This window comes from Pyrus communis, chromosome 6, assembly GCF_041283825.1.
Source record: "Pyrus communis isolate YQ-2024b chromosome 6, ASM4128382v1, whole genome shotgun sequence".
Classification (NCBI taxonomy): domain Eukaryota; kingdom Viridiplantae; phylum Streptophyta; class Magnoliopsida; order Rosales; family Rosaceae; genus Pyrus; species Pyrus communis.
The window spans coordinates 7,208,259-7,344,481 of record NC_142570.1 but is presented as its reverse complement, the minus strand read 5'-3'; the positions used below and the strand labels follow the sequence as shown (position 1 = coordinate 7,344,481).

Sequence of the window (136,223 nt, the reverse complement as noted above, 5' to 3'; positions counted from 1 at the left end):
TATGCGAAGGAGTCTGTTGGCTTTCGCAAGTTATGCGACATTCGATTTTCGTAAATTATGTTGTCAATTCACGTTCGTAAATTATGCAAAGATGTCAATTGACGTTCGTAAGGTATGTGAAGGAGTCTGTTGGCTTTCGCAAGTTATGCGACATTCGACTTTCGTATATTATGGCTTAGGTGTCAATATATTGTGCGTCAGTACACATTCGTAAATTTTACGAAGATGTCTTTTGACGCTCGTAAATTATACGAATATACGATAGGGTGAAGAAAGCTAGTAAAGCATTCGTAAGTTAGGTGAACTAAACGAGGGCTTTGGTAAATTTAGCCTTAAAAAAAAGTAACTTCCACAAATCTGGCCTTAGCAAGAAGTGCTTGAAGTTTTAGATTGGCTTAAAGAGTATAGTTTCAAGGTGTCATGCGATCGAAAAATTCAATTTTCTCCTATTTTACATATGTAAAAAAGGGGAAAATGGGGCATTGTGGGAGGATAAAATCCGGTTTCGACTCATGGGCCTATACCAATCACCCAAAGGGATGGTGTTGTGCAAGATAAACTATGAGGAAAGCCTACAAGGAATATACAGACGCACGTGTCTAGATAATTGCCTCCACTACGGAGGACCATTGAGGAAGTGGGAGAGGAAGACATGTTGTGGTACTTGTTCCCCAAGCATTCAATCCTATAAATATGGAAAGGAGCCAAAGAACAAGGTACGTAATCAGAACCCAAGAGAAACCAAAGAATAGAAAATAAATCGACCAACTTGAGCGTCAAAGTATCTCTTGCAGGTACCACGCCTAGGCAAGCTACGGAGAAAGACTGTTCGGGGACACCTCTAGTGAAGGATTCGGCGAACGTGAGGATTGCACTCAACAAATCTGTGGAGGTATTTCTTCCCGTAGGAAATTTCGCTCCAACAAGCACGTGTGACAGTGGGCTTCACACGTGGACAACCTAGCCTATCTAGACCCTGAAACTATATGGTCGATGAAAAATGTAATCCAAACTCTTGATAACTCTATACAAGGTTCCTCAACTTATATTTGGGTGAGATTTCCAATTCCTAGTGAATTGAGTCCAAGTGAGTGAGGAATGAACAATAAAATGCAGATATTAGGGGATTAGCAATTTCATCTTTGAAAACTACAAAGTCATGTAAAAGAGATTTGTAAATTGCTACTTAAAAGATGTCATTTGCAAATCCCCCTCAGTTTTTTGTAATGCTCATAGAGAGCATTGCTAATCCTCTCTATTTGCGATTTACGGTCCATTCCTTAAATATAGCCTTAATTCCTTAATATGAAACTTTTTGACTTGTAGCTCGCATTCTCACGCGGATAACATAAGAACTACATTGAATATAAGTAAATAAGATTTAAAATTGGGGCGCATATATATATATATATATCAACAAAATATTGCCATATCCGTTGAAACTTTAAACATATGACTAATTATTGAAAGAAAAAAGACTATTAGTTTGTGTCCGATTATTGTTTAATTAATTAATTACGTACGTACTGTTTGGTACATATAACTTATGCCACAAAGTATTCTATTGAGTTTTCCCAGTTCATCTTCTAGCTTGACCAAACTACTTAATTCGACACAATGGGTAAATCTCTGCAAGAATGCACATAAAGCTACACTTACCAATTCTCCTACATAACGCTCTTTCTATTACATGATCCTCTAGTAAGAATAATACAATATCTAATCTTATGAATTGAAACTTATCCTCACATTAGCTAGCATCTTACTCTAACACAATGGTGTATATTCCTAACTTAATTTAGTCTTGTTTTCTTTTCGTTTGACGAGCATAGGTAGAGATAAAAGCATCATCTGTGAGGATTTGGAGTTTTGTCCCACATTAGAAAGTTAAGAGATTTTGTATAAGCATATCAGAAGTTTGACTACTTCCTATATTACTAATTGATTTTATAAGGAAACCTTATGTTTATTCATGGTATTCGAGAAAGTTTGGGGCATGTGTAAACGATCAATGACCACACATACTCCACGTTACCTGATATGTGTTGTCCAAGTGTTTGAATTAAGTATTGCCACATGTGAGGGGGCATGTGAGGATATGCAATTTTATTTCATATCAACAAATTAAGCACTTTGCATGTACTTTTAAGGAGTTAGGTGGTTCTTCGTATAAATTTTTTGGCCATTTTGAGAGAGAGAGAGAGAGAGAGAGAGAGAAGAGCAGTATATGGGATATTTTCACTTGATCCTCATGCTCTAATCTTATCTTTATTGGTAAAGGGGTCGCGTTTTCCACACCATAATTGGTACGTATACGTTATGTGAAGTTGTGAACCAAGCCAAGAATGTTACTGTTTATGGACACTAGAATAACAAATTGATACCAATGTCATAAACTCATGACCAAGCCAAAGATATTTTTATATAGTGCTTAGCAGGTTTCATACACACTCATCTACAATATTGACATCATGATGATCAATTGCCATGATACCAAATATACGATCAAAAGTCAGCAACATGTTATCATTGAAGCATAACCTAAGGACATAATTACAGGTTAGAAATTAAGAGCATGCATGTGACAGCCCTCAAAAAATTCGATAACAATTAACTCACTTTAATGGAAAGACATGTTTATTTAAGTAAAGATAATGGTATGACAATGCCACACTATCTCAGTTATCACCTATTTATTATTTATTATTTATTATTCATTACAAGTATTCTCATTTAAACATAAACGTACGAACTTCCTATATATATTTCTTATAGGTTAAGCTATTATATATCGTATATAGTATGTATGTCGTTTCAAGTGCTTCCCTTACACCGACAAGTGGCAAAGCGGGTCCGATGATGACGGTGATGACGACGATTTGGTGAAGTTCCACAGATCATTCTCGTTGTTGTATACTTCGGATTGATGATCGGATGATCTACTTGTACGTAGGTATGGATATGATAGTTGTACGTCATTGTCTTGATCATTAGGATGAGGAGAAGAACAAAAGGCCATGTTTGGATCGCCAAAGCAAGACAAGTGTTTTGGTGTCTCTGGATCTTGGCCATTGAGTTGACCTAGTTGGGATGCCACAAGCCTATCAAGGGTAGCCCAGTCATTTAGCCTTGTTTTGGGGTAGTCATGATCATCGACTAGGTCATTATTGTCACAACCATTGCTTGGTTGGTTTGTTGAAGAAGGCTCAGTTTCTATGAACATGTCATCAATGGCCGAATAGCAAGCTTTGAAGCTACGTTCCTGATCGAAAGCGGGAAGGTTTGGAAGAGTTGGGCTCTCAAGCCTTGGCAGATGCATAAATCTTTCTGAGATGTTATTCATGGTTAAGGATTGATCATGATTTTCCAGCTTGCAAGTAGTCCTTCCCATGTACATCAGTATTTGATCAAGAACACCATCGTTTCTTGAACCATTCATTTGGTTGTTTGATGAGTCCATGGAAAAGGAGGCTTTAGGGCTCTCTAAAGCTTTCTGATAGTTCTTCTTCTTGAATACCCGGCAGACCACCCACCCGTCTTCGGTCATCGACTCCCCCATTGAGCTAGAAACCTGTGTGAATACACATAGTACGTAATGAATGTATGAGAATATCAATAATTGTGTACACACAGAAGTATATATGTGAAGAAGAATATTATACGGGGATAGTGACCTTCCCACTACGATCTAGTGAGAATTAAACCGAGGTAGTTCTGATTTGTTAAAGAGAAGCGTATACGTATAATACATAAACAGTACTTTGTGCAATCGACACAAGAATGCAAATTGGTGTTTGATTATTCTTGGAATAAATGAAGTGTTTGAAATTTTCGATTGTGCGAAAGTTGAAGAAATGGGGGGACTAAAAACTTACGGTGGTTTCATGAGTGTTGCTTTCATCAAGCCTATATTCATGCATGATCCAATCTGACTTTTGTCCATGAGGAGCTCGACCCTTATAAAACACAAGTGTCTTCCTCAATCCAATTCTTTTGAAGCCGCTATAGATGATCTTGTCCCGACCAGTGGCCTTCCAAAACCCAGCAGTGGTTGCCCGATTGGTTCGAGTTCCGGTTGGGTATTTCTTGTCCTTGTGACTGAAGAAGTACCAATCATTTTGTGGAGTGGAACCTATTTTGCACTTCTCTGCATTATGTCACAAAAATGAATGAACCAATCCGATTTCCATGAACCGTGACTCTTATGTATGAAAATTTTACGATGAGTTTATATATATACGTACCTTGAATGTCCCATGGCTCAAGCTTATTAAGATCAACTTCTCGAATTACATCAAGATCAATCCTCTCAAAGGCAACTTTCTTCCTAAGATAGTAGTGAAGAAGCTCCTCTTCGGTTGGATGGAACCGGAAACCTGGAGGAACTTGAGATTGACCATTTATTGATAGACTCATTTGATCATCAGACATTATATCAAAGGAAAAAACAGAGAGACAAAATATTGGTAGTGATGAGAGAATTGGAGATGACGAGAAGCGAATCGAATTGAAGGAGAAAACACAAAGGAGGGGTTTGATTTCGTAAAGGGTACACCGCAGTCATGATTATTTATAATGGGAGTAGTGCATGGAAGGGTCCAAAAATGCATGAAAAGCTTGGGTATCATGGTTATTAGTGTACTTAGAGTGGGGTCCATCCCTTGAAGAAGAGCCAACCACCTAAACTGTAGAGACTGAAGAGTGAGAGAAAGGTTAGGAGAAATTGTGTATCCTATCGACATCATTCGTTACGCGATTTATCATTTTAAATTCCGAATATTATTTAAAACTCGACATTGAGCAGACTGAAGTTCTATTTATTCTAAAATGGTGGTTTTTGAAAAGTGTGTAGAGAGAACGATTGATGAAGTGGATTGAGATACGTGGACTTCAATACTTTTATTTTCAAATTTTCGCCAACTTCTCCTCAACATGGGATTTCAATACTTTTATTTCAAATTTTAAATTTAATTAGTTTTCGCTTTTTTTATTTGGTTTTTTCTAACAAAATTATCCCTGCTATTTTGTTTTTATTATTTTCAATCAGTTGTATTCTTTTTTTTTGTTTTAGAGATTTTTATGTCCAAATTTTTTGATGAAGCCTTAAGACACTAAAGTAGTTTTCTCGCATTCTAAGACCAAAAAAATGAAGGTTATAATTTGGGTGTAATAGATATATTATATTAGTGGTGTTTGGATACGCTAAAAATCTCTTCTCTCTTAGACATCGAGAGATTTTTCAGTATGTCAGAAATACAGCTCGGTATATTGAGTGTAATACAATAAATTAGAAACTTGAAAACAAAATTTTTAACCAATTATATTATGACCCTTTACCGGACCGTGTTATCGATACTTTAAAAAAATTTCTCGAGGTCTAGAAGCTGGTGTGCTAGTCTAAAATAGGTTGTAAAATGGGGTCCACATGAAAAAATGCGTTAGAGGCATCAATATTATTGTGAAGTCAGTGTGTGTGGGGGGGCACACACACATCTCAACTGTGACCCTCGACCTTAATATCTATATGAAAAGCACCTCTAAAACCACCACTAGCTAGGCACTATTGTCCTCTTTGATCAATCCCTCCATTGTCTTCCTCAAAAGAATCTCTCTCTCTCTCTCTCTCTCTCTCTCTCTCTCTCTCTAAGAAGACTTGTGCAACCACCTCAACGACAAGAAGGGCAAGAGAGAGACAGAGATGATGGGGTCGGAGCCACTGAGCTTTCATATGGTCCCTCATCAGAAAAAAAGACATGATGACCTTTCGTGCCTGAGAGATTTAAATTAGTTGCGGATCGAATGTGGTATGTGTGCAATGTGGATCTCCTATATATTTTAATACAGTTACACTAAACATATATTTCATTTCACCATGTGAGGGGCTAGGCTCCACAAAAACTTAATGATTCAACAACACTGTAAATAAAATTACTAAATTATAAATGATCATCATAAAGTGGTATTATATTCGTGTTCAAGGTATAAACAAACTGCACAAATGAACGAGTGCAGTACATGCTATATCAGGAAATCTGGGTGGACCATACAGGAACATGTGGAATATGTCCGGTGCCCTATTTCATCTTGAACTACGTGCATGGGCTACGTTTTATCATCCATATTTGTATGAATGGGACTGATGAACCCCTTTTGCAATATCCTCCGGATCTTGTCTACATGAATAACATATGTAACTGTTGATTCTTTCAACCACGCTTGTGGTATTTTACATGTTTTTAGTAAAGTAATTTCTAAATTTACGAAAGGGAGGATTGAAATTCAAGTTTAGAGGCGAACATGTTACCTTAGTCAACTAACATATCCACATCTACAATAGTTCCAGTAATACTGAACAGGAAAAATATAACCATGTATGAATTACTATATAGATTTGGTCAAGTTCCATTTTATTCATTTTTTTTCTCCTTCATATTTTGCAACAATGGGATAAAACACATACAAGTGGATTATGCTAGTTTGGTTACAAATTAAACAGCTGATCTCTCTCAAAAATAGCAGGATTCTCTACCCTCCTATTCTCATCCCTTTCTCTTCCCTCATCTCATATTTTACTTTTTGTCTTATTATCTTTATAAAAAATTTAATATATGATGTTGATGTGACTTCACCGTAACTATTCAAGTAGGAAATAAAAAATAAAAAATAAAAATGAGAGAGAGATTCAAAGGGGATAGAATCCTCCTTCCTCTCAAAAAGGGAAGCCTACCGGCGGCTCATGCTAAGGGCCTGCAGCTGGTTAGGAAAGTAAATTCTAGGCCTACCGGCGGCTAATGTTAAGGGCCTACAGCTAGCTAGGAAAGTAAATTCTTGGTATTCATACAGGAACGTCGATTATGACTACGTGTGTATGGCCGTGAACGTAAATTTGGCTGTTAGTGCAAGACTTGGAAACAGCTTATTTTATATTTTATATAATATATATATATATATATATATATATATATATATATATATATTATATTCAAAGGTTGATAGAAGACCTGAAATCAAAACTTACACATTTTTTCTTCATACAATCGAGTGAGTGATCTCCAGTTGGCGCGCATTGTTCTAAAAATCAGCCTAGGCCGCCGCCTGTCTAGACGCTGTCCAGCGCCTAGGCGTTGGGCGGTGAAGCCCCATCCTGATTTTGGGCAAGGCGTTTGGAAAAATTGGCTGGAAGCTAGGCGGAGAGCTAGGCAGCACCTAGGCGGTTTATTTATTAATTGTGTGTTTTTTTCTTTTTTTGGTTTCATGGTGGTATACTTATGGAAATGGTGTACCTAATATACAAATGATGGATTTACTACAAGTTCATCCTATACTTATGGAAATGGTGTACTTAATTTGCATTTTATCATTATTTTATTATCCAAACAAGTATAGTTTTTTTTTAGGTGTAAATAGTCACTTATTTACAAGATATATAATAAATTTACATAAATCTACCTAGGCCGCCTAGGCGCTATGCCCTTGCCCGCCGCCCGACTAGCGTCTAACGATTTGTACCCATATATTTAATTTCTTTATGTGCCTATATTTTTAAACTTTTATTTGTACTCATAATTTTTTTTTTTTTTTTTAGTAAAATGTACGCAATTTTTTAATGTGAAATTTATTCACCTTTTTAAACTAAAATATGTATTAAAATCCCTACCGGTATAAACTTTGCATGGTTATTGGGAGGAATTATTAATTTTTTTTAATTAATATTAGAATTTAACATTTTATTTTCAATCAAAGTATTCAGATTAATAAAGTTTCAGTTTAAGATTATGGTAAGTTAAGTTCCGGTAAGCAAAATTTCCCTTAAAAAAAAAAAAATATATATATATATATATTTTTTTTTTTTTGAACAAACGATATTATCTACACTAAAGAAGGAGTGAACTAAGCATCACAATAGACTAGCAATAATGTGGTTCAAATGCGCATTTGAACCCCAACCGATCTCCATTGACCAAAATATACTCCAATCCAAAGAATAAATGGTTTTCGGTACTCCTTGATTTGAGAGACTGGAAAGTAGTTGTATTTTACACTTTCTTAAATCTGAAATTATTACATCCAAAAAAAAAAAAAATCTGATACTCATTTTATCATATTTAAACTTTTGTAAAAAAAAAAAAAAATCGTCTCTCTTTCTTTCTTCTTCAAGTCCTTTTCTTCTTCTTCATATGCCTCTCCTCCTTCTTTGCCCTGTCCCTTCACCAAAATAAATTAGGTTTATTTTTAGCTACGCTCCTTGTAACTTGATTCAATCCTACTTTACCTCTTAAAACTCAAAACTCGCCACTTTACTCCTTGGAACTCAATTTTGATCTCACTTTGCCCCCTGAAACTCAGAAGCCACCGCTTTACTCCCTGGAACCCAATTTTGAAACCACTTTACTCCCTGAAACTCAAAACTCGCCACTTTACTCCTTGGAAGTCAAAATTCGTTTTACATTGCCTTATTTATGTTTTTTAGAATAAGTTCATCCATTCAAAATTTATAATTGGTAATATGTCAATTTCTCTCATGAAAATATGGATAATAAAAAGAACCATCTTCTCTCTTCAGCAACCAACACCATTAATTAAGAACGTAAGAAATAACAAAATCAATAGAACTAATGATACAATGGCTGGAGATGGAAGAAGAAGGGATGAATGTATGGACAACGATTAGATAGCAACAGAAGGGAGAAGAGATAAATGTATGGATAACCATATTCTCTCTTCACAAGCCACCTCCATTAAGAACCATCTTTCTTACTTTTCTTTTTTTTTTAATGTTATCCAATGTTCGAATTTTTTTTCCATTTGATTGGATATGTGAGCTTTAACACTTGTGCCATGTCAGCCATAAGTGGGTCGTAATTATACCACATAAGTAAACTTAATGGTTTTTTGACATAATAGATACAAACAAGCCAAAGTAGAGTGATGAATATTGAGTTTCAATAAAAAAGAGTGATAACTTTTGAGTTTGAAGGGGTAAAGTGGAATCAAAATCAAGTTTCATAGAGCAAAGTGACGACTTATGAGTTTCAGTTGGCACAGCGGGATTGAAATCGAGTTCCCGAAAGCGTTGCTACAAATAAGCCTTAAAATAAGGGAATTGTTATTAGCACTCCAAAAATCTCATTTTACACTCCTCGTAAGTGTATTTTTCTTTCTAATTATGGAAAGTTTGGAGTGGCAAATGAGATTTTTGCAGTGCTAATAACAATTCTCTAAAATAAAAATAAATATAAATGATGTCATCCGCCCCATAATTTGCGTAATCAAAGTATAAGGCATGCATTTTTTTCCCAAAAAAGGTTCCATGTTTATTTTAAGTAACCCACGTTTAACTACCTAAGTCACTAGAAATCGCATTTGTAATCTTTGTTCAAGATTTTTTTTTCAAATATATACTTATAACAAAACACCCTTGTGGCCACTAGTTGAAGATTTTAGTGCTGCTTTCTCAGTCTTTCTGACCCTCAAACACAACACTGCACCCACAAAAATAACGGTAGAGCGCACTAGCTACCATTACCAATATATATATATATTACATACAAGGTTTTCTGTTATCAGATTTTTTTTTTTGTGTCTTTGCCATAATCATGAGATTTATTCCTCCAAATTATATTCTATGCCCTAATCATGGTTTATGAGAGACTAATTGACTCGGCAACCACCTCTCTTACTAACCTGCACTGGACAGTGGACATCTCACCTCTCCCTTTCATCTTATTACTTCCTGACTTCAACTTCTTGTTTGTTGTTGGTTGTGTAAAATATTTCTGATTGATTACTTAATGACACAATATGATCTCTAAATTCGATATATAAAAATAAAATTAATCGCTAGTTATTTAATTAATTCTTGGTCACCAAGTGACGTGTATTATGACAAATCGTGAACAAATCCCAAGTATAGAGAGGGACAGAGTACGGAGGTGAGGGCTGATACATTAAAAAACTACCAAATCAATACAAGCGATGCTGATTGTTGAAGTGTGCTGTCCATGACGTAACATGTGTGCTGGGTGGCAAAACGTATAATTCTCTGGTTTTGTCGACTCCAGTTTTTTAATATATATGTTGAAAGTTATGATGTGAAGGTAAAAGACTCTTAGGCCATCTTCAATTGAGGGCTGGTCAGATAGTTTGTTTTAGTCATATGGTCTTCCAAGAAATTAATATTTTAATGAACAATACATGGTCATATTTGCCTTCGTCTCCAACCGAGGGCCAAAGGGTCATAGGACTTGTTTTAGCCATGTCACAAAAAACCGTATTCAACCAAGGGTCATAGGGCCAAACATAATTTATTATTTAAAAACTACAACTTAAATTCAAATCCAACGGCTAAGTGACGTCAGCTAACCGTTGGTAGCTGACATCATCCTAACGTCAGCTAGCCGTTAGATTTGGATTTTTCTTTTGCTATAAATTGGGTGGATATTGGGCTATAATTCACACAACTTTAAATTCAATCTATTTCAATTCAAGTTTGCAATGAATTCCAACTTTGGATCCTCTTCGGATTCCAACTGGGGGTCCTCATCCAATTCCAAATTGGAAGTAAACTGGGCGCAAATGAGACGGGAATATAAGGAGTCTGATGAAGAAGTTCAAGTAAGGCGCAACAAACAAAACAGAGCAGTCATGGCTGCGGCCATGGTGTGTCAACCAACTGAGGAACAACCTTAATGGGGGTGGCCCTATTGCTGGTTGCTCTTAAATGTTTTTAAAAATATTGTTTAAGTTTCATGTTGTTTATGTTGTATAATTTGTATGTTGGTTAATGTTATTTAATGTTGTTTCATGTTACTTAATTTAATTTAATGTTGTATAATGGGTTAGAAAGTTATAGGAAAAAAATATATATGAAACAAATTTTGTGAAATAGAAGTTATAGGAAAAAAAAAATAGAATTTAAAATAAAATGAAACAATTTTTGTGAAATAGAAGTTATAGGAAAAATTTTGTAAATAAAAAATAATAATAAAACTGTAAAAAAAAAAAAAAAAAAAAAAATCAAATGCAACGGCTAGCTGTCAGCTAGCCGTTGCATTTGAATTTTAGCTTGAGGATTCCTATCGGTTATAACCGACATAAATAATGTTTTTTCTGGCCTGCCCTCCAACCCTTTCAGATTCTGTGGGGCCCTCTTAGATTTCACGAGTCCTCTGGCCTAACCCTAGGTTGGAGACGGTTTTCGGACTATTTTCTGCCATCTAGCCCTCTGGACCATTCGGTTGGAGATGGCCTTATATTAATGAAGAAATAGACTTTGTAAGAGCTTATAAGAGGTTGAGGTACTTCCCATATAGCTAATTGGTTTTATGATAGAACCCTAACTTCTTTATGATATCAAAGCAAGTTAACTCATGTGTGAAGTTCAGCAGCCATACATGCTCCACGTCACTTAATTTGTGTTGTTCACGTGCTTGACTTAAAAATCTGTCACACGTATAAGGTTTGTAAGAATGTGAGAATTCATGACATATATTAAGTTTATGACACACGCAAATAGGTACAGAAGCTTTGAACTCGTATATTGACTCACGTTGGCAGTATTGATCCTCTTCAGTAGTATTTGTTTCATATGAAAATGAATAATTGAATTGTAATTAACTTAATAATACATATAAAAATAAACCTATTTTAGTTCTTTTTCTTCTTATTTTTATCTCTTGATTAGTCTTTGATTTCTTCCATGGTAAGACTAGTAATAAGAGAAAGTGTATAAAAAGAAAATAAAAGTACGGAAAAAGCTTTATATACACCAATGATTTGAAATGTTGGATCATTAGGGATGCCAATTAATTAAGTAGAAGAGAAAAATGTAGGATCCCTGATATGCATAGGCATTGAAATTTGAGGTGAGTTAATCAACGCATACACATGCATGGTAAGTGTTCCTCTACTGTAGTGGTGGGGAGGAGCGTTGCCCTTGTAGTATGGCGTATGTTCAAATCTGGTCGACTTCATAATCTAATATCTAATCTAACAAATCTATAATATGATCCAAAAAACAAAAAAAAACAAAGATCAACCCCTGCACATGCATACATGAAGGAAACAAATCCAGCAGATTTTTATTTATTAAGATGAACGTGTTTGTTTCAAGCTTAAAGGTCAATCCTACAAAAATTTTATTCATTTTATTGTTTGGGAAATACTCGTCTTTGAAGAAAGATAGAAATTGGACACGAAAGAAAGATGAAACTTAATAAGCTTACATAAAAGTCTGAATATTATGGAGCCAAAAATAATCACAAAGCGCACGTGGATTTTTGGATAGAAGAGGACAAAAATACCCTTGAGACATCGGGATTCCTACACGCGAGCAGCGGGCAATCATCCCTCAACCAAGTCAAAAGTGCCCAAAATAGGTAACAAATTCAAAACTATTTCATCCACCCTCATCCTATATTCTCCACAAGGTAATTATTTCACAACCCCCAAAACATTTCTTTTAAATTATGTTAATTAGTTAATTAATGGATTTAATACCTAATTAATCTATTAATGACTAATTAACTACAAATTACACCCTAAAAATACCACAAATGGCCGCTCCCTATTCTCCTAATAGGGTCGGCCATATCCCTATAAATAGCTTTCCATTCTCTCCAAAAACTACTTCCAAGCCTCTTGCAAAACTCTACAAAATTCTCCAAACAATCTTCCTTCAAAATTCTGACTTTGGCATCGGAGGTTCTTCGACCAAAGCCACCCCCCTCCCCCCCCCCCCCCCAACAAAATTCATCATGGGCGCATGAGACTTTTTGGCCTTGACCAAAGGTGTGATTTGTTTTGTAGGTGCAATTTTGTCCAAGAATGAAAAGGCGGAAATTTGCATCCACAAATATAACGCTGAAGGTACCCAACCAAACTTGTGAAAGGGCGCTAGGTACACATCTCACACAAATACTTGGAGTTTTATCTCATATGGAGGCGACACCGCTCGGACTGTAAAGATAGATTCTTTCAAATTTGAGTATACATCATTGAAATTAAGAAGGGTAATGCTATAGAAACAACCTATTTAAACTATATTTTGTAAACCATATAACGTGGTTTGTTATGACACAGATTTATTATCCAACTCGCACAATGAATGTCTTCAAACGAGTTATGTCTTTACCATTGGAGACACCACAATAATTTGGAGGTCAACCAAACATACCTTAATTGCGATTTCAAAAACAAAGGATACATAAAAGGAGACAACACCAAGCATATTGCGCTAAAGTTTTTCTTTTCACATTAGTAACAAGAGCATTAAAAGATTGAAGTCAAGCATGTCCGATCCCTAAACAACCTTGCCAAGAAGTCATTGCCAAAGTATACTTTTTCAGAAGTTTGTTCAAGAAATTGGTATGCGTAAATTGTCTAATTTTCAATGCTTGTAGCTGTCATTTAGGAGTTTAATCAAACTCTGGGAAAGTATTTTGAAGTACACTCATTTGACCTTAATGTACTATTTTTCACTACAATTAGAATCCATAGGCCCATTGAGTTTTTGTTGCCTAATGAGGTTTTGATGAGGCACCTACTTTGGGTTGGTCAAATACTTTTGTACGTTTTACTTACGTCCTGAAGATGGTTAATTTTTTATTTGTTGCATTTACTCATTTTTCTGCTTAGATGATAGGTTTTGTCTTACCTTGGGTTTTACCATAGCTAGATTTTGTGAGGTTTATCCTAATATGTATTTTCTTTATTTGACGCTCACATTCGCTACTTCTGTCGACAGACGAGATAACTTCACCAACTACTTCCATATCATCCATTAAGATCTGATGCGTCATTTACTTGAGTATTTACACACTCAAGGGGGAGTATTACAGTTAAAATTATAACATATGTGTGATTGTTTAAATCCTATTAGATTGACTTTAGTATTCTTTTGTAATCTAGAAGATTATAGGCATTCTTACTTGCAGGGCAAGTAAGCCCGTTATTTTTACTACAAATAAAGACAGAAGGTATGGGAAAATTCACAAATAGATTTTCCCTATACTTCTCATTTCTGTCTTTGCCGCCGACCCCTCTCTCTCCTTCAGTTAAATTTAGGCCTCCAACAATTAATATAATGTATAAATAGTAGTTTAATTTGTTAACACTCAAAATTTGCAGGTTAACAATTAAAATACTAAACCCTTGGTGGACTTGGGATGTGGACTGAAATGAAATAGACTCAAAGAGTTAAGTGGTTCACCCTTTAAAACTAGGCTACACCGCTGTATTGCTCTGATTGTATTGATTTCAAGACTAAAATAATGCTCAGCTAATATATGAACTCTATCTCCTTTCAATTGTCTAACCTCAAGGGGTTCTTACCTATTTATATAGGCCCTTAATGAACCCCAGCCTTGGGTTTTCCAAACCTGGCCTTTAATGTGCCACCTACATAGACTAGTATACCAACACCTTTTCTCTTATCAGCCAAACATTCGGCGGTGAAGTGACATGTGTTTAGTTGAGATGGTGCGTCTTTTCAGAGTCATGAGGGTTAAGCGGGGGTTATCTAACCCTGTCTCTCTAAGCAGTGTTCCAACTACCTTCATGTCCTATCCAGGTCTCTGCTACTGACCTTAAACTGCCACGTGGCCTAATTGATGTCTTGGTAGACCTATTTTTGGATACTTGTGTCATAAAGCTGTCAATCTGCCTACGTGCCCTTAGTGGTCGGAAAGCTCTTTATAAATCCTGGTCAGGCTCAGCTCATAAACAATCAGCTTTAACACTTAAGAATATCGTCTTTTAAGCCCCTTGGGCATTTTATGGCCCTAGGACTTTTCGTGGCTTCTTTTCCGGCATGCACCATTATATGGGCCTAAAGGTGCCCAACATTAGTATAATTTATTGATATAATAAAAACTAATTGGATGTATGAGTGTTATACTATAGTTTTCCCAATACATACAAAAGTAATAAAATACGAATAAAGCTAAAATTTAGCTCTACATGGTTGGAAATGAAAAGGGTGAACTAATAAAAAGTTCCTCTCAAAAACATTTACAAAGTTCCTCATAAAACATTTTTTTAGTCGAAAAACATGTAGATAGCATTTCTTATTATTAATTAAATGTTTTAGCCTTATTTAACTGAGCTATTCTAAGGGAATAGAGAGGGGGAGGCCGGCGGCAATAAGAGAGAAAAGAGAGAGATTTAATTGTGAGGTGTGTGTTGTATCACCTCATTATGCCTTTGTTTATAGTAGTAGGATAGGTTAAATCCGAAGCCATTTAGGATTACAACTCTAATAGGATATTAACTACTAAAGGAATATAAAAGATATCCCTAGATACACTAGGATTTACACAATCACATTTCTATTTTAAATATGACTGCAACACTCCCCCTTGAGTGTCTAAATACTCAAACAAAACATCGCGTCAGATGTTCAGCAGATAAGGTAGAACAGTTGATAAAGTTAGTGGCACAATGGGTGAATGCGAGTCTCAAATTTAAAGAAAGTATCCATTGGTAGTAAAACTCACAAAACCTCGCTATGGTAAAACCCATAGACTAAGGAGAAAAGTGAGAAATATGCATAATGTTTAAAACATACGTCAAACAGGACGAAAGTAGTGAACTCAACGGAGTATGATCATCCCAGGATGGGTGCCTCATCAAAACCTTGTTAAGTAGAAAAAACCCAATGGGAAAAATGCTCATAATCATAGGAAAAAGAGTACATTAAGATCAAGTGAGTATGCTTCAGGATACTCCCCCTAAGTTAGACATAACTTCCAAATAAGATAACTACAAGCAATTCAACTCAGATAATTTACGCATACCGATTCTTTGGACGAGCTTTTGAAAAATGGACTTGGGCAACGACTTGGTAAAAAATTGGCCAGGTTGTCCTATGAACATATTTGCTTGACTTCAATGTTCTGATGTTGTTGTTGCTTATGAGAATAAAAGAACTTTAGCGCTATGTGCTTGGTGTTGTTTCCCTTGATGTATCTCTTCTTTAACTGCTCGATACATGCTGCATTGTCTTCAAAGATCATCGTAGGAAGGTCAACGACAGTAGTAAAACCACTAGTGCTTCGACTATGTTCCATGACTGCTCTTAACCAAAAGTACTCACGTGATGCTTCATGCAGGGCGAGAATCTTAGCATGATTCGAAGAAGTCGCAATTAGCATTTGCTTGGTATACCTCCAAGATATAATGGTGTCTCCAACGGTAAAAACATAGCTTGTTTGAGATCGTGCCCTATGTGGATCAAACAGATATCTAGCATATACATAACCAAAAAGCGGGAATCAATTCGAGAACCAAGGAGGGCGACAACTCTCAAAGATTCACAGGTATAAAACAAACCCAAAACTGTCGTACCCTTGAGGTAGCAGAAAATATCTTTAACATCATTTCAGTGTCTACGTGTGGGCGCATTGTTGTATCTAGCCAAAAGATTAATAGCGAAGGAAATGTCAGGTTTAGTGCATTAAGCCAAGTACAATAAAGCCCCAATTTCACTTAGGTATGGAACTTCAGGTTCCAAAATCTCTTCCTCATCCTCCTTTGGATGGAAGGGATCTCGTTTAGCATCTAGAGTCCGAACGACCATAGATGTACTCGACAGTTTATCTTTATCTTCATTAAAATGTCGCAACACCTTTTGGGTGTAGTTTGATTGATGTACTAGGATTCCATCCGAACAAAGCTTGATCTCCAGGCCGAGAGAGTATCGAGTTTTCCCAAGATCTTTTATCTCAAATTTCGATTTCAAGTGAACGGTAATTTCCTCAAGCTCTGCGGGAGATCCAATGAGATTTATGTCGTCGACATAAACTGCAATGATCGCAAATCCAAAATGTGACTTCTTTATGAACACGCATGGGCATAATTCGTTGTTCATGTAACTTGGACTTGTCAAATATTCACTCAGACGGTTATACTACATCCGCCCAGATTGTTTCAATCCATAAAGTGATCTCCTCAATCTGATAGAGAGAGTGTTCCGTGGTCTAAAACTATTTAACCGGTCAACGGAAGTCCTTCTGGAACTTTCATGTCGATTTCCGTATCTAGATCCCCATAGAGATACGCGGTTACCACGTCCATAAGCTATATATTCAATTTTTCAGAAACTACAAAATTGATTAGGTAGCAAAACGTTATGATGTCCATTACGGGGGAATACGTCTCCTCGTAATCAATCCCAGGGCGCTGAGAGAAACCTTGTGCTATGAGGCGTGCTTTGTATCGCACTATTTCATTCTTCTTATTAAGCTTCCTCACGAAAACCCACTTGTAGCCTACGGGCTTCACATGTGGTGGAGTATGAGCTATAGGTCCAAACACCTTACATTTTGCAAGGAAATCGAGTTCAACCTCGATTGCTTGTTTTCAGTTTGACCAATCTATTCTACGTCGGCATCTATCAACTGAACGTGGTTCAATATCATCGCTAAGCATGATGTCAGTAGCTACTGTGTATGCAAATACATCATCGACGATCATCTCATTCTGATTCCAAACCTCATCCAATACTGCTCATGATTCTCAAGAGGTCGTGTTGTCTCGTCTAAGACATCACCGTAATCTAGAATAACCGCATGCGTTGGAACAGATGAGTAAGAGATGGTCAGATTCAAACTAGGGTCACTAGTTGGTGCCGATTTCCTCTTCCGAGGTTATGAATCCTTTGAACCAAGTGGTTTGCCATGCTTCAGGGTCGGAGCAAATGATTGGCTAGCTGTTAATATACCATACCTTGTAGAAGTTGCGGCCTCCCTTCATTCGGGGACGGTCTGGCCTTCCCAGGCGGGATTATGACAAACACGGGGTACATTTATCCTTGTAGGTGTGTTTGCAGCAGGTATATGTGATCTTATTACCTTAGCTAGATTAGTAAAAACATCTAGCATGCTTTAAGCAATGCTCTGAAGATCTATAATTCATCGCATCTCAGTTTTAGGCTGGGCAGTGCAGGGATCTAAATGAGACATAGTGGGAGCATATCACAATAATTCGCGATGTTCTCTCAGAACATTGGCATGCTTATTTGCCCCTAACGACATGAAGATTGTTTCATCAAAGTGACAATCCGTAAAACGTGCAGTAAAGAGATCTCCTGTCAAAGGTTCTAAATAGCGAACAATTGATGGCGAATCGTAATCAACATAGATTCCCATTTTTCTTTGATGACCCATTTTGGTACGTAGTGGCGACGCTATTGGCACATAAACTACGCACTCAAACATACGTAAATGTGAGACGTTAGGCTCGTATCTAGTAACCAATGGTAACAGTGAATTAGGTTGGGTAGCGGTGGGCCTCAGACGAACCAGCATAGATGCGTGCAATATTGCATTGCCCCAGGCAGATATCGACAGTTTGGTTCACATAACCAAAGTCCAAGCTATCAATTGAATGCGCTTTATGAAAGCTTCGGCCAGACTATTTTGGGTGTGAACATAAGGTATAGGATGTTCCACTTCAATCCCTACTGACATGCAATAATCATCAAAAGTCTGTGACGTAAACTCTCCAGCATTATCGAGTCAAATTAACTTGATCAGATAATCAGGGTAGTGAGCCTTTAGCTTAATAATTTGTGCTAGGAGTTTTACAAATGCAGCGTTGTGTGTGGACAATAGGCAAACATGTGATCATCATGTCGATGCATCAACCAACACCATAAAGTATCTAAATGGTCTGCATGTTGGTTGGATAGGTCCATAAATATCCCCTTGAAACCTCTGAAGAAACTTATGAGGGCTGTGAATGATCTTTGTAATCGAGGGTTGAGTATTCAACTTCCCCAAAAAACACGATTTGCATGGCGAGAATCCAACGTGGGGAGGTAAATGATGCTCATATGATGATTTGAAGATATGACACAAAACTCAGGCACAGGCTGGACACATGGTGGGCTTCTATGCCGCGAATGTATATGATGTACAACCGACTTGGGAAACGTTCCAACTTCTCGTGAATACGCTTCTGGCTATATTTGTACGAAGTGATACAAAGAAATTCAAAACCATTATCTTAAGCGGTTTCAATATGATATTGATTATCTCGAATATCTCTAAAACTCAGCAACATTTTTCCGAAACATGGAGAATAGAGAGCTTCTTTAATGGTTAAGATAGTACCATTGGACAACATGATACGGGCCTTTCCATATCCTTCAATCAGGTTGGATGAGCCTGAGAAAGTTTTCAAAGGTGCTTTCTTAGGTACAAAGTTAGTAAAATAGTGTCGCTCATACAATGTGGTGTGCGTGGCAGCACTATCAGCTAGACAACTAACTTCCCCACGAGACATATACCTAGAAATAAATTGATTGAATTGGTCACATGCATAAACATAAATCCATTCATTCAATTAATCAGTTCGAGAAATAATATCCATAAAATAATTATCCATTATTCAAAACAAACCAAACCAAACAAATTATTCCAAATACTTAGAAAAATTGTCCCAAATTAAACTATAAACCTAGAAATTAGGGGGGGGTGTCCAGCCACTCCTAGTGGGTTCGGCCACTAGGGGTAAAACACCCTAAAAACATGTCTAAATTTTATTTTTCCATAGAAGCTGATGCCTCCTAAAAATCTGATATCTTCATAAATGTAATAGTATCTTCCGGATGTTCCACATGTGCAAAGTTAGACTCACGACGGGAATGATACTTGACAATGGCCTCAGAGGTAGCTCGACATACACGTGACCAATGATCCTTTGATCCATAGCGGTAGCACATGTCCATTTCAATGGAAGCCGATTGGACGGTAAATTTTCCCTTGTTATTGAAGTTTAGGGCCTTAGGGGTAAGGGGTTGGCGCTTCTGGGTCAAATCTCCTCCTTTAGGTGGGACTGAACTATGTTGACCTTAGGTCCGTGGTTGGGCTTGCCACCCATTGCCACAACCACAACAATTTTTGCATCGTTTGTGGCTACAAGAATTGGTTGCATACGCTTCAGGCGCGACGTTCGAGCTTGATGATTTTTCATCAAAAGCTGGTTTTGCTTTTCAGTGAGAAGTAAAACAAAGATCAAATCCAAAAATTTGGTAAACTTTTGTACCCTATATTGTTGCTGCAGGACAATATTGGTGGCATGGAAGGTCGAATAGGTCTTCTCCAGGAGAAAACGATTAGTTCATAAAGGAGAGGTTCATGCATGAACACAGAATGCAATATCCTGATTTAAGTGTAGTGGATTTGGGTTACATTGGGAACTCAAGTGTGAGAGCTTGGGGACTACGAAAGGATGTCAACGATTCAAAGTATAAAAATAAATTATTGAATCGTTAATGTCCAAAAGTGATATTCAAGTCAATAATTTTGGATTAATTATCAGATTAATGAACTGCAGGTCACTTTTAATTAATTCAATAGATCAGGACCAAACGGGGTCGATCGTGGAAGCAAAATTATGATAAACGGGTCATATTAGCTTCGGTTGGTGATAAACTAAGTGATAATTAAATTAGAATAATTAGTATAAACCAAAGTACCCCAAATAAATATTTGGGTATGATTTATAACATGGGGATGTCAAAAATTAGCATCGAATCGAAAAAAGACACGGGAGTGGGCCCTGCAGGTACGGTTACAAGCTTATTGGGCCTCAATGAAGGCTACAGGCCTCGGGCTGAGTGGTCTAGGAAGCCTAGCAGCCAAGACTGCTAGCTTTGGGCCAAAAATTGGACACGAGTGCAAGCCCAGCTGAAGTTGGGTTTGGGTTGGGGCAAGCTAAGCTCAGCAGCAAAAGATATAGGCAATCGAGCCGATGCGAGGTCAAAGCCCATCATGGGCTTACTGCAGGCGGGCCTAAGGCGCATGATAAAGCCCATCAGTACAAGGTTGCTGGCAGGTTGGGTCAAGAACACATGGACATGTCCAAGAAAGGCTGCAAGCTTTCTGAGGAGATGGGCTGGGCTTTGGGCCCGGGTAAGCTGGCCAGGCCGAATGCCTGGTGTGTCCGTGTGGGCGCAGTAAAGCCCAAAGGGCTGCTGCTATGGTCCTGACATCGGAACGACGTCGCCCTAGTGGCGTACTCAACACGGCTGGGCTGCAGGGCAGCACAGAGGACAACGACGGTGCCACGGTGGTTGTGCGGCGGCCGTGCCGCACAATTTCCAATAATTTTTTTTTTCGACATAACTAGGGTTTGAAAATCGTAAATTGCTTCTAATTTATTTATATGCTTTGACTCATAAATTCCACATAGCAATATAATTGCGTAATGCATGAGACATATATATATATATATATTTGAGAGATATATGAAACATATACAATATATATATATATATATATATATATATATTGAAAGGAAAATATAAATATAGAGGGTTTATGCATTGTGAGGAATGTTTCATGCTTTGTGGACGTTTCAAATATCTTCCTTTATTTTAAGCGTACCTGATTGGCAGAAAACAAATAAAAACCTTTGAATTTTGTAGAAGAGAGTCTCCTCTTATGATCCTTCAGTTCCTTAGTTTCTGGCAAGATCGTGCTAATAACGTGTTGTAGGCCTATTTAACTAAGCTATTCTAAGGGAATAGAGAGGGGGAGGCTGGCGGCAATAAGAAAGAAAAGAGAGAGATTTAATTGTGAGGTATGTATTGTATCATTCCATTGTGCCTTTATTTATAGTAGTATGATAGGTTAAATCCTTACCCTTTTAGGATTACAACTCTAATAAGATATTAACTACTAAAGAGAATATAAAAGATATCCTTAGATACACTAGGATTTACACAATCACATTCCTATTCTAAATTTGACTGCAACATTAAGAACATTTTTTCATTATAAGGAAAAGAAACAAAAAGAAGTCACTTGATGAGGATTCTAAATAAAAAAAAATGTTTTGATAGAAACATTTGATTAATTTTTTTAAAAATAATCAAGGCTTATACTATTTCTTAAAGATAGTAATTTTTGGAAAGCGAAAACATGGTCACAAATTACGTTTAACCCTTCATAATTGAAGATGACCTAAGAGGTTGAAACGCATGGTTAGCTAACAGGGAAAAGAGTCAAAAGGCTAGTCTTGATCTAGTCATGACAATTTTGTTTATTTTTTATTTATTTTGTGCAGAAAGATAAATAAGATAACACCTTTTTTTTTTCCTGTTATATTTCCGCTATGAATTGTATATGTCCATAGTCACACTTTACTACTTTAGGCAGCAGAGGCAAATGATTTTCTAATTAAGGCCCCACTGTACCAACTTAAAGTGTGAATTAAAATTATTTAGCAACAAGAAGGTCCAACTTAATTTCTTGAACCCTTTTGAACTTGATGATACAGTGATGTATTATCTCAGCAGAATCTTGTTAGAGCAGCTTTTCCTGCAAAATTAAAGTGCTTAGCTTAGCCGTCATGCATAATTATTAGTGAATGATTTTACGTACACAAGAACAATTATATATTTATCAAGAAAAAAAAAGAGCAATTATATATAGAGCAATACTAAGGAAATTAAATTTGTAAACTAAATAATATGGAAGTTGATAATTGAATTGTTATTTAACCGTTAATAAACGTGTTCCTTCATATTGGTGACACATTATTTATTATGCAAATTTTATCTACAGATTTAATCTTTCTAGTATTACTCTTATATATGTGCCTCAGGGTTAGGCGGCCCTCACCAATATAGATGGAGACTAATTAAAATGCCCTTACAAAGACGGGTCCTTCCCTACCATTTGTGTTTCCACAGATTCAGAATATCACGATTCACGTGGCTGGGATTGCTTCAAATCTCATGAACCATAGCATTGAAATATGTCAACGTTGTAACTTTCATTCCTTTTCTTTAATTTGATTCTTTCTCCTTGACTAAATTCTTTTTCTTTAATTAATTGTAAAAGTGTGATCAATAATTAATTCATTGCAATCTGTGCAACTAAATGATAGGGTTTGGTCTTCATAAAGTTCATCAGGAGGTACGAAGCTTAAATTTAAGCAAAACCATTATCGATACCTTCTTTTCTCATTACTGATTAATTATGGATGCCAACTAGCTGGCCAGATCACCAAAACAAGAACAACTCGTATATTATTATCCAATACAGAGCTATGTGTCGATACATACACTAATTTGCAAAGTAAACACCCACACACACATTTTATACATAAACTATATATGTATGAACCTTTTTAGACATATCAATTATCAAGATCATATTGCAAATCTCAATCAAGCATCTAAAGAAGAACCTTACATCTCCATTCACACACACATACATTATGTAAAAGCTATATATAGGATTGATTATATGTTACTGAATATGTAGTCTGACAACATAAGATGTTTAAGAGTTTGGTCGCTCCCTCCCCTGCACAACCATACCTTGTACTCATTATTAAATAGGATTTTTTTTTTTTTAATGTCATATGAACATACACACTTTTTTTTTTTTAAGTTATCATATTAACTATCAAAATCATTAATTTGTTGTCTCACCCTTACTCTGTTACATTTTCCATCTAAAATAAGTTATGGGTCTTGCACATGAACTTGTGTTCAAGGTTATTTTGGCATTTCAACACCTCCCTCCCGTCCTAATAAGTTCCATATATTCGACAAAAAAATTTCTAGGGTTTCTTCATAAACACAAAAAGGAGGCTGATTTGGGATACAATGATATGAGGGTTTTCCATTTAAAAAAAAAAAGGGAACAACCTTCATTCTCTTCTTTGTGTGTTGAATTAAAGATGATCGGCCACGTTAAATTCTCAAAGTTCAACTTAAGGTTTCAAGCAAACACAACACGTTGTCTAACTAGCGAAAATTTAAGAGTCTGTACTAAAGAGAAGTAAAAAACTTGTAAAAAGGATGTCAAAAGTCCAAAATAACCATGAACACAAGTCATGTGTTTCGCACATGACTTATTTTAGATGGAAAACTTGTCGGAGTTAGGATGAAATAACAAATTAATGATTTCAAAATGTTGATATGACAAATTGCTTAAAATTTTATTTTATGTGACAAATTGAAAAAGGTGTATAAGTTCATACCACATTTCACCAAAAAAAAAAAAAAAAAAAATCCTTACTAGAAGTCACTTACACTACGTTTGGATGAGAGAAATAGACTTGGAATTTGAATAAAAATCAGAATGTATAAATTAACATGCACCAATTCCCTTATTTGGATTCATAAATATAAAAAAAATCAAAATTTCTACGTGGAAGAAAAAAATCTGAATTTGGAACCTCTAATTTCCAAGTTTAAATTTCATGTAAAATAGGTGTCATTTCTATAAGTGAGAGTTTAAAATTTTCTTATTCAAATTTCATTGTTTTTCTAGGTTATCCAAACAAGAAAATTCACAAATTCTAGAAAATAAAGTTCCGTCAATTTGAAATTCCTAAATAATCTAAAATTTCCTCGTCCAAACACAATGTTGATTTTCAGTTTGATGTCAAATTACACAAACAAGTCTCTAAATATACAATATCTCGTCAAACAAAAAAAAAATCTATACAATATGAAAGAGATGTCAAGTTCCGCACGTTTTAATTTGAGCATAATTCAGAAAAAAACAAAAAAAAAACAAAAAAAAACAAAAAAACAAAAAAACAAAAAAAAAGATTAAACGTTTCTGGAAGGCTAATGTTGCACTGACACATTTCTTGACAACGCCATTTCATCTTATTAGGACATGCATTTTACAAGGGGACATTGTGAATGCATGTCGCATGCTTGGTACCATTGTTTTTCACAGCCAACTAAAAATCAGCTTAAAGTATTGCTTTCTAGCACCTATGAGGCTATGACCAAGGTTTTAAATATTGATTTTTACGAAAATATTGATAATTTAAGAAGATATCGATGAATATTTTAAGAACATATTTTGTATAAAAATTACGTAGCATGTATATGAAATTAACACGATCAATAAGAAGCTAGTGTTCTGTTAAGGGAGGAAACAAAGAATTGACAATATATAATTAGGGTGAAGAATAAGTATATCATAGCTACAATAAATGAAAGAAAATACCATATTGATATTCTATTAGGCTTAAATGTTAAAATGGTCCATGTGTTTAGTCATTGGGCTAATTTAGTCCCTATGTTTTCAATTTCGCCAACTTGGTTCTTGTGTTTATCTCCGTTAGCCAATTAAAGACATTTTCATCTAATTTCTGTAAAAAAATTTATAAATTATTATAAACTTATTTATGAAATTATTTATTTGATTTAAAATATTTAAAAATCAAATTAAAAGCAAAATTATTCTCCTCCAAACTCCCCAACCTCCTCCCTAACATTACCCCCTCTCTTTTCAATGTCACAATCTTAATCATTTTTCAGATTAGAAGTTTTATCTCTTATAGGTGTTATTTTTCATTGATTTTCATTTTCCTGAAAGAGATAAAGTAATTATATCTCATATAATTTTTCTTATGAATTTTGTAAAAAAGATTGAATGAAATGTCCTTAATTAGCTAACGTAGACAAACACGAGGACTAAATTAACCAAATCGAAAACACAGACCTTTCTATTAAAAAAGATAATGGGCATAGGTATTCACTAGTGAATAGTTTATTTACTCACTTTTTGATATGACACAATAAAAAATAGCACGTGTTCATTAATCAAAATTAAAATATGAGTATTCACTAATGAGTACCTAAGTATTATCTTAAAACAGTTGAAAAAGATTATATTGATTTCTTGTTTACGTACATGCATCTTATACGTTACACCTTTTTAGTTCTAACAACTGCAAAGAATTCTATACTCACTATTCAACTAATCAAAACACGTGTTTTGGTTATAGATTAAAAAAAGTTGGTTTTATTAACACCCCACATCCTTTGTTTTTTTACCCAATTAAACTTCCTCTTTTACCCTTATTTGTTCAATGAAAAAAAAAGAAAGAAAATTGCACCAACCAATGCCCTTACCGGCAGCCAACCACCGTAGCACCACCCTTAAAATGATCACGATGGTTTTATTTGGTATATATGTTAAGTTAACCAATGGCTTGCTTAAAAAAAAAATATATATATAAATAACCAATGGCATCTATATGTTGTGTTGAACTCTGTTTGTTGACTTGGGTTTTGGTGTGTAAACAAGTTTATTGATTTGAAAGAATGTTGTGGAGTGGAGGCGTTTGATTGGTGATATTGTTTGAAGTTTGACAAAAACTTGAAGTTGGTTGCTTGGGTTTTTGCTTAAAATTTTGGCTTTTGTATGAAATCTAGGAACTCGTTTTGCTCAATATTCACTCTAAATGGTAATTGTCTTTGTGTAAGTCCATTCGTTTGAAATGAAAAAAGACAAGGGTAAAGACAATAACTTACACCACGTGGTTGCAAAAGGCCGGGCTTCACATGGGCCCCCCTTGCCTCCACTTTTTCAGCCCGTGGAGCACGGTTGTGGGTCCAAAGGCAATTGAATCCAATTGCAAGGGCAGTTCAAGGCTCGCTAGAGGTGCTGTAAAACTGCAATTTGTATGAATTTTATTAATGTGTGGGGGGTGGTTTCATAAATTGGTGGGGTGTGAATTAAACCATCCCTAGAAATAAATAATAAAAAAAATAAAATTGTGCGGCTCCTTATTCGCAAAGCCTGAACCAGAAGCGCCGCTGAATCATAGTTCATTGTTTGTCGAGGTAAAATTTTCGGTAATTAAATCATTTTCGTCGATAATACTGCTGATTTAATATTCCTGATATTTTACTGATAATCGCGATATGGGGTGAAGATATAAGCTTTAAAACCCTGCCTTATAACTGATTGATGACATTTTTCACCTTTTTTTTTTTTCCCCTCTTTTAGAGGAGACCAGGCCATAATGTATCAAAACGTTCGAAGTTGATGAATGGTGTAGACGAAAGGTGAATGGACATGCGCAGGTTGAAGATAGAAAATAAATAATTAGCTTTTTGAAACATAATCAATCAACAAAAGGAAATAGTATAATTGCATTTGATACATACATGATCGGACCTCTTGATGATTAGAACAAGAATGGTTTTTTGGGGGCCAACCACATTTCTTTTTCAATTTCAACTCATCCCTTTTCTTTTTGGTGTCATTTCATAAAATAATTCTACTTCGAATTATGTTCGGAAGGTGCACGCATGCACTGCATTGGACATAAGATTATATTGCATGATGCCATGATCGATCTAATTAATTACCCGCTTGCATGCAGGAACGCATTTTATTCTCACTTAAATCCACTCTAATTATATATGTCGATATATGAAACCCAAATTATTACAACTCCATCCAACCTGCATGCTACACGTGCAGCTGAACGTTGAGGACACGGACGGGGCCACATTAAGGGCTACCCTGGGCTGTTGCACATGTAGCTTTCAGTAGGAAACAAAATTTTACATGTAATTTTTATTTTCGAATGTAATTCACCACATATTTAGTCACTGATTCAAATTCTTTCGGTTTAATTATATAATATAGTTTACAAACCATCTCTTTTTCTCACATCTTTTTTCTCATCGTTTTTTGTACATGTACAAGTTTGAATTTGTTTGAATAACAAGAGTTCTTGGCTCATCTTGTGAAAATTTTCTTAATAGTATCAATTTTCTTTGTTTATAAAGATCTAAATATTTAAGTTAGTCTATTCGGTGAAAAATTTTTAACACTGTCATCGGTTGAGGACTAAATATCTTTGATGGTTCGTGGTTGATAACTTGATTTTTTTTTTTTTTTTTTATCCAGATAGATGAAGGATAGTTCGTCTGTTAGTGGATAATTTGTCGTTATCAAAGTTAGGTAGGGACTAGGGTTACTAATTTATTTGGACACGTCGTGGTTGATAACTTTATATTTCCAACCTTGAACCATCGGCATGTTAAAGTTGTGCTAATGTCGTTACATATTAGGTGATGCACGCTTTTGTCGATTCCATTGCCCCACCATATGCTTTTGACAAAGTCTTTTGGCATTTTCTATTGTAAAAAATGTTAAACAAACTTTCTCAAAGGTAAGATGTTGTATGGATTCTTTGTCACTTCATATTTTTAACGTAGTATTTTATAAAGTTAGGATGGTAATTAACGTTAACTGTGAGGTGACAAATAGTCTATAGATAGAGAATTTCACTTTGAGAGTCTTCTTGACCCTTCCTATTACTTATAAGGAGTGGAATTCGGATCCTCTTTATGAGGATCCTAGAGATTCGTGAATTATATATGTTTATCGTATATCGTGCGGTTAGAAATCATTTTAAATTTTTTTTATTTAAAATTAAATACAAACAGTACCTGATAAAAACTGATTGCACGATGTATGATGAACGGGTACAATTTATTGATCCACAGGATCCCCACCAAAAGGATCTGGTGAGGATCCTGTTGGTAAGGAGTGTGCTAGCAACCTTTGCAATAATTTTGGTATTTAGATCTTTTTACTTCTTCAAATGACACATGTCATTTTATTACACTAAAGATAAGATTTTTTTTCTTGCAATTAATGATGAAAAATACAAAATATAATTTCAAGGGCAATTATGGTCTTAGCTTTGTGTAAAAAAATGACACATGCTATTTGAAGAAGTGAAAAGATCTAAATGCCTTAGTGCAAAAATTACTAGAACTTCTCTTACTTACACACTACAAAGAAAAATTTAATCTCAAAGGTATTAAGTCACGTATATTAAGTTAGGGATTTATTGACATTCTCAAAATTTTATTTTGCATTCTTCATAAATGTATGCTTTATTCTAAATATAAAAAATTTAAAATGTAAAATAAAAATTTTAAAATACTAATAACAATTCTCTTAAGTTAATATCATCAGCGATAGATATTAAATCAAGATATATATAGAAAGTTGGATTTTAAAAGTTACAACAAAAAATTGTTGGGTGAAGAGAGAGAATGGTTGGGTCCATATATGAGAAATACATGTAGTTCGAAAGCCATATTTCCTGAGGAAGAGCAGCTCGATTTGAGAATTTTTTTGGAAAAGGCAAACTCATTACAGAAAAAGAAAAAAAAATACAAACAAACAAATGTACACAAATGGAAGCCCAATTACAATTAAATCATAAAATTAAAATATGGATCCCCAAAGCAAAAAGGCCCTATTCAAAGTTTTGAGTCCAATACATACAAACAGAAAACCAAAAAACCCTAGGAACTCAGTCCTCGTTTTAGGATCCACCAGACCTAATTCAAGACATCTTGACTAAAGAAAGATCCAGTAAGTTGATTTACCTTGATTGTTATACATTGAAACTTTTAAGTGTCCATTGAGGATGGTTAACTTTTAAGTGTCCTCCAGGTTAAAATACGGGCAAAGTTTTTACCGAGGCTCATTTGTGCATTCTACCCTTAACTATGTACGTTTTCGAATTTACTATGTTTCTCAAAAAAAAAAAAAAAAAAAAAAAAAAAAAGAGTAGTGAGGCGATCGATGCATGGTTGTAGGTTTTTATTTCCTAAACCTCTCATTGTCTTGAAAATTTAGAAATGGTTTTTTTTTAATTTTTTTCTTTTTTGACAAACAATAATATAATCTACATTAAATTCATCTAAACTATCGAGAGTGAGTAGTTTGAACCCAAGAGGAAGGACCTATCCATTAGGGCAATCCATCTCTTGTTGAAACTGCGGCGCCTTATACCAATGAAACTTAGACATGTGTAAGTTTTTTGTCCACATATCCTTGTTTTATTGTCATAGGGTGCCACATGATAGTGTACTAGTGTCATGTAAGTTTTTTGTCTACCTGTCTTTGTTTCATTGTCATGGCACTCCATGGGACTCCACGTTACAGCATACTAGTGCCATGTAAGGTGTTCTCGTTGAAATGATATGTATATATAAGTATTTTAGACAAGTCCTTATAATAGGTGTTGACTACAATACTTATATGGATTTAGTACAATCATCATCTTATTAATGTGAACATATGTATTTAATATAATTATCATCGTACCGTTGAGATGATGATTGTATTAAATACATGTAAGTATTATAGACAAGTCCCTTGTTATATTCAAGTTTCTTAATTAAGGATTGTAGACAAATCCTTTATAATATTCAAATTTCTCTCTTTTTTAAAGTAGAATTTCTCTTACTTAAATGATTATGAACTCATGCAAGTGGTCCTTTACCACAGTAGTAGAGAGGAATGTTGTCCTTATACCATGGCATGGGTTCGAATCCCGTCAGCTACCTAATCTAACATCTAATTTAACAAATCTATAGTTTGACCAAAAAAATTGATTGTGAACCCTTATAAGGGGGAATCATTACTTGACAATTTGAGTTATGACTTTGGTAGAATTCTGAGTGTATTTTCTCCACTCAAACACAAGGCAAGTTCAATTCTGCTAAAAAAATATATATATAGAGGTTAAACTTTTATTTGTTACAAATAATGGATAATTTACATAAAATTAACTCACGAGAAGAAGAGTTCAAATTTTGATGCAAATACAGTAGTTAACTTGACTAACTGCATCTGTAATAACTCATTAAACTTCGCTATTGTTTTATCGGTGACATAGAAGAAAAACAAAGAAAACCTAATTACCATCCTAGTCCATCCCCATAATCAAATCAAGTTGGAACTTCTAAATTGAAATGTAAGATGGACCAAAAAGAAGTCCTAAATGCCTTGTCACAAAGCTTAGGAAAAGGAAATTAAGCCCAGACGCAGGCGGGGTATCCCAATGTCCTCTTTCATACAACATTTCCTGTATCTGTTACAAGACTCTAAGCATCTTCATTAGCAATTTAATTAACATCATCATGCATAAAAGAGAGAACTAATCCACTATCTATAATATATGACTGACATAATCTAATTGATTTCAACAGTACCAAAACCAAAATCACCAATAAAAGGGTCATTGGTATGCTAATTCAAAATCTAAAGATCTTCATTAACAATTTAACATCATGATACAAGAGAAAAACATAAGACTGTATAACACAAACTGGAATTATATATAAGAACAATACTATTGCTATGATTCCAACTAAATGTCTAGCAATATTCCATCTTTCTTAGATGAAGCATTTCTACTACTACTCGAGAGGCTCCACTGATCGGAAAATCCCAAACCCGAAACCGAACCACCACTCCCACATTTAGCCACAGTCCTCACACTCTCAATCAACTCCTGAGTCCGACCCTCTTGAGCCAAAATCTCCAACAGCTGCTCTGGACTGATCACCAGCTTCACCTTCCAAAAACTGACGTTGTTGTACTTCGAAAACGCCTCAGTGTAAGACCTCTTCATCATTCCTTGGTAATCAAGCGACATTCTGTAGGGCGCAGCAAGTGAACAAGTTGGTATGCTGCTTGACCTAACATGTCCTTCCCTCACAATCTGGGCGCTGCCCAAGTGACGACCACTTTGGCTGTTGAGAGGGAGAAGATAGTAACTTTGTCCTGCCAGAAGATCATCATGGTTGGAGAGCGGTTTCCAAAATAGGTCATGGCTTCTGAATATTCCATGGCCTGGAAATTCCTTGGTGATGGAGCCTACTGTGATTGGCACATAAAACTCCATTATCCCACCATTTGATGTTGTCACTTGGACTACCCCATCTGCATCTCCCAAACCTCCAAACAAGCAATTGCCCATTTATTAAAAATCCCTACTAAAACCTTTGTTGCTCTTGCTGTAGTTATAACTTTAACTTAGAGACAGCTTATGCCTAGTGGGTTGCTTGGAGGGATAAAAGAGAGGGAAAGTTATGGAGAGAGAGAGAGGGATTATTGATTTATTCGTCGGTGGATACTTCTTCGGAGCTTTCCTCAACTAAACAGAGAATAAAAAAAACAAGTAAACAAAAGGATATACAAAAAGAAAAAGTAGTGTGACAAAAGAAGGCCACAAGTGTAGTGTGGTCAGAAAGCGTATATAATGTGTGTTTTATATGGTCCGGTGATGCAGGAAATGGTTGTAAAATGGAAATAGTTGGTAGTTTAGGATCTATATACTGGTCCATTCTTTGAATAAGAAGTGTTATGCACTCTTGTTTTTCTTTTGTACATTTTTGTTTATTTTTAACTAGATTGTAAAACTCAAGTAAGAAAAACTAGATGGAGTCCATTTATTAAGTGTATAAATATAAAAATTTATATATAAAAAAAAAGTTTAATATGAAAGAGAAAAAAGTTGGAGAGAAACGTAAGAGACAGATAAAAAATGTGGGTTACTTTTATTAATTTTTGTGCAAAATTACTTTAATGGCTATACTTTTCTTTCTGATATTTTCTTCTAATTATGCATGAAAGGTTGTTAATAGTATCCTTCTTAACTTTTGGTTAAAGTTGAGTGTTTTATTAATATGTAGTATAAATAAGCAGTGTATAAAAAGATAAAAATGTGAGCATAAATGAAAATACCTTATTGTTTTTGGGTCAATAATTCCATTAACCATCTTTTTCACTTTCTCTTTATCAAAAATGGTAAAGAAAAACTAAGGAACCCCGATGAAATTTACGCGCCAGTACAGAAAAAATTGGTAAAGAACAAAACCCTTAGCTAGGAATCTCATCATTCACTCGTTGTTTAAAGTGAAAGTGGCAATTTGACTAGTCCTCCCGTATGTGAATATGCCTTTAAAAATAAGGAGCTTTAACGAAAAGCCTACTATACTGTTCATTTTAACGAAAAATCATATTTTTACATTAAAAAGTTAATTTTGGTACTATTCAATTTACTCTTTATTTTGTCCTTATCATTAAAACTCAAAGTTTTCAAGCCTTTTTCATTAGTTTTCCTTTAAAAATAAGGGTAGCTACCATTCTTTTTGTCTCTTACTGCCTCAAGAAGGCGGAAAGTGATCATATCCAGATCCCTTCCATCAAATCCATTAAATCCATTCATCCGGACTTTTGAAATTTGATTCAATGACTAAAAAAAAAAGAGAATTTGGTGAATTTGATGAAAATGATCCGAAGAGCCCTTTAACAAGAAGGCGGAAAGAAATAGAGTGGGAAACTACGGAAATTCAGGGCAGACAAATTGGTCGCATTTGGATTTTGCTTTTCTATGGGAACAATTAGGCATGGCATGCTATATATTATGCAATCTTTAGCTCAGATGTATAAATCAATTTCCAATTTTCCACCACAAAGTTGATGTTTCGTGGAATCTTATGCGCTCATAATGCATCAAAGCCCGCTGTCAGTTATATTTAATTATGTCTTTATTTTATTTATTTATTTATTTTGAGGGAGTTTGATATAAGCACGTGGTCAATTATATTTATTCATGTCTTTGTTTTTATTTTCCATCATGGAATGTTTCTTTGAACTGACTGGCATGGTTTGGGTTATTGTTGAACAATACTTGCTACTCAAGTATGAGTAGGAACTCCTATTAAAAAAAATTCAAAATTGTTCGTTGGCAATTTATATAATTTTGTGTTTATAATGATAATCGTTCATATTATAAATTGTCCTATTTGGCAGCCGTTAGCAACATCCACCACATAAATAAGGAAGGCTTCATATCATAAATCGCCCTATTTGGAACCCATGACACTTATGAGGCACCCTCATCTCCACGTTCTTCTATTGCCCTTACTTCTCTCATGTCTTCTTCTCTGCCACCAACAACACCTGGTGCACCAAATCTGAGCTCCCGCCCAAGATGTGGTACACAGGTACCTGGTATCTTTGTGAGTATCATGTTGGTGTGTTCGTCCCTTCATGGACTCCTCCCTCATCTAACTCGACGTTGGCTGGAACTACTTGTATTACTTATCCATTATGTAATGTGCTTTCATATAATCAGGTTATCACCCACATATCATGCTTTCACTACTTCCATTTCAGTTGAAAATGAGCCTTGTTCATATTCACAAGCAGCATGTGATCCTAAATGGCGTGCTGCCATGCAACAAGAGTTGGTTGGCCTTAAAGCAAATAGAACCTGGTCCCTTCAACCATTACCTCCAAGACAGAAACTAGTTGGATGCAAATGGGTGTACAAGATCAAATTCAATCCTGACAGGACCATTGAATGTTATAAGGCTCGCTTGGTTGCCAAGGGTTATAGCCAAATTGAAGGCTTGGATTACTGCAAAACTTTTGCACCAGTTGCAAAACATGTTACTGTTTGTTTTCTTTTGGCCATTGCCTGTAACCAACATTGGCATCTTCATCAACTTGATGTAAACATTGCCTTCTTGCATGGTGACCTTAAAGAAGATGTGTACATGTCTATCCCTTCTCGATTTGGATGAAAGGGGGAGACAAGAGTATGTAAACTTCACAAATCATTGTACACACTCAAGCAAACTTCTTGTTAATAGTTCATCATTTATCAAGCTTTCTCAGTCCCTTAAACAAGCTGGTTATCAACAATCCAAGCGGATTATTCATTGTTCGTCCGATCCAGAGGTGGTAGATTCACTGCTCTTCTTGTTTATGTAAACGATGTTATTTTGGCAGGTAATAATCTACAAAATATTGAAGACATTAAGTTGTTTATGTAGAAACAATTTAAGTTGAATGATCTTGGCCAATTAAAGTACTTCTTCGGCATAGAGGTGGCTCGATCTAATGAGGGCATTGCAATCTCTCAATGGAAATATGTTCTTGAAATCGTTAAGGATGCTGGATATTTGGGTGCGAAGCTAGCTCACTTCCCTATGGAACAAAATTTCTCTCAATAAAACTGATGGTGATTATATTAGTGATCCTTCTTTATATCAAAGGCTCGTTGGGCGGCTCATTTACTTAACCATCACACATCCTAATATGGTATATGTAGTCCATATCCTAAGCCAATTCATGGACTCGCCAAGAGTTCCACACATGGAAGCCACTTATCCTGTCTTGCACTATATGAAACGCACGCCAGACCAAGGAATTTTACTTTTTGCTGCTAATCCAATCCAACTAAATGCCTTTTGTGATGTGGATCGGGCTCAATGTCGTGGCACTCAAAGATCTATTACTAGATATTGCATCTTCTTTGGGCAATCACTAGTTTCATGGAAAACTAAGAAGCAAAACACGATAGCACGATTAAGTGCGGAAGCCGAATAATGATCCATGTTGTTACTTGTTGCAAAATTGCAGGATTTGGGCATCAAACATCCTTATCATGTCAAGTTATATTGTGATAATCAAGCAGCCATATTGCTTCAAACCCAGTCTTTCACAAGTGAACAAAGCATATAGAGATTGAATGTCATCTTGTACGAGGAAAGTTCAAAACGGAATGATCAAGACGACTCACATGTGACAACCCATTCCAAAATTTACGGAATAGAAAGGCTTTTTAGTATTTTCACTTTGGGTTTCGACAAGATTTTTTTAAATGTGCATTTGGACCTTATTTGGTATGCCCAAAAGGGGCTCACCCTCTCTCTTCTTCGACTGCTACTTGGCAGCTTTCCCTCACATTCTCTTTCTTTCATTCTCCCTGAGTCAACTCTCACTCTCTCACTCTCGGATCTCTCTCTCTCATTTCAACCTCCCTCCCCCTTTCCCAGCAACACACACACTCACCGTCACCCTCACCCAAGACAAGACGATCGACGGCACCACCTACCGTGTTGGGTCTTTCCCTCCCTCTCTTCATCTCTATGAAGCTCTGGGACACCCAGAGGGCACTCAACCCAAGTCCAACGAGCCCATGACTTTCGAGCAAGAATCCAACCATCTCTGGCCATTTCACGGTATGAGACAGGTACCAAACGCTCTTTCTCATCTCTATCTTCATCTTAGTTGTTCGATCGTAGGTTAAATTGACAAGTCGACGCTAACTAGAGCTCAAGAGGCTCCGGCCTTCGTTCCTAAAGAAACCGGGTTAGCCAACCCAAATTCAGCAACCTAAGTCCATTGGCCCAATCCTTTAGCCCAAAAACCTAAGGGCTTCGGCCCACTGAAAAACCCCAACCCTTAACCCCATTTAACCCAAACCACAAATCCTTTTGAATTGGGCCTTTGGGCCTCGCCAGCTCGGGCTTTCGGCCTGTTGAGCTTTAAACCCAAAACCCTTTAACCCTGGACCAGGCTTTCAAGCCCAATCCCAGTTGTACCAACCCGTTGGACCCATACCCCAAGACCCTTGGGTTGGGCTACTAACCCACTAACCTAAGCCCAGACTCGGATCCGGCCCAACCCAGTCGGATCCTAGGAACCCAGACCGCACATGGGCCTACGTGTGAGCACAAGTGAAGGGCTGTCAGTGCCAGCGTGTGGAGCACACGTACCGCTACCCACAGTGGCGCCGGAGACTTTTCCCTGAGTGTCGCGGTGCGTGTAGGTACCCGAGATCTCCCTTTACGTTTTTCGACGTCCTAAATCCGTTTTTGACGTATGTTTTCTGAAATTCAATCATTATGATAGAGTTTTATTAATTGGACCTTTATGTGCTTAGATGTGTTTATTAGGGGCGATTTCGTTCTTCCTATTTCGCATGGCTCTTCGACGACGAAGTATCTGTGAGTGGACCCCTTCTAAAATGCATGTTTTAATAGTAGAAATGCACACATGAAAAGCATGATTTAATGGTTACGTTTTATGAGTAAACTAGATTTACACTTTATGATTATCATGCTTTACTGAGAATATTTTGGAATACCATACTTTATCAAATTTATGTTCTTTTTAGTCTATATGATGGATGACTATATACTATTTATGAACATGTTTTTACACTTCTTTGTAGCATATATGGGCCTTCGGGCGAAAGATATTTATATTAGCCTACGGGTCAAGTGATGTATGGGCCTACGGGTCGTATGATACTTATATTGGCCTACGGGTTGGGTAAGTAGAGGCCTACGGGTTAGAATATATTTATATTGGCCTACGGGTCAGGTGATGTAAGGGCCCACGAGTCGTATGATACTTATATTAGCTTACGGGTCGAGTGATGTAGGGGCCTACGGGACGATTATGATACCACTAGTTAGCACATTATATACGATATATGTTTTATGAAAGGTTTTATGGCATGCTAGGGTTTTCGGAAAAACCTATTACATATTATACTATTGATTTTCCATAAAACTTTGGGGGTTAGTACGTTGAATAATTGTTTCAGTATTATGTATATATCAACTTGGTCGACTCATGTTTGTTTTGCGCCCCCTCAGGACTTAGATTTGAGGCGTACAATCCCGGCGTCAAGGCATTTCCGCATCAGGGTCTTTGAGTCCTCTCGGTGTAGGACCCATTCCTTTGCTCATTCAATATTATATTATTTCTTTCTAGTGTTCTAGTTAGTTGTATGTTCTAAACAAGTTCCTAAATTGCATACTCATTATATTTAAATTTATAAGTCTTATTTATATTATTGGTTCTCATGCATATTAGTATGGCTTCGTCACTTTCGGGTGTCGGCCAGCACGTGCCTACCCTGATGTTCAGGGAATATCAGGGCCAAGCGTGTCATCATATATCTACATCACAACAGCCAGCCGACATCTTCACAAAGTCATTAAGCTTTACGCAATTCACTACTTTACTTGGCAAATTGGGAATCATTGACATACATTCCAACTTGAGGGAGAGTGTTAAGGAAAGTAAAATCAGTTGATTCTCTATTATGGTAATTTCCTTGTATCATGGAAAGTCAACTAATATTGATTCACCTTCCATTCTGTACAAATATGTAAACTAGGAAACAATTTGTATAGGCTTTAATTTAGGATCGTACGTAGTCTTTGTATTGCATAAAACTCCCATGTAACGATCCAATTAATCATATTCAGCTAATATCAAAATTTACAACAAACTTGAGATTGGGATTTGATGCTTGAACGTCATTTCTAACAAATTCAAATCTTCAAATCGTTTGCTACTTAGTACTACGGTTTAGTGGTATTCCTCTTCATATGTAAGTGAGAGATCTTAGGTTCGATTCTCACCAAAGGTGAGATAAATCATCCATGAAAAGGACATAGTAATGATAACTAGAAACGGAATCAACAATTGACATCCACACATCAGAATGAACAATGAAAAAAAGGAATAGATAACGAAGCAAGAGCTTTAGGAGATGAAAATGAAAACGAAAACGGATATAGACCATCTCTACATAGGCCCTGAAGAAATATACGATAAAAGGAAGGACAAAAAAAATAGCAACGTTATTATCATATGTAAATCTATCTATAAAACAAATTTTTACGTAATGAGAGAGCAAGAAAGACACTACGAAAAAAAATTGGAATTGTAGCAGTGGAAGTTATGTTAAGATTATCACCATTACCCAATTCAACTGAGTTGTGACCCTGATAGTGGTGTGGATGCTAAAGAGCATTTGCATCCCCGGTCACAGGATGTGCGGCGCTAAATAGGAATGATACTATGTAAAAAACCTAAAACAGGTAAACCGGATTTTTAGAAGCCTTTGCTATCCTTCATTCATTCAATCGTATAAATACATTTGATTACATAGTCCTATTGGGATACAAAGTTTTCCCATCTATATCTCATATACAAGATAACATATATCACTAACATTGGATTTGTTCACTAGACTAACGGAATGGCTTTTGATAAGGACTCTTGTTTATTTTGTCCATTTTTTATTAATTAAGTTAGACTAATAACATTCCAGATAGTCGGTCATGACTCATGACATTTCTTCTTCCGCACGTTCAGCTCTGCGACTATGAAGTTCCTTCTAGCCCCTTATGCCCTTTTGCATTTTGGTGGTGACTGTCGTCCAAGTTTACACGCCACTGTGATCGTTGCAAACTTCCAAAATAAATAGTTTTCTTTATTCAAAACGCTTAATGTATTTTCAATAAAGCTGACTTTTTTTTTTTTTTCAAGCTAGACAAAACAAGTCACATGGCAATAAACTTGTGTTGTATAAACGTCGTTCTATTTTTGGAGTGATTTTCCAATGTTGGTAAATATCCTTCTCCTTTTTCCCATTTTTTTTCTGATGAATCATCCCGCTAAATGTTAGGAGATGAAAAGTAAACTTTGATCCATTGCCAAATTACCCAAAAAACAAAATTTGCCATGGAAAGATGCAGTGGCCACTGGCTGTGAGATTGAGATTGACGAAAGAAACTAGAACGTTCCCATTTGCAATAAGTGATCCTTTCTTAGCTGACCCGCCATGTGCTCCTGCATGCACTCGCTGCCACCTACATTTACCGTAAATTTTGTTTAATTGTTTATGTGTTTGGTGTTTTTATATCCGAATTTGCATGCGTTTACGAACCATACCACAATGAGACCCCGCGTGTAGACCAATATACATTAATTGATGTGGTTGAGTATTAAGTTTTGTTTATTTCTATTTTTTCAAAAATAGATAAGTCGGTGGTTTCGTCATGGTAATCCACTTTTTCGGAGATCGAGAAGGCTCGTTGAAGTATTTCAATTTTCCTCTAATCACCATCGTATGATTCATCAAGAGTAGAAATTGAACTTAGAACATACCGTATGAAATACGAATCTAAAATTTATCATCAATTACTGGATCAGCCCGTAGTGGTGGGTTAAGCATTAGTTCAAGACGGTCCAAGTGCGTACGTGATAGGGTAACATATGTTTCCAATAATTGCCACAGCCATTGCCATGTGTCTGCGGAAGAGAGATGGGAAAGAGCCAAACAATAGTTGAAGGCAAGTGCATGGACATTTTTATTTAATGGATGGATCGAGCATGGGCCCATGCATCTTCTCCGGTCCATTTCATTCATCGTCCACACCCTACTTTTGGACACTTTCCATGTTTTTGTGCAGAGATAATCTTGGTTGTTGAACTTCAATTTCCTTTTCGTCGACTTTGAATAATAATGTTGTGGAGTCCACTTGGCCATTTGGAAGGTGGATGGTATTCAAATATGGAGACCAAAATGTTTGAACAAATTAATGTCTATCTTTGTTGCATTTTATTGTGTATTTCACGAACGCAACGAATTAAAAACTTTAAACCTATTTAGTTTGTTAAAAAAAAAATATATATTTAGGGTTCATTGGTAACAATTTTTATTTTTTGTGCTTGCTATAGTAGACGAGTATATAGAAGAAGGAATCAAAGAGACCGAGAAGAGGGGGAAAAGTAAGAAAACGGATGAAAAAAAAACTAGTCAAAATAGTTTTTGGTTTTCTATTGTGTGGCTTTCCATATACATTTCTTCATCTCTTCAGCCAACCTTTTGTTGCTCTTCTTCATCTCTTTTTTTTTTTTTTTTTTTTTTGTGTGTTTCCTCTCTGTCACTAACACAAAAAATAAAAACTAAAAACTAAAACCGAAATGATTATTAAATAAATTCATAAATTGTTTATAATATGAGCATCAAACTCAATTTTAACCAAATAATGGAAATCTTGATGACCTTATAAAATTGTGGCGAGCTTGACACGGCAGGATTTGTATATATTGCTTTGGTTAGGTTTCTAATTTATGAATAAAAATGGTTCTATGCTTAGATTTTTGCCGTCCTGAAGTTTGCATCTCACGCACGCAACCAGCCGCCGATCATTGACTAATAATTTATCAAATATGTAAATGTATAAGATCCTTTTTCGAAGGTTTCAAATCTCGTTACGAAATGTGGTTCGTTAGTTGATACACAGTTTTAGTGGAAGTCAACATATGTTTAATGTAAATGTAAATGTAATTTAGTCAATATATATACATATATATTGAATGATTGATGTTAAACTGGAGAGCCAAAAGTGCCTTTGGGTGCCGCCAGCATTGAACAAGTATATTCCAATGGCATCACACCAAGCCTAGCAAGCTAGGGACCAATTTCATAGCATGATCCTATTTGTTTGTTTGTTTTTTTTTTTTTTTTTTTTTGCTAATACACGGTTTTAATCGAGTGACAGTCAAATTTGAGACACTTTAACTTTTCGTTATTTTGCAAAATCAAAAACTACAAAATAACCGACTAATTAAATATATACGTCTTGAGCAATGCTAGAGACTAACTATTTAGACCAAATGTCATAAATCATATGATGTGATTATTACGATTAAATTATTACTTATGTATTGATTAACGTGTTTATTTTTTATTGGTGACACATCATATAATTTACAAATTTAATCTAAAAAACTGGCCTCCTTACCATTACTCACCCGACTTAGCTTCCTTTTATTTATGAGAACTTTAACGAAAAGCTCCTGATACTATTAATTTTAACGAAAACCCATATTTTTACATTAAAAAGTCAATCCTGGTACTATTCACTTTACTCTTTATTTTGTCCTTATCTTTAAAATTTAAAATTTTAAAATTATTTTCATTAGTTATTTATTTGTTTATTTATTGGTGTTTGTATTTTTACATACAAAAGGCAATGACAGATAATCCCACCTACTATGTATACATGTCATTCTGATTCATACGCATGCATCAACTTTGCCACCCCATTAAATGTAGGGAAAATTTGAAATAGGTCCAATTTTATAAACTACCTTTTGAAATAGGTCCCTTAAATGTAAAGCTATCCTTGCGGTTGCAGAGTCCAACCCTACCCAAATCCTGACATAGATACACACACACACACATTGATCAGGTTATAAGACCAACCACACACGAAAAAAATATCAAGATCAAGATGGAGAACCACCACCAAAAAGCTATCAATGGTTTCTCCAAACCAACCGATTACAGTACAGCCGGAAAGGTCATCACTTGCAAAGGTAATGGATTCATTTTGTACAAGAAATATTCATATTTTCTCATTCTTTTATGTCCATTTTATAAAACACTAAAACTTACATGTGTTTGTGGTGGTGAAGCTGCTGTTGTCTGGGTTCCAGGAGAACCTTTTGTCATGGAACAAGTTCAAGTCGATCCACCTCAAAAATTGGAGGTTCGAATCAAGATCCTCTTCACCTCAATCTGCCATACTGATCTTAGTGCTTGGAAAGGAGATGTATGTATATATAATATATAAATATGTCGCTAAATCGATACACACACACACACACACACACTAGTATATTTAAGCTAATCTTTCTTGTTATTTTTTATAGAATGAAGCTCAACGAGCCTTTCCTCGAATATTAGGCCATGAAGCTTCCGGGTAAGTCATGTCTAACAAAAATTTACAGTACATATAACGCTGACCTTATAGATAACAATATCAACTAAATATCGATCAAAATATCAATCAAACTATTAGTCTTACCCTTTTTAGAATTAAACCCCTCAAGTTAATCTATTTCTATTTGTTGGGAAATGAACAGAATTGTTGAGAGTGTGGGTGAAGGTGTGATGGACATAAAAGAAGGGGACCATGTGGTACCAATTTTCAACGGAGAGTGTGGCGAGTGCAAGTGTTGCAAGTCTGAGAAAACCAATATTTGCAGCAACTCTGGAGTGAACGGATTTAAGAAGGTGATGACTAACGATGGAAAAAGTAGGTTTTCGACCAAAGATGGAAAGGCAATCTACCATTTTCTCAACACTTCAACTTTCAGTGAGTATACAGTGCTTGAATCTGCTTGTGTTGTCAAGATCGACCGTGAGGCTCCTATGAAGAAGATGACCTTGCTAAGTTGTGGTGTTTCAACTGGTAAGTCATGCATCAAATGTGTTGCATCAGTCAGTGCTTGCTTTTGACCAAAAAAAAAAAAAAATCAGTGTGCGTGTTTAATCTTTTTGGTTATAATTTATAATAATCTAGGGGTCTATTTTAAGATCAACTTGTCCATTGCCATCAACCACACGTTACATTCTACTTTGAGATTTTTATTTAGAAAAAAGCTAAAGAGACCAAATAAATTAAATTTTGTAAACTAAATTATATATGGTTGTTAATAATTAGATTATTATTTAAGTATTGATTAACTTACTTATTTTTTATTGGTGACACATCATTTAATTTGCAAATTTAATTTATAAATTTAATCTTCCTAACATTATTTTTTTTTATTTTTTCATGTGTGATCTCAAATTCAGGGTCTTTGGTCAATCATACGTATATGACTTATTTTTTTGTCATGGCACCATCAAATAGCAATTTCTTATTACCGCGTCATGTGAACATAAATTTGTATATAGTTATGTTAGTTTTGTTGGTTTTTTGCACCCAATTTTGATGTGGCGGCTATAATTGGATTCATCCTCTTTTTTAGGGATTAAGTAATGCTAGGAATACTCAATTTTGGAAACTAAAGTACATGAAAGTTGATGATTGGTTTATTAGTTAAGCGTTGATTGATGTGCTCATTTATATTGATGATACATCATTTAGTTTGTAATTTTAGTTTCCAAATTTAATCTCCTTAGCATTACTCTTAAGGATTTCATATATCTTATTAAAATGAGATGGTATAATAATAGTATACTTTGTGACATATGAGTAATTCTCGAACATCAAGAGAGCCATTAAAATAATTTTGAACGCTCGAACATCAAGAGAGCCATTAAAATAATTTTGAACGAAGGATGGTGTTATTGTAAAAAACAATATAAAAAAATCTATCAACTTGAAACATTAATGTTTTGTTAATTTTATTTACAAACGAATATTGAAGTACTTACTTGAAAATAGTGTCCCTTTTAATCTTATTATTTTTATGGGGACTAGCAGGGATCTCATTATGAGTAACCATCACCTTAAAATCAAGAATTTACCATCTATTTTTTCTTTAAAATATCCTTACAATGAATAGTCATAATCCTCCCTATCAAACAAGGTCTTATAATGTTAATAATAGCTCACGCTTTATTTAGGTATTTAATCTTTTATTAAATATTCTATTTCCATGAAATATGATATAGGAGTCGGTGCTGCATGGAATACTGCTAATGTGCAACCTGCCTCAACTGTCGCCATTTTCGGTTTAGGATCCGTGGGACTTGCTGTGAGTTTCTTAACCTTTTTGTTGAGTTGCCGAGAGTTTGCTTAATGATGATTTTTTAGGTGTTAGTAAATACACTTTTTTCACTTTAAAAAGAAGGAAATGTGAAGTCAAATTCTCAGATTAGTTGTATGTTCACCAGTTATTTTTCAACATACACGATTCACCAGGTATTGACTTGTACAAAATATATCGATGCTTAACCCAATATTTACTACTAAATTAACACGAATGTGAACTTAAACTATATTTGAATTATTTTGCTTTATAATATTTAATTTAATTGTTCCTTAATTTCATGCTCAACTGGGGTTTCTTAATCCCCAAATTACTCAACTAAATGTGGCTTGCAATCCGGATCAGGTCGCTGAAGGAGCAAGAGTCAGAGGAGCATCTAAAATTATTGGTGTTGACATTAACCCCGATAAATTCATCAAAGGTTCTAGTTTATATTTAATCTAACGTCTAATTGTAATTAGTTTTTAATTAACACTTATCTTTGATTTCTAACTGAATGTTTAATCGTTATCTCGTGGGAGTCACGTACTTTATATACATTAATTTTTCGCGTCAACTTTATAGGTCAAGAAATGGGAGTCACAAATTTCATAAACCCAACCGAACCTGGAAAGCCAGTGCATGAGGTCAGTACTTTTACATTAATGTATACACCTAAGTTCCCAACTAGAAACTTGGGGGAAACTAGAAAATTGGCGACGTTGTCATAATTGTTGATGTCATGATGCAATGCTATTACGTTATTCTATTAATGAACATGGAACGCAATATAATTATATGAGGCATGCAATCATATTAAAGAATGCTAGCACCACACACTTATTCAATGTCAATAATCGCAAGATAAATATCTACTAGCATATTCCACGACATACTTACTATCTTACTACAAGATCATGATTTGTGTAATGATAGAAAATTTCATTTTATTGACATGGTTGCAGAGGATAAGAGAAATTACAGATGGAGGGGTGGACTATAGCTTTGAGTGTGTAGGCAACTTGGATGTTCTTCGGGAGGCCTTTCTGTCCACACATGAGGTACTTAATAACTACTCTATATTCTATATGTTTTTCAATTTCTTTTAAACAAAATTATGATATAATGTTCTCTTACTTATTGCAGGGTTGGGGGTTTACTGTGATACTGGGAATTCATGCAGCCCCAACAACGCTCCCTTTCCATCCAATGGAGTTGTTTAATGGTCGAGGAATTATTGGGTCTGTGTTTGGAGGCTTCAAAGGGAAGTCCCAACTCCCTCATTTCGCTAAACAGTGCATGCGTGGGGTTAGTCGAATTCCACTAATCTCAACCTCTTTTAGTTCAATGTCCAACAACATCAAATGTTTTTGTCGACTATGAAATAAAACCATGTTCAATAAGATATTCTTGTCCGAATGTGTGATTCAAATTCACAATCTAATGACATAAACATATGAATCACGAGATAACGTTACCCGTAGTAATTAATTTCCATATCTAAACAAGTTTTGTTGATTTTGTGCTTTTCAGGTTGTAGGTTTGGACAAGTTCATAACGCATGAGCTTCCATTTGAGAAGATAAACGATGCCTTTCAGTTGCTCATTGAAGGCAAGTCATTGAGATGCGTTTTGCAACTCTGAGTTAGCCATTGATGCTCTGCAAGCAGACGTTAATACGATTTTCTTTCCTTTTTCTTTACCTTCTCGTTGTGATGTATTTGACGAGTTATTCTAATTGTGTGGTTGTATTATTATGTTGGCTTTGCACATCTCTCTTTACTTCTAGCCATCATATCGAATAAATCAAACAACAATAACCAATTATAGAACTAAAAAGGGTATTATGCAGAGAAAAAGAATATGTAATTATCACTTTTCTTATCCTTCATTAAAAAATATATATATTATAAAAATTGAAGAGGTTAAAAGAGCTCATGGACCCTGTATTATTGCACAAATTTTTAAATATTCTCACTAGTATCATTAGTTGGTTGGCAGGTGGACTAAATTACTTTAGGTCTTAAAATAAACCCTTACTTTTTCTTCCTAATCTGTCTAATCTTTTTTCAAAGGCAACACAATAGCCTCGACGTACCATGGGGTGTGGAGTAACTACCAAGTTTTCAAATAAAATCCCTATATAGCACTTACTGTTTCCTTATCATTAAGTTTATTTTCCAAAGACAACGACAATAGCCTCCGCCTACAATTTGGCGTTCAGAAAACTGATTTCTGTACATCTTTTTTCTTCTGCTCCACCGTACTTATTTGGGCCTTTTAATTCTCCTTTAGTTATTTGATTCAAAGACGGGAAATAAACCTGTGTATGAATTCATGAGAGATAATAAAGTGTGCAAAAATAACTCCTCAGGAGGCAATAGAATCTTTCTTTCCCTTTGCCTCTCCACAATTACATTTCAGTCCCCTCGTTGCATCCAAAGAACAGTAATACAATTCACAAATTTTATTCGAACTCATCTAACCTCTTTCTATACCCAACTTATTATATTCACTCATATTGTTTTTTTATTAAAGAATTAATCTCTCTTTAAACCCAAATTTATTACCTAAATTACCATCTCAAACCCAATTCAAAATGTAAAAGTATATTTACACTCATTCCCTTTATAAAATAACATCTCTAATCGAATGTTTTTTTTTTCTTTCAAAGAGGCGTCCTGTGCCCCTCTATAATTGCATATGCCGTATAGGACTAGCATTTTCATGGCTACTGTCACATCCCGGCCCAGGGCGGATCACTTCCCGGGCCCGCTCCACCACCGTAGCACGATATTGTCCGCTTTGGGCTTACCATTCCCTCACGGTTTTGTTTGGAAACTCACGAGCAACTTCCCAGTGGGTCACCCATCATGGGATTGCTCTAGCCCTCTTCTCGCTTAACTTCGGAGTTCCTACGGAACCCGAAGCCAGTGAGCTCCCAAAATGCCTCGTGCTAGGTAGAGATAGGAATATACATATAAGGATCACTCCCCTGGGTGATGTAGGATGTCACAATCCACCGCCCTTAGGGGCCCGACGTCCTCGTCGGCACACCACGGCCAGGGTTAGGCTCTGATACCAAATTGTCACATCCCGGCCCGGGGCGGATCACTTCCCGGGCCCGCTCCACCACCGTAGCACGATATTGTCCGCTTTGGGCTTACCATTCCCTCACGGTTTTGTTTGGAAACTCACGAGCAACTTCCCAGTGGGTCACCCATCATGGGATTGCTCTAGCCCTCTTCTCGCTTAACTTCGGAGTTCCTACGGAACCCGAAGCCAGTGAGCTCCCAAAAGGCCTCGTGCTAGGTAGAGATAGGAATATACATATAAGGATCACTCCCCTGGGTGATGTAGGATGTCACAGCTACTTTTTTTCTTTCTAGTACCACAACCCATCCATGGACTTGGGATCCAAGAGATCATTCCATAGACTTGAATTTGCCAAGAGAATGTTATGCAAGCTCCAATTTAGTCCTTTTTAAATTAAGCATTTTCATGTACTTTTTAAGAAACTTTAAAGTGACATAGGGTTGGGTGTTTTGCTACTACGTTAATAAACACATAAACAAATTGGAGCTATTTCAAATAAAAAAGGTGCAAGACATGCCACCCGCTAATTCGTGGTTAAGGTTGAGCAATATTTATTTGCACCAAGAATCAAGTTTTATGTCTTTGCAATACCAATCAAAAGTCATTGCACTGGTGTTTTGGGGCGCATACAGACGGCAGAGAAAAACAAATACAATATAATATAAAAAGTATGAAATTTAATCCAAAAAAGAAGCAAACAAACAAAATATCCATAAATTGAGTCATACCTTAGTTGGAGAATTGAAAACTTCAAAATCACCATCCATCAATAGAAAAACTTATTTTTCTCTATCAGAATTATTAGGATTTTAGTCGGAATGAACGTAAGATAAACAAAAGGTGATACTAGGGTTTAATTATAGTATGTGGGTGTATTGATAAATTTGATTTTCATTACTAATTTCATTTTGTACTGAATAGTAATTATGCAATAGGGTAAAATAGACAACTAATATTTAAAATTAAGTTAAGTGTAGAAAGATGTTAGATGAGTTTAAATAAAAATTCCCTAAATACTGTGTTTTCAGACCGAAAAAGAAGCATTGCTGATATTGTCTCAAGACAGAACAAAATATGGGGTAGAATCCTCATTCCTCCAACACATCCCAGTAAAATGCGGCAGTCCGGGCGTGCCTCGTGTGTGCTCGCAAGCTCGCAAGCGTAAACATTCGTGTATGTATATGCATGCAACACGGAGAGGAAGTAATCCATGAAATATGAACAGATCCAATCCAGGCAGCCATTAACAAAAGGACCACATTTCATTGAGCTTACAAAGGGCTGTTAAAAAGGGGGGTCTTCATGTGTCGTCAAGAACTACTTTGCAACGCTTAGTCCAAGGACCGGACCAAGCCAAAAGGAATAATACATCGAATCGTCATTTAAGCCTCAAGGTTTTTTTTGTCCAACTCTATAGTCCAGGACATCATAATAAACCTCTAAAGAGAACAAAAGATCAAAGGCCAAGAAAGCCGAGGACAAGTATGCGACAAAACGCAACGACCAGAGAGGCACGGAGAACATCTTTACATAGTTGTATGTGTATTTAATATATTTCAGCTGGATACTTAAATCAGTCTGGGATGCCGAAGATGACTCAATGTATGGGAAGGCGAGGAGCGCGTGGACGAACAGGTGTCTTTGAAGGACTTACCCTGCTTGTACAAGACGCCATATATTAATATACCAAAATGAAGCTTATCTCGAAATTATATAACTCAAAGGGGTAGGAAAAACAAAGAAAACTCCAGTCGGAATATAGATCAAAAAGCATGCAATGGCTGGACGAGTGGAATGAGGGAAAGCGGCTTACCTGATTGGCAATGATCCCAAAACCACACCACTACAGTTTAGAGCAGCAATTGCACTTTCAGCCTGCAGGAATGGAAGTACATTACTTTAATGAATTGCAGCATTGAATCTGGAGTTCTATTTTTTATGTGTATGACTATGTAGGTGGATATCAAGTTTAACGGAACTCAATTTGCAATCCAACTTCATCACTGATGTATCTTTGCAGGCTTTCACTGATGTATCTTTGCAGGCTTTCTGGAGAACATGCATGCTATGGGTTACATACATGATTCAAGCCACTTAACAAATCTTTTGATTTACTTCTACTCATCTGTTGCCATAGAAATCAGGAAGTGTGCCTAAGAAATGCATGTTTCCAACGTCCTTACATGCTCTCGTGCCCCTAAATTTCACAACCACTAAAATATTCCCAGCACGCATACATCAACACTCAAGCAATACAAATCCTACCTTACCCATACCTTCTGTCCCGAAAAACCTAACATAAACTTTAGCATGACCCGACAGAGATTTTCCCAGAGGAGAAACACAGAAACTTGGGTTTTGTTGAGTTGTTTCTGACAGTGGAGCTGAAAGGCATCAACCGCTTCAACATCACAGTTGGACATTAACGCCAACAAAAATAAACCGTTTGGAAACACCACCACTCTCCAAATATACTCTCTTAAGCAGCAACCAAGCTTCTCAGTACGTTCCACAATGCACAAAAAATTTAATCTCTAAGAATGTGAAACATAACTAAATTGACAAGACCTAAAAAGTCTTCCCTCCAATAAGCTGGATATCACAAGATTGGTACTGCAGAAATAAGCTTACTCCATAATAAACACATGGGTTGGAAAGGGCATGCAAGAACAACGTTGTATGACTACGGCAAAACGTTGTTTGACAATGGCAAAAAAGGAAAGTAAAAGCAACAATAGGAAAATAAGATATACTTGTCAAAACCAAAAACAGGACCTAAGAATCAGGGGGAAGGAGAAGGAGCCACGCTTTGACCACCTCACAAACAAAGGTACGAGCACAGGAGAAGATCTATGAGACATGGTCAGCAACCACTGCTCAGACAATGGTACTGTTTAAAATTTCTGGCAGTCTACTACATGACGTCTCTGATTTCAAATGACCCATTCCAAGAAAATCAAGATCCTGTATATTCTCAGCCCAAAAAAGCAAAAAAATCTAATAAATTCATTTCCACTTTTAACATAATTCATCTCCTTTTATACCCAGACATACAGATAATGCCAAGGAAACTTACGAGTTTTAAGTTCTTCGGATACAATTTTTCATTTCTTCATTCAACATACCTTGAAACTAGTGGGTTATCTATTTCAAACCAATCCTAGACACCCAACGAGTTTTTAAGTTCTTCGGATGCATAAACTATCGTTTACAATCACCAACTAACCATCTATGAACCACATACTTGGCCTTTACTAAACTAAAGACCTCAAAATATCCTATCAAATGATTTCATGACAGAAAGGATAGAGACGAATGAACTTCAACGCACAACACAGATTTTCAAAGAATATTCTCCCTCTATCAGAGGCCTACAGCCCCATTCCTTCTAATCATTTATCTTATCCCTTTAAGTAGCAAATGATTTCTTAAATAGCAAATGCTTTGCATCATTTAGAACATTAGTCACAATTGTAAAGTGAAAATCAGAGATGCATTCAAGGGTTGAATACTAATCTGGAAAAATAAGAGAGTTCCATGTATTACTACATAATCCACGTTTATACCGAGCTTGTCGTCATGGCTTAAAAATAAACCAAATAACGATAAGTAAAATAATAAAACAGCATGCAGAGTGTAGAGGAATAAGCAATTACCATCACAAACTCAACAAAGGCAATGCGAGTAGAGTGGTGATAGTCCCCTAGTAACCTCAAACGATAAACCTGCATCAGATTCATAAGAGATGTCCTCATGAATAGTCCAATACATTAGAGTGTAAATGACATAATAGCATTGTTGCCCAAAAATGAAATGTAAAATACAAACTTCCAATGAAATCACAAACCTCTCCACAGACAGATTCAAAAAAGAGTTTGACATCAGCTTGAGTAACCTGCACAAATACAGCCATGTAAAATTTTAGAATTCACAACCTGGGCCACATCAATGACAAAAAATTCCAAGAAACTTACCTTTTTGTCAATATTTGTACAATAGATAGTTCTTGCACACATCTCACGTTCGTCTTCAGTCTGAAACCAAAATACAAATGGATAAACAAGTTACTATGCAAGAACATATTGATTCCAAAAGGCTAAAACTTTCTCTGGTTCAGAATTTTGCAACTGTCACAAAAGAGTAGACTCACCCGAGGCAAGAATGTGGGGTTAACAGGCGCAATAGCTGTCTTAGAGGGCAACACCCTAACGGGGTAGAATCCAAGCATTGTCCCAGCCAGACTCAAAGCAGCTCGTGCACCATCTGCATAATGAAAAACCACAAGCAGATCAACCAATCAGTATCATAAATCATAAAAACATCTATTCAAGCTTATGCAGCCACATGATCTCCGCATACACCATCTAAATTACCTTCGTCGGTGAACTCAATAAAGGCAAAACGGAGAACAGAATTAGGATCACCACAAATTCGGCAGTCAACAACCTTCAGCAACAGAAAAGTGAAATTATTCAAAACCAGAATTGACAATCAACCAATTACAGAGCTCTTCGAACGAAGATCATTACCTGCCCACAAGTAACAAAGAGAGCTGCAAGCTGTTCCTCAGTGACCTATGTCCCAAAAAGACCAGAATTTTAGTCTCAGATGCACCAAAATTGAAAATGCTAATCACAAACCAAAGGAAATAAATGTGGTCATTTGTACCTGTTGATCAATGTCAGACACGTACACAGTCCTTCGGATTCTATCTTCCCGTTGCGCTAGACTAGTCCTGCTGTTGATTCTCCGTTTCCCTTGATTGTTTCTCTGATAAAAAAACAAACAGGAAAGCAAAATAGAAACACCCATTAAATTTAGTTCCCTAATTCTTCTCCAAAAACTTAACCAACACAAAATACCAAACAATACACAATTTTCCCATTCATTTTCTCAGCAGCCAAACAAATAATAAAAAAAGGAAAGAACCCAGAAAAGCTGAAGTCTTATACATACCCGTCGACCAGGAAAGCCATTAGCTTGTCCATTTCTGTTCCCGTTCTGCATCATCAGTGCCATGTTAACAAACCCAGCATTGAGTCCATGGCCGTTAGCCAGTGAAGGCGGCACGAACTCCTCCGCCATGGGGTTGAGCTTCGAGAAGAGCTCCCTCAACTCCCTCATATCCCGGTCCACGTCGTGACGATGATCCCCATTACTCATCTGAAAATCTCCGCCGTTAGATCTCTGCTGCTGATGATGATGACTCGCCACGTGATCAAAGCAACCCAGCTGAGCCGCCACCACCTGGCCGTTGCCGTTGATGTTGCCGTTTCCACTGGGGGACGGCGTGACCATCACGTACATGCTCTGATCGATGCGGTGCCGTAAAGGGGCAGCGGAGGCGCTGTTAAGCTTGGACTGATCCTGATCGTTGGATGCGGCAACAACACCGCCGTCCTGCGTCGTAGCAGTCTCCGGGTTCCGATTCGCCGAGTTCGACCCCACGCTCTTCCCAAGCTCCACCCCTGCATTCTCAACCACTGCCATAGTTCTCTCTTTCCTTTCCTGTCTCTCTCTCTCTCTCCTCCCTTTTTCTGAAATGGGTATTTTAAATAAGTAATTAAAAATTAATTCTTTGATGGGTCGATCAACAGCCAGACAGAGCCTAAGAACAATCGCGCCTCGAGATCACTACTACGGAGAAAACGAAATGAAAACAGTTTTTAAAAACAACCCAAATATTATAAAAACGACTCGGAAATTCGGGCAGTGATTTTTGGGGGGGGGTTTTGTTTTTATCTCTCTGCGAGCTGTTTTTTTTGTCAGCGAAGAAGGAGAGTGACGAACCGAAAAAGGAGGTTCCTTTTCCGATTGGATTGGATCAAACCTCTCTCTCTCTCTCTCTCTCTCTCTCTCTTTCTCTCAGAGTTGTGAAGATCGTCTTCAATTCCAATACGACATCGTCTTAGGAGGCTCTTCAACTCAGATTCTGCTGTCTCTGCTCTCTCTCTCTCCCCCCTTCCTCAAATGTACTGCCTCTTTGTTTGATCTCCTGTCATGCATACATGCATGCATACGCATCCGCATAATGGTGATGGTGATGATGATGATCATGGATGTACCGCAGGGGGTATGTGGACACGTGGTGGGGTGGGACTGGAGGTTTAGGAGGAAGGGCAGGCGATTGATTGTGTGGGATCATTTTATTGGAGGCCTTCATTTTTGACTATTCCATACTATTTGGATTTTTACAGTAGCGGGAACAGCAGGGGCTTTTGTGTTATTTTGCATTTCACGCGTGGTTAAAAAGTATAAAATCCAAGGGAGTAATTTGATCGAATTTTTTTTTTCCAACAAAATTATCACGTGAAGCATATGTTAGGTAAATTGGACTTTTTTTACATATTGATTTGGGATTGTGGTGTTTTAAAAAAAACAGTTTATTAAAAAATTTGAAATATTAAATGTGTTTGGTAAAATAAAATAAAAGTGTTTTTTTTTAAACCGTTGTCAATGAAATTAAAAAAGCATATAAAAGCAAAAGTAGAATCTATCAAACACTTAACAACTTTATTTTATAACGGTTTATTTTCACAACACATTGAAAGCAGTTTTTTTTTTTTTTTTAAACACAACAATACTAAACTAGTCCTACATATGGGAGTACTGTACACACCCAAAGTCTTATTTTCTCACACCGCAAAATGTTCACAAAAATCAAACAATCTCTTCTCACCCATTTATATTCCTAGATATCCCTAACAGTTTTAAGTTTAAATAAAATAAATATAAAAAATGATTGAATCGTGGAGATTTTAGGGAAAATAGAACATCAACGAATGTTCCCGCCTAATCCAGTTGAAAGTAACCACAACCAAGCACCATATACAATGACGGTAACTCCTTAACTCTTTGTCCCTGGGAAAGTTACCTTCCTTTATTCCTATTTGTCTCTTTCTTTCTCCCCCTGCCAAATTTGGATTTAAGATTCACATCCATATTTATTTTCGAATTCCAATTCATAATTAGGGATTGAAAAGTCGAGAAAAAAAAAAAAAGAGATTGAATTTGGGGTGGGTGGGGTGGACGGAAGTGATAAAAGATGGAGAGGGAGGAAATAATCAGAAATAGTGAGGGATTAAGAGATAAAATGAGAAGATTTGATTCGTTTATCATTTTAAGTTTTTAATTTTTTTTTCTTTGATTACAAAAAATATATAAATGGATAAATTTTAGCAGGGCTTTTGATGTCTTTTTCAATTAATTGAGATTCACTCGTTAATTTCCGTAGAATTCTTTGATGTGCTTTTAGTTATTAAATTCATACTTAACAATTTATATCATACATCAATGTAAAACACCTCTCATGCAGCCATACCTTGCAAATTCGTTAAAATTTTGACAAAATTAAAGAATTATCCTTTAAACGGAACAATTTAAAATTGTAAAAAAATAATAATAAATTGCACGTTCAAAGTGAAACTTTATTGATAAGAATTTTCATTTCTAATTGCTGTTAATGTTTTATTTCATTTACCCTATACTGATAGAACAAGTTTACCTCGCAGTGAAAAAAATAAAGATAGTATTATTCACATTTTTATTTTTATCTCTCGTATATTTTTATTAATTTTTTATTCTCGATCTTCTTTAATTCATTTGATCTAACGATTAAATATTAAGAAAAATATGTAAAATTAAAAATGAACGTGTGAATATTACTATCCAAAAGTAAAGGATGTATGGCCTCCAATTTGACTTTTGGGCATGAGAGGGTTCGAATATTAAAATGTAGGTGGAACCTTCAATAATACATATAGAAGAATATGCTCCCATGATGATATGAATATTGGTACTTCATTGTACATTTGTACATTTTTTATGTGTCCAAATTTTTAATTTTAATTTTTTCCTACTTTGTGGTTGGCAGACGGTCAAAATTAATAATTTGTTCTTATTTTTTGTTAAAAAAAATAATTTGTTCTTATTTCTATTGGGGCGTGATAGATAATTTTTTTAGTCATTATTGCAGCATCCATGGGCGATTGGTTTCAAAGGAAAGATTAAATTTTGTAGTAAAGCAAATGATGGTTTTGAAGACAATAACAAATGACAATTAACTATGGTACATAAATAAATATTTTAAATATAGTTTTGAAGACAGCTTAATTATTTAATCTACTAATGTTATTGTTTGTAAAAAAAAAAATTATTATTAGCACATGTGGTTGCGGGAAGATAAAAAAATAGTAAAAAAATTTTGTGCGAAATTATCACCAGCCCATGATTTTTCTTTTTGATACTTTTTATTGAATTATGAATAGAAGAACAAATCGTCTTTTCATTAATTTTTTTGTTGACAAAGAGTTCTCTCTTACCATAGTAAAGAGAGAAATCCAACCACTAAGTTTGCTTCTTTTGACATTGTTGCTGCAACGATGTGAATGGCCAAGTATTTTTTTTTATTTTTAAAACGAGACTCATATATTATACTTAATAATTGAACTCACTCAAATTAGATTCCAACTCACCATGAGAATTTCATTATAACTTTCATACCACTCTTAATCGTCTAACGAGAAAATTCTCACGAACTATCTTGTTTACTGACCCTCCAAGATAAAACATCTTAAAAAGTAACTTTGGAGCAGGTCCAACCACTCATAAACCACATATATCACATACACCAATAAAAATCTCTTGCGTTAGCATATGAAATGGTTTTTTAAATCAAAAAATGCACCTTTATGTTTAGCTAAGTGATAGTTTCGCTCTTTATGTTTTCAACTCATTAATTTCGTCCCTTATTTATTTCTCCATTCATCAATATGGTCTTTGTAATCTCATTTTGTTATACTTTGCTGACATGGAAATCGTGTGGACCTACATAGCCAATTATATTATGCCATGTGAATGAAATAAAAGAAATCAGTTTCTTTATCTAAAAAGAAAAATAGTTTAAAATTTCATAACGCCTTAGACTTTTTTTTTTTATAAATAAAATCAATCAACTTAAAAGTAACGCTGTCGGGTCGGGAAAATCTGGGATGGGTGGGGAGGTGTGCGACGACGCGGTGGAGGGGGAAAGGGGGAAAGAAAGGGCCTGGGGAAACTTGGGTGGGTGAGGAGGTGTGCGACGATGTGGTGGAGGGAGAGAGAAAGGGCTTGGGAAATCTAGGTGGTGGGGGAGAGGGTGATGGCGGGGGAGAGGGTGGTGGCAGGGAAGAGTGTGGCGAGTGAAGGTGGGAATCACGATTGGAAAGGGTTGGGACTGAATTGGGTCGGAGAATGCAGGAATGGGGAGGCAACTTCAGCCCCAACCCCTGCAACTAATTAGCAGAGGGTGAGTTGGGGAGGAGGTAACTTCGGGTAGAGAGGGAGAGGAAGAGTGCTTTTTTTAGTTTTTATTTCTTTTATTTTATTTTATTTTTTGTTTCTTATTGTTTTAAAATTTTAAAATATTTATAAGAATAAAATTTAGTTCATGCAACGTCATATGATTGGTTTTATAGGCTCAATTTAGTTTCACATCCAGCATTTGAACAGATTTTTTAGCGGAATTTGACATCAATGATCACATTGATGAGCGAAACAATAAATAAAATACGAAATTAATGAGTTTGAAACATAAAAAATTATTGATACGTGCTTCAAGATGCTTCGCAAATCGTAATGTGGCTTTGTCTCAACGCTACCACCCATTTCACACACAAAATTAAATTACCAAAAAAAAAAAAAAAAAAAAAAAGCGAGAGACGAAAAAATTGACATGTGGGTCGAAAAGAAAGGTCCATCGGACCGTCAGTTTGTCCATTCCCAAAGCCCAATGAGACCCATTCCCATTGCGAGTCGAAACGCAGCGTCTCAAAAGTCGTCTGAACGCTCCGACAAACCACGGCCCGGCTCGTCTTTCCAGTTTCCACGAGTCGCGATATTTATGAGCCGTAACGAGCCGAGCCGGCTGAATGAGTCAATACTCCACGGACGCCAAACACAAAATCCACAAAACTCAGAAAAACAAAATTAAAAACATAAACTGGCTTTCTCTCTCTTTCAGTTCCGCTCAATCCTCCGCAAGAAGAAGAAGCCATTTTCTTCGCTACGGACAGAGATCCCCAGAAGCCAGAGGTCAGAGGTTTCCAGATTCCAGGTAACGGAATTCTCAATCCCTAAATCTTTCGATGTTTGGGTGATTTATTGCATAGAATTTACAAGAATCCGTAGTTTTTTTTGAAATTTTGAAAACAATGCATCCGGATTGAGAATTAGGGGAATTGGGATTTTAGGGTTAGGGTTAGGTTTAAGTGTAGGGGGTTGCTTGTTTGGTTGCAGAGATAGTTGGGGTTTTTAAGTTTTGGAGGGTAGGAGGTTGTAGCTATGAAGGGTCGGTCGCACCGGCTTCAGAGTTCGGACCCGCCGGATGACTGGGTTAACGGGTCGTGGACCGTGGACTGCCTGTGCGGTGTCAATTTTGACGATGGGGAAGAGATGGTCAATTGCGACGAGTGTAGCGTTTGGGTGCACACCCGGTGCTCTAGGTATGTGAAGGGAGATGATAATTTTGTTTGTGATAAGTGTAAGAGTAAGAACAATAGGAATGATAGTGAGGAAACCGAGGTTGCGCAGTTGTTGGTTGAGCTTCCGACGAAGACTGTGAGGATGGAGAGCTCTTATGCACATCCGCCTAATGTGCCTACCAGGCGGCCTTTCCGGCTTTGGACTGATATACCGATGGAGGAGAGGGTGCATGTTCAGGGAATCCCGGGCGGGGACCCTGCTCTATTTGGTGGGTTGTCATCGGTTTTTACTCCGGAGCTGTGGAAGTCTACTGGGTATGTCCCCAAAAAGTTTAATTTTCAGTATAGGGAGTTCCCTTGTTGGGACGAGAAGAAGGAGGATGATGCTAAATTTGACGAGGAAAATGAGAATCCGGTTGATAGAGGTGCTGGCGTTCTGTTCTCCTTGTTGAAGGAGAGTATGTTGGCAAACCCAGTAGCTTCTTTGGTGGGGACGAGGGGCCGAACAGAGGATGGGGGGTATAACAAGAATGCATCTTTGAAAGAGAGGAAAAGGTGGGATAATGAAGCTGTTGATCTTAGGTGTGCTCAGAGTGGTGTGAAGAAGGAGAGAAGTCTACTTCGGCCTGTTGTGTTACATTCGGGCAAGCGGAAAAAGGATGATTTGGGGACATCCAAAGATCGGAGTGGCAAGAAGAAGGCTAGAGCCGCTGAGAAAGAGGCTGATGCAAAGAAGAGAGGTGCACAATCTTCTAAATCAGGTGATTTTCTGTGCCTTGGACGCTTTCTGTTATACTTATCTTGTATGATGGGAAAATAATAGTTTTTGGTTTTGAGAACTTACATGGCAAGAATATTAACCCTTGGTCAACTTACATGGCAAGAATTTTATGATGGGAAAATATCTGTTGACTCCAAATTTTGTGTTTTAATTTTTATTACTAGTGTTTACACCCACGAGTGATGCAAAACAATTGGAATTTTCTGAGGACAGAGGTCCGAAGATTTCCAAGGGTGACATTCAGAGTAAGAATAGCAAGAAGTTTAGCGATTCCATGGTCAGCGAACCTGCATCAGATGGTTGTCTTCCAGTAGACTCTACTGTTGAAAAACACTTGTCAGAAACCTTAATTTCTGACACGCGTAAACAGAAAATTTCAATTGGTGATGGACTGAAGGAAGACAAGGTCGGCCACCAAGTTCCTGTAGTGCCGGAGAATCTCACTCTCACCAAAACTATTGATGCTGTTGCTTCATTGTTAGAGCACAATGATGGTGCAGCTGATTTTGAAAAGAAAGAGGTACGCTTTATTGATACTCATCTTAGTCGGTTGCTAGTGTTTATTAAGTATTTTGTTGCTTTATTTAACCATTCATCCATGTAATGGAACTATTACTGCAAAATCCGCTTTCTTTTTATATTTATACACCATGGATAATTGAATTATTCACAATTAATTTTTGGAATTTCATGCCAAGCATATAGTAAACCTTTTAACAAGGAAAAAAAGAAACCATACACATAAGCATCAATATCAACTCTCTATGCACAAAATGGATTTGTACATTTCTTGACTACTGAGTTTGGCACTATTTAATGCTAGTTCATTGGACTGCACATGTGTATTGTGTGTTTGTGCACATAGACATCTATAAGTGTTTCAGATTTGAGACAAAACAATTTTTTGGAATTGACATTTCTTGTGCCATAGGGAGATAGGACAGCAGATGACACGTTGGATGTGCAACCTCTGATTGGAGATGTCGCTGCTTCAGAAGTTAAGAATCAGATTCAATATTCTACTGGTGGGATCTCTGTAGAACCTCATTCTAAATTGAAAACAGAAGAACATAATGAGAATTGTAGTAGCTCATTGAAAGTTCAGCATTCTCCTCATGCTGATGCAAAAGATCTCAGCGTATCTTCTGATCACATGTCTGAAAGTCTGAGAATCAATGAGGTACTAGTAAACAGCCCACTATCTAGTGACCATAAGGTGCTTGGTGCTGACAGAAATTCAGAAGCGGCTAGTGATTCTCGTAAAGACAAGGGCGATGAGTTATCTGGTGATCCTTGTCAACTTAAACAGGAATTGGAAGGTTCTGAGGGTTCCATGGCTCTGCAACAAAGTCCGGCAGATCCCAAACACAGTTTGGGGTCTCCTGAAGAGCTTTCAAAACCAGATGGAATTATGTTAAACTCTCCAGCCATACCCAGTCAGTGTAAAACAATAGCATGTGCTGGAAAATCTTCTGCCATTTCATCCACCGTTGCAGTGTCCATATCATCCACTTCTGATAACTTAAAATCTGGTGATGCTCAGAATCCTCATCCAATTTCGAAGCAACGAGTAATATCTGAAAGTAATGTTAGCATTAAGAAGGATCGTGCTTCATGTGACAACTTGGACGAAGACAGGGACAATATGTCAAGGAAAACAGTAAAAGAGCATATCAGATCCTCTACAAATTCTACTCTGAAAACCTCACACTTGAGCAGGAATCATGATTCCAAGGGGGCCACATCAGAATCAAAAGATTCAGTGCATCACTCATCTTCCAAGACATCTCCAGCAGGGAATACTGCTGTTCCTTCAGGATCTAGTGAGCCTGCTGGATCACTGCCCAGCCAGAAGGCTTTACATGTACAAAATAAGAGTTCAGCTTCTAGTGCATTGCAAAGAGGTGAAAAGTTCAACCATACAACTTCATCTAAGACTAATCAGAATCACACACCATCTGCTTTTCCCCCTGCACCACCAAGTGTGCAGGCACAATTAAGTGACCAGGAGGTGAGAAAAGAAGTTTCATTTCTTTATCTTATTATCTTTTATTGCTGGTAAGTTATTGGGATGACATCTTAAATATTTTATTGGGAATTTGGCAGATAGCTATGCTTTTGCATCAAGAGCTCAACAGTTCTCCGAGAGTACCTCGTGTACCACGTGTTCGCAATGCGTCTAGCTTACCTCAATTGACTTCTCCAAGTGCAACAAGCACGTTAATGAAGCGTACATCTAATTCTGGAGGAAAGGATCACAGTTCGGTAAGATGTCAAACTTATTTCATCTTTTGAGAAAAATATGATGTTGATTTTATCATCTTTTGATGAAGAGGATGTCTTGCACTCGTGTATATCTGAGTCATGTTTGTGCCAACTAATCCCATTAATACAATCTCTAGGTCTTTAGAAGAAAAATCAGGGATGCACCTAAAGATGGGTCCCGAAGTTCACGTGAACATGATGAAGAAGCTAAAAGGACGGGCAGAATATCATCTTCTCCAGATCGAAGACGACAAGATGCATCAGATGTTGCTAGTAAGAGGGAGGACAATGGATCTTCGGCAGCGGTACTCTCTGGCAGGAAGAATATTCATTCTTCCTCCACTCATACTGCAAACAGTGGACCATCTTCGTCCAATGAGGCTAATGATCGCAATGTGTCATCTGTACGCAGTTCGCCTAGGAATGTCTCTGATGATGATACAGGCTCAGTTGGTCCGATTCATCGTACATTACCAGGTAGCTGTAATTCTGTAAGGTTTCCCATTTCTTCTTAGATTTTGTTCATTATTTGCTCATTGTGTTTTCCTTGTACAGCCTTGATAAATGAGATTATGAGTAAAGGCAGACGCATGACATATGAGGAGCTTTGTAATGCTGTGATGCCGGTATGGTTGCTTTCAAAAGAATACTTGAAATTTTTCTTGTTGTTTAATTGTAGTACGCCATAGTGCGTGAAGAACAATGAATGTATCTGAATTTTTTCTCTCCTTTCTTGTTTCTTTTTGCAGCACTGGCATAACCTGAGAAAGCATAATGGAGAGCGTTATGCATACACAAGTCCTTCACAGGCTGTTCTTGATTGCCTTCGAAATCGACATGAATGGGCTCGGTTAGTTGATCGTGGTCCTAAGGTATCCTCATCAATATACGCACATTTGTGTTTAATCAATGCACATATGCTTTATTGTATCCTTTACTAATTTCATTGCAAAAGTCTGTTGCATGATCCAAATTATTAAAACTGCTGAACCAAAAACATGAACTGTCAATATTCAACCATGGTCGTTTATGTGCTTTACATGTTTCTCTTTTTTATTTTGGGGTGGGGGCGGGGTGTGGGTAATTAATCAATCACCTGATAATTGGAATAAACTGGTGTAGCAAGAGAACTTCCCATGTGAACTTGGTGAGACATGGATGTGGGACAAATTAAGCTCATAATAAGGAGCTGACATTGTGTAGTTCGGGTAGAATAAAATGTTCAGATTGTGGCTCAGTGTTCTCTCATTCCTATTTTGCTGAAAACAGCAGTAATTAGGACTATACATTTTCTCATGTTTTTTTTATCTCTGTAGCAGACAAATTCTAGTAGGAAAAGGCGAAAAGCAGATGCTGAAGATTCAGATGATAATGAATATGGCAAGGGAAAAAATCCAAAGGAGTTGGATGGTAAAAGCATTGAGACACAGAGAGAGGACTACCCCAAGGGCAAGAGAAAAGCTCGAAAACGTAGGAGATTGGCTCTTCAGGGAAAAGGAATAAAGGATGTCAGGGAGAAGCGGAAGGCAGATATGCTTACTGACGATGATGTTGGACAGTCATTTTCTAATTCCACCGAGGGAAGCATGTCCACTGAGGATGATATTCAGGGAGGCGGAGCATGCCCGGTAAGAGGAAGTGAGGCCTCTACTAGTTCGGATGATGAGACCGGGGCAACGTGATTGTTCGTTGTTTGCACTGTTTGGTCTGATATCAAGGCTCTCAATGTGGCCATGAAGCCTTTCAGTCCACCATCCCTTCTTTCCCGTGACGCTGTTGCAGCTGCCCTACGGCTTTGACGGCTTTTCGTGATGAAGTCCCAGTTGGGATTTCATGCTGGATCCGAAAAATGTAATACCAGTGTACATATGAGTTGTTTAATTTTTGTGACAGTGGATTAGAACTCCTCGTTTATTGAGGCGTAGATTCGATTTGATTCTGTAAAAACTTAGGCAGGCTGCACCTCCTCCATAAATTAAACCTAACCTTTTGTAAATTCATCATCTTGGTTTGTTCGGCTCAGGGAAAGGTCAGGATCCATTTCAATATATGGTCTTCACCTTCAAATTTGTGATTGTATGCAGAGGATTAAAAATGAGAATATACCCTTTGCCTTGCGTGGACTGGTTTAACTTTTCCAACAAGAAATATGAGAGTTAAAAGTGAATACTGCATTTTTTATTCATTGTATGCGGTATTCATCCGTATCTAGTATACATTAGCGTATAATGTATAATAGAATTTTTGAAAAGTGAATTTTTAGTCGCTCATTCAACGCTTCATTCTTTCGTTTGCATGCAAAATATGAAGTTTCGTCATCAAATCAGTTGGTCTGTCAAAATACCGGTATATTTTAAAATTTTGGTATGTAACATGGCCGTAACACGATACGTATGCAAGTGGACCGTCGCGTTGCGTCCACCAAACACCAAGAAGTCTTGAGGAATTCAATCTCTCCCGTGGAAGTTGGGCCTTTAAGTTTACCCGTTCAATCCCTCTCTCTCTCTCTCTCTCTCTCTCTCTCTAGATATAAAAAGGCGATTCAGACGAAGGGGACAAATCATTGAAAGACGGTAAGAGATTTCTGGGGCATTTCTCTCTCCCCCTCCCACAGATCATTACCCATTGCCTTTACCCCCACCAACTACCTTCAACTGCAATCCCTCCACGCTTCCTCCCCCGTCCCGCGGCTGCTGCCGCTTTTCACATTCTCTCTCCGCCGCGATCTGGTTCGTCCGATTTCTCAATTTCGCTTGATATTTATGTGTTTAACTTGTTGCTTGTCGATTTTGTTTAATTGTGGTCTGGATTGAATTGGGTCGGATTCGAATTTGGGATCTTTGTTTCTTTCTTATTTGATTTGTTGATTGGTTAGGTTGTGTGAATCATCAGCCATGACAATTCCGGATTCGGATTTCATGATGGAAAACGGAGTTAGTTGCTTACCCAACACGCCGGAGGAGGAGAAGCGGATCGTCGATGAATTGGCTCGAAAATCGGATGCCAACGTCAAAGAAGGCAACTTGTTCTATGTTGTTTCCAATAGGTGTGTGCTCCTCTTTCTTTGAATTTAATGCTAAAGGTTTTATCTTTGGATTGGCAGCCATCTATTTGCATGTTCGTGTTGCTTTTGTTTTGAATCTTTATTGAGAAGTGCTTTTCGCATCGTAATTGTTTGGTTAATTTTGGGTTCTTAGCTTCTTGTGGGTTTTACGTGCTTTCTAAGCCAAGAGCATGCATTTGTGCTATGCTTCTGTATCGAGCAATTGGGTACTTGATTAGATTTTCTTTTGTTTATTTTCGTGTTTAGGAAGTCACTCTCTTTTTTGTTTTCTTTTAGCGCATTCATATGGTTGCTTTTTACATGGAGCATGTTGATTCCAAACTTTGGTTCGACAAATTAAGACCATAAAATTGAACAATCACACCAAGAACATGAGTGAAGCGATGTAACACGGTTCACCTAAGTAGCACTGTGTCCACATTGATTTGTATTGTGTTTTCACTGAAAGTGTGGCCTTTACTTAGAAGGCTCGAGAGCCTTTTTTGAGAGAGTGAGAGTGAATGTAGATGGAGTTAGTTACTATGAGAGGGGGAACCTTTTAAATAGGCTAAGGTTTGAGCTTTTTTAACTGGTGGGCCTCCTTTGTGGGCTAAGGCTCGGCCATCGGAGTAGCAAACCATGCGAAAAGGACTCCCCCAAGTCTCCCAAGCATTTATTAGGGCCTGTTTGAAACTGCTTTTAGGATGACTTAAACCACAATCTGAAAACCAAAGGTGTTTTGACATTGTTTGACATAAAATCTTAAATAGTACTTCTGAATTTCAAAAGTTCTTTTTAGTATATCTAGAGGGCACCTCCCTTCTACTTTAACAGAAGAATTACTAAATGAAGTTTTAATCTGGTGCTTTTACAAAAATTGGTTATGACGTTGTTCAGTATGACCAATATCGGGATCAGTTTTAACTAGGCAAAATTTTCCTTACACTTTGTAGAACAGATTTAACGTTATCTGCATTACAAGAATCTATACTACTGTGTGGGTGACATTACTTTGAAGACTTCTTGACTGTAATTTGGGTTTCTGGCTGTTGTTTCAATAGTAAAAATGCTTGCATGTTTGTAACTGGGTTTATTCTACTGTTTGTCCAGGTGGCACTCAAGCTGGAAGAGGTATGTTGAGCAAGGCACTGGAAAACATCTATATGACGAGCAGGATTCTGTGTCTCAAAAGTTGGATCTGCTCTCATCTAAAAACATAGCTAGACCTGGACCTATTGATAATTCTGATATAGTTGTAAATGAATCTGAGGACGGCGATTTACAGCTTCATAGAACACTGGTGGAAGAGCATGACTATGTCTTAGTTTCTCAAGAAGTTTGGGAAAAGCTTTTCGACTGGTAATTACTTATTTTGCATCAAACCACTTTCACTTGTATTCTATTTTCTTTAAAAGTTTACAGGGAGTGTGTTTAATAGTAAATTCAACTTAAAATAGGTGCAAGGGCACCTTTTTCATATTTTGTTCCGTATTTTTTATAAAAATATCCTTTAAATCTTACAGGTACAAAGGAGGTCCAGCATTACCAAGAAAGATGATTTCTCAGGGTGACCTTATCAAGAATCTGATGGTGGAGGTCTACCCGCTCTGTCTTAAGATTATTGATTCAAAAGACAGCAGCCAGACAGTTATAAGATTAAGCAAAAAGGTACATTAATCTTTCTTTTGCTTTTTGCTTCATACATATAAGTTTTGGAAAATTTTTCATTGCTTGTAGAAAAGGATATGTAAGGGGTTGCCATCTCGAGTTGTATTTTCATTGTTTTTATTTGTCTGATGGTGTTGCATTCTTGGAAGTGTGTAAACTTTGGCTGTCGTGGTTGTGAATCTTGTGATGACTTTGACCATATGTATATACTATACAATGAAGGTTTTAACAAATTTAGTCTGTTTCAGGCTACTGTACAGGAGCTTTACGAGAAGGTGTGCAAAATTAGAGGAATAGAGCAACAAAAGGTACATTTACATAGTTGTTCCCCCCTTGCTGTCTTTTGGGAGTTTTCGACTTCATTTACTAAGAAGTTAATCACATTGGTTTTTCCTTTCCTTCTTAATTTTTGATCACAGGCTCGTATTTGGGACTACTTCAACATGAAGAAGAATTCATTTTTGAGTGCTTCAAACCAAACCCTGGAGCAGCTGAACTTGCAGATGGATCAAGAAGTGAGTTATACTGTATTATTAATTTATTTATCATTAATTAGGATGTTCTTTGTTACTTGAATTGAATGATTGCTTGTCATAAATTATTATACAAAAGAATAAATTGAATTGTTAAAGATAAACATGAGATATACTAAGTTGGGTTTTCCAGCCTACTTATTACTGATTAAGCTGCATTTTTAAGTAGACATTTGCTGCGTGGTTGTTATTTTTGCACTCCTTTCTTATTTCCCACTTGGGATTGGGTTTTATGTGTATCAGCATTTTACTTTGACTTCTGAATTCTTTCTGGATTATCCTGAGATTTGTCAGTTGTGACGTTTATTTTGATTTATCTAATGACTTTATTGATCTATACTTTTCCTGCAGATTCTTCTTGAGGTGCAAGTTAATGGGAACTTATCTTCTCAATTCTCCATGGATTCAACAGGAAATGAGTTAGCATTGGTACCCCTAGAACCATCAAGGTCATCTATGACAATTGCAGGAGGGCCTTCCTTGTCAAATGGTCATTCAATGGATTATAGTTATAATAATTTGCACCAGGGAAGTGCCTTAAGCAGCTCAACATCAACAGAAACAGATGATAAAAGTTATGTTTATAATCCAATGAAAAAATTAGATAGGGGAGGTTTGGCTGGATTGCAAAATCTTGGAAACACATGTTTTATGAATAGTTCACTTCAGTGCTTAGTCCATACGCCTCCACTTGTTGAGTATTTCTTGCAAGATTACTCCGATGAGATCAACACTGACAATCCTTTAGGGATGCATGTAAGTGTGGTTATCATTTTCATATCTCCTTCACGCCTTCTCCATGCAGATATTATTGAATATTAATTTATTTTCTCCCTTTTTTTCCTTTAAAATCTGACATATGGAGCAATTCTGCAGGGTGAGCTTGCTCTTGCCTTCGGTGAGTTGTTGAGAAAATTGTGGTCATCAGGACGAACAACAATTGCACCACGTGCTTTCAAGGGAAAACTTTCTCGATTTGCTCCCCAGTTTAGTGGCTATAATCAACATGATTCTCAAGTTAGTACTATTTGTTTTCTTAATATCTTCTGTTTAATGCTTTTCAATGTAATAGTATGCTATCTAATGTTAAATGTGCAACAGTGTTTCTTTTTTTAAACAAAATGTCACTTGATCTTGAAAAAGCCACCAAGAGTGTTTTTCTACAGTATTTATAACAAGCTAAATTACTATTGTATTTTTCTGAATGGTGAGTTCTTTTTTCAGGAACTTCTTGCTTTCTTACTTGATGGACTACATGAAGATTTGAATCGTGTCAAGAGTAAGCCATACATTGAAACAAAAGATTCAGATGGTCGTCCAGATGAGGAAGTTGCAATTGAATGTTGGAAAAATCACAAGGCCCGAAATGATTCATTGATTGTGGATGTTTGCCAAGTAAGAATTCTTTTGTGACTGTTAGTGTTATATCAGACAATGTGTGCATGTTGCTATTGCTAGATCTTAAATGTCAGCTCTTTTTCTCTCTTCAGTAATCCTATGTTTGTTATGCTAATATTTTTCAATTTGGTTCTTTTGACCAATTTGATCAATTTATATCGAAATGGACTTGCTCTTTTGTATTTAGCTGTGTCTTTTTTTTGTTTCAAGAGTAATTTTTGCTTCTCTGTGTAGTTGGATGTTCACTGTGTCATACAAGTAATCTATTTCTTAATTTAGGAACTTTTGTTAAATGTATCTTTTGGTTATTGACTCACATTTCTGGTTTAACTAATGTCCAGGGTCAATATAAATCAACATTGGTATGCCCAGTTTGTAGCAAGGTTTCAATTACTTTTGATCCCTTTATGTACTTATCATTGCCACTACCTTCAACTGTCACCCGGTCAATGACGGTAACTGTGCTTTATGGAGATGGGCGTGGGCTTCCACTTCCGTACACTGTAACCTTGATAAAAGATCGGTGCTGTAAGGATCTTATTGAGGCATTGGCTACCGCATGCTGCTTAAACAGTGATGAAACCCTTCGGCTTGCTGAGGTAATATGGAGTTCACTGACTTAATAGTTCCATTTGTTTTTTATTCTTTATTTTTTCTGTAGCATCAAAACCTTTTTGTTAGCTCGAAATCATTTGTTGGCTCATTTCAGCATTCCCTCTAGTTTAAGTTTTTAAGCTACAGCAGTAGCCTATATGGTATCAAATTTATGGTCTCAAGAGGCTTTGGAAACCTCTCATCCCCATTCCCCAATTAACTGTGAACTATAGATTGAGGCCCATGCATATGTTTCTCTCTTGACCACATGCAATATAATATATAGGGGCTGCAACTTAAAGGGGTGTTAACTTGATATATATTTTTGTTGGCACCTAACAACTTGAGTTTTTGGGTAAAATATTAGTCTTAACACTTCCATTCCAGGTGTATGACCATCGAATTTATCGATATTTGGACAACCTTTCAGAACCATTGTCTTCAATTAAGAATGATGATCGGATTGTGGCCTATAGATATTCTAAAGAAGTAGCTTCCAGAACCAGACTTGAAATTATTCATCGACGGCAGGAAAAGTGAGTCTGCTTCCTTTTATCTCTTGTAGTTGAGTTTGCATGCAGGTAAACTTACAAAGTGTGAACTCTAATTTGCCCTGGGCTTCTAAGGTTTAATTTACATAAGCAAGGAATGTCGATTTCAGTGAAAAATCTGAGGACCATGGAATTGTTCTTTTTTTGTAAACCCTGAGAAATAGGTGATTAAGTATAATTGCTTAATCACCTAGGTTCTGCGTGTATCCATTGGATGGGCTCTTTGTCATTATTAACTAAAGCTATTGTCAATTTGCAGATGTGCTTTAGATCCTCTGAAGGGTCAGAGAAAGCTTTTTGGAACACCTTTGGTTGCCTATCTAGGAGAAGACCGGATAACTGGTGTTGATGTCGGTAGAGCTGTTTCTAAAATTCTGTTGCCTTTGAAGAGAGTGGTTAAGCTTCATAGCACGAAACAAAATGGATTAGTTTCAGAAGCCATTCATGAACCATCAAACAGCCACAATTTGAGGCCCACGGAGAACATAGAACTAGAGGAAACATCAAGTGGCGAGTTATCCTTCCAGCTATTTTTAGCTGATGAGAGGGGTACGAACTGCAAACCACTTGAAAAGTCTTCATCCATAAGTCCCGGTAAAATCGTAAAGATATTTGCGGACTGGACCGACCAAGAAGACGAAGTATATGATGCTAGCTATCTCAGGGATCTACCTGAGGTACACAAGAATGGGTTCACAGCAAAGAAAACTCGGCAAGAAGCTATTTCCTTATTTACATGCTTGGAGGCATTTTTGAAGGAAGAACCTCTAGGTCCCGATGATATGTGGTTTGTTCTTTTGCCTATTCTAATGGTTTCTGTACGGCATTATTTATAATTTTCAGGCAAGTAGGTATCATCCTTGACGTATGTTATTGAATTTTGCAATACAGGTACTGCCCTAAGTGCAAGGAACATAGACAAGCTACAAAGAAACTGGATTTGTGGATGTTGCCGGAGGTTCTTGTTTTTCACCTGAAACGGTTCTCATATAGCAGATACTCAAAGAATAAACTTGATACTCTGGTGACTTTTCCAATTCATAATCTTGATTTGAGTCAATATGTGAAAAGCAAGGATGGAAAGCCTCATCTCTATGAGCTATACGCCATTAGCAACCATTACGGCGGTCTAGGTGGTGGGCACTACACTGCATATGCCAAGGTAGGATAGCTCTAATGCATCTCATCATTTTCAATTTGAATAGTTTCTGTCGGTCGGTCAAGTATTAGCATGCCAAGCCTTTAAGTGACATGTTATCTTTCCGATTTTGCAGTTGATTGATGAGAACAGATGGTACCATTTTGACGACGGTCACGTATCTCCGGTCAATGAAACTGATATCAAGACTTCGGCCGCCTATGTGCTGTTTTATCGGAGAGTTAAAAGTGGACAAAATACCGGAGAGGCCGAGTCATCAGGGACTCATATGGAATCTTGAGCGTACAGATTGCACGGCGCTGGGAGTGGACCAAACGGCAATGCGCTGGGAGTGGACCAAGTTAAGCCGACTTGGTGCAAGAAGGGCGAGCATTGTGGCTGGTTGAACATACAGATTGCACGGCGCTGGGAGTGGACCAAACGGCAATGCGAGGGGAAGGAGCTGCACGACATGGCGGTTGGTACTAAAAATCTCTTCTCCATCTCATACAATATTTTTTTAGAAAACGAAATTTTGATAGACATTTATTTGTCGGCAAGGGTAGCAAATTATATATGGAACTTGCATAAGCCGTTCGTGTTATTACGGCTGCCACGATAAAGCAGTGAAGGCTGTATGTAGACAGAATACATTATTTTGAATGTATTTGGTGGACAATTTCAAAGAGCCTTGTGTTCTACTTGAATGTTGCACGTTAATTTCCGTTTACTTTGTCACAATTTTTGTCATTTTGGTGACATTTTTCTGTTAATTTCATTACGTACAATGCATATACAAACGTTAAGGTGAATGGTGATTAACCATTTTGTTTTTCCTTTTTGTTTTTCCTTTTTTTTTTTTTTTTTGAAATTTGAAAACTGAAATCTTTGGAAAGTATTTTTAGTTTTTCGAAGAAAAAGAGAACTGAAAATTGCTTTCTTAGGGGCTGTTTAATATTATGTTCTTTTTAGTTTTCACTTTTTTGGAGATTGAAAATTAAAATTTTGTTCGATAATTGTTTTTATTTTTCAAAAGAAATTAAATATTAAAACTTACTTTTTCGAGTTAAGTTTTCGGTTATTGGTTTTCAATTTTTTAAAAAGTGAAGTGAAAACTAAAATCTGAAACCAAATGTTCATCCAATGAACCCTTGAGTTTTCAAAATTTAGCCTAGAGTTTAATTTAAAATTTTTAGTTTTAATTCTTTTGAAAGTTAAAAATTGAAAATAATTAAGGTAAAAAATACTACAGTCAATACAGTAATAAAAATACTCTTTAAGTACATGAGAAAGGTAAAATATTTTACAACAACAAATACAAAAGTGGGGCCCCCTCCCCCTCTAGCCTCTGCCTTCTAAAACGCTCCTCGGCACCATCATTACACTTTAATTAAACCCTAATCACCCTCCTACCCCTAATCCACTAGAGTTGTTATTAAGACACTGAATTATAAATAAATAATAATTGTCCTGCAAAAGCCCAAAAGAGGGAAAAGTTAGGATAAGCACCTATCAAATAATGTTTGGTACCAATTGAATTGAGTGCCACCAATTGCCAACTAAAAAGACTAAAAGCCACCCACCACCATCATCACTTTCACTAAGTGAGCCCCACACCATCCCTAATAATCAAAACCTAGTTGATGATCTCAAGAAAATATCACCTATATGCATCAAAAGGTGTGGGGCTCATTGCGAATTTTGTGTTAGGACCGAATTACAAGAGATATGCTAGCATCACTCTTCTACCAGCGAGTTCTTGACTATTGGTGTGCACGTAGTGTTCACAATGCATCAAGAGTTAAAGAATTTTAATGCGTGAGTAGGGGGCTCATTCCAAGTGAACGACTCTTGACTGTTGATACATGTGAGACTCAAAATGCATCAAAATTCAATAACCATCGACGAGAAAGTGGGCAACTGACCGTAAATGCATCAACAGTTAAAAATAGCCCGCGATGATGATAGTGGGAAATAGTATTTAGCATGGTGGATTAGGTTTACCTTGTTCCTAATTCCCAAGTAACCTCTTCTATTTATTTTCTCTCTTTTCCACCGTCCATTCAGATTTTGAGATCTGATCTGGAGCAACTTTGGATATTTTGCTCTCAGCTTTTCATCAACAACGAGGCCAGCAGCCACATCATCGCAATCCAACCAATCACATGGAATCTCTCCTGCAAACGAAAATAGCAAAAATTAAATAAAAACGATTCCATTTAATCACATGTGACACGACGTCGTATTCCGCGGCACCACCGTCCCCGGTAGTTATCAAGACTGACGACCAATAAGGACTCAACACCTGGACCACTTTTTTTTTTTTTTTGTTTTCCAACCATCACATTATCCACGATTCCACGGTAAAAAAGTAAACAGTGAAATTGAAAGACTTACCGTGGCGGGGGCGGAGGAAATGGACAAGTATGGCGTGCCGGAAGAACCCGACGGCGACCAACCATTACTAATCGGATTTACCTGTCCCTGGCCCGAACCTGAACCCGAACCCGAACTCGAACTCGAACTCGAATTAGAGTTACCAAAGGAAATGTTGCCCGTCGAGAGCCCGATCGAGTACGCGGGCGACCCGTCGGGTTTAAACAGCCCGAAGTTCCTTTCTGAACTCGGGCCGGGTTTCATGTTCTCATTGAACAGGGCGAACACGTAGATGTTGAGATCCGACCCGGGCCTGAGCGGCGTGCCCTTCTTCTGGCAAATGAGCTTGATCAGATTTCCGTTGTACTTCTTCGCGTTCTCCGGCGTCGCTCCGGCCTCGTCCTCGTCCCCCTTCGACGGCCACCCGGTCTCGGAGATGTGGACCGGGAGCTTCTTGAAACCGAGGGAACCCAGGGCGGAGTACACGGCGTCGATCTGGGCGAACAGCATGTTGTCGTAGTGGAGATTGGTGGCAGGATCAAGGGAGCCGGAGTTCGGCTGGAAGAGGACGTACTCGAGCGGCACTTGCTTAGGGTTCGATTTGTAAGCGAAGTAAGGGTAGGCATTGATCAGGAACGGCGATCCGGTTTTGGCGTGGAAATTGAGGATCGGAGTGATGCAGCCGGTCAGATCTCGGCGGAAAGCGCCGGCGGACGGCGGATACGAGGTCTGGAGAATGGAGAGGGAGTGGGCGGTGGTGACGGTGACTTGCTTGTCGAGGCCAAGACCGACGAGGGCGGTGTGGACGCTCTGCATTGCCGGGAGGAGATTGTTGCTCAACGACGTGTCGTTGAAGGTGAGGACCTCGTTGCCGACGAAGATGCAGGTGATGTTGGTGGCGGGGAGATGGGCCTGGACATTGGACTTGACCCAGGATTGGGCCTGGGCCGGGTCCTGGACCTTGGCAAGGTAGTCGTTGGGGAGGCCCACTATGAACTCGACGCCGGTGTTGGCGAAGGCTTTGAGGACTTTGGGATCGGCATCGTAGAGCTTGATCTTGGAGATGCCAATGGATTTCACCAGCGGAACGACGTCGTCGGGAGAAGGTAAGTTGTTGGCGATTTGGCCGTAGTTTATCCCCATTGAATTTACCGTTGCTGGAAACATGAACCCTTTTCAAAAACAAAAACAAAAACAAAAAACAGAGAAAATGTTGTAAATTAGTTGACCAGAATTCAAAATTTTCAAAAAAGATTGCAACTTTGGAAGCAAATAGGGAAATTGGGACCTGGGTTTTACCTGAAATGATGAGAATTGAAAGGAAAATTGCAGAGGAGTAGGGGAAGCTAGTGGTGGCTGCCATTTTTGGAGCTCACTGCTCAGCTTGGAGACTGAAAAGGGAAGAATGTAGCTGCAGGCAGCTCCAAATTGGGCAACAATGAGGGGAGAGAGAGAGAGAGAGAGAGTGGGCAACTGTGAGGAGTGAGAGTGAGCAGTGATAATATAAAGCTGTGAACTTTCACTCTCAGTCTCAGACTCTCACTCTCACAAATTCAGAAATGAGCTGGGACAGTGGGTCCAACGTCCAAGTACGCACGCAACTGTGAAGTTGAGAGGAGAGAGATTGAGAGCTTAGGTTTTAGTTAGTGTGGGGGAGAGAGAGAGCGCTTAGGTTTTAGTTGGTAGAGGGGGTTAGATATTTTGGACTTATAAAGTTAAAAAAAAAATTGAAAGAAACAGTCTGATACAACTGTGATATCATATTAATCTAATAGCATGTTATTATGCATTTTAACTTTTAAAATTAGTAGTACATGACTGTAATACTGTTATTGTGGCATTTGCGGTAAACAGTATCTTAAGCCAATGAAGCAGTGTTATGCATTTAACCTTTTTTAGTTGATATGCGTTTTGATTCAAGATACTACTAATGGACAATTAAGCTAATTAAATAATATTATATATTTATCTTTCACGCGTGACATGTCTTATTGATTCAAGTTACCAATACATAAGGATGCAAATTAGGCAAGTTGGAAGGTTAACTCAATTCTAACCTAACTTTTACAATTCGGGTTTGGGTTTGGGTTGAGTTTCATTCGGGTTCATTTGAGCTCAGATTTAATTGGGTTATGGTTTACTTGGGTTAGGTTTGTGTTTCCCAACTTTTTCAAGTTTAATCTTGTAACAATTTAGTTTCCAATAATTCCTAAAAAAATTAAGCCAAGTAGCATCAAAGGTAGCTAACTTTAATTTCATAAATCCATCTACTATAAAGCTTTAGGATTTAGAGACTACAAATATGGGCTAACTAATCAAAGTTTCTTATTCCCTACAAGCTTAAGTAATTATAAAGAGTAATATATGAAAAAAAAAAATTTGAAAGCGCGTTGGTTTTTTGGACTTGGCTCACTTAGGTGTAATATGAGCATTAATTGATATGTGTTACAATTTGGTTAGATTGTGTTTGGTTAGTCGGGTTGAGTTGGGTTAGGGATGAACTGGCAAATGATCAACCCAACTCAACCCAATCAATAAACGGGTTGGAATTAGATTGGGTTCGGATGGGTTATAATTAAAAAAAAAAAAAAAAAACCACTTGTTCGGGTTTAAAATCAGGTTAGACATGGGTGGGTTCGGATTGGCCCAATCTAAGTTTCACCCCTATCGATACAGTACTTCTATGTATAAATAAAGGGAACTTTAACGAAAAGTTCCCGGTACTATTTACTTTAACGAAAAACCACATTTTTGTCATTTTCGTTAAAACTTAAAGTTTTTAAACTCTTTTCATTAGTTTTCTTGTAAATAAAAGGTTCTCTAATTTCACCGGTTCTGGTTAAGAAAATGTAAGGGTGTGATTTGTGTGAGCTACTTTGATTCTTCCTTGACACCCATGCTATGATTGATGCATTGGTGTTGGCATTTTGCGGTGGTGATGGGGTTTTTGGTGGGGTCCAAATGACTGTTGTCCGACAACCTCCACGTGATCCCCCTTCCCAATCCCACTCAATCCGGGAGAGGGTTTTATTTTTTTTGAACTTTTTGGGGAGGCAGTGAAAGGATAGAGTGGGCGCAAACTTTGCTTTAATGGGAGGAATGCTAACCACCCTTTCATTTCATATGAACATTCTCAGTTCTATTTTTTTTCAATTTTCCTTGTCGTTCTACCTGCTAGATAATTCAAACTGCTTATTTAAATATATTAGAAATTATTGAAATTCAAAGTGGTTTAGGAATTTAATAATTATTCGATAAATGTACAACCATGTTTTTAATAAAACATTGAAATATTTTGACAACGGTGGTGGTTGTGGCTGGGGAACCTCTCTGCCACCCGCGCCTCTGCTCTGCTGTCCTTGCTCTGCGACCAACATCTCCTGCTACTCACACCTCCTGCCACTTTTGTACCCGCATCCTCCTTCACCGTGGACACGAATCGGCTTTATCTTAGTTTCATGCATTTTGTTTTCTTGGTTTTTTTGTTGTATTCCCTAGATCGGTAGATTTTGTGAGTCCTTACAACGATTGTTTGTGTTCCGGCGATTTATGTGTTCTCGTTGTTTGCGATGGATTGCCGTGAGATACGTATTTTAGGTTTGTCAGGTTTATCGTCACTTATTTTAGGTTTGTTAGGTTTATCGTCTTTGCAGCAGATCTATTCTAAAACTCTTGATTTTAATGGTCTTTTGTAATAGCTGTATAGAAGTTTGAAATTATCAACGTTCTATGCGAATTATCTTCAGATCAAGAAAAATGCATCATCTACCATTCTTTATGCTTGATATATATGGTAGTAAAACACTTTATCGTTTATGTAAAAAATTAAAAAAAAAAGTCCGTTAGAAAAGATCGGTAGCATCTCTTACTTTAAATTTACGATTGACCTTTTTGTCTTTATCTTTTTTTTATTTTTTTTAAATTTATTTTTGAAGGAGCTGCTATTGCGGTTGGTTTTTTTTTTAGGGTTCGAGAAAAACGGCAGAGCCAATTGCCAAACAGAAGGAAGACACGTGGCATGCATGCCAAGCAAAGGAAAGCTGTGTGAATCGCCGTTTCTGGCTGGTTGCTAGTTGGGAAGAATACTAAATCTTATCTCCTTCATTATCTTCTTGAACTCTGATTTGCTTTTGCTTTGTTTTAAAGGTTTATGATTTAATTATTCAACGGCCGCAAACAAAATATGAGATGTTTGCTGATCCAAAGTTCGCGCCTCATGTGTCACTCCTACGTAAACTTATTGTCTTTTATTCATAACGACTTATATGCCACGAATTTACTTTCACACGTTATGCTGATAATATAAAAACATATATTATTGGTATAGGATGCCAACGTTATGATAAACTTGTGCGATAAAAGTTTTTCTTCTTTTCTCCACCATGTCCATTTGCGCCTTTTGCAATTAATTTCATTTAAATATTATGAGGAATCTATTTGATCTACAAGAGAGGGTGCCTTGATATAGCAATTCGAACGTTGAGAGAAATTAGCGTGCGATCGCATATCAGAAATTAAAGGGCGGCGTATTTTTGTGCGAGTTGTCTTATAAGCTTTTCTCTTTATGTATTGAATCGTGCCCTAGAGCATCATCATGATTGTTGCTGAAATTATTACTCGGAGCATTTGGGTTGCTTACTCGAGTCCTGACTAACTATTATTATTCTACCTTCCTCCACCATCATATGCCCTTTTGTTACTTCTAATTGATTGTGGGTTGAAAGTTCCAACTTAAATCTTTCATTTTTGAGGACTCGGACGAGTTTTGTTGAGATTTTCTATGGTGTTATGGAGTATCAAATACTCTTAAACTTTCTATCCATAAGATATTTCGTTAGAAATATAAAAATCAAGATCTAACAATTAAACAACTCGAACTATCTTGTACCGCAAAGCATGGTAGAGATTTTAAAGGTTTGTTTGCTCAATATCTTCTTTCTCAATTCTGTTTCTTGTGTGCTCAACATTTGATGGATTCGAAACACTTGTATGATCAAACACCTCAGTCGTAATCGAATCTGGCCCGTCTAGAGGGATCTAATCTTGCACTTATCCTGTTGAAAGACTTCTCCGTCTCACTTTTATGTATCTTACTTCAATTTGAAGACGAACACCCTTATGAAAGAAAGGAACATCTTTAGTGTCAACGGATGTATAATGAGAGATAACGGCACATGGGTTTATATGCCTTGGTGACACGGTATAATCTCTTGAAAACAAGGCACGTCAACGCTTGCCAGAGACCACTATAGTAGCTTAGGACTCCCACGAAAACATAGTGTTCTAATATTTCCGAGTATTCACAACCGCATCAAAGACGAGTCAGATTCATTATGTTCTTACAAACTTAATTGATCATAGAACAATCCCATAGATTTCCACTAAGAAGCTGGAGGTTATACAAACCACTAGCCATTGTCACAGGTGGAAGTTGGCATACTAGCTTGTACGTTAATATTCGAAACCTAATGCTCAGGGAGTGGCAACATTTTCCTTTGCAAGCGGGGCAATCTCTTCCCCTTCAAGGCCTTGTTCGTTGCCAGCAACTTCCAGGCTCAACAGCAGCTTTTCCCATTGTTTCGAAGGTCCCTGAATGAAAGACAACGTTGTTCAATTACTGTTCTAATTGCAGAATAAAAAATTAAACTCGACTTAGCAACTCCGAGTTAAACTAACCTTCCACGAAAGATCTTGGGCCATGCAATTCTGAATCATCTCATTCAATGCAGGAGTACCATAAGTTGCAACAGCTCTCTTGACAGTAGTAGCAATTGCAGCTACATCTGCTGGATCAACTTTGTCACACTGAAACAAATCACGAGAGAAATTTGTTGTTATAGTTACATAAGTAGCACAAAGGAATAGAAACTATAGTGCAATTCTGTGTCGTAGATGCAAGCCAAGCATTGACTTACTTCGACGTTGAAATCTCCCATCTGAAATCCAGTAAAACCTTCTTTGACAGTGTCGACAAGTCCACCAGTTGAGGCAACAATAGGCACCTGAAGTTATTGCATTCATCAGTTGAAGACATCAGCAATGCAAGTATCAAACGAGAACAAAGTGGTGAAAGGGGAGTGATCTAGCTCCTTACCGTTCCATATCTCATTGCGTGCAACTGAATGAGACCGCAGGGTTCGAATCTGCTTGGGATCAACATGAAATCAGAACCACCAATGATCATGTGGGCTAACGGGACATTGAATTTTGTAACTCCTATGGCCTTTCCCGGATATTTGATCTCTAGCTGTTCTATCTGCGTCTCCATGTACTTCTTGCCGGTTCCCTAATAGAAAGTACATATCCTTCTATCAAACTCAAACTCTCTATGCTTAGTGCCAACAGAAAAGTGCTAAAGAAAGCAAACAAATGAGATCTTACAAGGATTATTATTTGCATGTCCTCCTCTCCAACAAATTTCGAGATAGCTTCTACTAGAATATCCGAACCCTTCTGCTCCTCTAGCCTACCGATGAATCCAAACACGGGGATGTTCTTGTCAACTGGCAGCCCAACTTCTGCTTGAAGAGCCTCCTTCAACAAAGGCTTTGCATCCAGTACCTGAACATACAATTCTGATCAGTAAAAAGTTTTTTTTTCTGGCTCCATACGTCAAGGAATTTAAAATTCTTAGGAGTTACTCACAGTTGTATTATCATATTTGATATCTAAGTATTCGTCAGTGGCCGGATTCCACTCTTGAACGTCCATGCCATTCACGATACCAGTGATGCCGGTTTTGCGAATGAAGTTATCTAATTCCACACCTTTGTCTTCTCCAGAAACAAGTTCATGGGCATAGTACGGGCTCACAGTTACAACCCTGTCGGATTCAAGTATTCCGGCTTTCATCCAATTGATTTTTCTTCCTTTCACGGGTTTGTCATGCCTGCAAACAAAACATTCACAAAAAGGAACAATTTCTCATTTCCGCAAACAAACCTTTAAAGTCCATCGTATAGTTTCGACATCAAATGTGTAATATGTTATACATACCCATCAATAAAGTCGAAAGAACCCTTAAGGTTGTCGGGCAAATCAAGAAGTGAGAAGTCCGAAAAAGTAAATCTGCCCTGGTAAGCTATGTTGTGGATGCAAAATGCGACCTGCCATTCATTAATCCAGCATTGTTTCAGTTTTCATTTAAACAAAATTGTTGTGGACTCCAAAATGGTGCTCTTCAAACGCAGGCTACCTTACCTTGGCTTTTTTGTAAATCCCCTTCGGTTTGTAGATGGTTTTTAAGTAGCAGGGAAGAAGAGCACTGTGCCAATCATTAGCAATGAATACAACATCCTCACCTGCATTGTGGTACCGATGGATATACATCGTTAGTTATTCTCTTTCTTCCAAGAACTTATACTTTTTACTAAGAAAAAGTTTTTGAGGAAAAGAGAAAGATGCACACCATATGGTCCAGAGAAGTATTTGTTGCTGTTCAAATTAAGAACCCTTGGTGCCTCCAAAGCAGCCTGAAAGATCGAAAAATTCACAATTGAACTTTATCAGATTCATCCATTGCTTTTCGTGAAGAAATCCTCCGATAAATTAGATAACACCAGGATAGTTTCATTTTCTATTCTTTCAAGCGGATAATTTCTAAAGTTTGAGAAAAATAAATCAAACAAAGAGCATGACATGCCCGGCACAGCAAGCTGAAGCGAAATTGGTTGTCCATGTAGTCCACTCCTGTCCTCGGGCCATAGATTTTGGATCCCGTTTTGCCCCATACCTTCACATCCACATTGCTCAAGCATCAGTTGAAGATCTAATCAACACATATTCATACAATATCCTAGAAACTTTCAGCAAATAGCCTTAGACAATTGGAAATAAATTTCATACCTTCTCAAGGAACAGTGGGTGATCCACAAAGACACGGTCAACTCCGCGTTTGTAGCAGTGGAAGAAGCGAACAGTTTCAACCCTACCACCAATTTCTATCTGTACATAGAACATTTGATCATTCAAAGAGAGTTTCCACCAAAGCATACATTACTCACTGAAGCATGAAACTGCGAAAGCATCTCCGAAACATTTTAACATTGTTCAAGTATAAGGAGCATATAGAACCTGCAAATCTTACCTCAACTAGTACATTAGTGTCCCATGCATCTTTGTACTGGTCGTAGCGTGGAGACACGGTCATAACACGGTGCCCGTTAGCCTGGAAATGAATCAGGCACAAAAATCAGTTCAATTAAACCCAATGAGATGAAATGTAAAACTCACAGATCAAACTTAAAAAATTCACTAACCGCCATAGCCGGTGGAAGTCCTCCAAGAACATCACCAAGGCCACCAGTTTTGCTCCATGGACCAACTTCAGCTCCCACAAACACCAAGTTCATTCCATTCCCACATACAGTCTCCCCCACAGACAGATCACTCTCTGCCTTCACAGATTTCCTCATGGCTTGCCTAGCAACCGCAGTGGGACGGATCTTCATCCTAAGCATATCCAAATTCCTCAAAGATCTTAGCCCATTGTGAGCCATGGGTTGGTTCCACATACCCATCTGCCCCAAGTTTGTTCTGATTTCAAACCCTGAAGTTCCATCGACATGGGAACTCTTTGATACAAATTGTGAGGCTGCCAGAGTTGCCATTTATGGAGTCCTTGCTCTGAAACACATCAACCAAACCAATATTTCAGAAGAAAAAAAGTATAATCAAATCCACAAATTTATTTTTATTCGAGCGGTATTCTAATTAATTTAATCTAATCTACGTGAAAGGGGATTCGTAACCAGCTAGACTAATTCCATGTCTGCAAAGTCAACAACTTTTAAGCCAAAAAAATTAACATGAATACAGAACAAGATGATCAAGCAAAATCAAAGACAGATAACCCTAAAACGATGACCAAGGAAAATTTGTAAAGTTTCAGGCTCATAGGGTTGACAGATTAATAAAAAAATATAGACCCAAAAATTATGATCATGCAAATTTGAAGACTTTGAAGATCATGGGATCTTTAGATTACTCAAGCAACAGAGACACAATGAAACGATCATTAAATCAAACACCAAAACGATTACCTTAATACTAAAAATTGAAATTATAACAAACTGAGAAAATCTCTGAATATTCTTTCATGCAAATTTGAAGACTTTGAAGATCATGGGATCTTTAGATTACTCAAGCAACAGAGACACAATGAAACGATCATTAAATCAAACATAAAAATGATTACCTTAATACTAAAAATTGAAATTATAACAAATTGAGAAAATCTCTGTATATTCTTTCATGCAGTGATCAAAATGTTAGCGAAAATAGGAACAGATCATACCAAATTATGTGACACATTAAAAATTTAAATCAGTTGCAAAAAAATTGTTTGATTTGATTAGATGAAGCTACTTACCAGATCACAAAAACCAGAGATGGTGTCAGTCTCCGAGTCTCACTCAACAGCTAGCTCAGAGTGTTGGTGCGAAATGGAAACCGGGGAGTGTGACTGTGTGGGGTTTATCTACTTGCTGCACAATATTGTAGCATGAAACGTGTCAAAATGGCAACGGTCGAGCTTTCTGGCCTTCCAGAATGATCACATGCAATCATTCCGCCATATTGTTATTAATTCACTTGTCAAAGTATAATTGGACGACATGAATAATATATTTTTAAATATATAGAATAGTATTAATAACTTAATACAATAGTTATGATACGAGAGAAATAATTGATTTTGTATGACTGTAAGATGATCACATCAAAAAATTATTAGGCGTTGCATGTAAGGAGTTAGCTCACCCTTATTGCGAATTGTTTTAGGTTAGATACTCATATTTTAACAGATGGATTGTCCTAGTTTTGCGTTTTTAGAATATGCACATAAAATATTTATCTCGTAATAAATGATATGTTTCATTTCTAAAGTATATTTAGAACAATTCAAATACATATATTATCATTTGACAGTGTTCCGAGTACATCATTAAACCTCCCACAAACGAGAGGCGATTCATTTCACCTCATGTTCATTGCAAGTTGGAAAGAGAGCAACTGGAAAATCTTTTTCTTGAATCAAGTGGCGGAAACGACACCGTTGCGAGCAGTGTGCGGTTGAGAATGCATGGTTTGGTGGTGGTGGTGGGGATTCTGAGGTTGACGGTTCCCACATATGATGCGAACAAAATACAAAACGACATCCCGAAATTTTGTGAAACAGTGAAGCTACCTGGTACGTTAACGTTGCTTTCTTCCACGTGTTTGTTGACTCCTATGGAATGTGGAGTTGCTCGGATATTCGACGGTGGAAACCTTAAAAAAAAGATGTGTTATTGACACTTAAAAATTTTATTCTATATTCTTTACAAGTGTATTTTTTTTCTTCATAATATAGAAAGTTTGGAATGTAAAATAAGATTTTTGGAGTGCTAATAACAATTCCAGAAAAAAAAAGAAAAGGAAAATTAATGAAAATGGTTTGAAAACTTTGAGTTTTTACAATAATAACAAACTAAAGGGTAAAGTGAATAGTACCAGGATTGACTTTTTAGTGTAAAAATGTGATTTTTCTTTAAAATAAATAGTACCGAGAGTTTTTCGTTAAAGTTACCAAAAAAAATTGTATCAAGTTGCAGTTTTGTATTCTATTCTGCACGGACACCGTTGAAGCGGCAATCTTTATCACAATGATCTGGAGGTTGGAAAATTGCTTTCAACCCATCTTTTTTATCAATTTTTTTCTTGATTTGACCGGAAGAGTTGGTTCTGCACCATTTTTTGTGATTTAAAATTACTAATGCCATTGAAATTAAGAAAAGTAGAAGGAACAACATTATTTGCATTGTGAATAAGGCTACATTTCCATGCCATCTTGCCAACATGACTACTTGCTCTTTACCCCTCTACTTAATTAGTAATGGGGAAGTTCAAATTTCAAACAAAGTAACCTGACTTGTTGAATCCATGGCATCTTAATAAGGTGAATTGGCTTACAAATGTTCTAATTGTTGAAAAGTTATTGGGTGGTGCTGGAACACAAGGTATAATTAGTTAATGTACATGTCTTATAATATGGATGAACAAGATAGATTAAGACCAAGGGTCTGATTGACACGCCCAGATCTCGATATTCCCCAAATACCATGATAGACATGTGTTGGCCGACATCCAAGGGTGACGAAAGCCATTTATTAAGTGTAAATGCTGAAAACAAGGGGTAGATAAGGCTTATAAATATAAAAAATTAATGAATATGCATTTAAGGAACATGTTCAGAGCATTCAACTAACTAGAGCACGTTCCTTAAATGCATATTCATTATTCTTTTATATTTATAAGTTTACCTACCCCTTGTTTTCAGCATTTGCACTCAATAAATGGCTTTCGTCACCCTCGGGTGTCGGCCAGCACGTGCCTATCCTGGTATTCGGGGAATATCAAAATCGGGGCGTGTCAGATTTGTATCAAAGCCACTCTGCCGTGTGGTGCGAGTGTGCCTACAAAGACGTCGGGCCCTTAAGGGGGGTGGATTGTTAGATCCCACATGACCCAGGGGAGATGATCCTCTATGCCTTATATCTACATGCCCACCTCCATATAGCACAAGGCATTTTGGGAGCTCACTTGCTTTGGGTTCCATCGGAACAATATCGTGCTACGGCGGAGTTGAGCCCGGGATGTTGTGGAGCCCGGGTCAGGATGTGACACTGATAGGGAAGTTGAAGGGTCGAGAGGTAAGGTTCCACCATAAAATCAATTTAGCAATATGGAGAGTCGTTGAACTTTTTAATACAATGTCTCTTTTTTCCTCAATGTGAGATTCATATTCTCAACAACCAAAGGTAATGGGGTTTCAGTTGTAGACAAAAGTTGTTCTTATTCTTTGCCAGAGAAATTTTCAGGGGATCATCGAAGTGGATGTCAGAAAGATCGGCTGAACCACTATGAATTCTTGTATTCTTGTGTGTTTGTTGCTTTTGCATGTGGTTGTTTATTTCTTTGAGGTTAATTGCGTGTGTAGTCATCAGGGCTGGTCCTGAGTTTTTGATGTCCGGGGCGAACGTTTAAAATGTGTCTTTTGTTAATACAAGAACATATATTAAAAAGAAATACAACACAGGAACATAGTACCTAAATCATCATGAGACTCATCACAAACACCTTCTTCTACATCACCACTATTTTCGTGATCATGGGATTCATCACCTACATCTTGTAAGTCTTCACAAACATCACTTTCTATTAAATTTTCAAGCAAATCATTATTTTTAGAAGGAAAAAAATTATTAGAAAATCCTCTTAAACTTTGAGCAATTTTTAATTCTTTGCCTATTTTTTTTTTCTTTTCATATTACTAGAGAGTTGTTTTCTAATAGGCATAGCTTCAATAATTTTTTTTTGAAAAATTACCTACACCAGATAACAAACAATTCCAATTCAAATTAAGGAGTTTTAACGAAATACTCCATATACTATTCACTTTTAATGAAAAAAACATTTTTACTCTAAAAGTCACTTTTGGTACTATTCACTTACAACACATTTTTGTTATTTTGATTAAAACTCAAAATTTTTAAATTCTTTTAATTAGTTTTCATTTCAAATTATCATTCCAACATATAGTATATATTATTAAATTACTAACATATCACCCCATGAGTCCAGTATATATATATATATTATAAGACATGTTAATATATAAATAATCATTTATATAATATAAAAATTAGAAAATTACCTACTCGGGTTTTGCTGCTTTGGTGCTTTGCAATTGCAAATGGAAAGGATTCTCTCCCATTCTATTATCATCATCTTCCATTCACTTCTCTCACACTTTCTTTTTTGTCTTTTTCTCTATAAAAAATTCAAAATAAAAATCGACGTAACTTAATTGTAACCATTTAAGTAAAATGATAAAGAGAGAGAACTTACTCTATTGCAAATTGCAGCAAGTTGCAGATTTAGTGCTTTTTGCAATCTTGGTCTTTCTACTCTTGCAGTTGGAAACTTGCTAAGTCTCACAACGCATGTCTCAGACTCTGTCACTCTGGTGGCGAAGAATGCGAAGACTTAAGGCACTGTAGCAATTATTTATTTATTTTAATTAACTTACTGCTGAAGGACTTAACTTCGTTGTTGCTGAATTTGTAGCAGCCAAATCTAGTTCACTACAAAATACTTAAAGGGCATGTGCATAACATTAATTATTAAAGAACACGTCTGTATTTTAATACCTGATAATCTCGTGTTGATTACATATAAATTCAGTTTTTTCCTTTCCATCAACAAAATACAGTTATCCTTTCAATGTTTTGTATTAACCCTAAGTAGCCTATGTTGGAGAGTTGACCTTTGTAATTAGCTTAGTTACCTATATGGGTCCTTGTAATTAGGATGTGATGAGGATATATATTATTTGGCGTTTCTTTCCTTGTAAATCAATCTTGTACAATATATATTTCCCTCATTGGTAAGAAGAATAAAATTAGAAAAATTAAGCCCCAAAGATAAGCTCTAATTAGCATGGTATCAAAGCAGAGATCCTAGGATTTCTGCTCTGCCCGTTCCGTCAAGCAAACTCGGCCCTCCCATGGAGAACCTACCACCACTCGACGGTGAAAACAACCTCATCTTAACTGATCCTACCCTTATACTAAACACTACAACCCTAAACACTACTACCTTAACCGACCCTACCATGAATCCTCTTCCTGTTTCGAGTTCTTCCGACATGCCTTCGGAGTCCTCAGGTAACTGTGGTTATGCTTTTAATATGAATAATGGTGATACTCAGTCCGGTTGGATCATTGACTCCGGTGCCACAGACCATATGACCTATGACCCTATCCACTTCGACGAAATATTACTAATGCTAATGGTATCACCTCATCAGTAACTGGCGCTGGCACTGTACGCCTCATGCCTACCTTCTCTTTGCCGCATACACTATTTGTACCTTTACTAAAGCATAAATTGATGTCTCCTGGCCAAGCTACTGAGCAATTGAACTGTTGTGTACTATTATATCTGAAGTTTTGTCTTATTCAGAATATTCTCACGAAGGAGATAATTGGTCGTGGTACTAAGAGGGGGGGATCTTTATTTTGTGGACAATGTCAGTACAGGACGGGTCAATCTTGCCCAAGGAGCCGTTGATCATAAGAGGCGTTAGATATGGTTATGGCATCACCGTTTGGGTCATCCGTCTTTTAGTTATTTACAGTATATGTTTCTGGATTTATTTGTTGGTTGTTCGATTTCAGACTTTAAATGTGACACTTGAGTACTTTCTAAGAGTCACCATGTTTCTTATCCGTTGAATTCTAATAAAAGTGTTATTCCTTTTGGTCTTGTTCATTCGGATGTTTGGGGACCATCTCCGATTACTACTTCATCTAGTATTAGGTGGTTTGTAACTTTCATAGATGATTGCACACGGATGACATGGTTATACCTTCAGAAGCATAAAAGTGATGTGTTTTTGGCGTTTAAGACATTCCACACCATGGTTCAGACACAGTATTCTACTACAATCCGGATTTTGTGTTCTGATAATGGCGATGAATATGTTAATAATGATTTTACACATTATTTAACTAATCACGGAATCCTCCACGAGACTACTTGTCCTCAAACTTCTCAACAGAATGGGGTGGCTAAGTACAAAAATCACCATCTATTAAAAATGGCTCGATCGCTATTGATTGGGGCAAATGTTCCCCGTTCCTTTTGGGATGTTGCTCTTCAGACTGCCACTTACCTTATCAACCGCATGCCATCCAAAGTATTGAACTTTCTTTCACCTTTGCAAGTTCTTGCTACATTCGTGCCTCTACCGTCTGTTTTAGTGCTCCTACCGCGAGTTTTTGGATGTGTTGCCTTTGTTCATCTACATAAAAATCAACGGACAAAACTTGACCCATGTGATATCCATTACGTTTCTATGGGGTCTGGACTACATCAGAAAGGGTACAGTTGATACCACTCTCTTTCATGTCAAATGTATACTACCATGGATGTTACTTTTTCCGAGTCTAACATGTATTTCTCTTCGGCTTCTTCCAACCCTCCTCTTCAGGGGGAGACACTGCATGACGAGTAGGTTTGAACCATGGCTACTAGCATGATCTTCCACTACCACTAGGAGCCAAGCCTGCAGTGGCTACACTGCCAGCCGAGCCAACAAAAGCAACATCGCTGCCTACAGAACGAGCAGCAGGCACGGCATTGCAGTCCTCACCCATGGCACCAGTGTTGCCACTTGCCGATCTTGAAACTTCTACTGATACTACTGCCCCTTGTTTCCAAATGTAATACCACCAGATGATCATACTTCTGAGAATATTCCTGAGGTAAGATCTACGATCCTTATTGATGTATCCAATGTTCCGAATTATCAATTACCTTTCAGGCACAACCAGGGAAAGCCACCTAATCGATATTCACCGGAAACAACGAAAGGCTCTAAATATCCCATTGCCAACTATGTGTCATCACATAAATGATCAAAAGCTGACAAAGCTTTTGTACAACAAATATCCAATGATAGCACACCAAGTTTATTGAAGGAGGCACTATCTGATGATCGATGAACCAAGGCAATGGAGGAAGAAATGGATGCACTTCAGAAAAATCAAACATGGGATTTAGTTCTGTTGCCCCGAGGAAAGAAAATAGTGGGATGTTGATGGGTGTACACCATCAAGTACAAAGTTGATGGGTTGATTAAACGATACAAAGCACGTTTGGTGGCCAAGGGATACACTCAGACGTATGGTGTTGATTATACAAAAACATTTGCTCTGGTGGCAAAGATTAATATGGTAAGAGTGTTACTTTCGTTGGCGGCTAACTTGGATTGGCCATTACAACAATTTGATGTGAAAAATGCTTTCTTACATGGTAATCTTAAAGAAGAAGTGTATATGGATATTCCACCTGGTTATGCATCGGTTTCACAACCCGGAATGGTGTGTAAGTTGAATAAGGCATTGTATGGATTGAAACAATCACCTCGGGCATGGTTTGGTAGGTTCCTGACGACTATAAGGAAGTATGGGTTCAGGAAAAGCGATTTCGATCATACACTTTTCTTGAAACGTTGAATGGGTAAATTGACGACACTTATTATTTATGTGGATGATATGATTGTTACAGGTGATGACAAAGAGGAAATCTCAAGGCTGAAAAATTACTTAGGAACTGAGTTCGAGATGAAAGATCTTGGTGGATTGAAATATTTCTTGGGTATAGAAGTAGCTCGATCTAAACTGGGTATATTTCTATCTCAAAGAAAATATGTTCTTGACTTGTTAGCCGAAACCCAAATGCTTAATTGTAAACCGGTTGACACCCCTATAATCCAAAATCACCATCTTACCGTGCACACTGATCAAGTTCCCACTAACCAAGATCGTTATCAAAGGTTAGTTGGGAGGTTAATTTATTTATCTCATACTAGGCCTGATATTGCATATGCAATAAGTGTTGTTAGTCAATTTATGCATTCCCCGAGTGACACTCATATGGGTACGGTTGAATGCATTCTACGATACCTAAAGTCCTCCATGGGTAGAGGCATCATGTCTTCCAAGAATGGTCATTGCCGGATAGAAGGTTATACCGATGCAGATTGGGCAGGGAATATTACTGATCGACGGTCCATATCTGGATACTTTACATTTGTGGGGGGAAATTTAGTGACTTGGAGGAGTAAGAAACAGAAAGTGGTTACTTTATCAAGTGCAGAGGCGAAATACAGGGGTATGGCAAAATGAGTATGTGAATTATGATGGCTTCGGAGGTTACTCGTAGAACTTAGGTGTCCTTCAATGTCAGCTTTGAATTTGTTTTGTGATAATAAAGCTGCCATTGATATCTCACACAATCCAATCCAGCATGATTGCATGAAACATGTAGAAGTTGACAGACACTTTATTAAGGAGAAGTTGGATGGGAATATTATTCAATTCCCGTTTGTAAAGTTAGAGGATCAATTAGCAGACATCTTAATTAAAAATGTTGCGAGTCAAACGTTCTACAACTCTCTCGTTAAGTTAGGCATGAACGACATTTATGCACCAACTTGAGGGGGAGTGTTGGAGAGTTGACCTTTGTAATTGGCTTAGTTACCTATTTGGATCCTTGTAATCAAGATGTAACTAGGATAGATATTATTTGGTGTTTATTTCCTTATAAATCAATCTTGTACAATATATATTTCCCTCCTTGGTGAGAAGAATAATATCAGAAAAATTAAGCCCTGAAGAGAAGCTTTAATTAGCAGCCTAATGAAGAACACTTCATATATCAATGACAGTCATGCTGTAAAGTGCAAACACCTTTAGTCACAGTACTCGTAGTCTCATACGGATTTGGATCCTCTCTTGAGCCCAAGGAGAGGATCCTCCTGACCAAAGGACTTGGGCCGTTAGATGAAAATCTAACGGCTATAATTATTATAACTTTAAAGGGACGTCCCTATTTGTAGCCGTTGAATTTTCATCCAATGGCCCAAGTTATTTGGTCAGGAGGATCCTCTCCTTGGGCTCAGAAGAGGATCCAAGTCCGTCTCATACCATCCACATATTAAGTACAATCTCAAGTAACAAGTTATCTTCCAATCTTCTGCCTAATACGTGTTAATTAATGATCCAGCCACAAAGAGACCACATCCTAAATACATGCAGAAGATTTGAACACAAGCCACTGCATTCATGGCCCACGTGCACTTCAAGTTTTCATCAAACTATTGCCGTATGCGTTCTTCAGATTTTATTTTATATTTTCCCAACTCCACTTCTTCTTCCATAAAACTAATATTATAGATTTATTCTTTCAAAAAAAATATTATAGATTTATAATTTCATTTTTATCCTCCATTTCCATTGGCCCATATTTTTTCTACAAATTATGGTGTGGCGGTTGCAATGACATTCACTTTTTAATAGTTTAATGAAGCATGCATCATCGTCTAAATTATAAATTAATATTACAAAACAATTCGTGATTTAGTCATGTTTTTCTTCTTAATGTTATAACATGTTCTTTTTTTAAGTTCTCTTCTTTCCTTGTCAAACAATTAGTATATTCTTTTTCTCTTACGCATTTCTTTGTATTTATCTAGCTTTTAAGTTGAATAAATTTAAAAAAAAAAAAAAAAAAAAAACTAAGAAACGAAAGAAAAAAGAAAAGTTAAAAAAACATCTCCAACAAATTCCATAAATCCACTTTTGACTAAATTTGTAGAACCATATTTTCAAAACTTGCTCCAAGAGACTCTACAAAATAGCTCATCAAAATTGGGACTCAATTCTCTCTCTACGAATGTGTAGTGTGAGAAAGTCACTCTACAAATGTTTATTTGCAATAATAATATATATATATGTATATATATCAAAAAAAAAAAAGGAACAATACACGCAATTATACCAAATTTTATATAGAAAGGAAAATCAACACTTTTGTACTAGATGTTGTGATTGGCTCATAAATTAGTGATTAATTATGAGTTGGCAACAATTTTGCGTATGTAACTTTGTGAATGCTACAAAGAAATGGCAGCAGTCATTTGTGACTTTGTGTTTGCTTTCGGTCGTGGTGTGGAAGTCTTCGTTCAAGAGAAGACATGATGATTGCCACAAGCAAAGTTGAAAGCAGGTCTTGATGTAATTGTGCATGCTTTCTCTTCTATGCCTATAACTAGATGCAATATTTGTGCATTTGGTAAGCATTTGAAGGAGAACACAGAGGAGAGAAAACAAAGAGTGAGAGTGAGAAATTCATGGGGTAGAGTGAGCTCTTGGGGAAATTCTGTGACTGGGTGTATAAGGGATTCAAGTTTAGGTTATATCGATTTTACTCAAATATATCTTGTACTAGTTATCCTCATCGTGAAGAGCATTATTTCTCCGGAGACGTAGACAGCATTTTGTTGATCCTAGTAAATTTCTTAATGTCTTTATTTTTTTGTATTTTATTCTATTCAACTGTAAATTTATATTTTGATGAGGTTGTAATTTGAATTTCGATTCCACGCTCAACTGACTGGCCAAAAGCACAACAATAAATGTATAAAATAATAAAATATGCAGAATCTGTTGGATTGCAAAATTGTGAAGTACTAAATTTTATTCTTTAAACTGTCACATAGATAACAAAATGTAATCAAAGAGTCAAATTTGTAGTGTCTCAAAGACTCTCAAAGAAAACAAAAGTGTTTTATCACAAATATAAATAAATGATGGGTTAGAATATGAGTACACGCGTTTTTGTGAGATCCACTTAGTAATGTATTTTAACAATCTAATCGTTAATCTTTTATGGTTTACCTTAAAGATAACATATGTCAAAAATCACTCAAATCCGAAACTATATGGTTGTTGGATTAAATTTAGCGTTTCTTTGTAAAACCGTATTCGTCCATTTTCTTCACTCCAAATGAATGTCTTTATGGTTTTGGATTTTTATAATTTTTTTACAAGGATAATCTATGAATAATGTACTAAAATATAAACGGTTCAAATTGTTGAAATACAGTACGAAGTAGACCACTAAGTACTACGGTCTAATGGTGTTCTTCTTCACTTGTAAGTGAGAGGTCTTAGATTCGATTCTCGCCAAAGGTGAATTTGAACCACATTATTGCTAGCCCACTGTGAGGCTAAACTCATTTCTTCTCTCTTAATGTAGATAATATTGTTTGTCTTTAAAAAAAAAAAAAAAAGAGTAGCAAAATGTGTGTAAAAAACGCGTGTTCCCGAATCCTAATTCATAAATGAATATTAGTGCTTTCTCGAATAGTCGTACACGGTGTGGCCAATATGTTTTAAATTAAATCTCAACCACAATCCTTTTACAGATCGAAGTCATCAAAATTGTTGGATTGCAATTTACAAAGGTAAACATCATGGTCATTGTTGGACCACTCATGATTTTTTGTAAACAAACTTATGTGGTATCCAGTCATCGTAGATTTATAAATAGGAAGCAAAAATAATTGAAGCATTGAGAAAAAAAAAATATATATTTTTAGGATGTTGGAGACCCATCCTTCTATGGAGACTCTATCTTGTAATCACCAGAAACACATCGGCATCTCTATAACACTTATTACGTGACGAAATTTGAAAGACGTGATCGGAAAAAAGTTCAATTACGCAATGAGTGTTATAAAATAGAATAATCAGTGTTGTTATAAACGTGTGAATGTGTAAGTTCGGGATACCTAAAATTCTCCACAATCTGAGTCTCTGTCTCACCACAAAAATCTAACAGGCCATCGGCACATCCGAAGATGGAAACTACTTTAACAATAAAAAGTAGTTGGAAACTTTGTTAATCTATGTCATAAAGGTGCGGTAGCTGCACTACCTTTTTCTTGCAAATATCTGTTTATATGCGCCTTCCTCTTGTGACCAAACATCCAGCGACACGACAAAGATTCATAGAATGATAGCCAGAGATCTGTGCGTCAAATTCTACGGCTACCAATGCTCCCGAGAACCGTAGAATTGTTAAACAAAGCAATCAAAATTTTAAGCCAACATTAAAAACCAAATATCACAAGTGAATATGCCACTGTAACTGTATTTTAAATTCTTAAAATCAGTCAACTAATGACATGCGTTTTAACTTTTTACATAACGTTAACATTAACATTTTGTGACATGAAAGTCATGTACGTAACAAAAGGGATTGAGATCCGGAGCCCGCGGACCGAACAATTTGGAACCTTCAATTTAAAACGTGCGATCCCTATTAGCCATCTCACACATAGCGCCTCTCTCCCCAACGATCAGATATCTCTCCCTTTTGAACGCTCTAGATTGCTTAGTCCGTAAGAATCGGAATCTGAGATCCAGAAAGGATCTCAATCCTACCTCACTCGAATTGGCCGATAACTTATACTATTAATTTATTTGTATAACTACCAAATTTAAAATAATACACAGGACAAGCAAAGCAAACCCAATTAGAAATTATAAGACAAAAATCAAACCCACCAAATCCTTTCTTACAATTAACAATTAACAAAATGTCAAAAACAAAAAACAAAACGTAATTTCCAACATTGAAAAACACCAACTGGAATTGGAAGCATATGATTTAAGGAAAATTAATGAAAAACACTTGAAAATTTTGAGTTTTAACGATAACGGTAAGGACAAAATAAATGGTCAAATGAATAATATCAAAATTGACTTTTTAATATAAAAATGTGATTTTTCATTAAAATAAATAATAACGGAAACTTTTCGTTAAAATTTCTTTGGTTTAATTGTTTGTACAATTCCAAGTAATTTTGTCTCGCAGCAAGAAACCCCAATTCGCTACCGAAAATTTACAACGAAATACAAACAATGTCCAGACATTGTCACATGTACTTCTGGAAATCACGAAGATTCCTATGATCCCCAAAATTTCAAAAAATTAAAATTAAAAAAATAAGCTTCTCATTTAATTAACATGAGATTAAATGGTAATTAATATGAATTCTGAGATTGTAGAGCCTAAATTAAACACCCAAAAGGGACCCAATCACAAATCGACGCCAAAGTCTTCAACTTTGGAAAAATACGAAAAAATAAAGAAGAAAGAAAAAGGAAAGCACAAGTTTTCTTCCTCTGAATCCTAATCGCGGGGCTGACAATTGACTCCAGTGCTCCGCCGTCAAATTAATCATCTGTGTGCCGTCACCAGCGTCTCAATGAACCTCAACCCGTCGAATCTCGGCTCGAATTTATCCTTATCCGACGCCGTATTCGAATTTTGTCCGCCGTTTTTCGTCGCCGGGGAAGAAGAACCCTAGTCAAATGCATTTAACGCCGTAATTAGATTAAGGTTCCGATATATTAGCAGATCCATAAACTAATTTCATGAAATTTGATGAAAAGACAACACCTTGCAGCAGCATTTTGTAATTTTATGCGTACCTGGTTGGACGGTGACGAAGTCGTCAGAGCCACCGTCGACGCGGCGACCACCGATGCGACCAGACTGCCGGACCCCTTCATTGTCGGAGATCTCGAAGTCGACGAGAGGCGAGAAACGATGCGTTTCCGAGCTCCAAAACTAATGATTCGAATTGAGGTGGTCGAAACCCGACGAGGCTCGCCGGATCTCGGACCCGAACTTTGCGATTTCGTTTTCTTTTTTTCTTAATTTTCCGTTGCGGAGAGGCGTTGGGTGGCGCCTTTGGTGGGCCGTTATTTATACGCGTTCGCGGGTAAAGAGGGACTTCATCGGACCGCATTTAACGGGATTTAATTTTAAAATTTAGATCCGGCTTCGTGTTGAGATTCTTTGCCACGCTGGCGTGTTTTGGTTGGTCGGATAGATGGATGGTTGTCATTCCGCGGCGTTTGATTTGCAAAAAAATCAAAAATCGACAGTAACGTGAATAAACGGGCTAGATGTATCTTCCACTGAATCCACTAAAAGAAAACGATTTTTGATAGAATTAATGCGTGCGAAAAAAAATTTGGGTTCCAATCGATTTTTTTTTTGCCTAGTTTTGTTATTGAGGCGCTATGTCAAGCATTTGTAGGGCATGTCGAGGTCTATTGAGACCTATTGAGTGATGTGCCGAGGCTTATCGGAAATCACCAATTGAATTCTACCAAGCATCAGGCGTTGGGCGGTGAAGACCCGCCACTATAGAAGGCAAATCGTTTCAAAAAATCGGTCTGGAGTTAGGTGGCACCTAGGCGGTTCTGGGCGGATTTGATTTTTTTTTTTTTTAAATTAATTGTGTGCTTTTTTATTTTTTTTAGTTTTATGGTGGTATACTTTTGAAAATGGTATACCTAATTTGCAAGGGATGGATTGACTACAAGTTCATCCAATTGTGAAATGAATTGGAGAACTTTTGAGGGGATACATACAAAAAAAAAAACTAGATACAACAACTTTAAATGATTTAGTCTATGTCCAATCCAATGCAAGGATCATGAACAAGAAGAATTTAGTCTGTCATCCAAGAATACTCCTCATTATGATTATATGCTTACTATTTTTTAAATATTGAACTTGTTGGATGGATGTATTTTGTGTATTTTTCTGTTTCTATTTTTACAGTTTATCATTATTCGATTATCCATACAAGTATAGTTTATTTATTTATTTTTTTTTAAGTATAAATAGACATTTATTTAAAAGATATATAATAAATTTACATAAATCTGTCTAGGCCGTCTAGGTGCCCGCCTAAGCACTAGGCCCACCGCCCGAGTAGCGTCGTGTGTTTTTTTAGAACCTTACCAAGCAGACATTTCAACGAACGCTGATTACTCTAGGGTCCTTAGGGAACTTTCCATACTGTTTTTCTATCTTCTATAATGTCTTAAAACTCAATCGGTTCTTTAGACTATACTCCGATCCACATTAAGAAACTTGATGGTGTGAAGGGTAAGTGTGAGAGTGTGAGGCGTGAAGTTTGGTTTAGTTAATAGAGGTAGGTGCACCATTAGGTTGGGTGAGGGGGAGAGTAGGTTAGAGTGCCTTTTTCTTTGGGTACAATAACGAAGATGCTTTAGTTGTGCGCCGTAAGATACAAAGGAGGGTGGGTCCCTCTAGCTTGGGGAGTTGTGAGTGCATGGAGGGAAGAAGGGGGCTCTGGTTGGCTTGTTGCATTACCGTTCATTTGTTTATGCTTTACACTGTTTTGGTCAGTCGATCAGCTTGCTCAGTTCTAACGCATGCTATCATCTCATATGGAATATTTGAACTTCTTATCTTTGGTTCAAATAAATAACTTATGATAATCTTATTTAACATTTTTGTTTTTTTTTTATAGAGCATTTGATAACAAATTTTATTTTTATTTATAACATTATTGAAAATTAAAAGTTCGTTTGGTGACTACTTTTAGTTTCAAAAAAATATTAAATACGAACAAAACTTAAAGGTAAAGACCAAAAAGTGAAAACGCAGTAAACTAGTTTCAATAATGTTATTCTTATCATATTTTTGTACCACAATTGTATACCACTTTAGGTGGCATCTGATATGGATAGCCACATCATCTAAATTGATTAGCATTTAATTTCAAAATGTTAATCAATAATTAATAAAAATATTGTTAATTAAATAATGGTTGTGGTATACGAGAAGTTTCCTTCTTCCATCTAAAATTATTTAAGTGTTTTAATTAATAAAAAGATTGAAATCAAATAATGTAGCTTGTCCAACTTATCTGCCACTTAACATGGTAAAAAAATATGATATAAAATTATGATAAGAATAACATTACTCAAACCAGTTTTCATGTTCCTTTTTTCACGCTCAACCTATACGACTCGCTCACAGGTGTCGCGACTTGAGCTCGTCTCCTCTCTCACATGCCACGAGCTCCACCCCTTACTCTCCATCTCAGACCTCTCGCTCCCTCGCTTTCTCGATTTGACGGCGGTTCATCTCTCATCTCACTCATAAATTCCTAATAAAGTGAGGATTGAATGCCACAAGCGAAATAATTGTTTACGATAAATTGGGTTCTTAGAAAGAACCAAACTAAGCAGATTTTTCTGATTATTAGATACGCTTATTCGACAAATAAATCAATCAAATTCAAGACCTGTTGATGTCTTTAGTTGTATCAAAGACTGCGAGGAACGCATCTAATAGCGTTGTGTATAAAGTAGTTGGAAACATCGAATATTACGAGGGAGACGTATGAATATGGTCAAAGATTCTTCAACTCATATCTTTCTTCTGATAGTGCTGCGGTGTAAGTAGGGCTGGAAAAAAATCCCAAAAATCCCAAACCAAACCGAAAAAATCCCGATCCCAAACCAAAAAAATCCCAAACCAAAATTCCCGAAAATTTCGGTATGTCATCCCGAACCAAACCGAAATTTTCGGTATGGGATTCGGGATTACATCTCCATTTTTTCGGTATTCCCATACCGAATAGAAATAAATATTATATATATATATTATTTTTTAATTATAAGAGAATTATTTTTTAATTAATGGTATTGGTAGCCACTAGTGTGATTAATCTTTGTCTCAACTAAATAACTAATGTTTGTTTGTTCAATTTGTTTGTTTTTATATTCCAGTTGTCTCAACTAATGTGATTAATCTTTGGATATTAGTTTCCTGCATACCTAGCCACTAGTGTGATTGATCTTTGGATATTAGTTTACCTAGCCACTAGTGTGATTAATATGTGGATATTAGTTTCCTGCATACCTAGGCAAATCAAGGAAACAAAGGAGCAAAGACCATTATGCATGCATGAACATATCAGTATACATATATTGTATATATATACACGTACAAGGTGGGTACAGGGCATGCAATTAGTTGAGCTCAAATTTTTTTCTTTTGTTTTCGAGTACACAATATAGTTGTTCTTTCAGACATGGGCGCCGCCAAAATTTTCATTTAATTACAACTATGTGGAGGAGGAATCAAAGTTGGAATGTGGGGTGAGATGGCATTAGCCCAAAAACTTTGTGCACAAATGGGTAGTGGGTAGATTGAAACTTAATTTTAGCCCAAAAACATAATATGTCAAATTTTAGTCCAAAAGCCCAAAAACATTTCGGGATTCCCGATTTGTCCCGAAATCCCGAAATTATTTCGGGATTCCCGAAAATTGGGATTCCCGAAAATTTGGTTTGGGATTGGTATTGAATTTGGGATTCCCAAAAATTTCGGTTTGGGAATCGGGACAAGGGTTTCGGTATGGGATCCCATACCGAACCACCCCTAGGTGTAAGTGGATTTCCTGCCTCTTTAAGCACCAGAGGATTCACCAACGAAAGGGATATAAAGATGAAGCACTACATGTAATCTTCAACCCCTCTAAAAGGAAGTGCTATTTGAAAGCAAAGTCAAAGAGCTTTAGTGGGGTAGATGAGTTGCGACTCAAAGATAAACCCTTTTTCATTTAATTTAGTTTAATTTTTTCTTAATCTAAACAATTTCCCAAACCACTAAGGAAAAGCACTACTTATAATTAAACAAGGAATACCACTTAATTCCAAACACGAACTTCCTACATTTACCAGGAAGTTGGATTCCTAAGGGGAAACTAGCTTGTAATTCCTTTAAAATCCATAATCCCTTGTCTATATAAAGTCAATGTTGTTGGCATATCCAGCCTATGATCAATGTTCTAGATTATTCTAGTAAGCAAGTGAGGTGGCCGGAGCATGCAAGACAATTCTAGCATGTTATTAAGTCGGTGGAAGAAGCTAGAGAGTACTAACTTCCTTGGTTGCAAATGGAAAGATCTAGAAGCTACAATTTTGTGGCTGTCATGCAAGCCCAAAGTCGGTGGGAAATGGGTAAGTCGACATAAACCCACCTATAAATAGGTGTGTGGGTGTTGCTAGCAAATAAGTGAGTAGAAAAGGATCAAGTCCAAAGCTAGAGTTCCACTCCAATAGTGCGAGTGGGAGTGTTCCACTACACATTGTGAGTGAAGTTTAGAGTGATAGAAAGTGTGTGTTATACTTTCTTGTATCCATTAAGCCTTGTCTTTGGCTTGGTAAGACTATTCTTGTTGTACTCATCTTTTTCATATAGCAAAGATTGATTGTTGTTCTGTGGACATAGGCATAAATTGCCAAACCACATAAATTCTTGGTGTCCATTTCCTACCTTACTTTGTGCATTCTCTATCTTGTAGTACTGACATTCCTAACAAGTGGTATAAGAGCTCTGTTGGCTCGTACTACGAGATAGAAGGAAGTGGCACTATGATTAAACTCACCAACTCCAATTGGGTAACATGGAAGCCAAAAATGGAGGACATTCTCTATTGCAAGGATCTGCATGAGCCAATTGAAGGAGATGCCGCTAAGCTCAAGAGCATGTCCAATGCCGAGTGGAAGAAGATGAATTGCAAGGCAATTGGCATAATTAGACAATGGGTGGACGATAGTGTCTTTCACCATGTGTCTAATGAAACCAATGCTCACGAGTTTTGGACAAAGCTTGAGTTCTTGTTCGAGAATAAGACCCCAGCCAAGAGAGCCTTCTTGATCAAAGTGCTCATCAATGTGAAGTACAAGGATGGTTTAAGTGTAGCAGAACACTTGAACAATTTCCAGAATATCATCAACCAGTTGGCTACTATGAACATGATAATTAAGGACGAGCTACAAGCACTCTTGTTACTTGGATCCTTGCTAGACAGTTGGGAGACCTTTGTGGTGAGTGTAAGTAACTCTGCTCCTAATGTGTTCTTACTCTTGATAATGTTAAAAATAAGATGCTCAATGAAGAAACAAGGAGAAAAACTTCTGGCACAGATAGCAGTCAAGTATTTGTCACAGAGAACTGCAGAAGAAGCAAGAGTAGAGGGCCTAGAGGTTATGGCAGGAGTCCTAGCCGATCCAAGTCAAAGTTCAGGGGTGCATGCCACCAGGCCATATGAAGAAAAATTGTCGAGTTTGAAAGAGAGAGCAAAAAGAAGGAAACAATCAGAAGAAATATGATACTAGCAATACCACCACTATCATATGTGGTGATGTACCAAAAATATTGTTTGTTGGTGAATGTCTGCATATGGGTGATTCTGACAGAGGCATTAAATGCATCTTTGACAATGAAGCTTCATTCCATGCTACATCCAAACGGGGAGTTCTTCAGTACATACAAAGAAGGTGACTTTGGCATAGTGAAGATAGGGAATGAAAGCTATTCCAAAATTCTTGGAATTGGTGATATTTGCCTTAGAGCTAATCTCGGCTGCTAGATGATGTTGAAAGATGTGAGACATATTCCTGATATACGTCTCAATCTGATATCTATCACTACCCTTGATCGACAAGGTTATTATCACCATATTGGTGAAGGAAAATTGAAGCTTACTAAAAGCTTAATGGTGGTAGCAAGAGCACGACTTTGTTGTACGTTGTACCAGTCCAATACCAATGTTTTGAAAGGTGAGTTAAACGTTGTGGATGACTCATCTCTAGACTTGTGGCATAAGAGGCTAGGCCACATGAGCAAGAAAGGCCGACAAGTTCTGGCAAAGAAGTCTCACATTCCCTTTGCCAAAGGTACGTTGTTAAACTCTTGTGAACACTGTTTATTCGGTAAACAAAGAAGAGTTAGTTTTTCTGTTCCATCTACAAACAAAGGAAATTTGTTAGATCTTGTTTATTCAGATGTGTATGGTCCCATGGAAGTCGAGTCATTTGGAAGAAATAAATATTTTGTTACTTATATTGATGATGCTTCACAAAGGGTCTGACTGTTTTTATTGAAATCCAAAGATCAGGTGTTTCAGACATTCTAAGAGTTCCATGCCAAGGTGGAAAGGGAAACTAGAAAACCTCTTAAGTGCATTCGTAGCAACAACGGTGACGAGTACACATCTCACCAGTTTAGAGAGTATTGTGTGAAACATGGCATACGTCATGAGAAGACAGTTCATGGAACTCCACTTCATAACATTATTGCTAAAAGAATAAACTGCACAATCATGGAGAAAGTCAAGTGCATGCTAAGGATTGCAAAGTTATCTAAACAGATAAGGTGAAGCTTTAAGGACAGCCTGCTATTTGATCAACCGATCTCCATTAATACCATTAGGTCTTAATGTTCCAGAGAGAGTATAGATTGGTAATTATGTGTCTTACTCTCATCTGAAGGTGTTTGGTTGCAAAGCTTTTGTGCATGTGCCCAAAGAGCAGAGATCGAAGTTAGCTTACAAAGCTACATATTGCATCTTTCTTGGTTATGGTGGTGAAGATTTTGGTTACAGATTATGGGATCCATACCAGAAGAAGTTTATTCGAAACAGAGATGTGATCTTTTACGAAGATCAAACAATTGGGGATTCGAATAAAGAGGCACAACCGGATGGCATAGTCAAAGGAGTTGATCCATTAGCTTCAGATGAAGAAAGTCACGGTGACATCCCTGAAGCAGCTGCCAATGAATTGCCTACAAAACCAGATAATGCTGATCAAGGGAAGCTTGATCAAGATGAGCCAGACCATGAAATTGTTGATTAGAAGGAGCCTGAAGAGCATATTCAAGGGGAACCCAATCAAAGGGAGCCTCCAGTCCCGCAAGAGAATGAAGACCAAGTCAGAAGATCCAGCAGAAGTCGAAGACCGTCTACCAAGTATTCTTCATCAGAGTATATCATGTAGACTAATTAGAGCCCGAAACTTATGAGGATGCCAAAGCTTATAGCGACAATGACAGATGGATGAAGGCAATGAAGTCACAGATGGATTCCTTATTAAAAAAAATGATACCTATGAGCTGGTGGAGCTTCCAAAGGGCAGAAAAGCATTGAAAACAAGTGGGCGTTCAAATTAAAAAAAGACAACAACATGACTAGGTACAAGGCTCGTTTGGTCGTTAAAGGTTTTAGTCAAAGAGTTAACTTTGATGAGATTTTCTCACTAGTGGTGAAGACGACTTCTATTCAAGTTATCTTTGGTATGACAACAAGCATGGATCTTGAGCTCGAGCAGTTAGACGTGAAAATTGCATTTCTCCACGGCAATTTAGAAAATGAGGTATACATGGAGCAACCCAAAGGCTTTGAAGTCAAAGGTAAAGAAAATTTGGTGTGCAAGCTGAACAAAAGCTTATATGGTCTTAAGCAGGCTCCGAGACAGTGGAATAAGAAGTTCAACTCATTCATGGTGAGTAATGGGTACAATAGAACTCATGCTGACTCTTGTGTCTGTATCAAACAATTTTCTGGAGATAAATTTATCATTTTATTGCTTTATGTTAGTGACATGTTAATTGTCGGTCAAGATGCTTCTATGATTAAAAAGCTCAAAGAAGAGTTATCTAAGTCCTTTGATATGAAGGATTTAGGGCCAGCCAAGTAGACTTTGGGCATGGAGATAATTCATGACAGAAAATCCAAGAAGTTATGGTTGTCACAAGAAAAGTATATTGAACGGGTGCTTGAAAAGTTCAACATGAAAGCAACCAAATCGGTAAGCTCACCTTTAGCTAATCATATCAAGTTGAGCAAAGAATCGTGTCCAAAAACATATGAAGAAAAGGAGAAAATGGCAGTTGTTCCCTACTCTTCAATGGTATGAAGTATCATGTATGCAATGGTGTGCACACGGCCATATATTGCTCATGCAGTAGGTATGGTGAGCATGTTTCTCTCTAATCCAAGGAAAGACTACTGGGAAGCTGTTAAGTGGATTATCAGATATTTGAAGGGGACTTCTAAGATGTGCTAGTGCTTTGGCAGTTCCAAACCAATCTTGGAAGGATTTACAGATGCTGAAATAGGAGGTGACCTGGATGGTAGAAAATCTAAGTATGGGTACTTGTTTACTTTTACAGGGGGAGCCATGTCTTGGCAATCCAAGTTACAAAAGTGTGTTGCTTTGTCCACAACCGAGGCTGAATACATAGCCGCTACAGAAGCATGCAAGGAGTTATTATGGCTGAAGCGGTTTCTCTAATAGTTGGGTTTGAAGCAAAGTGATTATGGCGTTTATTGTGACAGTCAGAGTGCTCTAGATTTGAGCAAGAACATTGCATATCATTCACGTACCAAGCACATTGATATTCGTTATCACTAGATTAGAGATGTTATCGAGAATAAGTTGTTACAGCTAAAGAAGATTCATATCGATAATAATTCCTCAAACATGTTGACAAAGGTAGTCACAAAATCAAAGTTAGAATTTTGCATTAAGGCTGCTGGGATGGACTCCAGGTAACTTGGAGTCGTGATCGGAATTCCTCCCTCATGGACTGGAGGGGGAAATTGTTGGTATATGGTCCAACCCATGATGAATGTTCTAGATTATTCTAGTAAGCAAGTGAGGTGGCCGGAGCATGCTAGACAATTCTAGCATGTTATTAAGTCGGTGGAAGAAGCTAGAGAGTACTAGCTTCCTTGGTTGCAAATGGAAAGATCTAGAAGCTACAATTTTGTGGCTGTCATGCAAGCCCAAAGTCGGTGGGCAATGGGTACGTCGGCATAAACCCACCTATAAATAGGTGTGTGGGTGTTGCCAGCAAATAAGTGAGTAGAAAAGGATCAAGTCCAAAGCTGGAGTTCCACTCCAATAGTGAGAGTGAGAGTGTTCCACTACACATTGTGAGTGAAGTTTAGAGGTGATAGAAAGTGTGTGTTATACTTTCTTGTATCCATCAAGTCTTGTCTTTGGCTTGGTAAGACTACTCTTGTTGTACTCATCTTTTTCATATAGTGAAGATTGATCGTTGTTCCATGGAGGTAGGCATAAATTGCCGAACCACATAAATTCTTGGTGTCCATTTCCTACTTTACTTTGTGCATTCTCTATCTTGTGGTATGGACGTTCCTAACAAATGCAATCTTGAGTCCTGCGTAAAATCGCAATCTTTTCGTTCCTCAATCTCGAATAATTGTGTTTAATGAGCTGCTCGATTTCTAGGTTGTGTGAGAATGTCTGTTTTCAGTGGATTTCGTGGAGGCATATCTGGTGACTACTTTGGTGATGATCATGGCTTGCTGCTGCCTATTTGCAAGTCGACCACCAAAACAAAAGATGCAAAGATTAATTCTTCAGAATCAGCCAGGAGTGAAGTTATTGTGAGCAAGAACAATAGGAATGTGGGCAACGCCAACAACTCATCATCACCAGAAGCCGACTTGGCTGTGAAACCGCGAAGATTGGCACCGTCTTTTGCACCTGCCTTGGATGGTTTGTTCTGGTTTGATACCCTAGTTTTCCAAAATTCTGCTTGATGTTCAATTCTTAGTTTGCTACTTGTGGTACTTGGTTTTGTAAACTTATGGTATTTGATGTACTCAAGATTTTAACATTTCTTTTTGGGTTGTATTTCGTACTGTAGAAAAGGGATTTTTCTTAATATTTAGTGCTTCATAATTCTTTAGTATAGGCCAGTTTGTGTGCATTAGATATCCTCCGAAGTTTTTCAATTTTCATTCAACTTGCTCTTGAAAATAGGGCAAATTCAGCATTTAAAAAGGTAAAACAATAATAAAAAGAAATAAAGAAAGATAAAACCAAAAACTCGTAGCTAGGCTACAACATCGTACCAAAAGGTCGTGTGGGCTGGAGCAAGGTTTTCGATTTTTTCGGGCAATAATTACCTAATTGCCTTGGCAATTGGGTGTTCAATTTCCCAAGAGGATTCTTGCTTGATCCTGTTTGTGATGATCCTTCAGTCACATTCGTTCATCATAGATTGTGTGGTTAACAATCATTGTAAATTTTTTTTATTTAAAATTGAATATAAACAGTACCTGACAAAAGCTGACTGCACGATATACGATATACAATAAACAGATGTGATTAGAGAATCCCCAAAATCCTCACAAAAAGGATCAGGCGAGGATCCTCACTCTTCAATTTCAATAGGGTGGGAATTGAAAAACTGAACGGTAAGCATGAGAATGACCACATTTTATACTGTTTACTAGGTAAATTGGCTAAAAAATAATTCAAAAAGAAAGTTGACATAGATTAGGGAGATGAACACAATTTAAGTACTCTTTGTATTAATATGTGGTATGAATGTAAGGTGATTGTAATCAAGTTGATCTCTCAATATCTGTTGAACCTTGGTCATGAGTTATGATGGTTGCCATGGAACTTCATCCATAACAAGAGCAATAACTATACCAGTAATATTCATATGAGGCCACACCCATATGTCGAAGCTTGCTGAGGTGATACTTCAACATAGACACACAAATATCGACTTAGACTCCATGTGTCTCTCAGGCACCTTCTCTTTAGAACCAACCTCTTTTCTCGAGGAAATCCATCTCTATCACCTACCATTTCACTTTCATTCCTTCTCAAAAACACCCCAAAGGAATGGAAGTGAAATTGTTGGTATCAATATGCTTTGGAGTGGTGAGAGAGCTGGATTGGGAGGGGAGGGGTTGGGACTTATGTTCGCTTTTATGTGCGATTCAATCATTAGAGACTAAGTTCGAGTCCACATATTTGTCAATTGTTTCACATGTTCTTCATAACAAAATGCACTGAGTTCTATGGCGGTGCCGCTTCGATTCATGGCGGCAGTCAGGGATTAGAGTCATAGGTTTATTTAGTGATGTGAGCTACTTTAGTTATTCAGTTTTTCTTTGAATTGTTTTTTTTTTTTTTGAGATTATTATTATTATTTTCTAAATTATTGTAATAATTTCGACTCATATTTGATTGAATTTCTGAATTAGATAAGATTCGGTGTAATATTCCTCATGCCTTGTACCTTTATTTATTGTAAACATGATAGAATCCAATACAATATACTAGATCACACATGTGCTATAATTAAGACTAGAATTCCTGGATTAGGTAGGATTCGGAATCCAAATGGGAAACTGATTTCCTCTAAAATCCTGAATACTTTGTCTATATAAAGGCCAATGCAATCGTTGAGTCTTCTGCCAACTCATAATCTTTTTGTTCATCAATCTCAAACTCCTCCTCTCGGTGAGCTGTGAAATTTGTTGTTTGTGTGACAAGCAATGTCTGTTTTCAGTGGATTCAGTGGAGGCATCTGTGCTGACTTCTTCGGCGACGAATGCGGTGTGCCTCTGCCTAATTGCAAGTCGACTACCAAAGCCAACGATACCACTCCGAGTTCTTCAGAATCATCAACCATGAATCAAGTTACAACGAGCAAGAACAAGAACAGGAACGTGAGAAGTCCAGAAACTCGGAATCCAAAGCCTGGGATGCGGAGCTATGCACTGGCTTTACAACCTACCTTTGATGGCTTGTTCTTCTTTGTAGAACCCTAGTCTTTCCAACAAACCTGCTTAATGTTCAATTCTTACTTTGTTGCTTGCCAATTGGCGAACAATAATGAACTAGTACTTCATGATACGTAAACCTTTTGTTTTATGGAGTATATAGGAAAATATTATTGCGATTTATTAAATTAAGGTGGTTATTCTTTGACTTTTTTTGGTACTAATCTCTGTCTATTTCATATATTTTTATCATATATTTTCTTTAAAGAAGATGAGTTGAAATCTGCAGTTGCAGAGAAAGGTGGTGGATCGTCGGCATATGTTTTGTGGGGAATTGTTAGGGTTTTTTTCTTAAGTGGGGTATCATTTATTTTAAAACAAGAAAATTGCAATAATACAATTTTTTTTACAGTTTAAGGCCCAAGTTTCTTTATTTTTATTATGAGAAAACAAAAGGCGCAACAATGATTTTAAACAAATGGGCTTAGAAAACCTTACAAAACCAACAAAAAAGCTCTAAAAAACACCTAGTGTCCGGCTAGGCCTCTAGGCGCTAAGTTCCTTGCCATAGTCCAACTATCACCTAGCGCGTTTTAGAACATTAGTTATAATAGGAAGGGAACATTCTCATGGGCTACACAGTAGTAGAGGGTATTCTTGTAATTTAATAGTTGTGGAATTCAAAGTCAATGATTTGATTTCGTCACAAAACAATTCTTACAAAATTAGTACTTAGAGAGAGACGTATTTACATGATGTTACACCTTTAAAGACCAATTTACCTTCACATCTCACACAAATGTTAATTTTATGAACAAAAAAAAATAGAGAAAGTTAAACCACTAATCTTAATTAAAATGCGACAATTAATAAAACTACATAAACTTAAATGACGATAAGTAAATACATTAAAATATAGAACCTGACGAAAATCAAATGGACCAAAATTATAATTTCGCCTTTTCAAAGATTGAAGTCAATCCATTAAGCATTATCCTTGAAGAGTTGAAGGGTTGAAGGCTTTTGAGGCTGCCTCATTCCCTTATCACAATACAAGAGTATTAGTCTTGGTAAATTCACTTTTGGTGCAGCTCCTCTTCGTATCGAACCACCAAGAAGTCTCCATTGTCACTTCTAACTTTCGAAAGACATTCAATGATACCGGAATGCGCTCTTAGTCGAGTTAACAGAACGCTCCTTTGAATATTGCCAAGAAAAGCGGTAAAACTATTAAAATTCTATTTTAAAAAGTTAAACCGAAAAAATTTGTCTCTAAAAGACTCTATAAAGGACTTCATATAATAGCAAAGTGAACGGTTGCTCTTTAAATTTATGGAGTTACTGTTCATATGCTAAATGTTAAAAAAAACTAATAAAACTCAATGGTGGACCTGTGAACCAAGTAGAAAAGGAAGCGAGAAAGTGGTTGTAGAAAATGAGTTGGTTGAGTTTGAATTTTAATTATAACATGTTCAAAGTTTTGCCAAAATAGAGAGTATTGTTGAAATATTCCACATCAGCTGAATGAGGTAAAAAAAGAAGTATTTAAATATCTTAACTTCACACCATTTAATATTGAGGCTTTGTTATAAAACCCCATACCTTTCGGAAAATGAATGTGATAATTCATAAGTTGAGAACAACATCGATATTGTTGAAAGTAGACCTTGGCACGTCTATATGTTAATTTGAACGATATTAAAGTCAGGGAATGAGTCCGTACTGCCGCATGATGGGTGGGTCCCCTAACCCCGTGTGATGATGATGGGTCCACTGGCTACGTGTGTTGGATGAGTGGTTGCTAATCTGTTGATCTCCCACGTGTGACCCACTAATTAGATCCCACGTGAAGAGGCGTGTTGAAATATCCAACATCAGCAGAATAAGGGAGAAAATAATAGTTTAAATATCCTACCTACTTCAATAAATATAAGACCTTTTGTGATAAAATCTCACACTTGCCGAACTATGCAGGTGATAATTAACAAGGTGAGGTCAATATCGATGATGTCCCGTCTTTCTGATAATTTTACATGTTAAAAATGAAAAATTAAATTGATTAACTAAAATAGTTTTTTGACATTATCACTTACTAGTTTAACAAAAATTTAGAACTGCTTTTGAAGATGCTCCTAGCTCGTTATATATCGAACACTGTTTAGTTCAATTAATCTATTAGAATATGCTCTAAATCGAGTTAATGGAATATTATTTTTAACTCCTTTATATATCGAACACTGTTTCATTCTTTACTCGCAAAAAGTCGAATATTTTTCTGACCAGAAAGACATTCATGACCAATTGCATCAAATTGGTTCCGGATCTCTTCCATCAAGATCATCGGATCAAGTGATTTGAACCTTTAAAATTTTATTCAATAGTTAAAAATTATTATAACTTTTAAAAGATCAAAATAAATGAACTGTTGAATGAAATTTCAAACATTCGAATCACTTGATTCGATAATTTTTGTGAAAGAGATCCTGAAAGGATATTTCTCATCAAATTTGTATTAGATGTAGCTGTGAATTGTGAAACCCACGGTTGTTACTTCAAAGGCCTAACATGCATAAATCAACTCATGGATTTCATGTAATATTTTATACATGTGTTGTCCGTTGTGCAGCTTTTGTGCTAAGTTCATTGTTTTTTGTATTTAATTTCAACGTGCTACAGGTATCTTAATGACAGACAAAATAACTTTTTGGGCATGCGTGCAATGCATACAATTTCCAAGTCAAGGAACCAAGACACTTGATCAGACCAAGTCATAAGACATTAAAAACTTTAAATTTTATTTATTTTATTTTATTATTTAAACGATCACGATTAAAAATATTAATTCTTTTATAAAGGAAAAATATATAATATAAAAAGAGAAAAGGAAAAAAAATTAAAGGAGAAAATATCATGCTCCAAAAACAAAAACCTTTCTTCGTTGGAACTTGGAAAGTGGAATTATACTTCTCTTCCCTTTCTTCGGTGGGACTTTGTCATGGTCCCACCAGCTAGAGTCCCAGTAGTCTTAGGCGGCCACCGCAAAACAGAGGAGGGATCTACGCCACTTCGCGCGGATCCCAAATCCGTCTCCCTCTCGAACTTTCTTCCTCCCCTATAAATACCGACCCTTCTTCCTCAAGTTCCTCATCAATCAGACATTCAAATTCTCTCTACAGTTTAGATTAATCGACTTTCCGAGTTGGTTTTTCTCGATCGAAGGAAAAAAGAATTGGGTTTTCGAGTACTGGATCATCTGATCAGAAAAATACCTTGAGGTTCAGGAAATCATGAATTCCATGTTCAGTTCGTTCGATGCCTTGTGTGCTGAGTTCTTGGGCCAGACGGTGAAGTCCTCCTTCCCGAAAAACCAGCTGAAGAGTACTGCCGCAGTTCCATCAAGTAACACGGTTAATACAGCAAAGCAAGAGGGAAATATGGAGTCCCCGCCGGAGGCTCGTGTGAAGAAGCAGAGCCGGAGGACGCCGCCGCGGTTCGCTGTGGAGCTGGACGGGCTCAATTGCTTTGAGACCCTGATCTCTCGTTAACTACAGCGGCTGCTGGAAGTTTAATCCCGCTCGTCCCAGATTATATTCAGATTGTCATACCAGAAAAAAATTGAAAAAAAAAAAAAAAAAAAGAATTACTGATGTAAATGTTAATAGGATACGCTACAATTCTTTCATCTCTCTTTTCCCTTTCCCCTAATTATTTTTTAAGTACCGAAGTTGAAGTTTTGGTTATAAATCAAATTTCGAAGTGTTATCATCACGCAAAATTTTATTTTATTTTAATTGAATAATGTAATTCTACTGTACTTTATTGCTAAAGTTTACAATTGCCGCCTGCCATCTGGAATTTTGCCTACCAATCAACGAGAAACAGGGAATTGAAACTGGTTCGGGTTTATAAAGCGTACAGCTTACGCCTGCAACCGAAACAATTTATACAAATGAATTGAAGAAGATCAAGAACAAGAACGTGAATAAAGTTTAGCAATTTCAGGTAGCTTTTGTCTTTTGGTAACAAGTTCTTGTTAACAAAGGACAAAAGTTTAGCATTTTTGCCTCACATTCGTTAACTACATTGTAAAAGATGAAGAATTGGTCCAGAGGAAGGGGAAGATGATAAAGAGAAACAAAAGAAATTCTACAGAGTGAGTTTAGAGAGAGAAATAAGATTTGTATTAACTGATCAAATGAATATTACACACATTATTTTTATAAAAGAAATCCTAACTACTTTAACCAAATACTAACAAACTTACTAACTGAATTTCTAACTGTATTACACTTGTACCCTTAATAACACTCTCCATTTAAGCCCCACATCAAACTCTTCGTTCAGTAAAAAAATAACTTGTGTGCTTGTCTTCTTGAACACAAACAGAACGTGTATAATTTATGTTTGATAACAACTCATAATCTTTTTGTTCATCAATCTCAAACTCCTCCTTCCCTTGGTGAGCCGTAAAACAATGTCTGTTTTCAGTGGATTTAGTGGAGGCATCTGTGCGGACTTCTTCGGTGACGAATGTGGTGTGGCTCTGCCTAATTGCAAGTCAACTACCAAAGCCAACCATACCAGTCCGAGTTCTTCAGAATCATCCACCATGAATAAAGTTACTACGAGCAAGAACAAGAACAAGAACGTGGCAAGTCCACCAACTCAGAATCCAAAGCCTGGGATGTGGAGCTGTGCACTCGCTTTACAACCTACCTTTGATGGCTTGTCCTTCTTTGTAAAACCCTAGTTTTTCCAACAAACTACTTAATGTTCAATTCTTAAGTAGAATTGGTTACGGTGAACTCGAATACCCTAGGGATTGCTTCTTTGTGTCTCCAATCCTATTATTTCCATGCGTTTTATTTTCGATCTTTATTTAATTTTCAGTTTAGAATCTCGTATCTTTTCCGTTCAAGCTTCTCAATTATAATTTGTTTCAATTTAGTTAGTAAGATTTTTAGAAGCAATTTGATCTATGTGGGAGGCTTGGTGCTTATTTATTATTTTATCATCATTCGATTTGTATACTTGCGAGCACTAAAATTCGAGATTTAATGAAGTTAATAAACACTTAAATAATAATACAATTATCAATACTACAACATATAATTTACAAAATATAATATAATTTAAATACGTAATGTCTCTACCATTAGAAAAACTTAAATTATAATATTAAATAAATTAAAATAAAACTTGGCCAAAACTTCACGGAACAAAATTGAAGTCAATCCATTAAGCAATATTCTATGTAGTGCAACCCTTGAAGAGTTGAAGGTTGAAATAGTATGAATGTGGTCTTTTGTTTATCCATGAGTTGACCGTTGACTAACCAATGCGAGAGTACTAGTCTTCGTAAATTCAATTTTGGTGCACTCCTATTAATATATTCAATGATACCGAAATGTGTTCTGAGTCGAGTCAATAGAACATTCCTTAAAACGTAAATTTACTAAAATTTTATTTTAAAAAGTCAAATTTCCAATCCCTATGCCATCAATTCCAATTTCTTTCCACCATCTTTCCCATCCTCCATCTCCTAGGCTTTCCTCTTGTTAGACAAATAAGGAATATGGTTGGAGTCCTTGTGTAATTGTATATAATATTATTATTGGAAGAATAAGCCGTCCTACAGCCGTCAAGCCGTCAAGCCGTCCTACAGCCGTCCTACCTTGTCCTACCTACACACTAGCCGTCCTATAGCCGTCAAGCCGTCCTACAACCGTCCTACCTTGTCTTACCTACACACTAGGACGGCTACCTTGTCCTCTACAGCCATCCTACCTTATCCTACCTACACACTAGGACGGCTACCTTGTCCTACCTACACATTTGTATCATGTATATATATCCTTGTAATCTTGTAGAGAAAAATTAATGAGAAAAAGCATTCTCTTCCATATTTTCCACAAAGCATTCTCTTCTCTTCCATATTTTCCACAAAGCATTTTCTTCCATATTTTCTACATGGTATACAGAGCAGGTTTATAACCCTAGCCCTAATTTTTTTTTTTCGGCAGCTTTCTCTGCCGTTCCCATGGCTGTTCGTGGCCCGTCCCGTCCCTCCTCTGCTCGTCCTCCCCTCCACTGCACCTACTGCAATTTTGATTATCATACCCGATACACCTGCCATAAACTTCATGGCTATCCCGTTGGCCATCCCCTCCACAGCCAACCGTGGCGACCACCGCGCCGTGCCACTGCTTCCAGTTCTTCCCGCAGCCATGCACCTTTCAGTCCTCCCAGGCAGCCACGATTTTCTGCTTCCCGGCCCCATAATTTCACCCAGGCCTATCACGTGCAAGGCACCCAGGCCCCCGCCTCCTCTTCTACTCCAGCGACCCACCAAGTGCACGGGGCCCAGCCCACTTTGCATGACTTGCAGCTTGCCATGCCTGACCTCTCTGCCGAGCAGCACTCCCGTGTTCTAGCTGCTCTACGTGACACCACCACCCCTCCTCAGGCCAATGCCGTTCTCACTACTGATTTTGCCCAAGGTTTGTTACCTGTCACCTCTCGTCATGGTCAATGGATTCTTGACAGTGGTGCTACGGATCATATTACTTCTTCCGCTTCATGTTTGGTTAATCGTTCTCCTTCACATTTGCCACCTGTTTCTTTGCCTAGTGGTGTTTCCGCTCCCATTACTTTTACCGGCACTCTTCCTTTAAATTCATCAGTTACTTTGAAGGATGTTTTATGTGTCCCTAATTTCCGAGTGGACCTTTTATCGGTTGGTAAACTTACAGATGGATTATCGTGTTCCATAACCTTCTTTCCTTCTTGGTGTGTTTTGCAGGACTTGGTTTCGAAGGCGATGATTGGTGTGGGTAAGCGACGTGGCGATCTGTATTACCTTGTGGCCCTTACCTCTTCTCTCCCCACCCGTCAACCTCTCTGCAACATCATTACCATCCCCTCCTCCCTCTGGCATAGGCGTCTTGGTTACCCCTCCTCCACTCGTTTGCAAGCTTTAGCATCTAGCTCTCTTAATTGTACTTTTGATTCTAGTCATATTTGTGATGTTTGTCCGTTGGCAAAACAAACTCGTCAACCTTTTCTTTTGAGTTCAATTTCATCAACTTTCCCTTTTGCTTTAATTCATTGTGATATTTGGGGCCCGAATCGTCAATCTTGTCTTTCTGGTGCTCATTATTTCTTAACCATTATGGATGATTTTTCTCGCTTTACGTGGGTCTTCCTCATGAAACATAAATCCGACACTCAACAATTAATTAAGGATTTTTTTGCTTATGTCACTGCCCAATTCCGCACTACCATCCAATGCATTCGTACTGACAATGGTGATGAATTTTTATCTCTTCGTAGTTTTTTCTCTGATCATGGGGTGCTTTTACAAACTTCTTGTGTTTATACCCCCCAACAAAATGGCGTTGTTGAAAGAAAACATCGTCATCTTCTTGAAACCGCTCGCGCCCTTCGTTTTCAATCCCATCTTCCTATCAAGTTTTGGGGGGAATGTGTTCTTACTGCTACTTATCTCATCAATCGTTTCCCTACCCGTCTTCTCCATCATAAATCCCCATTTGAGGTTCTCTTTTCGAAAACCCCATCTTATGACCACTCCCACCACCAAATTTTCCCCTCGGGCTCATCGTTGCATTTTTCTCGGTTATCTTCATGGACAAAAGGCCTATACCCTTTACGATCTCGACAATCACCGCATTTTCACTAGTCGAGACGTCATCTTTCACGAAACTACTTTCCCTTATGCCGTTTCTCACCCTCCTATCCCATCCTCTTCGCCTACCCTACCCATCTCACCCCCTCTGGACTTTACATATAACCCACCCCTTCCTGCCCCAACGCCTCACCCTCCTCCACCTTCCTTCCCTTCCACGCCTCCCACAGATTCCCTTGCTGCCCCATTACCCGTTCCTCCCCATGCCCCTGCCCTATCGGCATCCCCTCCTTCACCCCCCCCCCCCCCGCTACTTCCTTACCTTTCACCCTTTTACCCACGGACATCCCTACCCCCATCCACTACCTACCAATCCTCCCCTTCCCCGCACCTCTTCCCGTGCCCACAAACCTCCATCCTATTTAAAAGACTATATTTGTTCGCAGGTGATTCTGCCATCCCACCCATCTTCGACTTCGCAACCCGGTTCTACACAAGGTACGCGATATCCACTTTGTAATTTTCTCTCTTATCACCGTTACTCTCCCAGGCATTTTTCTTACATTAACTCTGTCAGTCGGACTGTGGAGCCTTCCTCCTTTGCCGAGGCTGCCACTGACCCCAATTGGCAACGTGCTATGACTGAGGAGCTTCAAGCTTTACATGCTAATGGTACTTGGACTTTAACTTCCTTGCCCCCTGGCAAAATTCCCATTGGTTGTAAGTGGGTGTACAAACTCAAGCACAATTCCGACGGCTCTATTGACCGCTACAAAGCTCGTTTGGTTGCTAAAAGCTTCACTCAGGCTGAAGGTATTGATTATCATGACACTTTTTCTCCTACTGCTAAGATGATTACAGTGCGTTGTCTTCTGGCTCTTGCTGCTAGTCAGTCTTGGTCTCTTCATCAGCTTGATGTTAATAATGCTTTCTTACATGGTGACTTACATGAAGAAATCTATATGTCTCCTCCTCCTGGTCTTCGGCGACAGGGGGAGAATCTTGTGTGTCGCCTTCACAAGTCACTTTATGGTCTTAAGCAGGCTTCTCGCCAATGGTTTGCCAAATTCACTAGTGCCATCATTTCTGCCGGTTTTCAACAATCCAAAGCTGACTATTCATTGTTCACTAAAAAGTCTGGTATTTCTTTCACAGCTTTGCTCATTTATGTGGATGATATTGTGATTACAGGCAATGATGCTAGTGCCATTAATTCTCTGAAGTCTTTTCTCCGTGATCATTTTCGGATAAAAGACCTTGGTGATTTAAAATATTTTTTGGGTATTGAGGTTTCTCGTTCCAAACAAGGGATTTATATTTCTCAACGCAAGTATGCATTAGAGATTCTCAAGGACTATGGTTTTTTGGGAGCACGACCCATTGCTTTTCTTATGGATGACACAAAATTATATGATAAAGGAGAACTTCTCAAGGATCCTGAAAAGTATCGACGATTAGTAGGTCGGTTAATATATCTCACTATCACTCGGCCGGATATCACCTATTCTGTGCATGTTCTAAGCCGTTTTATGCACGAGCCAAGGATATCTCATATGGATGTTGCGCTTCGTATTGTTCGTTATTTGAAGGCTACTCCAGGTCAAGGTTTATTATTTCGTTCTGACAACCAGACCAAGTTAACTGCGTTTTGTGATTCTGATTGGGCAGGTTGCCCTATCACTCGCCGTTCGACTACTGGGTATTGTGTATTCTTGGGCGGTTCTTTGATTTCTTGGCGGACGAAACGACAGAAAACCGTTTCGCTCTCTTCAGCAGAGGCGGAATATAGGGCCATGGCAGGTGCTTGTTGCGAGATAGTTTGGCTTCGTTTTTTGTTGAAGGATTTGAAGATTCCTTTGGATGGTCCTTCCATTTTATTTTGTGATAATCAAGCAGCGTTACATATAGCTGCCAATCCTGTTTTTCATGAACGAACTCGTCACATTGAGATGGATTGTCACTTTATACGAGATAAGATTGTAGGTGGCACAATAGAGACCAAGCATGTGGGTACGGCACAACAGTTGGCAGACTTGTTTACCAAACCTCTTGGGAAAGAAAAGTTTTCGGGTATGTTACGCAAGTTGGGAGTTCTTGACATCCACTCTCCAACTTGAGGGGGAGTGTTAGACAAATAAGGAATATGGTTGGAGTCCTTTTGTAATTGTATATAATATTATTATTGGAAGAATAAGCCGTCCTACAGCCGTCAAGCCGTCCTACAGCCGTCCTACCTTGTCCTACCTACACACTAGGATGGCTACCTTGTCCTCTACAGCCGTCCTACCTTGTCCTACCTACACACTAGGACGGCTACCTTGTCCTACCTACACATTTATATCATGTATATATATCCTTGTAATCTTGTAGAGAAAAATTAATGAGAAAAAGCATTCTCTTCCATATTTCCACAAAGCATTCTCTTCTCTTCCATATTTTCCACATTCTCTTCCATATTTTCTACACCTCTAACCCATTTGATTTCGGATTTGTAGCTCCTTTTCTCAAACGCGTTTTGTCGCGCATTTCTCGGGATGTGCGTAGAGCTCTGGTGTAGGTGATCTCACCACCACCTCTCATGGATCAGGAAGTGTGTTTTGCTCCGGCTCGGGTGTTTACACCACCACCTCCCATGGATTTGTCTTCGACGACTTTGTTGCCTTCGGTGACTATGTTGCTGATGAGTTTTCTCACCAGCTTCCTTTGTTTCGCTACAAATCTGTCATCTATGGTGCTTTGTGAAGGCTGTGGGAGGCGTCTTTCCATCATTTTTGTGGAGTTGCTTGGCTAGATTTCTGTCGTCTGTTGGATGGAAGGTCTCCGTCGGTGCATCGGCGGAAGTTGCAAGGAAGATAGGTTTTCTGTTTCTGTTGTTGTTTCTGGGCTCAAACTTTTGGTTTGGGCTTTGTTTTGGGGGTCCATATTGTGTTTTGGGCTTTTTCTTGTAATCGGACCTCAATCTGTTGTAAATTTTAGTGTGGTTTGGCAATAAATCTTCCGCTTTTTCCAAAAAAAAAAAAAAAGTCAAATTTAAGAAATTTATCCCTAAAAGACCTTTTAATGGTCTCTATATAAGAGCAAATCAAATAAAAAAAAAGAGTAATGTTAAGTAGACTAAACTTGCAAATTAAATGATGTATCATCAATAAAAAATAAACACATTAATTAACATATAAGTAATAATTCAATCATCAACTTCCATATTATTTAGTTTATAAAGTTTAGGCTACAAATTTAGTTTCTCTACCATTACCCATAGACAGTGTTGTTAAAGATGAAAAGTTAATTTGAGTAGCTATACTGTCACTCAGTACTACGGTTTGAAAATATTTCTCTTCACTTGTAAGTGAGAGGTCTTGAGTTTGAATTTTGTGGATGGCAAATTCGATAAAAATTAAGTTGCCCATTGTGTAGCTTAGCTGAACTCCTCTTCCCTTTAATGTAAAATATATCTTGGTACTAAAAAAAAAAAAGTTTTTGACACTATTCACTTGCTAGTTTAACAAAAATTTAAAACTTCCTTTGGAGATACTCTTTCGTTATGTATTGAACACTGTTTAGTTCAATTAATATAAATATATATATATATATTTATAATTTCTTTAAATTGAGTTAACAGGGTATTATTTGACTCTTTGTATATCAAAAATTGTTTAATTCTTTACTTGCAGAAAGTGAAATAGTTTCCTAACTAGATAGATATTCATTCCCAAGTCCATCACATGTATTAGATCGAGCTGTGAATTGTGAAACCCACGGTTGATATTTCAATAGCCTAACACGCATAAATAAACTCATAAAGAAGGTTCTAAAAGATGTTAAGCGCTAGTTGAGGGGCGGGTTGCGGCCTAGCGCTTAGACGGTTAGGTGGGGTCTAGACGGATTAGGCGGATTTAAGTAAATTTATCATATTTCGTGTAAATAAGTATCTACTTATACTTAAAATATATAATTTCATCATAAATTACAAAATAAAATGCATATATATAATGAAGTATTGAAACATAACGAAAACATATGAAATAAAGATATAATGTGTGTTTATTTAAGTATTCAGCATGTCTTTTCAATTTATTGGAAAAAAAAAATAAAATGCAAAATAAAAATTATCTATTTGTTTAAGTGAGTTGCGATCTAAGCATGTGCTTAAGCTGGTCTGGACAAGTTAGGTAGGTGCCTAGGCATTCTAGGCGCATTTTCTTAATTTTCAAACGCTTAAACATTAATCGGGACAGGAGCTAGCCGCCTAGCGTCTAGACGGGACCTAAACGGCGCTAGGCGAAAATTTTTAAAACTGTGCTCATAAATATCAAGTAATATTTTATACATGTGTTGTACGTTACGCTAAGCTTTTGTGCTAAGTTTGTATATATTAAATTTCACAAATTTTTTAATCCCCAAAAGCCAAAGGAGGAAATGATCTTGGTTTTGTGTGTGTGCGTGTGTGTGTGTGTGTGCAGCACGACGTGTGTAAGCAAAAGGTGAATCTAGGTAAGTTGATCGATCCCAAAATTTAATATTTTCCGTATGACTAGAACCTTGTCATGACTCATGACTTACTATTCTTGTTATTATACTTTCGTAACTTTAAATTATATATCTTTTTTTTGTACTCACATGTATTAACAGATCTTATTTTTATTATAAAAATAATATAAATAATAATACAAATAAATAATAAATGTATCATTACTCAATCAAAATACAATAACACCATTTCAACATGCTACATGTATTTTAATCACACACAAAATAACCTTTTTGGGCATATGTGTACAATTTCTAAATCAAGAAATCAAAGACAAGATTAGACCAAGTCATAAGACATCAAAGACTCCTTTCCCAAGATAAGCACAGACCCGGATTCATATAGAAACTGATTAGGATTCTTTCCCGACTATTTTTTTTTATTATTCGTATTTGAATGGTGGTGATTGATTTATTTTAAATATTTTGAGTTATTTTATTTTTTTTGTAGGAATAGTTATTATTATTTTAAAATTTTCATTCTACATTCTTCATAATTGTATTTTTTTAATTATAAAACGTTTAAAATATAAAATAAGATTTATGAAATACTAACAACAATTCATTTTTCTAAATAGCGTGATGAAAACTTTAGAATTTGAAATTATACTACCCTTTCCTACTTTAGAATTTGAATTTATATTACCCCTTCCTTTCTTCCTTGGGACTTGTCATGGTCCCATCGGCTAGAGTCCCAGCAGTCTTACGCGGCAACTGCAAAACAGAGCATCCACGCTATTTCTCTCCACACGCATCCCAAATCCCTCTCCCTCTCGAACCTTACATTCCTCCTTCCCTATAAATACCCACCCACCTTTCTTCCTCAACTTCCTCATCAATCAAACATTCAAATTCTCTCTCTACACTTTAAAAGTATCGGTTTTGCGAATTGGGTTTTCTCGATTGAAGAAAACAAGAATTGGGTTTTCGAGTTTTGGATCATCTGATCAGAAAAATACCTTCAGGTTCAAGAAACATGAATTCCTTGTTCAGTTCGTTCGATGCCTTGTGTGCTGAGATCTTGGGCCAGATGGTGAAGTCCTCCTTCCCTGCACACCAGCTGAAGAGTACTGCCGCAGTTCCATCTAGCAACACGGTTAATACAGCGAAGCAAGAGGGAAATATGAAGTCATCGCCGGAGGCTCGTGTGAAGAAGCAGAGCCGGAGGACGCCGCCGCGGTTCGCGGTGGAGCTGGACGGGCTCAACTGCTTTGAGACACTCGTCTCTCGTTAACTACACCGGCTGCTGTAATTTAAACCCCCCGTCTTCCCAGATTATATTCAAATTCTTACACCAAAGTATTCGTGTATATGTTAATTGGATATACTACAATTCTTTCATCTCTTTTTTTCCCAAATTTGTGTTAATTTTTTTGGTACCTATAAATCAAATTTCGAAGAGTTTTCATAAAGTAAATTGTATTTTATTTTATTTGCCTTGTTGCTAAAGTTTACAAACGCCGCCTGCTATGTGGAATTTTGCCTTCTAATCAACAAGAAACAGGGAAGGAAATTGAAAACTAGGTTGAATATATAAAGTGTACACTGTACAGCTTAAACTTGCACCCAATTAAAGCAATTTAAATTTTAGGGACTGTATACGGTACATGCATTATATACTATACGTAGCACGTAGCAATTTTGGCATTCCTCTTTTATCGGTATTTACCCTGCGAGTAATGCTAGAGAGACTAAATTTGTAGATAAAGTTTTAGAAACTAAAGGACATGGAAGTTGTTAATTGATTTATTACATAATCATTGATAAACGTGTTCATTCTTATTGATGACACATCATTTAATTTGCAAATTTAGTTTCAAATGCTATTCATACCATGTTTTTATACTACATTTCTATATCACCTTGGATAACATCTGATGTGGACAGTCACATCATTTGAAAAATTTGCAAAATCCAAGGAAATGAATGAGAAAGACCCTTCATATACTACAATTATCATTTAATTAACTAGTTTTTCTTAATTTTTTATTTATTAAATAATGAACTAAATTTAAATTTTTGATTAATTCAAATAATGTGTCTGTCCACATTAAATGTCATCTAAGATAGTATGAAAATATGGTACAAAAATATGGTATGAATAACATTACTCTTACTCTGCATTCTAAATTGAATATTTTACTATTTTAAAGTGTGTAGCCATGTTGATTTGCATGGGTAACACATCTTCTACAAAAACATAGGAAGATGGGCAGATCGGCTTGAAGTACTCTCCGTACTTGGTGTGCCTAAATGCATATCGGATTGGGACAAGGATGTCGGAAAAGAGTTTTTGGACTCTCTGCATGAGTCAGAAGAAACATGACTCAAAACTTCAATCCTGCCATATCATGCCTTGTCTGATGATCAAAGGGCTCGTTTGGTGCATACGAATGAAACGTGAGTCACTAACTTATAAAACTTAATTTATATTGAAGGTTAAATTAGAAAGCTCAACTCTTCTGATCTCACTTTTTATTGAGTAATTCATCTTCAGCCTTCAAGTTATTTAACATTGAGCATAGTAAATTATTTATTTCAATCTAATCTTGAACACCAAATAAGTCCAAATTGAATATAATGTAGGCTAAATAGTCAAAATGGTCCATGAAATTTTAATAATATATCAATTTGGTCCCTGAAATTGAAAATCAATAGAAATGGTCCCTAAAATTGTCCACCATCCATCATTTTGGTCATTCTATTAAAAACTCTATTAAGTGTCCCGGAGCTCTTGGCCAGAAGTTTGGGCAATTTTCAAAGCTTCGTAACTCAATCGTTTTTAACTAAATTCGACCCATAATATATCAAAATGAAGATAGAAAAGTTTAGAACAAGATTATATCTATTTGAAAGCCCAATGATTACTGGAGATGGCCAGAAAATAACCTCAAAGTTGATTGGTTTGCGGGAAAATTGAAAAAAATCGCTGGAAACTTGGTGAACTTTAAACATTTATAACTTCTTCAATACTCAACGAAATCAAATGATTAAAAAATGAAAATCATACTTCTCGATGAGATGAAGAGAATGGTACCTTTCTTGATAGCTAATTCACCGTGGTTTGACCGGAAAACAGCTTGAAAGTGGCTACCTATTTTTCAAGCCCTTTTTTGGGCAAACCACAGTGAATTAGCTGTCAAGAAAGGTACCATTCTCTTTGTCTCATCGAGAAGTATGATTTTTGTTTTTGAATCAGTCGATTTTGTTGAGTATTGAAAAAGTTATGAATATTTAAAGTTTACCCAGTTTCCAGTGAGTTTTCCAGTTTTCCCTCAGACCAGGCAACTTTAAGGCTATTTTCCAGCCATTTGCGGCAACCATTGGTCTTTTAAATAGGTATAATCTTGTTCTACACTTTCCTATCTTCATTTTGATTTATTAGGGGTCGAATTAAGTTAAGAAACGATTGAGTTACCAAGCTTTGAAAATTGTCCAAACTTCCGGCCAATAGCTCCGGGACACCTAACATAATTTTTAACGGAATGACCAAAATGATGGATAGTGAACAATCTCAGGGACAATTTCTATTGATTTTCAATTTCAATGACCAAAGTGATGTGTTATGCAAACCTCAATGACTATTTTGACTTTTAGCCTATGATGTATGTTAACTCACCAAACAATGCCTCAAAGTGAACAAGTTCAGAGTCTTTTTTCGAAAGAAGACATTTGCAAACCCGAACGACATCGTTTGGGGCACATGTAGGATACTAGCTCAGAAATATCAGCCGAGTCCTATGGCATCACTTGGAACTTGGATTCATAAATAATAATAATGTAACCACACAAAATATCAGCAGAAAATATCAAAGTGTGATATTCTCTTGCCCAATAACATTTCATTTATCATTATCAACACAATGTCAGCATCGCTTCATGAGTTTTTGTTCCGTGATGAGACATATATAGAGAGCAAAATAGTGAAACAGTTACACAAGAATTTTTCCTCGAAGAATATCCATATTGCTGAAAACCTGGCTGGCGAGGCCGAGTTGAAAGGAAAAGGATGGATCGAGTAGTAGTCAAGCACTGGCAGAGCCACGTTATGGGCTACGCTATAGTTCAGGTAGCTTTACGTGAAAGATAAAATTTTACATGTAATTTTTATTAATTTTTTAATAAAGCTTACCATATATTTAGTCATTAATCTAAATTCTCTAGGTATAGTCATATAAAATTATATGATACAGTTTAAAAACCGTCTCTTTTTCTGACATCTTTTTTCTCGTCGCTTTTTGTACAGGTACAAATTTAGATTTGTTTAATAACGAAAATTCTTGGCTCACCTTATGAAAATTTTCTTAAGGAAGCTGATATTGTGAAAAATACAGTATCAAGTTTTTTTGTTATAAAGATTTAAAATTTTAAACTAGCCCACTCAGTGAAAAATTCCAGATCCACACAGATGGTAGCAACTCTTCCACCAGAAAGCCCGCTGCTGCTAGAGATTGTTTTTCTAGATCCCAAATGTTCATGTCTAGTTTCTAACCAGCACAAATCCTATGATTCAACTTTGTGCTTCCCACTCGCTGGGAAAATCAACTTTCGACTTGCATCTCACTGTAACGAATAACGTAAAAATTGAATCAGAACAGCAGCAGCCTCTTAAGTTCCCACTTTTACCTTTTCAGTAGCAAATGTGAAGTTGCGACCAATGCAAGGGCATATAGTGCGGTGTTATATATCACTCATCACGTGACGTTGAAGGATTAAGTTTTTTACACGGAGCTGGAACTCTACTTTTGGAGGAGGACTTGGGCTGTGTAGATAAAAGGGGGCCAATTGCTGAATGATCGATGGCTTGGACTTTATTAATTAGAACAGAGACGACAGATCCGTCAAAGAAGACATGAGTTGAGAGCCGACTTTGAGGCTGTTGTGATTGTATCAACCGTGACCACAAACCTCCATGATTTTATGTTGTGCTCCCTGCTGGACCACGTGCATACAATGCCACATATTTTTCCGGACCCAAAATTTGGTGACTACTTCACCAAAAAAAATAAATAAATAAATAAAAATAAAAATATTGGTGACCACTAACTTTACACGTTTGGGCTTCAATTAGATAGACACATGGTCGGTTGTGATTAGTTTTATGTTTTTATATAAACTAAGATTAAACTTCTTCAACAGCTTTTCTAATTCGAGAGATTTTGCATTGTGTTAGAACACTATAATTGATTAGAAACTTATAGTAAAAATCTTGCAACCAATTGTATTATGACAATTGGTGTAATGATCCGTATTTCAACGCACAGAAAAATTTCTCGTCTAATTCCTAGATCGTTCGAGTATAGTGATTTTCACTCCATTTTTTTCCTCATCCACTTTTATTTATTCAATCTACAACTATAAAATAGGAAAATGGTGTAAATGAAGAAAATAGAGCGTGAAAATCTTTTCCGGCTTCTATTTGGGAATGTGATTAGCATTCACATGCAGTTTTCAATGTGAAGTTGTGTATGCAGAAAAGCTATGAAGCAGTTCAAGATCAATGAAGTGAAAGAAAATGCAACTTTAAAAGAACCTCTAGGGTACTGTCATTCTTGCAGCACAAGAAAGCCTTCAATCACATTTCCAACTTTAACGAACACGGCTATACGATCACTCTCCCTCTTTTCCCAAACATTTCTATTGCTTCTTTTTCTCTGATGTTCTACAACTAAGTTATATTCATGGCTCAAACAAAGAGAACAAGGAATAAGACCTCAATTCGACTTCTCTTGAAATGGGGCAAAGCGCGGAGATCCACCATTTGGCTATTCCTCACTTCGCTTGACGATGGCATTAGCTGACGCCTCTGGAATCAGAACCTCCTACCGATTTTTGCAAATCTTCGGGCTACTCCGAATATAACTGCCTTTGTTAAGAGCCCTCGGTCAAGACTACAGGCGAGGGCGATAGCCCCACCGATAATTAGAATCTTAGGTATCGTCTTCCCTTCTGGTTTCTCCGATGAGTCCGACTTATCTGATTTTTCAAGCGCCATGGAATCGCTGGTGCTGTTTTCAACAGATCTCAAGTAGTCTGCACTGACTTTAGTGTTGATCTGAGCCATGTAAGCACACCGTGAAAGTGGGGCTTTAGAGGCTCTCTCTTTCTGATATGCACGCAAGCCAGGTTCGATCTTTTTAACAGTTCCCCACATGCCTTGCCGGACTCCAAATTTTGCAATTTCCCAAGGGATACCCATATCTTCGTGATGATAGAGTAAAATTTCACACGCAGTAAGCTGGCCATCCCCTCTCTTCGATTCAACTGGTTCATACCCAACAAATACAAGTCTTAGAGATTATTCCCAAAAGCTCAATTGAGATGAGAAAACACACTGAAATTTCAATTTTAAGGCAATAAAAATTAATCTGCCAATTGCACACCATGACGAAGAGATACCCTGTTTTTAATAGGTAAATAAAGAAAGATATCTTTCATTTAGGAGGGCAGATTTGTTTTTTCATTTCAGAAAGCACTAAGATCATATGAGACTTCCGTTACCTGCTCGAATGCACCAACTTGAATAGTACAAGTCAACACGTCTAGGTTTTTCACGCCTTGGCACAGCAGAGGAGGGTACTCCCTGAAACATGTGACGTCACACCATTAGGTTAGCATCCTGAATTAATAACCTTAGAAAACAGAACTGTTGTACATGATGAGCGATATCACTAAATTTATTCCAAAACTAAACACAACCAGCTCAAAACGAACACTTGCAACAGTTACTAATACGTACACTCCGGAGTATAACTCGAAAAACAAGCTTCTTCTAGGACTCTCAACTTATTAGCATACAGAAGGAATTAAAATTGCTTTAGATATGAACTCAGTACAATAAACCGACCAGTAGCCCCAAATGTCCAAATCCGTAAATTATATACCAACAAAATATTTCGAGTTGGAAATTACTAAATTTGCGTCACTGGAAAGCTGCATATAGCTTAGCAATTCAACCATTCATGACTTCAATCTTTAGCATACCAAATTTAACCAAAACTAGTGCATTAACTGTCATTATTTCACAAAAGACATCCAACCTTGTCCAGAAAAAACAATGAAATTTGGATCCTAAAGGAATCCTTTTGACATTAATTTTCTTCTGCAAAACAGGTTACAGCAGCTTGTCTATGTGACTAGACTAGATAGTGCATTCATCTGAGAGGTTATATATATAGCTACATCTTCACTGTTTACATACCTTCGTTACACAGTAGTATGTCCGTCCCGATTCCCAAATGCGACGACCGATCAGGTACTCTCTGTCGCTACAAAAGAATGGGAACTGTGTCCGAAACAAAGAAACAACATAAGGAATAAGCCAATGCAGCAACGGAACTCATGAATCAAAGGACAAAACAAAGTATCATGTTCTCACCTTGCGCACCCAGTGCACCAACATGGTTCCGGTGGTTGGACATTCTTCCAAAGTAGAAGCATGTACAAGCATGTCATCCCACTTTGCTCGAAACTCATCATCCCAGAAGAAATCCCTCAGTAACTCAGGTGTACAATCCTCATATATAGTACTACTGCGGTATTGTGGAGGTCCAGTCTAAAATACACAGGTGAAATCCAATTAGTTCAACTCGCCAACATAATACATACAAGCAAAACAAGACTCTGTCTCCAAGGACCTCGTTTATCCATTGAAACGAAGGTAAAGACAACTACCTCGGGGTCTCTTCGCCAAGCTTGATAGCGCATAGATGCGGTAGACCGATCCATCATATGGATCCATGTAGGCCCTCCATCCTTCTCCTCAACAAGCTGACATATGTGCTGTAAATCCTCCTTGTTCACATGACCGGAACTTTCTCTTTCAATCTTTGAGGTGCTGCCATATCACAACATTTATATTCATTAAGCTTAAGCTCTCATGTCTTACAAGTTAAACTGACCCAAATCCCCAATTTAACACAACAAACACTACTCAAAGTTGTGAAATTGAACAAATTAAACACCAAAACATGGAAAATTAAAGCAAACCCAACTTTTGAAATTAGTCAAAATACTCAAGAAAGTCAACGAACCTGAAATCCGGATTGGTGGTAGGTGGCAAAGATGGCGCGTCTTCCGGATTCCTATCGTCGGCAGGCCATGGAATGCAACTGGGCAGCTGAAACTTCAACGAGCTCAGACCCGGAATCGAACCAAAACACGTGGACGAACTCTGCGAGGACGAGGACGAGGATTCTTTTTGTTTGGAGATTGGGCAATCCAACAGGTCTCGGCCAACCAAGCTCGCCCATTTGGGCTTCCACGCCCACCCAACAAAAACCCCAACAATCACACCAATCCACAGAGGGATTATGAACATCATCAGCTCCCCCAGCACCTCCACAATCGTGGGTCGTCTCAGAATCTCCAGAAAAGCCGACGGCAACGCCATCGTCGGGCAGAAAAGCAAAAACCCGCAAGCGAAAAAAAGAGAAAAACCCTTGATTGAATCGGATACTGGTATACAAAAAGCACAGCGATTGCCCGAGGGTTTCAGAGATGAAGGAGATAAGAAGATAGCAAAACCCCAATACCCAACAGAGAGGGGGGATATTAATTACTTATTAGATATATAAATACAGAGAGAAAAAAATAAAAATAAAAAGGGAGAGGAGGAGGAAGCAGAGAATGATGAGATTTAGATATGGTTTATTTGCACAGAGAGAGAGAGAGAGAGAGAAAGGAGGAAGAAGACAGAGGAAAGCTGAGAGCTTTGGATAAGATTTCTGAGATCAACGGTAGAGAGACGCGTTAGGGAGATTCCCACAGGCTCACAGAGGAGGGACTTTGTTGTTTTCTGGTGCTGCTATTGCTAGTGTTGGCCAATAGCTTCAACCAAAATGTTCAATTTCTATTTGTTTTTGTTTAATTACAATTTAATAAAAAAAGATGAGAAAAAGCGAGTTAGTTGTTGAGTGAAGGTGAATTTTCTGAGAAAATCTTAGAAATCAGTGTGTGTGTGTGTAAATGTTATGAATTGTGGATTTTGGGGATGATGAGTTGAAGAGGCTTTTGTATATATACCATGGGTGGTTATGCTCTATGTGTTGTCTCCCCGCGGTTTCTCGTTTTCCACGTTCTCTGACTTGGATTTTTACACATTTCCTCTCTCTCTCTCTCTCTCTCGAGACTGTAAAATGTTGGCTAAGAGAAAACATGTGTGATATGATTGTTTTTACTATTCAAAAATGCCATGGGAACGGGAAGAGAATTCTCTCCGGATCCATTTGTGAATCCTTAGAAACTGGAAGATGATTCTCTTTGGATTTACATTATGGGAATCTTAAGGATCTTTACATCCTAACCGTTTATTTTATATTGTGCACCCAATTTTTGTTAGATACTATTTGTGTTTACTTTTAAATTAAACAAAATCAAATGATTTCTAACCGCACAAAACACGATGAATGACTAAGATGAGTGGATCCCTAGAATTCCCACAAAATGGATCCGGATGGGATCCATTTCCATGGGAACTCTCTCAAAGTTTTACTCTTTATAAATTTTTTGTCACCTCACAGTTGAACGTCAATTTTTATGCCAACATTATAAAATATTGTGTCAAAAACATGAAGTGATAGAAAGTCCCACTTTTGAAATAGTCTTTTAGCATTTCTTTTTCGTTTTTAGTAAATTCATCTAGATTATAAAGTTATAAACTTGTACTTAGGAGCAGAGTGAGTTGGGTGCATGACTAACCAATTTAACTAAGTTATGAGGAAGAAAACTCGAACTTAAGTACAAAATAGGGTGCACATTGTTCTAATTAGTTATTTTTTAGTCTACTATGTTTTAAAGTTTTAGGGTTGGAAAGTTGAGATGATGATAATCCTACGGTACTTAGTTTAGGCCCTTATTTTGTCCGGTTGACGATTAGATTAATCGATTTCCATCTTGAATTCTATTGGGCGATAATCTTTGGTACCAGTTTCTGTTTTTGCTGGTTGTAATTATCATCTTAAACTTAAGATGTATCACCACCCCATACCTCACATTAATTATCTTATCTTGATATATTGTATTACAAGGTTATATACACTCTATCTACTATTTGATCAAAATTATAAATGTAGGCAAAATGCAAAACATCGATAAATTCTAACTAATAGATTGATTAGGTTTCATTCAAAACGCATTTTAGATGATGATTGTATCGGTTGTTGGTCTGAACTGTTAAAATTTGATGAACTCTTTCTCATAGTACGGTTAGTGATATTTTTTTTTGTAAGTAAGAGATTTTAAGTTCGGATCTCGCAGATAATGAATTTAATACCAATAACTGTAATGTGACTATATCGTTATATTTTAAAAAATTCCTATCATTGAGGTTTAATAATAAAACAGAAATGATGAACTATTAACTTATACGATACAGCGAGTTATATCACAAAAAATTCCTATAATTGAGGTTTAATAATAAAACAAACATGAGAACTTTATGACTAGCAATTTTGGATGGTTCAACACCGTTGGATGTCAAAAGAAGCAGCGTTCCAGCATTTGACTGATCATGCGCATATTCTTTCATTGGCGGCTTAATGTTGCCACTTTAGACTAGCAATTTAGAATTGACCTAATTCTTAATTAAAATGGTATGATGATCAAATAAGACATATACGACACAATTATACTATTACAATGACATCTCATACTAATAATATATTGATTTTTTTTTCACATAGCGTTTTTTCATTAACAAAAATCATCACAGTGATGTATCCCTAATGTATAAGTTACTCATCACATGCTTCAACAAAACAACGGTGGAAGTAGAGCAATTGCTCCAAAAGCCTCCAGGGTCATATATAATCATCATTGGCTATAGATTGAGTGGATGAAGGTTAAGATGGTCAAATCATATACCATAACATATTACAATTGCATATTATATATATGATGGCCTAAGCATAATATTTGGTCAAATTCTATGGAGGGTTTCAGCAATTTGGCCTAAGCATATTACAATTGCATATTATATATATGATGGCCTAAGCATAATATTTGGTCAAATCATATACCTAAAGTTGCTTCCTTGTACGCTTCTCAACTGGCCGAACTCCTGACCCCTTTTGCATGGACATGCAAATTATATATTTGATGTCTTGGTTACTGGTTTCTTTGTCAATTAAGTGGAATTCAACAAGGCAAAATCAAACCTTAATCTAAGCATGTGAACAGGTTGTAGCTAGCTAGGTCTTGGTCAATACAGAAGATTAATTTTCCTTAATCAACAAATCCGCTGAATGAGCATACTATACAGACCTAACATGTAAATAACCGCTCTCGTAACTCTGCAAGCGACGCGTAGGTTTAGCACCACCGAACGCCTTGCGATGTGACTCTAACGGAGACATTGAGTGAGAAGAACGAGCACCTTCCCCACTAGGCCGCAACATTGGGCGACTAATGCTTGAAATGATTGCTTGAAAGAAACCAGTTGATGCCAGAATAATACAATATCGCAATGAAACCGACCATATAATGGTTGAAACACTTGCATGCTTTCGTCGTGTAAATTATTTTATGTCCTTCAAGCTCTGTAGTCCGTCACCTTCTAATTTGACCCCCGACCTTACACACACACACACACATATACATTTATAGCTAGCTGCATGAGCTACACATGCATGATGGTTATGTTTGAAGAATAGACGAGTCTTAACTTTATCAGGCTTTCCACATGCAAGCGTTTTCTAGTCAATTATTACAATTATTTTCATATATGGACGGACCATAAAATAATATATTGGTCCAATTTACTTAGAATCTTTTATAATTCTTACTCTTCAGTTATCTTCGTAGAGTAACTAAAATTATAACACAATAAGCGGGATGGATGTGGGATATGGAAAGTAATGGTCTCTATTGAGAGTATGAATCTCACATCGCAAAGTGGTGACTAAAGATATTTTCTACGCCTCCTTCGAGTGTTTGCTTTATTTTCTATTAAAATTATAACACAATAAGCGGGATGGATGTGGGACATGGAAAGTAACGGTCTCTATTGAGAGTATGAATCTCACATCACAAAGTGGTGACTAACGATATTTTCTACGCCTCCTTCGAGTGTGGGATACAATAAATGTTTTAATTGTTAGATCTTCGTTTAAATTAAAATTTAGCAATTTTAAAGTCTGGAGTATCACATATTCCTGAGGACCATATAATTTTTTGTGACTAGTTATAAGCCTATAACACACAAAAAAATTATAGATTTACCATGAGGAAACAAAATAAATAACGCAACTAATGGACACTTGAACGGACATGATTATATCCATAACTAAGTCCACGTCCATTTTTTTGAAGAAAATCTTCCATCAATCTTCTATTAGGACTATCTGTATACAGTAGCACATTCACATGAGATCGGCTTTCCTGCATATCGGTCCCATATCGAGAGACTACCTCATGTGAGTGTGCAGCCGTCCAAAGGATTTTCTCCATCGACCCCATTACTTGAAAAGTTACGAGTTTTTAACCGCCTATGATTCTTCAAGAATTGACATCCTTGAGGAGGATGCGTATGTCACTGGGCGCGTAGACGGTGAATAATGAATTTCTACATCACGTACACTTCATATGATTTTGGAAAATCCCATCAGATGTGCTCACTTCACCTATCAAATATTGCATTTCGGCTGTACCACCGACCATGTCAAATCCTCAAATAGTTGATTACAAATTTGAACAAATGATTAAGGGATGTGCTATCCACACACTCCTTATTAATTTCGGTAATTTGATATTCTTCATTTTATCCGATCCGACGATGAAAAATTTGAAAGGTGTGAGAGAAATAAAAAAAAGTGTGTGGATATCACACCTCATGAATAAATGAGTAACAAATTATATACATAGTCATGGCTTATTAATATAATAAAACTATTTCGATACACAAAACTGGAACTCTATAAGTACTGAATTATCATAGTGGTTATGATATTTTTCTTCAACCCACCACGTCTTATATTCAAAACCCCCTAGTGTAGATTAATTTTGAATATTGTCGTAATAAAAGACACCGACACGTTCAATACAAGTAAACCTCACACACAATTACCAAGTGTGTACACTTGGTAATATGTTGTGAAATTTTAGTCTAAATTGACTTTCCAACAACCTAAAGTTAGGTTTATCTGTGATAAGACGACGTTGCCCGACGAGGGAACACACAAAAGGATGAAAAATCGTGTTAGTGCTTAACAGGTGTAGGGTTTGAAATGTCATCTCATCTCAGCTCTTTCGATTTGACTAGTTACCAAAATACAGAGGCACAAAGTTTGGCAGGATGCACGAAGCCTGTTGGGACCTGCTTGAAAGAATTCATCATGAGAGAAACATTTTCCAAAAAGAAAGAACTTCTTATCAGAAGAGCACTAGCTCTTGTAAATGGTTGTTTTAGACTTGGGGGAGAAATTATGTCACCAAGACAAAATTCTAAATTCTAATGGCACAGTTATTCAATGAGTGCGTGTTAGCAGTTCATAATTTTAAGATAAAAAGTTAATATTATGATAGGAGGTCTTGTAAGAGTAATAATCCGTGATAAGTAAATACTAAAGAAAGGCTATGGAGTGGTGGTGCCACTAAGATCATGTTTTTGCTACAAGATAGATTTTCCTTGTTAGCTCATCTTGAATGCAAAAATCTAAATTTTATGCTCGTATTTTTGTATTTGGGTCTAAAAGTGAAGAATGACTTACATGAATAAATTCAGTGTCAAATGACGTCTTGATCTATTGAAAAAATGGTATGTGTACATTTTTCTTTTCATTAATTTTTATTATTAAACCAAAATACTACAATAGCGTAAATCATATTCTATGTAAGTCACTCTTTTCTATTAATTTCTTACAAGTTCTTTTTTTTGCTCAAATCGCAATGACCCCAATCATTACACATAGCAACACATTCTCTTCCCTCTTGCTTTAGGGCCCACAATTTGATTTCATTAATTAAAAGCAATCTCAAATATAGATTCGGTACTTTGAAGGATGATGCTTACATTTATTTTTGGACCGTCCAAAAAAAAGCTTTCATTTGGATTTGACTTTACCTTTTGTGCTCCAATCGCAAATAAAAAAGAACAACTTACATGGAACAAGATTATTATCATTTTAAGATCTTAATTGGAGTGTCAAAGCAAAGAAAGAAACTTACATGAAACTAAATCATTGTAATTTTAGGGTCTTAATTCAATAATATTTGTTATATACTTACACATGGCAATGCATTATTGACCATAACGCAACATGACAATGAACATATTCCATATAAGTCCTGCCAACCAAGGTGTCATAAAAAATGGAAAGAAAATAAAAACCCAACTTGCCAACTAGTTTCCATCCAAAGAGCATCAAACTTGGAAAGAAAGGATTTTGTCCATATTTTCTGACTCAAGATTCTCTGTGCAATGATTAAATTAATCATATACCAACTGTCCCAGGGGCATAAATAATAGCAAAAATGGGGCAGGTGGTTTGTGTTTAACCAACCTTCTGTTAATCCATACACATTTACATCACAATCAAATGAGCACAGGTTTCAAAAGCTAGTGTGCCAAATAGCTTCATCACCTTCTCCACATCGCTCGTGCACCTCCTCCATTCTCTCCACCGATTTGCATATGCCACTGCAGCTCCAGTCGAACGAGGCAGCACAAGGGTTTCCTGCTTGAGCCTTCCACTCACACTCTTTGAGAAAGACAAGAGAGTTTCGAGTTATACACAGTTGAGATCGAGCTTACGAAAATCTAAATTGAACTAATTACAGTGTGATCTTTTGTGTGGCTTGCAAGAAAAGTGATTATTTTAGTGAGAAGCATCAACTGCAATGGCTTTTAACAATCAATAAGTTGAGTTTAAATAACTAATTGCGTAGAAAAGCAAAAAGCATCAATCTTTAGGTCATATGCATAAAGAAACTAACACTTTAATGTCTTGAAGTGGAACTAAATTGAGTTGCCAAGAACTTACCAGTAGAGGTACCACAGCAAAGGCTTCGCTCGTCAATGTGCTCAACATCAAGACCAATAAACCAAGAACCCAAAGAGACATCCTCATTTGCATATTTGTGAAGTATGTGCCTAAAGTGGAAAACAGAACTTTTCCAAGTTACATGGCAAGAACAAAATGCAGAATTTTTTTTGTTGTGTGTGTGCGTGCGTACAAGAGAAAAATGAGACTGCGCAAAAGGACTTACCTATGGACTGAGATGTAAGTCGCTAAATCTTTGGAAATTGCGTATATTTGACCTGTTGCATGCCGAAAATACTTATTTCCCTCCTCTCCAAATTTCCAATATTCCGGTTCATGGTACTTGACCCCCCTATCAAAATAGGTACAGATGATGAATGACAAACATAAATTAAACAAGAGAGATGCACAACATTTGGCTGCTTACTTATTCGCTAGGACAGGTCCAGACTTCATACAACCGATATATGTACGAGGTTTTGATCTATGACTGGCCAAAGTTGAACCAACCATTCCTGTCAAATATTGAAATTAATTCAGTGCCGCAAATTCTGCATCAATTGTTTCCTCCCCATGTTTCCACAGCAGATACAGCTGAATTAAAAATATACACACTAACCAAGATTTATGTGCACATCGTCATCAACCTTGATATAAAAGTCAGCATCCCACTTAGAGACAGCTGCGGTAAAATATGTTTGGGTTTTTGACGACAATTCGTGATATCCTTCTATGTGGTTCTGCAGATATACAATGGTGAACACTTCATAAGGTCCACCGAAGTGATTTGAAGTTTGAACCAATGGACAATCTAGATCTTAAAACAACTAAAAAATGCCCACCAAAGGGTTTAAGAATTTTGTTCCTTTGATTGGTTCCCAAGACAATATATCTGCATAAAGCATTGCATGAGTCTCCAAACAACTAACTGGTGATAACAGGTAATTTGGTCCTAGGCACTCAGTACTTACCAGCCGGAAAAAATCCTTATGTTTCTCATCTTCTACATCAATGGCACGATCCAAAAGGCCACCTGGAGTTGCACTGACGACAAAAAAGGATCCAGTAAGTTTTGTTAAAATTTTCATTCTGAAGAAAGCAGTTTATTAAGCTAGTCACTTGCAATATAGAGTAAGCCTACCTGTGTCCAATAACAAACCGCATTATAATTCCCTTTTCTGCCTCTAGCTTCTTTAACTCATCCCCTGGAAAAGTGATAAACTAATCAATTATGTGTGTCTATATATACATATGCTTATTTCTTATAGCAGCAACTAATCTTTTATGTGAGAGAAATGGATTTTGAGTTTTTCGGATTTCAACCTTGGGGCATCCACGTTTCCCTGATTGACTCCCTTCGTTTTCGGCTGCTAAAGGCAGTCATGATTCCCATCACAAAGAAAAGCTTCTGGCGCTCTTTCAATGGCTCCTTTCCCGGTCTTATCACCACAGGAGATCCTTCATGATTGCCAGATTTAGAAGCTCTCGCTGTCGCTAGCTGGACCTCTAATGTGGAGATTGTCTTATCTAATGCCCTGGAAAGAAATGCAGCATAAATGTCAATAACATACCAACATCAATTTATATATTGAAATACAAAAAATGATCACTTTGAAGATTTCCTCAAATAATAGAAGGACATGGGAAGTTACATGATCACATCATGTGTTTGCGAGACTTGAGAAAGGATGTCTCCCACGCCATCAGTGACCTCCTGCAGTAGCACAGATAAACTATTACTGATTTACTATATAAATGGAGCTAACAAATATTTGGATCTTGTAACTTGCCTTCTTCTCACAATTAACTATGGGAGGCAGAACTCTTCTTGGTTGATCTTTCTCCAATGGTGAAGCCTCCTCATCAATTTTGTCTGGATCGGGAACACCCCAAAAGCTGCAAGATAAACATCAGCAACTGACCAATGCAATTTTCTGTCAAGAAAACAACAATATGAACCAGACAAATACAGTCCCATGTCACATGAGTGGGATAGATAAAAAAATTCGTTTCCAAGCAATTTACAGTTCAACTCTCATACTTTACTTTATGGTGGTTGCGTTAAATCCTTAGCTTTCTAAGGTCATCCAATGATCCTTTGCTTCTCTTATCACATTCATGTGATTTGGGTACCATAGTTGGGCTTCACCAGCCTAGTACATTAGATTTTTGTGGTGATTGATCAACACTCAAAACTTATATTTCTATGCAATATCAGAGACATAGGAGATCTGGTTCCATATCAAAGAGTAAATCTATTGGCAGAATTTGCCAAAGTAATATAAATTACCAATCACAGAGCAAAACTAAGCAGATCAAGAGTATTATTGGGTGCATATTCGTCTTCAAGTTGTTCCCATCTGTCAGCTTCATGTTCCTTTTGCAATGCAGCCAACTGATAGAAACTATTCTGACCAGAATTTGATTCTTCAAGGGAAAAGTTTCAGTACAATGTGACTGAGTACATAAACTTATCTAACACTAGGTCAAAAATTGGCATCACCGTTTAGAATAACCAGCCTCTTACCGGCTCCAATGGCTAGAAATCTCTTCCAGCACCACTGAACTATATCGACTGGCTGCCATCCAAGAGAGTTAACTTGAAACCATTTTCCTAATGCCCAACTTAAAATCGATCAGCAAGCTCCCCAAATTTCTACGAAACTCGAAAAATCAGCTTTCCAACCAAATGAACACTCAAATATCATGGAGAACTCCTTATCCAATCAGAGTTAACCTTTCAGACTCCATCGCAAAACTTCACTGAATCTACTACTTTCCACACTAAAAAGCCAATAGATCACAACATATTCATTAAACCAATTCACGTAACTTTAAATTATGACCACGATTCAGCACCCATTATGTCCAATTGGAAACTTAGGTACAATTCAAAATTACTAAATAGGATTAGCAAACATCCTAAATTTCAAACAATGGTGCCAACAGAACTTGAATCCAGAAACCAGAGCATCATTTGCAAAAAACAGCAAAAGGGTCCGAAAAGATGTCTCATTTGTAGCAAACAAGGTTAAAAAATGCAAATTTACAAGCCCCATTAGACTGAGAAGCAAATCCGGAAACTGAAAGAACCACCTCAACACAAGATCTTAGAGAGAAAGAGAGAGAGAGAGAACCTGTTGACAACAAGAACACCGAGGAAGAAGCTGGCAATGCAGAAGAGAGAAGCCCATCTGACGGAGACTCCATTGCCGACCTTGTGAGGTTTACTGAGATCCATCTGCAAAAAAGTCGTCAGCTTTAAGGAACCTCCCCTTTGCTTAAGCTTTTGTGGAGTGGGGTTTCGGGGAGGAAGCTTCAGGAAGAAAATATGAGCAGTAGCAACCCCATTAGAGAAAGATCAGATTTTCTTACAGACAGCACAGCAACAAAATCATGTCCTGAAACAGTGACATATATATTCGAAAAGGAAAAGGAAGGGAAATAGATGGAGTTAAACAGTTGAGAGGAGATGGGCTACCTAGTAATTATAATTTTCCATTTTCTCCATTTTTCTGTCACGGTAAAAATAATATTATTTAAAATGTTTTGAAAAAAAAAATGACAAAAGCCATGGCAGCTTTAACCGTCAATAATGTCCCTTTATTCTTAAGCTTTTCCAAGCAATGGAATGCATTCGCATTGGCTATACTTTCTGCGCCTTTGCCCTTGTTTTTGTATATTGTTTTTTATTTTTCCATGTTTTATTTCCTACATGCTAATCTTTTTGCAGATTTCCTGTTTAATTTAAGATATATGGTTATGTCTTTCTGTTTTTTTAATAG

General features: G+C 37.0%; 11 protein-coding genes and 3 long non-coding RNA genes across 16 annotated transcripts; 5 read left to right on the top strand and 9 right to left on the bottom strand.

Annotated features, from left to right (window-relative positions):
• Positions 1-2,619: 2,619 nt before the first annotated feature.
• LOC137709706 (NAC domain-containing protein 43) lies at positions 2,620-4,608 on the bottom strand. Its single transcript, XM_088695665.1, has 3 exons — positions 4,245-4,608; positions 3,876-4,147; positions 2,620-3,571 (listed from the first exon to the last, which is right to left on the bottom strand). Exons 1-3 carry the CDS (start codon positions 4,429-4,431, stop codon positions 2,828-2,830), a joined length of 1,203 nt encoding a protein of 400 aa, XP_088551791.1. The 5' UTR covers positions 4,432-4,608; the 3' UTR covers positions 2,620-2,827.
• A 26,036-nt stretch (positions 4,609-30,644) lies between these two features.
• Positions 30,645-31,723, bottom strand: LOC137709786 (uncharacterized). The gene has a single exon (XM_068448770.2). It carries the CDS (start codon positions 31,570-31,572, stop codon positions 30,961-30,963), a length of 612 nt encoding a protein of 203 aa, XP_068304871.1. The 5' UTR covers positions 31,573-31,723; the 3' UTR covers positions 30,645-30,960.
• Positions 31,724-41,362: 9,639 nt separating this feature from the next.
• On the top strand, positions 41,363-45,505 carry LOC137711348 (alcohol dehydrogenase-like 4). The gene is made up of 10 exons (XM_068450575.2): positions 41,363-41,582; positions 41,682-41,818; positions 41,919-41,968; positions 42,132-42,460; positions 43,672-43,754; positions 44,115-44,190; positions 44,334-44,395; positions 44,714-44,809; positions 44,895-45,056; positions 45,282-45,505. The coding sequence occupies exons 1-10, from the start codon at positions 41,498-41,500 to the stop codon at positions 45,390-45,392; spliced, it is 1,191 nt and encodes a 396-aa protein (XP_068306676.1). The 5' UTR covers positions 41,363-41,497; the 3' UTR covers positions 45,393-45,505.
• Positions 45,506-48,087: 2,582 nt separating this feature from the next.
• On the bottom strand, positions 48,088-52,866 carry LOC137710808 (polyadenylate-binding protein-interacting protein 12). The gene is made up of 10 exons (XM_068449938.2): positions 51,801-52,866; positions 51,513-51,614; positions 51,374-51,418; positions 51,218-51,290; positions 50,995-51,107; positions 50,819-50,878; positions 50,692-50,739; positions 50,501-50,569; positions 48,658-48,719; positions 48,088-48,499 (listed from the first exon to the last, which is right to left on the bottom strand). The coding sequence occupies exons 1-10, from the start codon at positions 52,332-52,334 to the stop codon at positions 48,442-48,444; spliced, it is 1,164 nt and encodes a 387-aa protein (XP_068306039.2). The 5' UTR covers positions 52,335-52,866; the 3' UTR covers positions 48,088-48,441.
• A 3,923-nt stretch (positions 52,867-56,789) lies between these two features.
• LOC137710661 (RING/FYVE/PHD zinc finger superfamily protein) lies at positions 56,790-62,346 on the top strand. Of its 2 annotated transcripts, none has more exons than XM_068449747.2 (8): positions 56,790-58,065; positions 58,250-58,605; positions 59,017-60,096; positions 60,192-60,350; positions 60,488-60,827; positions 60,906-60,976; positions 61,100-61,222; positions 61,670-62,346. In XM_068449747.2, the coding sequence occupies exons 1-8, from the start codon at positions 57,165-57,167 to the stop codon at positions 62,030-62,032; spliced, it is 3,393 nt and encodes a 1,130-aa protein (XP_068305848.1). In that variant the 5' UTR covers positions 56,790-57,164; the 3' UTR covers positions 62,033-62,346. The 2 variants fall into 2 exon arrangements, with proteins under 2 accessions (XP_068305848.1, XP_068305847.1); XM_068449746.2 differs by having other exon boundaries at positions 61,667-62,346.
• Positions 62,347-62,567: 221 nt separating this feature from the next.
• LOC137711559 (ubiquitin carboxyl-terminal hydrolase 9) lies at positions 62,568-69,961 on the top strand. 2 transcript variants are annotated; one of them, XM_068450812.2, is made up of 14 exons: positions 62,568-63,079; positions 63,226-63,396; positions 64,504-64,752; positions 64,917-65,061; positions 65,310-65,369; positions 65,481-65,576; positions 65,946-66,350; positions 66,471-66,611; positions 66,819-66,989; positions 67,334-67,591; positions 67,974-68,122; positions 68,397-68,924; positions 69,029-69,299; positions 69,412-69,961. In XM_068450812.2, exons 2-14 carry the CDS (start codon positions 63,245-63,247, stop codon positions 69,574-69,576), a joined length of 2,790 nt encoding a protein of 929 aa, XP_068306913.1. In that variant the 5' UTR covers positions 62,568-63,079; positions 63,226-63,244; the 3' UTR covers positions 69,577-69,961. The 2 variants fall into 2 exon arrangements, with proteins under 2 accessions (XP_068306913.1, XP_088551789.1); XM_088695663.1 differs by having other exon boundaries at positions 62,852-63,079; positions 63,243-63,396.
• Positions 69,962-70,506: 545 nt separating this feature from the next.
• Positions 70,507-73,307, bottom strand: LOC137711560 (glucan endo-1,3-beta-glucosidase 11). The gene is made up of 4 exons (XM_088695664.1): positions 72,951-73,307; positions 71,673-72,823; positions 71,280-71,452; positions 70,507-70,745 (listed from the first exon to the last, which is right to left on the bottom strand). Exons 1-3 carry the CDS (start codon positions 73,012-73,014, stop codon positions 71,384-71,386), a joined length of 1,284 nt encoding a protein of 427 aa, XP_088551790.1. The 5' UTR covers positions 73,015-73,307; the 3' UTR covers positions 70,507-70,745; positions 71,280-71,383.
• A 1,142-nt stretch (positions 73,308-74,449) lies between these two features.
• LOC148696201 (uncharacterized) lies at positions 74,450-75,975 on the top strand. The gene is made up of 2 exons (XR_015963527.1): positions 74,450-75,257; positions 75,288-75,975. It is a non-coding gene; the product is annotated as an uncharacterized LOC148696201 (long non-coding RNA).
• A 939-nt stretch (positions 75,976-76,914) lies between these two features.
• LOC137711172 (granule-bound starch synthase 1, chloroplastic/amyloplastic) lies at positions 76,915-81,218 on the bottom strand. Its single transcript, XM_068450380.2, has 14 exons — positions 81,022-81,218; positions 79,910-80,274; positions 79,738-79,818; positions 79,497-79,595; positions 79,294-79,383; positions 79,060-79,123; positions 78,852-78,952; positions 78,648-78,757; positions 78,297-78,540; positions 78,033-78,212; positions 77,746-77,937; positions 77,567-77,653; positions 77,328-77,456; positions 76,915-77,240 (listed from the first exon to the last, which is right to left on the bottom strand). Exons 2-14 carry the CDS (start codon positions 80,258-80,260, stop codon positions 77,124-77,126), a joined length of 1,845 nt encoding a protein of 614 aa, XP_068306481.2. The 5' UTR covers positions 80,261-80,274; positions 81,022-81,218; the 3' UTR covers positions 76,915-77,123.
• An 11,632-nt stretch (positions 81,219-92,850) lies between these two features.
• Positions 92,851-93,758, bottom strand: LOC137711568 (uncharacterized). Its single transcript, XM_088695662.1, has 2 exons — positions 93,542-93,758; positions 92,851-93,413 (listed from the first exon to the last, which is right to left on the bottom strand). Exons 1-2 carry the CDS (start codon positions 93,620-93,622, stop codon positions 93,288-93,290), a joined length of 207 nt encoding a protein of 68 aa, XP_088551788.1. The 5' UTR covers positions 93,623-93,758; the 3' UTR covers positions 92,851-93,287.
• Positions 93,759-110,712: 16,954 nt separating this feature from the next.
• LOC148696199 (uncharacterized) lies at positions 110,713-115,956 on the bottom strand. Its single transcript, XR_015963803.1, has 2 exons — positions 115,400-115,956; positions 110,713-110,840 (listed from the first exon to the last, which is right to left on the bottom strand). It is a non-coding gene; the product is annotated as an uncharacterized LOC148696199 (long non-coding RNA).
• LOC148696200 (uncharacterized) lies at positions 111,593-112,391 on the top strand. The gene is made up of 2 exons (XR_015963834.1): positions 111,593-111,788; positions 112,091-112,391. It is a non-coding gene; the product is annotated as an uncharacterized LOC148696200 (long non-coding RNA).
• Positions 115,957-122,982: 7,026 nt separating the features above from the next.
• LOC137710877 (uncharacterized) lies at positions 122,983-126,527 on the bottom strand. The gene is made up of 6 exons (XM_068450031.2): positions 125,494-126,527; positions 125,135-125,297; positions 124,839-125,015; positions 124,662-124,745; positions 123,962-124,043; positions 122,983-123,724 (listed from the first exon to the last, which is right to left on the bottom strand). The coding sequence occupies exons 1-6, from the start codon at positions 125,850-125,852 to the stop codon at positions 123,273-123,275; spliced, it is 1,317 nt and encodes a 438-aa protein (XP_068306132.2). The 5' UTR covers positions 125,853-126,527; the 3' UTR covers positions 122,983-123,272.
• A 5,338-nt stretch (positions 126,528-131,865) lies between these two features.
• Positions 131,866-135,898, bottom strand: LOC137710927 (beta-1,6-galactosyltransferase GALT31A). The gene is made up of 11 exons (XM_068450093.2): positions 135,576-135,898; positions 134,229-134,334; positions 134,091-134,152; positions 133,762-133,973; positions 133,580-133,643; positions 133,410-133,482; positions 133,058-133,178; positions 132,866-132,953; positions 132,665-132,790; positions 132,439-132,548; positions 131,866-132,156 (listed from the first exon to the last, which is right to left on the bottom strand). The coding sequence occupies exons 1-11, from the start codon at positions 135,677-135,679 to the stop codon at positions 132,008-132,010; spliced, it is 1,215 nt and encodes a 404-aa protein (XP_068306194.2). The 5' UTR covers positions 135,680-135,898; the 3' UTR covers positions 131,866-132,007.
• Between the last annotated feature and the right edge of the window lie 325 nt (positions 135,899-136,223).

Coding starts and splice junctions, on each gene's coding strand:
- LOC137711348 (XM_068450575.2), top strand. CDS start 41,498: ATGGAGAACCACCACCAAAAAGCTATCAATGGTTTCTCCAAACCAACC. Junction 41,819..41,918: donor TTAGTGCTTGGAAAGGAGAT/GTATGTATATAT, acceptor TATTTTTTATAG/AATGAAGCTCAACGAGCCTT. Junction 41,969..42,131: donor TTAGGCCATGAAGCTTCCGG/GTAAGTCATGTC, acceptor GGAAATGAACAG/AATTGTTGAGAGTGTGGGTG.
- LOC137711559 (XM_068450812.2), top strand. CDS start 63,245: ATGACAATTCCGGATTCGGATTTCATGATGGAAAACGGAGTTAGTTGC. Junction 64,753..64,916: donor TGGGAAAAGCTTTTCGACTG/GTAATTACTTAT, acceptor TAAATCTTACAG/GTACAAAGGAGGTCCAGCAT. Junction 67,592..67,973: donor AAACCCTTCGGCTTGCTGAG/GTAATATGGAGT, acceptor CTTCCATTCCAG/GTGTATGACCATCGAATTTA.
- LOC137711568 (XM_088695662.1), bottom strand. CDS start 93,622: ATGAAGGGGTCCGGCAGTCTGGTCGCATCGGTGGTCGCCGCGTCGACG. Junction 93,414..93,541: donor CTTCGTCACCGTCCAACCAG/GTACGCATAAAA, acceptor GCATTTGACTAG/GGTTCTTCTTCCCCGGCGAC.
- LOC137711560 (XM_088695664.1), bottom strand. CDS start 73,014: ATGGCAGCCACCACTAGCTTCCCCTACTCCTCTGCAATTTTCCTTTCA. Junction 72,824..72,950: donor TTCAATTCTCATCATTTCAG/GTAAAACCCAGG, acceptor GTTTTTGAAAAG/GGTTCATGTTTCCAGCAACG. Junction 71,453..71,672: donor TTTCCTCCGCCCCCGCCACG/GTAAGTCTTTCA, acceptor TTTCGTTTGCAG/GAGAGATTCCATGTGATTGG.
- LOC137711172 (XM_068450380.2), bottom strand. CDS start 80,260: ATGGCAACTCTGGCAGCCTCACAATTTGTATCAAAGAGTTCCCATGTC. Junction 79,819..79,909: donor GACTTCCACCGGCTATGGCG/GTTAGTGAATTT, acceptor ATTCATTTCCAG/GCTAACGGGCACCGTGTTAT. Junction 78,953..79,059: donor ATACTTCTCTGGACCATATG/GTGTGCATCTTT, acceptor ACCACAATGCAG/GTGAGGATGTTGTATTCATT.
- LOC137709786 (XM_068448770.2), bottom strand. CDS start 31,572: ATGGGCAATTGCTTGTTTGGAGGTTTGGGAGATGCAGATGGGGTAGTC.
- LOC137710808 (XM_068449938.2), bottom strand. CDS start 52,334: ATGGCAGTGGTTGAGAATGCAGGGGTGGAGCTTGGGAAGAGCGTGGGG. Junction 51,419..51,512: donor TGTCTGACATTGATCAACAG/GTACAAATGACC, acceptor TTTGGGACATAG/GTCACTGAGGAACAGCTTGC. Junction 50,879..50,994: donor ACCCCACATTCTTGCCTCGG/GTGAGTCTACTC, acceptor TTTTGGTTTCAG/ACTGAAGACGAACGTGAGAT.
- LOC137710661 (XM_068449746.2), top strand. CDS start 57,165: ATGAAGGGTCGGTCGCACCGGCTTCAGAGTTCGGACCCGCCGGATGAC. Junction 60,097..60,191: donor CACAATTAAGTGACCAGGAG/GTGAGAAAAGAA, acceptor GGAATTTGGCAG/ATAGCTATGCTTTTGCATCA. Junction 61,223..61,666: donor TAGTTGATCGTGGTCCTAAG/GTATCCTCATCA, acceptor TTATCTCTGTAG/CAGACAAATTCTAGTAGGAA.
- LOC137710877 (XM_068450031.2), bottom strand. CDS start 125,852: ATGGCGTTGCCGTCGGCTTTTCTGGAGATTCTGAGACGACCCACGATT. Junction 124,746..124,838: donor TGGTGCACTGGGTGCGCAAG/GTGAGAACATGA, acceptor TTTCGGACACAG/TTCCCATTCTTTTGTAGCGA. Junction 124,044..124,661: donor CATACTACTGTGTAACGAAG/GTATGTAAACAG, acceptor CACATGTTTCAG/GGAGTACCCTCCTCTGCTGT.
- LOC137710927 (XM_068450093.2), bottom strand. CDS start 135,679: ATGGATCTCAGTAAACCTCACAAGGTCGGCAATGGAGTCTCCGTCAGA. Junction 133,974..134,090: donor CAAACACATGATGTGATCAT/GTAACTTCCCAT, acceptor ATTTCTTTCCAG/GGCATTAGATAAGACAATCT. Junction 133,644..133,761: donor GGAAACGTGGATGCCCCAAG/GTTGAAATCCGA, acceptor TCACTTTTCCAG/GGGATGAGTTAAAGAAGCTA.
- LOC137709706 (XM_088695665.1), bottom strand. CDS start 4,431: ATGTCTGATGATCAAATGAGTCTATCAATAAATGGTCAATCTCAAGTT. Junction 4,148..4,244: donor TGAGCCATGGGACATTCAAG/GTACGTATATAT, acceptor GACATAATGCAG/AGAAGTGCAAAATAGGTTCC. Junction 3,572..3,875: donor GCAACACTCATGAAACCACC/GTAAGTTTTTAG, acceptor GTATTCACACAG/GTTTCTAGCTCAATGGGGGA.